This window comes from Balaenoptera acutorostrata, chromosome 10 (assembly GCF_949987535.1).
Source record: "Balaenoptera acutorostrata chromosome 10, mBalAcu1.1, whole genome shotgun sequence".
Taxonomy (NCBI): domain Eukaryota; kingdom Metazoa; phylum Chordata; class Mammalia; order Artiodactyla; family Balaenopteridae; genus Balaenoptera; species Balaenoptera acutorostrata.
This window is the reverse complement of record NC_080073.1, coordinates 84,960,491-85,104,067: the sequence shown is the minus strand read 5'-3', so window position 1 is coordinate 85,104,067 and position 143,577 is coordinate 84,960,491. Positions and strand designations below refer to the sequence as shown.

The following is a 143,577-nucleotide window of genomic DNA, read 5'->3' as shown; positions in this document are numbered from 1 at the left end:
CATGTGTTTGTTGGCAATCTGTATATCTTCTTTGGAGAAATGTCTATTTAGGTCTTCTGCCCATTTTTGGATTGGGTTGTTTGTTTTTTTTTTTTGTTATTGAGCTGCATGAGCTGCTTGTAAATCTTGGAGATTAATCCTTTGTCAGTTGCTTCATTTGCAAATATTTTCTCCCATTCTGAGGGTTGTCTTTTGGTCTTGTTTATGGTTTCCTTTGCTGTGCAAAAGCTTTGAAGTTTCATTAGGTCCCATTTGTTTATTTTTGTTTTTATTTCCATTTCTCTAGGAGCTGGGTCAGAAAGGATTTTGCTGTAATTTATGTCATAGAGTGTTCTGCCTATGTTTTCCTCTAAGAGTTTTATAGTGTCTGGTCTTACATTTAGGTCTTTAATCCATTTTGAGTTTATTTTTGTGTGTGGTGTTAGGGAGTGTTCTAACTTCATACTTTTACATGTACCTGTCCAGTTTTCCCAGCACCACTTATTGAAGAGGCTGTCTTTTCTCCACTGTATATGCTTGCCTCCTTTATCAAAGATAAGGTGACCATATGTGCGTGGGTTCATCTCTGGGCTTTCTATCCTGTTCCATTGATCTATGTTTCTGTTTTTGTGCCAGTACCAAACTGTCTTGATTACTGTAGCTTTGTAGTATAGTCTGAAGTCAGGGAGGCTGATTCCTCCAGCTCCATTTTTTGTTCTCAAGATTGCTTTGGCTATTCGGGGTCTTTTGTGTTTCCATACAAATTGTGAAATTTCTTGTTCTAGTTCTGTGAAAAATGCCAGTGGTAGTTTGATAGGGATTGCATTGAATCTGTAGATTGCTTTGGGTAGTAGAGTCATTTTCACAATGTTGATTCTTCCAATCCAAGACCATGGTATATCTCTCCATCTATTTGTATCATCTTTAGTTTCTTTCATCAGTGTCTTATAATTTTCTGCATACAGGTCTTTTGTCTCCTTAGGTAGGTTTATTCCTAGATATTTTATTCTTTTTGTTGCAATGGTAAATGGGAGTGTTTTCCAAACATTTTTTAATTGATATTAATTCTTCACAAACTCTTTAAAAATTGGGAAAAAAGGCCATATTACCCTGATGCTAAAACCAGTCAAAGACATAATGAGATAAGAAAACTATAGATCAATATCTCTTATAAACATGGACACAAAAGTACTCAACAAAATACTAGCAAACAAAGTTTGGCAACATATGAACAGGGATTACAAAAGGGCATGAGGAAACGTTTGGGGGTGATGTCTATGTTCATTATCTTTATTGTAGTGATGGTTTCATGAGTTATAAATATGTCAAACTATAAGTTTAAATATATGCAGTTTATTTTTAGAAAATAGTGCCTCAGTAAAGCTGTTTAAGAGGTACATTCATGGGAAAAAACTCATTGCGGCATTCGGCAAGAGTAGTTGTGGATTTTTTTTTTTTTTCTTTCTCTCTTTTTTTATCCTATACTGTGGAAGAGTTGTGTCTGATTAGATTTATTTCTGCTTTGAATATTTTAAAGAAGTCCCTGGTAAATGAAAGGATGTGGAATTTTCTCAGTAGGAAGACTTGACAACTAATTCAAAATATTTCATAGTTTAAGACTATTTAAAATTGCGATTCCTTCTTGAATCTACTTTGATACGTCATATTGTTCTATTAATTTGTCCATTACATCTAAATATTTAAATGTATTTGGCTACATTCTTTCCACTTGTGTAGAGGCTGCTCCCTCTTCGTCCTAATTTGCGTGACTGGCCTCTTCTCATAGTTTCAGGTCTCTGTTTCAACCCTGGTTCCTCAGATATTGCTGAAAGTCCAACTACTTCATCCCACACCGTGCGGAGGAACCCACAGGAGGTCTCTGCAGAGGCCAGAGAAGGACTGCGCGCCTCTCGGGAGGCAGCCACCTGAATCAGGGGCGGGTTTTAGAACATCGTTTCTCTAGCGCCTCTAAAATGTGGCAAGTTTTCCTTTCGCAAGGGGGCGACATTTAAACTGACTTCAAAAAAAATCTCTCAACATAAAGACGCGTTTTCAGCGTCAAATTGCCGAGAACCAACTGAAAACCAATGGAAGAGTGAGGGTCGTCTCACGCTAAAATAACAGAGACGTCCCGGCACTGCCTGACCAGCGAGCAAAATTCCTTGACATTTGTGCCCTGTCGCACCCACCTCGTTCACTGTGCTCACCCAACCCACTAAAAGAGGGTCAGAAAGACCAGGGCTGGCGCTTTTCCCTGTTCCCACACCTGTGTGCCTGTCTGGCCAAGGACTTCTAAAGTACGAGCGGTTGGATACAGGGGGCTGGCGCCGAGCCCACTTACTGAATCAATCATACCAGAGTGGAGATCTCTGGAGTGCTCAGATGCTATAATTTGGAATCTGAGAGCTGGGACAGTGATGCCTGGGAAAAGCGAACCGGAGCGTGAAAAAGGAACTTACAACCACGAAGGGATTCGAACCCTCAATCTTCTGATCCGAAGTCAGACGCCTTATCCATTAGGCCACGTGGTCCTACAGGCTTCCAGCTGTGAAAAATTTTACAAGTGTTGAGAATCTGAACTATTTCTGTATTATTTAGTATTGATATAATTCTTACGAAGAGACGTCTTCCTCGTTAATCTTATTTAAAAGATGGTGTCATTGATACAAAAGCCAAGTAACTTCTCCAAGAAATTACGGTAAGAGGCTAAGGCAAAACGGAAATTCCGCTTTTCTCCAAACTCCTGCCCTTAGTTTGACACCAAATTTCTTCTCTGAACAAAATTTTACACTTGCATTGTGATGCCTCTCTCAGCCGGTTGCATTAACCTGTAAAGAAATAGAAGGAGAAAAGGACTGACTGTCCCTCTGTAATCACGGCTACAAACGCTCGGTTTACCTTCAGAATGGATACAGAGTCAGAATTAAGACCCTCCGGGAATAAATGAAAATCACAAGAAAGACCCCTCCTGCCACCCTCTCAGCTGGGCGCCCAATCCTGCCAAGACTGCTTCAATTAGGATTGAATCGAGAAGCGTCTTCCTAGGCCTGGCCCCTCTTGGAAACCACGATGAATAGACCCGCTGAGTACCCTCCAGGGAGACCTTTGTTAAAAAGCCCAACAGTTGCACTTAGCGAGCAATTAGAAAATGGCCCTCCTCTTGTGCAGCCGCTGGGTTGCGGTGTTGTGTGGCTCAGAGGTAAGGAGCCAGACTTCAGGTTAGAAAGGCGGGGTTTTGAGTCAATTTGTGGTGCTCGTGTATTTTCTTTCCGGCACCTCATTTTCCCCAGCCGCCCTCATCTCAGTGGATCCCGATCCCCCACTAGCGATGGCGCGGGCGAGGAGAGCACACGGGTGGTGGGAAGGTGCGCTCGAAGCTGGCCGGGTTACTCAGCACCGCCTGCTTTGGACACTCTTCCTGGGGGTGCTGTGGGCGTGGTGAAAGCAACCTGGTTGGAACCCGAGGCATCTGGGGGACTTCATCCCCCATTATTAGGAACTGGGAGGGTCGGATTTTGGTCTTTATCCAACCTGCCTTCTCAGCACATTCTGGCTCCCGGCCCCCCAAAGTCGGTTACATAGGTTTTGCACAATTTAGAGGTGCTGGAGAAACAGTGTTTTCTCAAAAGCGCTTCTGAGCAGCGACTGAACCCTGAGGAGGCTGAGCTCTTTCTCTTGCTTTCCAGGAAAGCACCACCCCGGTTCTCTGGGCCACATCAGGTCAAAGTGACAAACTGTCTGGGGTCTATCCTTAACCCAGCCTTCAGTAAGCATTCCAGGAACTGAAATCTAAAAGATGCGAAAGGTTAACCAAAAAAACCGAAAAAAAAACAAAAAACGGAGAAGAAGAGTATTCCAGAAGGTGGATCAGAATGTGCAATGGTGTAAAGAATTTTGCCCAATTAATTTGAAATTTTAAATGAAACAGCAATTTTGCAAAAAAAAAAAAAAAAAAATCAAAATTTTGCTAAAGAAGAAATAGCAAATATGAATAGTCCTAAACCATTAAATGTATTGAATAAATAGTCAAAATTTTTTCCACAGAGAAACTCCAAACCCAGATATTTTAATCTGGAAGTTCTATAAAACATTCCAGAGACAATAATTTCAACTGGACACAAATACTTCCAAATATAGTAACAGAGGGAAGCCTCTCCATCTCATTTTATAAGCCTACTTTCATCCTAATATCAAAACCAGCATATCAAGAAATTAAAGGAAAAAAGTTTTGTTCACCTCCGTACAGGCAGAAAAAAGCATTTAATAAATTTCAGTGTCCACTAATGGTACAACAATTTGGAAATAGAAGGAAACTTCTTTAACCTGATTTTTAAAATACAAAAATAATCTGCAGAAAACATAATACTTAAGGGCAAAAAATTCAAAACATTCTGTTTGAAATTGGGAACACGTGGAGTAAACCAGGAACTGCCACTTCCATTCCCTACTAGACAAAAGGAGAATAAAAAAAGGTGTAAGGAAGAAAGAAAGGAAGAAACAGAAATGTCTTTTTTTTTTAAACAGATCGTATGCTTGTGTATAAAGATCAACCAAAAAAACGTATTATAGTGTCAGTTTTAACACATTTTCATGACAGCTATAAAAATTTACAAAAACAATTATACGCAATAAAGAAAAACCTAGAAATCACACGGAATGAGATGTTAACATAATATTTCAATAACAAGAAAACATTCCCAAACAAATACAACATGGTATCATCTATAGAAACCACAAACTAAGCATACTAAATAATCTATTGTTTTACGGATACATATATAAGTAGTAAAGCTATTAAGTAAAATCAAGGGAATGATTATCACAAGCATTAATACTGTGGTTGTCTTAGATGAGAGAGAGGTGTAAAGTGGAGTGGGGCAAATGGAACTTCTAAAATAATGGCAATGTTCTCTTTCCTAATTGGTGACTGTTTTTCTTTTTAAAGCAAACTACTTTTTTTAACTGAAGTGTAACAAACATTCAGGAAAGTGCCCAAACATAAGCATATATAGAATACTTATATTTATGTAGGTATATATCTGAATATATGTGTATTAATGTATCACTGAATATTTACAAAGAGAACATATCTATGAACTCTCACTCAGATCTTTTGTTCCAACTTATTGCCACTATTTCCATCAAATGGGATCCAGAATTAAGTTTTGTCACTTAGGCTGTCTGTGTCAAGAAATAGAACATTACCAGCACACCAGAAGCCCCTCTCACGTGCCTCCTAATGACTTTCCTCATAAGGGTAACCAGTCTTTTGACTCTGATATCATCTATTAGGTTTGCACATTTTAATAACATATAAATAGAATTATACAATAAATACTCTTTTATGCCTGGCTACTTTTGTGCAGCACTATGAGATTCATCCATGTTTTTGCATTTAACAATATTTTTTGTTGCCCTTTATACAGTCATATTGTATGAACATGCCACAATTTATCCATTCTAGTGGTGGATGTATGGGTTGTTTCCAGTTTGGGGATATCATGAATAGGGCTGTTAGGAACACTGTTGTATATGCTTTTTTGTGGACTTGTGCACAAATTCCTATTGAGTATTGTAATTAAGAGGTTGACTCCATTTTTGATATTTACTGACAGCTTTCAAGACCCATCACTCTCACTCACATCTAAACCAGCCCATAAGAAAGTGTTTAAGCTCTCTCAGAGGAAAGATCAAACCACACTAGTCCTGGTTCTCAGGAATCTTCACCCCCCAGCCCACCCTCTAACCCAATAAAAGCCAAAGCCCATCACCCTTCCTTGCTCTTCCAAGCTGTTTTTGGACTTACCTGTGAGCCTCCCCTGCTCTCCCCAGAAAGCGTCATTATGTGAGTGATAAACATTTTCATATCCTCTTGGTGCATGTGTAGCATTATCAGTCTTGCCATTCGAATCATTTGGGTACAGTGACCATTTCATTTCAGTTGAATGACTGCAAGACAGATGTGTACTTAGGAGTGGACTTAACTGAGTCACAGCAAGTGACTTTACTACAAACACTTTTGCAAGCAGCATATGTGATTTCCATATATCTGGAATTACATGTAAAAGAAATGGACAAACTGAAAATGGGAAAAAATATACAACAAACTAGATAAAAAGATAGATGAAAAACAATTATCTATAACCCAACAAACTCAGCTGTTGAATCCAAGACTCTATTTCAACACTATAGAAATGCTAGTGCCAGTGGGGCTAATGAAATATTTTTTATGTTGAATTCAGGTTTTCTTTTATTTATGGAAAGTTTTTTTTTAATTGAAGTATATTTGACCTGAAACACTATATTAGTTTCAATTGCACATTTCATTATGAAATGATTACCATGATAACTCGAGTTACCATCTGTCACCATACAAAGATATTGCAATATTATTGACTATATTCCCCATGCTGTACATTTCACCTCCATGACTCATTCATTTTGTAACTGGAATTTTGTACCTCTTAATCTCCCTATTTCACTCATCCTTCCACTACCCTCCCCTCTGACAGCCATGGTCAATCCATGTTGTCGCAAATGGCAAGAATGTGCGTATTTGACACCTCTCTGAACCCCTCCTGGGACAACCATCCCGTATTTCCCCAGAAAACGACCCTCGCAAGTTCACTTGCCTTTTTGTGATGGGAAGAAGAGAGTTGCGGAAGTTTAAACTAATCTTTAGGGTTCTGACTTTTCCGGGGTTGGGAGGAGGCAGGGGGTACTGTAATCGGACAATTTCTTCATCCCTTCCCAGGGATACAGAAATGTGCAAAGGAGGCCCTACTGGGATTCGAACCCAGGATCTATCCTATTTACAAGGCAGGCACTTTAACCAACTAACCCACAGAGCCTAGCAATGAGTGGGTTTCAAAAGTAACTTTATTGAATTCGTCATTTTTCTTTGCTCTTTTGAGAAATATCCTCATATCTTCTTTTTCTGTCTTATTCATATGCAGTTTGTGCGCATTTCAGTGACTGAACAAAGGGCTTGACAATGTGATGATTACTATGCCTCACAGCAACACAGAAGCTAAAATGATGCCACAGACACCAGGTCTGAGTCCAGACTTTGAGTGAAAATATTGTAATACCTTACATTTCTGTAGTACTTTAGAATGTGCCAAAAGCTTCTGAATTTATTTCCTCTTTGAACACCAGTGACAACCCCAAATGCTGAGCATATTATCGTCTTTCATATTCAACTCCAAAAATGTTTAAGGACTTGTTCAAGTTTGTTCAGATAGCGAACCACTGGAGTTAAGAAGAAGTCATTTTCTGATGCTAATTCAATCACATTGTCAGTACAGCATTTTCGCAGTGCTGCAGAAACAAACGACCCCAAGAATAAAAGTGGCTTACCGTAACAGATACACTGTTCCTGCTATTTGTCCATCATGACTCCACCCAGGATAACGGAGCCACCTCAACCTGAAACACTGATGGCCTCTTGACAGAGGAAGAAAAAAGAAATGGCAAATCAAGGACTGTTTCTTGTTTTGTGCCCAAAAGTAACATGTCAAGTCTGCTCACATTTCATTATCCAGAGTGAAGTAAATGAGTCAAATCTGATATCCGTGGAGTGGGGCAGTATAATCTTACCCCAGGAAGAGGCAGTAAATACTTTTGAATAATAATAATTTATCACAACTACCATCCAATATTGTTTCTCATTTGCCAAACTTGGGATTTTTCTTTTTTCTTTTAAAAAACTTCTTTATTTGTTCATTTCCTCCTTGTCTGTGTTGAAAATGTTCAATTTTGTGGCTTTTAAGCTCATAGTTTGGGAAACATGAGTATCAATTTTGGTAAAGATAAGCTGGGCTAGTGTGGGCGCTGTGGAAATTCAGTCAATATAATCTATTGTTGCTATGTATTTGGGATGAGGAGTAGGAGAAAGGATGAAAGATGAAATTGCAGTTAATTAAGATGAGTAAGAACAAGGTAGTTCTTGACAGCAGTCTCCTGTATACCCAGATAACACTCATCTGGGACTTTGATTGACAACTTTGCATATGGCTAATAGTAAACACCACCACAATCAAGATGGAACATTTCATCACACCCCAGAATTCCCTCCACAATAACTCATTTTTACTACTGTATTCTAGTTGTTGAATAAACACAGTACATTTTATTCTGTGAACGGACATTTGGGTTGTTTCCCATTTGAGCTTTTATAAGCATTGATGGTTTTCCCCCACCTTACCCACTTAAACACTGCATCTGAACATGCACCAACAAAACAAACTTATTATCAACTTCCAACCAAACCACCCAGGATCAGTTTAACAAACTTAACATCTTACTGACCCCTTCCCTTGCATTCAAATTCTAATTCCACCCCTTGAATTCACTTCCCTTCACTGATCAAGTCTGCCATTTCAAAGAAATTATTCCCCTCCTGAAGTCATCCTACCATCTTAATATTCTAATAAAATGCAATAATGAAAAGACATACAAAATACAAGACAAAATTTTTTAATATTAGAATGAACAGATTTAAAATTACATCTTAATAAATATAACAAATATAATGGGGAAAAATAAGAGAATTATAAAAACTGTACACTTTTGTTTACATATAGGCAATTTATATAGAGAATTGCCAATTTAATCATAACTTTTCACACTTCCATAATGCCTATATGTATACTTTGAATTAAAACCTTATAAATCAGTATTTAAAAAATTTAATGTGATAAGTGAGCTTGCTTCTTGCTTGTTAATTTGTCTAATCTAGGTTGGATTGATGACAATGCTACTCTCAGGGGATAATGTATATTTAAACTGTTTCTATGTTTTGTTTTAATAACACTTAATGTAGAGAACCCAGTCTCACAGAGGTATGTTGAGGGGAACAGAAGAAGAGATTTTAAAGCAATCTCAGCAAGCTCAGGATATTCATTTTTAACTTTTATCCAAAATGAAGCAAGTGATGCTGTATTTTCAAAATTCATTTTCAATCCTTCATCAGTAGCCAGCTTCAACAACTTATCCTGTAGGGTTATAGTTAAATTTAAATTATCTTTTGATGTAAGAAATGGATTTTGTATCCATGAATTTCCTATGCGTGGATCTTCTTTTGATGGAAAATACAATTCAAAACAATCTAACAAATTTGTAAGATGTGCATTGACAACTTTTCGCAGATATGCAATATCAAGATCATTACCTGCTTCACTGATAACTGTTGTTAAGTTATGGAACATGTCATAACAATCTGTAGAAACTCTCTTTTTCCAAGCTTCTAACTTTTGTTTTTGTCCTTCAATCTTATCTGCCATTGAAAAACATGTTGCACTCTTTCCTTGCATGCAAACATTAAGATCATTAAAAATACTGAAGATATCAGATAAATAAGCAAGTTTGGCTGTCCAATTCACATCTTTGAAAAGTTGGGACCAAACTGGTTTCTTGCTTTGCAGAAATACTAAGAGTTCATTTCGTATTTCAAACATTCTTGATAGAACTTTTCCCCGTGATAACCACCGTATCTCAGCATGCAATAACAGTTGCTTATGATCAGCTTCCATATTATCACATAATAAAGAGAATAATCTTGAATTTAACGCATTAGATTTTACATAATTCACAATTTTTACTATGTCAGTAAGCACACTATTTAGTTCAGGTGATATTTTTTTCATAGCAAGACTTTCTCGATGAATGATGCAATGTGTTATTTTACATTCTGGTGCAAGTTCTTTAATCTGGGTAACCACTTCAGAATGTTTTCCTGTCATTGAAGCTGCACCATCAGAACACACTCCTACACAAAACTTAAATTCTAAACCACATTTGTTGACAACATAATTCTTCACAGCTTCATACAGTTCTGAGCTAGTTGTGTTTGTTGGTAAAGAGGCTGAAAAAAAGAATTCTTCCTTTATATCATCATCATGTTCAAACCTCACATATACTAAAAGAATTATCATGTTAGCAATATCTCTGCATTCATCAAGTTGCAGTGAAAAATACTTGGCTAGTTTTATTTGTTCTATGAGTTGGTCTTCCATATCATTCGCCAGTTCCTGAATACGTCGTGCTATGGTGTCATTGGAAAGTGGTACTTGAGCTACCTTCTTTGCTGCAGATTCACCCAACATTTCTAAGCAAACTTCTTTGATGCAGTCCTTCACTAGTGTCTCAGCAATTGTGTATGGTGTTTTAGACTTAGCAACCGGAAGTGCTACTTTATAAGAAGCCCGCAAAGCACTAATGTTTATGTGAGAAACACTGAACACCTGCTTTGGTTGGCTTTTCAATTCATTACTCTTTCTTTCAAAGAATTCTTTTGGCTGTGAACTTATTTCTTTATGTTTTGAATATAGATGCCGCTTAAGTTTTGATGGTTTCATTGCTTCATTAGCCAGTACATCTCCACAAATAATACACTGTGGTTTCAGCACTTCACCATCAATTACAGCGACAAAACCAAATTCAATATATGAGGGATCATACTTCCGAGTAAAGCTAGTATGAACTCTTTTGGTTTTCACTTCCTCAGGATGACTTCCATTGTTACCAATTCTTTTACTACTACTGCCATATTCAGAAAAGGTATGTCTTTTCTTCACAAAAAAGTCCAGTGAAGCTTGTTTTTCCATCTGCAAATTAGAATTAAAAATAAGTAATACAAATTTTACTTTTGTCTTTAATAATGTTAAACTAGAAATCAAAAACTAGGCTCGCATCATCAAAAAGCCTACAAATAATAAATGCTGGAGACGTGTGGAGAAAAAGGAATTCTCCTACACTGTTGGTAGGAATGTAAATTGGTACAGCCAATATGGAGAGCAGTATAGAGGTTCCTCAAAAAACTAAAAATAACGTATGATTCTGCAATCCCACTTCTGGGCATATATCCAGAGAAAACTCTAATTCAAAAAGATATATGCACTCCACTGTTCATTGCAGCACTATTTACAATAGCCAAGATATGGAAGCAACCTAAACGTCCATCAAAAGATGAATGGATAAAGAAGATGTGGTATATATATATATATATATATATATATATATATATATATATACATACACATACATACAATGGAATATCACTCAGCCATAAAAAATAATGAAATAATGCCATTTGCAGCAACATGGATGGACCTAGAGATTATCATACTAAGTGAAGTAAGCCAGAGAAAGACAAATACATGATATCGTTTATATGTGGAATCTGAAAAAAAAAAAAAGATACAAATGAACTTATATCCAAAACAGAAAGAGACTCACAGACATAGAAAACAAACTTATGGTTATCAAAGGGGAAAGAGGAGGGGAGGGATAAATTAGGAGGTTGGGATTAATATATATACACTACTATATATAAAACAGATAACCAACAAGGTCCTACTGTATAGCACAGGGAACTATACTCAATATTTTGTAATAACCTATAAGGGAAAAGAATCTGAAAAAAGAATATATATATAAAACTGAATCACTGTTCTGTATACCTGAAACTAACGATATTGTAAATATACTTTAAAAAAATTTTAATAACCCCAAAACTAGGCTTGATTAAAAATATAAAATGATTTTTAAATTAAGTTATAAAGATAAATAAATGCTTACATTTTCTCAGAGTTTTATACACTTTTGGGTTACAGCTGACAAGCTAATCATAGCATATCACACATTTTAATGTGAACCTATTGTGCTTGACTAATGTACAGCTGCTACCACATGTGACTCACCTTGAGAGTTTAACACCCAAATTGAATATTCTATTTGAAAAGATGAGTTCATCAATCACGTGCTTGGGTATTGCAGCAATGTCAAATTGTTGTAACTTTCCAAATACTCTCAATTTGTGTACTTACCTAATTATGGACTAGTATAAACAGTTTGCAGACCAGCACTGGTCTGAAGAACAAACTCTGAGTACCACTGGCCCAAATCATGTGTAACCTTCACATTTCAAAACACTTACCTGAACACATATTAGCTCTACTTTATAAGACCTACTGATTGAAAATCTCATTGGTCTTATTTCACACTCTGCATTTAAATCAGAAAACCAAACTCTTTCCCAACACAAATCCGTATCTCCCAACCAAATTTATCATCCCCTGCCCTTCCTAAATATTTCTTCACTTGACCTGAGATGCCCTTTCTTAGTTTACCTCTCAACCCAAACTCACATATAATTAAAACAAAGTAACATTAAATTCATCTGTCCCCAAATTTATCCTTCTGTAGAAACATACCATCATGCATACCATTTATCCCCTGGATCCTAGCTTTCTCATTCCGCTAAGAAATGCCTGACATCAGAAATAAGTAAGAGATACTACTGTTCTTCACCCCAGAACAATAAACAAAGCAGCATCCAAGGTTATAACTTCCAACTTGAAAAAAGGAGTGGAGGGAGGACATTAAATGTAATTGGCCTTTCTTTGGAGAAAATATATCCAAGATGGCCATAATTGTGCTTTAGTATGCCATGTCAAAAATTTCTCACTCATCATGGTCACAGTAAAGTATGAGGCTCTCCCCTGCTTTGATCTACAGCAGACACTCAAACTCTTACCCAGTCTCCTACTTTGTCTGATGAAAATGGAGTCTCTGATGGCTTTAACATTTTGGAGGGTTGAACAGTCAAACTTCTTGGAATCTCATCATGTTTCCTTTTCATTGTAGCAGTCTCATAGCAAAGACTACAAGTTATTCTATGGTGATAACCATCAGTCTCATGTTGAGAGGGCACTCCACAGATTGCATGGACGTTTCTATCACATGATACACAACTACTAACACCTGTGCATTCTTTTTCACAAACTACACAAGATAAAAAATTCAGTCCGCTTTCAGGAGGAGTTTTTTGGGCTATCTTAGGAGTAACAGAAAGATTTTCTTCAATATCACTACTATCTGTTCCAGTCTCAATATTGTCTTCATACTGGGCTCCTAGAGTATTTTCTAATTCCTTGTCGGCCTGTTCCAATTCATTTTCTGTGTTCAGGCTGGCAACAAGTTCTTCAGTTAGCTGAGAATGAGACAAGCCCAGCTTAGCTGCAGAGCTAAATGTACCCTCACATGGAGTCTGTCGCATGCCTCTGTGATAGGGTTGATTTTGGGTCATCTGAATAAACCACAAAAATTCAGCCCAGTGTGACGAATTGTTAGTTTGCATCCAGGAGATAATCTGATTTTGGATATCCTCATTAGTTTGATTTATAGAATTTAGACTTTGGCAGGGCTGAGGTTTCCCATGGACAATTTTCAGTTCTGGCCAAATATAACTAAGTTCACTGACAATCTGGCTTGAAAATTCCCTCCCATTGTCAGACTGTAGAACACTGGGTGCTCCAATAATTGTAAAAATATCTAAAAGAGCATGTGCAACCTCTTTAGGCTTTTTAGATTTTAATGACCGCAAAAAACTCAACTTTGTACGAAGGTCTTGATAATGCATAATAAATTTATACTCCCCATCAGGATTCAACTGCATGTCTATAAGATCTACTTGGCATCTTGAGTTAACTTCCTTAATTGGCTTCGATGTTAGAACTTTCTTGAGTTTTGAATTTTTCTGTTGGCATGGTTTGCAGAGTGTCAAGTATAGCATTATAACTTCTTTTGTGATGTTCTTGTATTTTGCTTGTAACTCTTTTTCCATGCGGGTACGTCCACCATGTCCAATGCTGAGATGTGTGTCATGCAGTATGTCAAATAAATCCTCACTGTGTAAATAATACCGTACTTTATCTGCTTCCCCATTTACAGCCTCAATCAGCTTCTCATGTCCTTGTACCAGGATCACATCAAATCTAGCCAAGCGACGGTAGTCAACGGATTCTTTTTTTGCCTTGGCCTTAGCCTCTTTCACTTCCCTTATTAATTGACAGTACTTTGCTTTAGAAAATATCTTGGTATTATTACTCTTGTTTTCCAGTAACACTGCTAAGCTTCTGAAGAACTTTTCTCTCATGTTTTCTGGTTCGATTTCTGCTTCATTAGTATCTAAGCTACTAAAGTTATCATCACCCATGGTTTGAGACATCATGGAAAGCCACAAAAATGACCCTAAAATATAAAGAAAAAAATCAGTTAGATGATTTGGGAATATAATTTAAAATATGTATATTGCTCAAGTAGCCACTAGAGAGAGCTGGGAGTACAAGTAGATGCTATGGACACACAAGAGGGGGAATACAATTTTGGTTAGGGAATCTCCCTTTGGAGGAATAGAGAGGGTAAATGAAGAACTCTACCCAGGAACAAAGAGTTCTGATATAGTAAAGAGTAGTAAGCCAGGATGTGACTTTCCAGAGCAGTATCCAGGGTTAGCCTTAAAGTAAAGCACTGTTTTATGTAAAACAGGGAGCAAATTGATGTTATTATTTTTTCATTTATTTATTAATTACACAAGAACATTTTTTTTTGGCTAGAGAAGTCTCAGAAATACAGTCATAGATATTTTTAAAGCCCCAGACTATACCACACTTTGTTTTATTCAGTCAGGTTAGCTGTTATAGCAACATTTGGGGCTGAAGTTTCAACATCATATATTTGCATGAGCTCCCTTTCAGTGCCTGTGAAACTATAAACCCAATACCAATAATCTTATTACTGATTTTAATAAAGAAAGAGTAGCAGATGAACCTGAAGTAGTGAAAAAGCTCTGACTTAATATAGCATATTAAAATAAATGTTTAGAATATTCATAATAACAGAAACACTTAGAATAAATCAAATTTGGCTAGTCTTAAGGAAACTATTTTGAAAAAAATCAAAAAAATAATTTGGAATTAGCATATCACCTCTAAAGTCTTACAGCTGCTTGGAAAAAATACTTTCTCTCAAGTCAACATTGTTTATACTACAAATTTGCATAACAAATATTGAATTGGTAAATTTAAATCATTCTCAAATGTTCATAACTTCCAAAATTTCAAATTAATATGTTACTGTGTGTTTTGGCCTCACTTAAGTCTCAATGGTTCCAACAAGACTTCCTTGATCATTTAATTTAAGCTTACAGTGAGTTCTCCTTTCTTGAGGACATAATTTATTCATAACACAAACTAGCACTGTAGCACTTTCTTCTTTAACTGTTTCATATGTAGAACAAGATTGTAAGTTTCTAAAGAAGCAGGGATCACTTTTTCCTCCAGTATCTTTTCCATTATCTAACACATTACTACATAGAAAAGTGTCAGATAGGGAATTCCCTGGTGGTCCAGTGATTAGAACTCAGGTGGTTTCATTGCTGTGTGGTCCAGGTTCAACCCCTGGTCGGGGAACTGCAAAGCCAAGCCTCGGGTGTGGCCACAAAAAAAAAAAGTGTTGGATAAAAATTTGTTAACTTTATAATGAGGATGACAACACTCATGATAAGTGGTATTTCAAAATGTGACTGAAAAGACCATTATATAGATAGTATTTCTTTCCACACTGATACATTTTGCATCATGCTCTGGAGCCATGAACATAATGGAAGGTAAACAAGGATAAACTGGGAGGAGGAAAGAAATACAGGGCAATGTAAATGAGAACCAGAGCTTCAGAATATGTACAATCTGAGAATATGAGCTTCAGAAATTAGTACAATCAATGTTAGTAGGTCTAGGATAAGCAGAGAATAAGGAGTTGCTAGAGTTATAAGAAAAGGAAAGAAGAAAATTATATCAATTATACTTAAGCCTTTGGGAAAACACAGCTGCTCCACAACTAGGCCAGCCTGTGCTGCTGCCTCCACCACACATTACACTGTTAATAGTCCTTAGATCTCTAGCGGACATAGACTTCAGAAATTCCATTTTCTTCAGTAGAATTTTGAAGTAGTATTTCCAAGTCTTAAACAGTCATATGTAACAAGAATTGGGGGCAGAGGCTATAGAAATGGGACCCATGGCTGCACTGACAAGTGATCAGCATTTATATACAGAGGCATCTCTGATTTATCTATCCACAGGTACTTAATTCCATTGCAAAATATCAATGAAAAATCTTGTGTTCAACTATTTTTTACATTATTACATGACTGCTTAATTCAACTTCTTTAATAGCATTCCACTACACTCGTTGACCTTTCCTTCAGCCATATTCAGCAGAAGCTGCAATGGAATAAAATTTGATAAGCTTTCCATGAATGGACCCTTCCCTCCTCCCAAATCTCATTCTCTTTCCAAAGGCTAAATTATCCTCACCATTATCTTGAAGTGCATGTGGCTCTGGAGATTCACATTCCATTCCGTCCTCTATAGTCTGGAGATGGGTACCTAAGGACGCCTTTGCAGTATCTAGAAGAGTCATTTCTTCCATAGGAACTTCCTGCCCATATGTGCCCTGTGGGACCTGGGGATAAACAGGTACATTTGGAAACTAATATAATATTAATCATATTACTGCACAAACCATAGCTAAACCTCAAAACATTCTTCTATTGAAATAGAATGGATATAAGAAGGAAAAAAAGTCTTCATTGAATTCTTAAGGGGAGTGCAAGATAGAATAAGGAGAGAAATAAAAAATGCTGGGACGAATAAAGCCAGAGCCATACAACAGAGACTGTCTGCATTGAACAGGAGTTGATATGCATCCTTGTGGTTTCTGTTTTGGGGAATAACAATGGAAGCACATTAAAGGAATCTTTCCTAATTTTCCTCCTAACCAGAAGAAAATTGTAAATGAGTTTCAGTGTAGGCAATTAAAAGTAAATATTTGGGGGGTATGCAAATTATCTAATAGGAACTAACTGAACTGTTAAACCCAGGAAGATATCTGACAGTTGTTGTAGACCAAATGTGGAAAACATTAGCCCAGTGTGTTATGGATGGGAGAAAAAAAAAAAGCCAATCAAAGTGGATAACTGTTGGCTGAAAAGAAAACATTTATCTTTTCCTTACACCAATGATCTAGTACTCGGTTTATAATTAAATTTACCCAATTGTCCCCATACATACAGTTAACCCTTGAACAACATTGGTTTGACCCTTGGGCGACTATCTATAGGCGGATTTTTTTAAATAGTAACTACTACAGTAAATACTACACGATCCCTGGTTAGTTGAATCCGCATATGCAGAAACGGACATGGAAGAACCATGTATAGGGAGGACTATTTTCAACTGTGCAGAAAGTCGATGTCCCTAACCCCTCACCCCCCCATAGGTGTTCAAGGGTCACCTGCATTTTATGTTTGCTTTTTTTAAGTCCATGATCCATTCAATATTTATACATTGTTTTTGGTTATTATATCTATTTTGCTTCTTTTAATCTAAAATCATTTCCTGACTTTTTTATGACATTAAATTTTGAAAAGTCAGGGCTACTTGTCTTATAGAATATCGCACATTAGGGACTTGCCTGATTGTTTCTTCACAAGTAGATTCTAGTTGAACTTTTTTTTTTTCCTTTTTTTGTTTTTTGAGGAACAAGAGCCCAGTATTTTTAATTTGATCATTTTTTCTTGCAGAGCAGTATTAACGTCCATTACACCTCCAGCAGCAATGCCTTCCTCGGCCAAGGAGGTGAGTTACGGATGGAGCCGAATCTTGAAAGCACCCGAGCCTCAGCCTCCGCGCGACTGCGCGGCAGCAGGGAAAGAACATTTTTGGAAGAATACTACGTAAGTAATGTGTACTTACTGTGTCACATCACAGGTTACATTAAGTTGTCAAGTTATTTTATTGTAGATAATGCTAAATTTGATTACTTAGTTAAGGTGGTAACCACCAGATCTATCCATTCAAAAATACACTTTTCCCAACTGTAATAAATAATAATTGGTAATAATTTGGAACTATGCAAATATCTTATTCCCCAATGGTTTTAACATTCATTGATTTCTGCTTGAATCAATGTTTATACTGGGGATTGTAAAATGGTGACTTCCTACTTTTATAATTCCTTCTACATTTAATAGCTAGCAATTTTCTGTAAAGAGCTTTCTGCCCATCCTACTTTGGGGTCTGTCTCTCTTTCTGAGTATCACTATAGACTTATTTTATAATCCATTCCATCCTCACTCACTTTGATGCTCCAACTGTCTCAAATTTGGCCAGTGGGAGCCCCCTTGATCTGCCTCCTGCAACCTTTTGACATGACCCCACTAGTTTTTGTTTTGTTTTGGTTTGGGTTTTGGCACATCCAAGCTTTCTAGAATAAACAATACAAGGACCACATTGTATTCTCTCTGTCCCAGATCTAGTTCAACTGTTTTTTTCCCAAGAAATTTTGATTCATTTTAGAGGACAACAATGTTTAGTAGCAAAGATTGAGTAGTAGTAGGCTCATTTTTAATAGGTGTCATCTCCTCTAAGCCCTTTCAAGGATAAAGCTGGTAAATATATTTCATAAAATAACATGAATTCAACTCAACTTCAATACCTATAGAATTTTCCTCACCTTTCCATCTTCCATATTAATATCTTCCTTCTCCCACAGTTTAAAAAAAAGCAGTTCATAACAATGTATGTATATTTACTCATTGGCTCTAAACTACAATAATACAAAAGAGTTTCAGAATCACTATGCTTTGTGTTGTAGAACACTTCCAACAACATACCTACTAAGTGAAGTTCAATATATCTTTGCAGCTTTACAGGCCCATAGACAGTATCCCGCTAAAAGTATATGGTCAGAGTACTGTGGTCAAGCCACCTGAATTATTATTTTCCTCTGTATTACTATGTTAATTTGATATATTGTTGAGTTCATTTGTTTCTGTTTTTATCATTTTGAATTTAGTATTGTTTTTTAAATACTGAAAACACTTACGTGATATACAAAAAACGAAATATGTATTCAGAGAAGTCTTGCTCATATTCACATAGCCTGCATTCTACTCTCCCCCACTCCTATAAGAAACCATTTTTGTTGTTGATGCTTTACCCTGTTTTTTTTTTTTTGCAAAAATAAGTAAAAACATTATACATACGTATATACACACGTCTGCATGTATATATTTGTGTATATATAATATATACAAATTAAATGCAAACGTGTGTATACTTATTTTTTCATACTGTATAGTAGTTTACACCTCCTTTTTTTCACTTAATATAAAAATATTATCTGGAAATCATTTCATACCAGTTCATAGATATCTTGCTTATGCTTTTTTTTTGTACATAGTACCATTATATTTATGCACCATAGTTTATTCAATCACCCTTATATGGATGGGCATTTAGGTTGTTTACAATATTTTGCTTTTACAAATAATGCTGCAATGAAAAACCGTGTCTATGTTGTTTCTTACTTGTATTTTCCAAGTAAATTCCCAGAAGCAGTATTGCTGGGTCAAATGGTAAATGCGTAAATATGTGTTAGATGGTGCCAAAATCCCCTCCATAGGGATGGTACCATTTTGCACTTCTACCAGCAACATTTGAGAGGAACTGTTTCCCCAGTCAGGCCAACAGATTGTGTTGCCAAGCTTTTGAATTTTTGCCAGTCTGATAGGTGACAAATGGCACCTCAGTATAGTTTTGATTTGCTCTTTTTATGATTGAAGTCGAGCATCTTCTCATAGCCATTTGTTTGTTTGTAAAAAAAAAAACTGCTCATGTCTCATGATCATTTTTATTGCATTTCTGTTGAGATTCACTTACACCTATGACATATTTTGCAAATATTTTCACTAATTTATTATATTGATTTGCTTGTGGGGTTTTTTTGTCCTGCATTTAAAAAAATATTTCATGTAGAAAAAAAGGTTTTTGACATTACTTCTAGATTTTGAGTAATTCTATACATTCAGATTATTTTAAGAAGTCATTCTTGTTTGCTCCTAGTTCCTGGATGTTTAAAATTTTATATATTGATCTCTGACACATTTAAAGTTTATTCTGGTTCTGGAATATAGTATGAGGTATGGGTTTCATGTGTTTCTTTTTGAAATGGCTCTTTTTGTCCCAACACCATTTACTTAAAACATCATCTTCCCCACTGTGATTTGAGATGGCACATATATTGTGTACTCAGTTTTCATATGTGCTCCAGTCCACTTTCATACTTTCTATTGTTTCATTGATCCAGCTATTCATGTGTCAGTACCACAATTTTACCTAAAGAGGCTTTATGGTATGTTAGTATCTAATGAGACTATTCCTCTCTTCCTTACTCTTCAAGTTTTTCTTATCGATTCTTTCACGCTTATTTACACATATGAATACAGTTCAGTGTTTTAATCCTTTTCAAAAGTAAGCAATTAGTTTTATTTTCTCCTAACACAGTAGATAGAAATTCATTTTCTATTGTTTTCAAGTTTTGGGTTCTAAGCAACACAGATATCTTCCCTGGCTATAGATGAACCTATAATATAGTAATATCTCATTGTTATTACCTCTTAAGGTAATCCCCTTAGAATTCGCTTCTATGGACATTGGCTGGTTGGCTGTGTTCCTCAGCTTCCCTGGGTTCTGCTTGCTTACTTCTTTATGTTACTTATCATTAGCGGGTGAGGGCTCTTGGACTCTGCTATGGTCTGAAAGTTTGTGCCCCGCCCCCTGCAAATTCACACGTTGGCACCCTAATACCCAATGTAATGGTTTTAAGAGGTAAGGCCTTTGGGATGTGATTAGAGCATGAAGGTAGAGCCCCCATGAATGGGATTAGTCCTTTATCAAAAAGATAGCACAGAGCTCCTTAACCACCTTCTGCCATGTGAGGTTGCCAATGTGCAACCCAGAAGAGGGCCCTCATCCAACCATACTGGCTCCCTGATCTCGGACTTCCAGCCTCCAGAACCATTGCTTTTACTTGTTTATAAGCCATCCAGTCTGTGGTATTTTGTTATAGCAGCCTGAACAAACTAAGACAGAATCATATTTTACTAATTGTATGGTTAAATAAGGAAAATGCTGAATAGAAGAGGACATCAATGACCACAAATAGGTTATCTGGCAGGAATATTCAGAAGTTTTTGCCACTGACTTTGAATAAACACTGTCTTTAAAAAAGCATGTTTGGGAGATCCCCGGTGGTTCAGTGGTTAGAACTTGGCGCTTTCACTGCGGTGGCCTGGGTTCAATCCCTGGCCAGGGAACTAAGATCCCGCAAGATGCACGGCACGGCAAAAAAAAAAGAAAAAGAAAAAAGCATGTTTACCTCCAAGTTATCCATGTGACACTGTTTATTATGCTGGTATTTGATTAGGTTTCATTTTCTTGGGAAACCAGAAGTAAGGACCTATTTAAAGCTCTAATGTTATCCTTCCTTCAGTCTTTGTGTAAGTTAATTTACTAAATCTTTGTAAAATATGAATCTGTAAATTCAGTTGTCACACCATTCAATAGGTATGTTTTCCTGGACTGTGTTACAGTCTAATATCTGATGCTGCTAAGGCTATAAATGATAGTCAGTGAACAATAGGGGAATCTTGTAATAATCCAGGAAGGTGGCTAATGGCTAACTGTTTGGCACAGTTTCTTAGCAGTAATCTAGATTGCTCCTGTCTGGCATTTCAATCATTGTAACACTGTATTTGTGTTATCAACTTACTATAGCCTTTACACTGAAACAGTGTCTCTGCCTGTAACTTTCCAGATTAAGTCTAAAGCATCAGTGCCATTCACCAAAAGAAAAAAAGAAAGTAATAAAAGTTGTGTTATAGTGTGTTATACTATTCTAGTTTAGGAGAGCTTTCATTGACTTGTAGACCTTCTACTCACTTCTACACATGGATCTTTGTTAGTCATTTAAGCCACAGGTAAACTGGGAATAAGACACGTTAGGTAGATTCTATTCCACATCTCCACCATTGTGAAATCTAATGAAAATAGATTCATTAATGAAAATAAGTATTCAACAGCCAATAACCTCCCAAAGCTGTCTTAAGAGAACAGCCGCCTCTGCGATTAATCACATCTCCATGGTTAATTCTAAAACTGAGCAAGAACGAAAGTTACAAAAAAAAAAAAAAAAAAAAAAAGGCTGTTACCTCCTGAGAACCAGAATTCTGATTTATACTTATTTATCAGTAGCATACCTTAAAGTGAACAGAACACAAGTAACCCTTCAATTGGAGGCTTTGAGTATGGCACCTGATTCCAATCCTTTAAGTGTGCCACTTTCAGTGGAAGTGGCCTGGCCACTTCACATCCCTGCCAAGACTGCTCTCTGCAAATAGACTGGTAGAAGTCATACTGCACTCAAACAGAACATTTCAGTAGTTTGCCTTGCCTGATATTCTTGTTTTCTTGTTTCAAAGAAAACAATTTGGTCGATCAATATATAAGACCCTAGCATGGAAACCTAATCAACCCATGCTTGGCAATACACCTAGCATTAATTGCCCATCTCTTCATCTAACTTGCAAAATCCAAGTAAAAACTTAGCTTATCCTCTGGTGGGCATTTATGAACTTGGTTAATTCGAAAAATTTCTCTCATTGGGCCTTGGCTTTACAAAAATAATTTCTCACTCACATGACATATGAATCTAAAGATGTGCATGTAATCAAGCACCCTAGCCTATCATTCAAGAGACATCAAATTAGAAAGAAATTTTTTTCTTAATACAATTTTTATTGAAGTATTATAAACTTAGAAAAAAGTGCATAAGTGATAAGTGTAGAGCTCGATGACATCCCAAAGTGAACTACTCATGTCAAAAAACAGAACATTAACAGCATCTCAGAAAGCTACTTTTGCCCCACCCTCTTCTCCCAAACTACTACTCTGACATCTATTACCACAGATTCATTTTGCGTTTTGAACTTTATATAAACAGAATCATATAATATGTATTTAATTGTGTCTGGTTTATTTTGTTCAACATTAAGTTTGTGAAATTCATTCACACTGTCGAATGTAGTACTTGTTCATTCATTTTCATTGTTGTATAGTATTCAATTGTACAAATATACCATATATATTCATCCGTTACACTTTTAATGGGCATTTTTGTTTAGAGTTCTTGGCAATTATAATAATGCTGCTATGAATATTATTTTACATGTCTTTGAATGTGTTTCTATTAGATATATATCTTGTAGTAGGTTTGCTGGATCATGGAGCATGGTTATACATGGTAGATATTTCCCAAGTGGTCATAACAATTTACTCCTATCAGTAGTACATAGGCATTCTAGTAGCTCAACAGCCTTACCCAAATTTGGTCATGTCAGCACTTTTAATTTAATAAAGCAGTTACCACGTGTTGTTTTAATTTGCATTTTTCTGATCACTAAGATTGAGTACTTGTTTTGATTTTTATTGGCTAATTGATTATCCTTTTTTTGCAAAGTGCATGTTCAAGTCTTTTCTTAATTTTTCTGTTGGGGTATCTCGTTTTTTTCTTATTGATTTGTAGTACTTTATACATTCGGATATGAGCTTTTTGTATGTAGTTTGTCTGGATCTAGCATGGGGAAAATAAATAAGTCTGGAAGATTTTAGGAAAGTGATGCTTTCACTGATGTCTGAGCTAGTGTTATTTTCAATGCAAAGCAGTGATAAATTAAGCAATGGAAAACAATTATTATGACAAATTGAACCAAACCAAGCATGTTTTTTCTTAAAAGCTTTTTATCCATAATGATACTATAAAAAAGGACACTGCCATGAAATGAGTACAAAAGTCAATTATAATGCACATATAAATTCTAAATACTGCCTTAGAAATGTTATTCATTGATTAATCGAAATCACAAAAGTCCTGAATGAAGTTGTGACACAATCCAAATTGCCATAATATACTGTTCACCTCCATGTCCTGATTTATTTAAGCTGATTGGCTAATTCGCCATTTGCATACACTGAAAAGAAATACTAGGTTAAATAATCAAGGGTTAACCTATAATTGACAATAACACATAGAATTAACTAATTTTTGCTGGATTAGTAAAGTTAATATAGGTATTAACTTGTGTATTAGTGACACCCCATCATTTCCTATGCTAAATGCTGTTATGATTTTTTCTCTTCAAAAATTAAAAAGAAAAGAAAAACAGAGGCCATGCCAGTATTCAGGTGTCTGCTAGTGAAAATGTTATGCTTTAAAATGTACAGTAGATTTCAGATAATTTTATATTCACCAGCAATATCCACGGAAATTATTTTGTTTCTGGAATTGTCACCCCAGTCTCTCAAAATTATCCTCAGCTGAATAATGAAGTTTCTGAAATGATTTTGGTGTGCACAGTGATTAGGATTAAGAACATAAAAAACATGTGGAGAAAACTTTCCTGATCCACTTAACATTAAGCCATGACTAGTTTAGATTTAATGACAACAATGTTGATCTTTTTCTTACCCCCAATTCTACAGATCAATTCTACAGTAATAGAGAACAAATACTGTCAGAACTATGAACTCTAATAATTCATATTCACCAAGCAGAACAAGATACTCAAATAAAGTAAAGTAAAAGGTGTCAGTGGATGTCAGTATTCTGCTGGATGGCTTGAAAATGTCCATGGATATTGAACCCAAAGTGTACATAAACCAGAATATTCCAAAAGGAAATAGTCAATGATATATGAATGAAAGCCAAGAGGTATTATAACGTCATGGTGGGATTTAAGGAATTTATGTGTTATGCTTTTTCGCCCAGGCTGGACACCATGTTATAAATTTACTCCCTCTTCTTAGACTGCTCAAAGTATATAAGAAACCAAATTTTCTTTTAAAACAAAATTCATAAAATGGTTGAGTCATTTCCCTTTGGTAAGTTTTTCCCTTCTCTGATCTTAAGAGTAAGATATCTTATGTAGAATGCTTTGTATGATATAATAGCATGCATTTCAGGTTGCCCAAATCTTTCCATAACTGGGGGAAAGAAGGTCCTGGAGTGAAAGATATAAGTCATCTGGGAGACAGGGTAACCTGTTTATAATTTAAAAATCATATCAATTCTGTAAAGTTGGTATAAGCACAACCAGAGCAACTAAGATATGAAACAAAATATAGATATGGCTCATTGTGATGCATTTGCCACTGACTCCTCCCCCCCCACAAGCATGCACACACACACACACACACACACACACACACACACACACACACACACAGTCTAGCCTCTTGATTCCTCTACATTTCCATTAGAGGGACTAGTCCAAGGTAGGTGGGCCTGGTCGTGGAAGGAATAGGAGGAATTCCACTCTGCCTTTACCACAAAAGTGTAAAGGGTGCCTCTGGATGGCAAAAACAAATTACAAAGCTGAAATTACTTCAAACTGGTTATGAAAGTCATTTGTCTTTCACTATATAATTCCCAGATTTGATTTTTTAAGATTTCTAATAAGAAATTTTGGTCATAAAATAGTGGAGTAAATATGACTGTATTCATTAGAAATGCATGTATTTCCCAATTAATTATAACACCTAATTATAGTGGCTTAAACAAATAGGGGTTTATTTTTGTCATATGCTAAGAAACCCAGAGGAGGGCAGTTGCTGGCATTGATTCACATACCTAACAGTTCTGTAAGGGACCCGAGTTGTCTTTATATTTCTGCTCTGCCATTCATAATATATAGGTATTCATCCCCATGCTTATCATCATGTCATGGTCACAAGATGGCTACCACAGCTCCAGATATCACATCCACATTCAAGACAGGAAGTGGGAAAAGGCAGAACTAAACACATCTGTGCCATTTTATAAGGAAAATTAAAGCTTCTCCAGAAATTCCCAGAAAATATGCTTATTTCTCTCTGGCCAGACTATGATGCATGACTAACTCTAGCACAAGGAAAGCTGAGAAGTATTTAGTTACATAGCCAACATGAACAAAATCAACATTTTTTAAGGAAGAAAGAAGGGGTGTACAATAGATACTGGGTTGGCAGCTAAAAGTGTCTGCAACAATGGCATTTCCCCCTCCCTTCAGAAATCACACAGAAACAAGAGAAATGAGAAACATTTATGCAAACTTGACATTCAATAAGACTAAGAGATTTCTATAACCCTGAATCACATGAAAAACTATCAAGTATGAGCAGAGCATACCCATTACCCATGGATTGAGAAAACACCAAGTCCTACCAATGGTCGCATTTTTCAACAAAGCTAGAAGAGGAAAATTTTAAAGTAACAGGTACATCCTAAGGGAAAAAACTAATATTGTTTATTTGAAACAAAGAGAAAAGGTGTGCTGGCTAGAGATAAGAGACTGCCTCTACAGGCATCTATGCAGTAACATATGAACTTATGAAAAAACATGCTTTCTGCAAAACTGCACAAAAAAATAACAGGATTTATGGAGAAAATAAAGTTGTAGGGTAGACTATTTAAATTCTACACAACTTTGTCAGGAGAGCATTAATAAAACTACAGAAATTCCAGTAAAAATACAAGTATAGTCAAAAAGACATTAAATAAAGAAATGTTACATTAAGTATAGGATTTTACTTTGAAAGGTGATGGTATCTTGTTAGAAAGAGGTGTAAGGAAAGGGTGAGGCAAGGGTAGAGGATATCATCATCAGAAGTTCAGATGGACAAGCATTTGCACACTTTCAAAGAAATGTAGTGATATTACAAAAAATATAATGACGGTTCTGGCTCATCATCTTGTTTTTATTTCTTTGATATTGGCTTATAAAAAGATATGTAGTTTTTGGGCTTCCCCGGTGGCGCAGTGGTTGAGAAACTGCCTGCTGATGCAGGGGACACGGGTTCGAGCCCTGGTCTGGGAAGATCCCACATGCCGCGGAGCCACTAGGCCCGTGAGCCACAATTACTGAGCCTGCGCATCTGGAGCCTGTGTTCCACAACAAGAGAGGCCGCGAGAGGCCCGTGCACCGCGATGAAGAGTGGCCCCCGCTTGCCGCAACTAGAGAAAGCCCTTGCACAGAAACGAAGACCCAACACAGCCATAAATAAATAAATCCCATTTAAAAAAAAAAAAAAAGATATGTAGTTTTTGCTGCTTAAATATTTTCTTTCTTTCATAAAGAAGCTGCTTACATGGCTCCAAATAGGACCTCATGCCACGAAGTAAAATCCTGCTGTGTTCTGCATCATTATCTTCTAACCACTGCAACTGCTTCTCTATCATACTTAGAGCAGAAGATAACTGAGAAGTGAAATGCTCTTGTGGGGTAGCTTGTTGAACTGCATCATCCTCTTATACGCTTCCATTTGAGCCTCAGCATCTAACTGTTGTAGCTCTTGTGTAGAGAGAGCCTCTGCATGAGGTTGCAGCAGTTCCTCAATATCTTCACTCTCAACTTCTTCAAATCCAACCTCCTTTGCAAGAGCAATACAGCTTGCTTTGATTTGAGGGAGCTCTTCTGAAGGTTCAAAGCCTTTAGAATCATAAATTAAATCAGGGAGAATCTTACACCACACCCCATGCAAACAGGCTTTTGTGACATCATTCCAGGCCTCTACAAGAATATCAATTGCAGGTTTAATGCTCTATCAATTCCAGAATTCAAAAACTGTGTGTGCATTGTCACCCCCTGTTGATCCAATAAACACCTTGAATGTTATCCTTAAATAATAAGCTTTAAAGACTGTGATCACACACTGATCAGGGAGTAAAGTAGCTGTATGAGGAGATAAATAGAGAACTTTAATATCTGAAGAAAGTTCAGCAACTGTTGGAGGATGGCTTGGTGTATTACTGAGAATTATAAGAATTTTGAAAGACAAATTGTTCTTCTTGCAATATTTTAAAAAATCACCTACAAAACATCACCTAGACGATAAGTAAATACCTGCCCTGTCATCCAGCCTCTCTTGCTTGACTTATAGTAGTCACCCAGGCTAGTCTTTACAATTCCTTTTAAAGCTTGTGGGTTGGCAGAGTAATAAATCACACAAGTTTTAGCTTTAAATTCCCACTGGCATTCCCACCCAGCATCACAGTCAGTTGACCTTTTGTAGCCTTAAACACCGGATCTTATGATTCCTCCTTCAAGATACAGGCCCTTGAGGCCATTCCAATAGAGATTAGTTTCATCAAAATTAAAAATCTGCTCCAGGTTATAGCCTTCTTTATCAAATTTCTTAACACTCGGGGAAATGTCTTTGCAGCTTCTCTGCACTCACAGCTTCACCAGAGATCCTAATATTGTGGAAATCATAGGAGTTCTTGAAGCCACTAAACCAGCCACTATTTGCACTAAATGAAGGCACTTCTGCAGGATCTTCCACTTTCTTCTTAAGGTCTTCATGTATTGCTAACGTCTTCTCTTTAATTTTGAGAAAGGTTACCTCTGATTGCTTCTTTCTTTGGTATAAAATCCAAACAAATGTTCCATTTCTACCATTTCCTTATGCCTTGTTCCAATAAATTTTGTAGCAATGGAAGTTGTTCCAGCTAGATAACTTTATTTTCCCAGTATTTTCTCTAATTGTTCGTAAAATTGACTCTTTTATTTCAGTTGCACACCCAGTGTCACATGTTCTTTCATTTATTTCAAAACATTTTATAATTTCCAGCTTTTCTTCAATTGTTAAATCTTTTATTCTTTTGTGCTCACTAGCAGAAATTTTATCACCAGCATGCTTCTATGGCACTTGCAAACCCCCTTCCTTGCTCATTTTCTGGAATACAAAAAAGTTTAGCAAAAAATGCACCAAAATGGGCGGGAACTATGCACATAAGGGTTTCCAAAACAGAGACTGGGGCCAAGAGAGCCAAGAGGAAGGATGTGGAGGTGAATGGACATTATGCACTGTATGTCTTCACAACTTGCTGCACTCAGCTATAGTCATATACTTTGCATTCAGCTGCTCTTACTTGGTGGCCCAAAACATCAACTTTCTGGGAAAACTCGTATATGAGCCGGCACAATTTCAGCATTATATTGACTTATTTCCCTATTTACCAATCTCATATGAAAGATTTTGCATTCCAGAGAAACATATTTTAACAGATCAGACTGTATACATACAATGTTCACACTCAAAAAGAGTTCAGATAAATGTATAGATAGTAACATTATAGAAATGTAACAGTGTTTGGCAATATCCATAATGTTCTAAAATTACAGTCATAGAAAGCAAGTATATTCTCTTAAAAATAACCTCTAGTGTGATGGGAAAAGACAGAACACTGGCTCACATACCAACAACTGCAAGTACTGAAAAGTATCTAGAAAATGATGCAATTAATCTCTTCACTGTACAGATGAAGTCATCAAAGTCCACAGAAGGTGTGTGCCCAAGATTATACAGCTAATTAGTGACAGAGCCTATCATAGAACCCAGATCTTATGATTCACCATTTCCTGATATTTCCATTAAATTAGACTACTTTTCTATTTGTCTCTCCTAGAAGGTATTCCTTATATTCCTGCACTGATTTGCTTTCATATATGGTAAAAGTAGCGGGGATCATAAGAAGAGATAGCTACTTTAATCTCACAGTCACTAAATACGAGATATTTTCCATTTGCAAGCAATAGACCAAGGTTTCCCATTTGATTAAACCATCTCCTTATTAGGATCAGCTATCACTGACATGAAAATTGTTATCCCAGAAGCATGAATCTATTCGTCTACACCAGTGATCAAATAATAATGCCCAGAACCAGAATCTGCAGCCGTCAGTGTGAAGTTAACCCCACTTACTCCACCTTGGACCCACGCACTCAAACTCTTCACAGAAGATGGCCCCTCCAATTTCTCACCTGCTGTCTAGGTTCATCAAGCTCCCTCTCCAAATCTTCCAGCACAGTCACCACCTCCTCTCCACTCTCAGGATGATGCTCCCGCACCCAAGCCTGGAGCTCCTCAGGCAGGATGGTCAGGAGCTGCTCCAGCACCAACAATTCCAGGATCTGCTCCTTAGTGTGTATCTCTGGGCTCAACCACTGACGGCAAAGTTCCCTGAGTTGGCTCAGAGCTTCCCTGGGCCCGGGAGTCTCCTGATAGCAGAACTGCCGGAAGCGTTGACGAGAGAGTTCCCTGGTATGAGACAAATCCTTCTGTAGACAAGATTCCTGATCCCAAATAGGGTCTTCTTCTTTAACCTTTACTTTGATAATCTCCCCTTGTTCCTCTGAAGCCTGGCCAACCAAGGCTGGGAGGGCCCCCGGGGCTGCCGCCATCCTTAGCTTAGCTTGGAGAAAGGCTCGCTCCAACAAGGGTCTAGGCAGATTTTCCTTGAAGGCCCCACTCAATTCTTGGTCAGGAAAGTTTTCGATATAAGAAAACCCTGTTGACACAGAAAAATTACAGAAGCAGCTAAAAAAATTTTGTTTAGTTGACAACAGGGCAGTTACTCGAGCAATTCCATTGAAAGTGAAGCCATTCTCTGACAAGACGGGAAATTGTGAGCACTGAACTACTCACTAAAGCTCCAGGACCACAGATTGAGCGGCAGGTTACTTGCGAGACAGAAAACTGAGGAGACTTTGGCCCTAAATAAAGCCTAGATATACGAGTTCCACCAAGGAAACCAGACAGGTCTCTCCGAAACCGGCGCTCCCTGTGGCTCAGGCCCGGGTGGAGAGGGCGAAGGGCTCCTGCCACACGGCTAGCCGTCTGCGGAGGAGGCCCGATTGTCGCCGCGCAGACACAGCCTTCCCTCCGCCCGCGCTTCCCCTCAGAGAAGCTCGGACTCTCTCGCGCCACGCCACAGAAATGGGCCGCGGGGGACACTCCCGGCCGACGCAGCTGCTCCCACGTTCCCGCCACGCCGGGAGAGCTGCGCTCACTTCCGGTCCGCTCTAGGATTCCAGGTGGTGCAGTCATCTCGGTGGTCATGGTAACGTTGGTGAACACCCGGAGGCAAGTGCTCTGTAAACTGTATAGAGACTTAACTCCCGAGTTACCCAGTTCCCGGGTGAAAAGAGTTTCACGGTGTGAGTAGCGCTAGTGTAGAGGCTACTCTGGGTTTGTTTTTTTTTTGTCACGGTGATAAGCCGTCGCTGAACTCAGACCCGCAGTACTCACCGCCGCGTCCTAAAACAGACAAAGAAGAGCATCCCTGAGCGAATGCCAAGTCAGCGAATTTGTAGGCTCCACCCGGCCTTTTCTCGTTAGATCTGGGCCATTGTCTCCTTTCCCAATCACCGTAAATCAGACTCGAAAAAAGAAATGTAAGATCTAGTTCCTTCTTTCCATTTTATAGATGGGAAAAATCAAGATCCATATAGTGAGCTTCCCCCCCTAACGACAGGAGTAGCTATTCCTGTGAGCCATGCTGTAAACAATCCTATGAAACTGGCCCCAGAAACCTAACAAGGAAAATCTGAACGTATTTTCAGAGTCTAACAAGTCATTACAGTTGGACAACCAGGAAATTCCCACCTGGCTTATGCTCCTTCAAGGCAGTGTGCTCTGCCAGGCAAGGTATTCGAAGATGCACGGAGCAGGCAGTGCTAGAGTGGATGCAGGTAAGCCAAGAGAAAACGCTGTTTCAAGAGGAAAAGGCTGTGGCACCGGTGGATTCTGCTGGAGGTCTAGAAGCCCAGGAATCATTGCAAGTGCCAGCCTTAATTCCTCTTCCTCCTCCCCACCCAGCCTGCCCCCACGGCCTTGTTAAGAGTGCTCAATAAATAATAGATGTCTGAGGAATATTTGTTGAATTGCTGAATGCCTCCCTTTCCCCATTCTCTCTCTGCTTCTACTTTGGTCCCTGTTAATTACTCACATTTTGGCATTTCTGATTCAAGAGACTTTGAAGGATCAGAAGGTCTCTTTTAGAGATCTCTAAATCAAAAATTCTTACCCTTGAGGTCTGTAAATGGTCTTGAGTGAGTCGCTAAACCCAGTGAAACTGTATATAAAATTTTTGTCTATGTGCCCGAGTCATCAGATCATCAAAGGGACTGAGATGGAGCTCCCCATTCATTTTCCTAGCCACTATTAATGTGTTGCACTTATCTTTTGTGGTTTCCCCCTAACCAACTGTTAATCCTTTGCAGTCAGGGATTCTATCTTCTACATCTTTCATTTTCTGCATGCTGTGATCACCGCCATACTGAGCACAGTAGGCAGTCAGCATGGAGTAAACATGACTTATAAGTCCTCTACTGAAGGGCGTTAATTTTTTTTTTTGTAGATTTTTCACTTTTAATTTCTAAAGTGACTATATCTCACAAAAGTGAACACGACAAAAAGTGAGAAACTCCTTGATTCCCAATTCCGCTTCTTAACCTATTTTAAAATGTATATATAAACTCACAAACTATGACTTACAAGAATTAGTTCATGCTATATATTACAATTCAGCAAATTTTCTGGGTTTTGTTTATTTGTTTTAACCTTAGATTAAATCCTCTCCAGAAACTGCCAAACCAACATGTGGGTACCTACATCTATCCCATTCTTTTTAGTATATTATTTCCGTTGAATGGATGGGCATATTTTCAAGTTTCTGATATTGCAAAATATTACAGTGAACATCCTTAGACATATGTTTTAATTTTTAAATTTTTTGTATTTCTGTAGGATGGCTTTTTTAAAGAAAAATTGCTGAGTAGAGATTATTTTGATAGATATTGCCAAACTGCTCTTCGGAGGGGTATTTATCATGAGTTTCACTAAGTGTGTCAAGACTGCTCTCCAAGGCCCTGGAAAGGGTTGCCCTGTATGAACATATGTTTTTGTAAAACTTGCAAAAGTATATTATAATGGAAATTAGTTAAGACTGCGGCCTCTTTTTATTCCAATTTTTCCTCAGATACTTTATATATGCTTTAGAGTAGCTGTATCTGTTGAGAATGTCTATTCTTTTTCTTGAAAAGGACCCCCTTGTGCCCTTTTTAAGAAACTTGTGTAAGTTTCAGACTTCACAAAATCTGGATCCGCCTCTGCTGGTCTTCCGAAAATTAATTTATGCTCCCAACAGAAGCAGAAGAGAGAGTGCCCGGATTGCCCTGAATTATACGTTGCCCAATGCCTCTTCCCCAGCGACAATAAAGCGTCAGATTTCATTATCAGCGTGGTCTCACTGAAGCTTGACCTAACTAACTCTTCTGGGTTAGAGCTATTGAAAACTTATGAAGGAAATATTTAACTATGATTACAGAGGGAGATTTATTTTCTCGGTTGGTCCCATGGTGTAATGGTCAGCACTCTGGACTTTGAATCCAGCAATCCGAGTTCGAATCTCGGTGGGACCTATCTCAGAGGACCATTTTATAGTTCTTGGGATCACATCTGAACCGGAAAGAAAGCGTTCCTCTGCTTTACACATTTGTGGTCGTGTGCAGTAGTATTGGATTCTACGACTCTGTTCAAACAAAAGGACAGAATACTTCTCCTGGGAAGTAACGGATTCTTTAAAATTAAGCTTTCCAATCGCACAAAGTTCAATAGCAAGGAGGCTGACTAGAAATGGTCAGCCTCCCAGCAACCTCATGAACTTCTCAGGGCTCGGGCGGAACAGCTCCAGCAGCGCAATTGCTTGATGGAGACCGCATCTCAAAACCTCCAAGGTACCAAGGCCTCCTCGCCGCGCCCGCTCCTAAGCCTAAAACCCCACGTGCCGAGTCGCCGAGCCTCGGCCGGGAGCGCGCTTTCTCCGCCCGGGGTCACTTCTCACCTCCTCTTCCCATTCCCATTTCACCGAGACAGTTCACTCTCCTCTGCCTTCTCTCATTCCTTCTTCTCATTCTCATCACCCACCCCAAATGCGAAGCCAGCTTGAAAACTCCTCGAAAGCCTGCAGCCGCGGAGCGCGCAGTTCCTGCCGTCCAAGCAGAAAAACTCACGTCTCTCCCCGCGTCTCCCCTCTCCCGCCGCTCGGGCCCGCGGGAAATGGAGCGAACCTCTGAAAGCAACCTCCTCAGAAAGTGCCAAACACCTGCACCCGAAGCACCCGGGAAACGGTTCTCTGGAGCTGAGGCTCAGGAACAAGAAATGTCCCCCTGAAAAAGTACTCTGTGTGTAGACAGGATCAAGTTGGAGACAAAGCTGATCAAACGTAGAAAGTCCGGTTAGTTCTAGATAGCCACTCATTTGCCATTAGAATGAGAAACGTAGGCGAGTGGGAGGAAAGATTTCCTTCAGCTGGACAGGAACTAAATTAGGAGGAGACAGGTATCTATGTTCTGTACAAATTAATCTCTTCTATGTCATAATAGGCAACCCTTAAATCCAGTGATCTATTTTCAGGTTCCTTCTTGCTTCAACATTTTAATGTTCTCATATGTAACCAAAAAGTAAATCAAGTCCTGCTTTCACCAATTCCAGTAACTCACTAAACTATAAATATTTCATTGACTCATATATTATGAATTACCATTGGTTACACAGAGACTTTGTAACAAAGTAAGGTTACTAAGTTTATGAAAATAGATTCTTTTGTTTCCCACTATGAGCACTTGATTGTATCTCTACTTAGATGGTCTGTGATGATGCTAATTGCAGGGGGAAATAACATTTTCTGCTTGGAGTGTTGCCTTAGCAGGTGTGGTCCTGTCTTCTTTCAACCTTGTTGATGCTAGTATGAGCAAAAGTATCCTCTCTCTTTTGAACTGGCCTGATAGCCTTCCCCGTGTGGGGAGTTTCTAACTGCATTCCCTCCAACCAATGCCACCTCCAGCCTGTGGTTCTCAGACATCTGCAGCACTAACATCCTAACCCAAAGTCAAAACCTCAAATAGACTCCAGAGTTCCAACCACCCTCCTGGAACTTTAGGAAATGATGTAACAAAAGGTAGAACCACTTCATCTCAAATTCTGAAGGAGAATTAATGACATAATCATTATGGTCATATTTAGCATCAAGGACCCATTTGTCCTAGCTCAAATTCAGTAACTCAGACATTATCCCAAGCCTCCAAATTACAGTAATGAAACATACCTGGCTGGAGGAGGTACCTGCACTCAAGTGACCCAGGGCTGGAGAGAAGGCCAAGGAACAGCTGATATAGGGAGGCAGAACCAGTAACAGACACATGAGAGGCTGGGAGAGCATGTGGACACTTCTGTGGGAACCTTACCTGGTCTGTGGATCTCCCATTCTTTAAGGAAGCTGAAGGAATCCCCGTGGATATTAACAAGGACTCCCTCCTTGACCAAAGTTGTGTCAAGCTCCTCTGAGCCCTCTTACAAACCATCTTTGGCCTGCCCAGCCCAGTTTTAGTAAAGAATCCTGTTGATTCCAGTTTGGGCAAGAATCCCACTAAGCCAGTTTATCTAGAATCCCACCAACACCCTTGATATCCAATCAAGTTCCCCTTCCTTCACTCTTGATATTTAATCAAGTTTCTTTCAGTAATTTTCCACCCAATGACTCCTTACTCTGCCCCTTTGGCTATAAATCCTCAGCTGCCTCTGTTGTATTCTGAATGGAGTTTAATCTTCCTGACTGCAATAGTCTTAAAAGTCTTCCTTGTCTGTTTGACTCCATCTGGTGCAATTTTTCTTTGACAGTTTCCTCAAAAAACTTATAGACACATCCTGGGAAAACTGCTTTTTCAGAAAAGAGAGCTAACTCAGGATTTGAGGATGCAATAAATGTAGAGAATGCGTGTCCAATGTAGACGACTGAATGAATTAATGGTAGCCAATTTCCTGAGGATACAAAAACAGATTTAAAAATTTGTCCAAGATATGAGGATGTGGCTGGTAAAATTGAAGGCAGGAGCAGCTTTCCTGGGCTGAACATTTGCAGAAATAAAGAGCATTCTGGGTGATTGGATGTAATACATAGATACCTCAGCCAGACACAAAGCTTTAAGATCAACATGAGAAGCATCTGGATGCTTTATTAAATTACAGATTCCAGAGCACACTCTCTGAGATCATAATTTAATAGATCAAGAGTGAGGCCCAGAATTCTTCATTCACAACAAGCACTTGAAGCAGCCTAGAGATCATACTTCAAATACTGCTCTTACCTTAAAAAAAAATAAAATAAAGCAAAAAATATTCTAGCTTTATAAATGTAACAAATATTTTGTTGTAGTAAAAGAAATGAAAATTAAATTGCACTGCAATATCACTATCACCTACTAAAATAACGGAAAAGCCAAAGTTGACAACATAGCATATTGGGGAGGGTGAAGGGAGAAAGGACCTCAGTCATTACTGGCTGGGAGTATAGATTAATAAAATTCCTTTGGAGGGCAGTTTGGCAGTAGATGTGAATATTTCAAATGCACATATCCTAGGACACAGCAAACTCCTTTTTAGAAATTTATCTTGTGGTATTACAAATGCACATATTCAAAATTACATATACATATATATGAATAACTTTATACATGTGTCTCTCTATATAATATTATATATAAATGTATAAAGTTATTCATTGCAGCATAGTTTGTAAAAGCAAAAGATGGGGGAAAAAACCTAAATGTCCAATAGAGGGCTGGTTAAATAATATACAGTAACCCATAGGTTGGAATACCATGTGTCCTTGGAAAAGCATAAACTGTCACTTTTTTTTATGATATCGAAAGTGCTCCAAGATATATTGCTTAGGGGAAAAGGGTAAGGTACAGACCAATGCGCATAGTATGTTATCATTTGTGTTACCTCTTTTTGAGATAAGGTATATTTATTGCACATGGTATATATTCATATATGCTTAATATGATTCTGGAAGGAATTAATAACAATGGCTCTCTGTGGGGAATGTAATTAGGTGGCTGGGAAATAAAGGATGCAAGGGTTTTCTGTATAGCTTTATATATGATATTTTAATAAATATTTTAATAATTTTAAATTAAACTACATTTTATGTATAAAATACTTAAATAACTTTTATTTTATAAAATATTTTATATACATATAAAAATATTTTCCCCCAAAGTCCTGACAAGATGGAGATCACAGCAGAAACTACACAATATTGACATTCTTCTGTTCTGCTAAAGGAGGAATCCTTGGATCTAACAGGAAATGTCATGTGGGATGTATTTTCAGTTTTGTCTCTAAGCAGAGACATACCCTCCTCCTCAAAGCCAGAGAGCCTCAGTAATGGTTAAGTATTTTATTGGGGAGGGGGACAAATTAAATTAACAAACTTGGTGAAAATTGCAGTACAGTTAAAAATAGGCTGAAAATATCCTGCAAGTGTAACACAACATATAATAATTTGTTGTGTATATCTCGGTGGACGATTTTAGGCAACGTTTTATTATATCCCTCTTCCTCGAAAAAGTCTGTGTGAGTATAAGTACACTTCTCGCCTTGCGGCAAGTTGCTATATGAGATGGTGATAGGCACTATTCACATGACAAATAGGAACCGATTCAGTGAAGAACGCACTGTTTACACAGTGACCACCCTGAAGGCGCCAAAGTCTAGAGAACCTCACGACGAGGGTGGGATTCGAACCCACGCGTGCAGAGCACAATGGATTAGCAGTCCATCGCCTTAACCACTCGGCCACCTCGTCGGACGATGCAGAGACACCATCATGTCCTTCATTACTGCAGTTTCCTTCTGTCGTACTGTATCTAATTGCCTTTCTTTTCTGGTTTAATCCTGACTCAGTCCTCACAATCAGATATTTTTATATACATTTCACAGCAACCATAAAACTGAAAGTGACACTTAGAGTGGTTCGGTTACTTGGCACATATAAAATGAACAGGTAAAACCAGTACATGTCGGTATTTAAATACATAGGTCCTTGTTGAACACATGAATGAATGAACATAGCCAGGATTTCAACCCTGATTTGCTGACGCGGCTCCAGTCAGCTGCCCTGTGTTCTCCCAGAGAGTAGGGTGCCTCTGCCGCTGCACTCTGCATTCGAGGGGCCGAATTCCCTACGTCCTGATTAGAACACGTCCCGGGATTCCGGTTTTCTGGGAGAGACCAGGAAACAACAAAACCTGGCTCTGTAGTTCTTATATTTGCTTCTGAAATATGCTGGACTGCTGAAAGACTCCTTCATTTCGGTCTTGTTACCTTCTCTGGGGCTTGGGATTCATCAGTCTGCGACACACAGCAAAGGGTGAAAACGTGGTTGAAAAAAAGTATCAGCAGAAAACCCGCAAGCGTCCTGACCGGGCCGTTTTGTTTCTAGAGCAGATTGGCGTCTTAGAGTGTACGATTGATTTACGGTGGCTACCACAAACACCGAGAAGGGCCAGGTGGGGAAATCCTCACTAGTGCAGGAGCCAGGACGCCTGGGTCCTATTGTGGTTCTGTCCCACTAACCGTGTGACCTCGGGCAGGCCACTTCACCAGTTCCATATCCACTCCTTCCCTCTCGCCCCCACAATTCCACCACCACCACCATTCTTCCCCACCCTCCCCACCCCCAGGAGGAAGCTGAACTTGACAACTTCAAATAAACTCAGCATCAATAAACCCCTTTCACTCACTAGGGTTCAACTGCTTTTCTATATTTAGTGCAGACTTTTGGAGAGAAATTTGAAAAGACTCTCACATGCCCAAATGCTGTAGCTCCTTCCTTCCTATGAAATCTCTACTTCGGTTCTCAACTTTGGCAGGAGTGACTCTCTTCTTTCCCTCTCACGTTCCTTTACTGAATTTCATAAACTCACCTTCAACATACAACATACCCTGAACCACTACAGGTTTTGGCCCATAAGGAGAAGTCCAGGCTCAGTTCCTCCACTTCTCTGCTCTTCTGATGTTAAATATTCATCCCCACAGTTGTATTTCTATTGCTGTTTGGCTTCAAGATAACCTGCTCCTCTGCTGATCCAGGTCAGCTTCCTGCAGCTCTTGCTCCCAACTGTTCTGATTCCCAGGCACCCTAGGCAGGGCTCCCACATCTAGAGCTTTATCACTAGTCACCCTGACCTGTGCTCCACGTGCTCCTGAATGACTTTAGGCCCCATATAATATCATATTTGTTTATTTTGAGTGACCTCCCTAGAGAATTCTCCAACTCTTTGTGAGATCAGAAATGTCACAAAGAGTGCACTATCTAGGGGCTAATTGTTGGGAAGTAGGAGGTCCATCAGAGCTTCTAGTCAGTCATAATTGGTGAACGTTTCCTTTAATTTTCCAGTTTTTAGAGCTGCATTCTTTGCATTACTTGACTTGTGGCTGCTTCCTCCATCTTCAAAGCCTTCAGTGTAGCCTCTAGCTTCAGTCCACACATTGCCTTCTTCTTCTTTGCTTCCCTCTTATAAAGACAGTTGTGATTATATTTAGGGCCCATCCAGATAATCCAGGATAATTTTCCCATACCAAGACCTTTGATTTATTCATATCTTCACTCTCCTTTACCAAATAAGGTAACATTTACAGGTTCCAGGGTTTAAGACCTAGATATCTTTGACAGCTGTAATTTGGCTTACACAGTACATATATTTTTGAACCCAATGATACAACTCCTGGGCATATCTCCCAGATATTTAGGGAAAACTTTACAACGATGCTTACTGTAAACAGGCACAGCATCTAATTTTGTCTTCAATCTAGTCATTAGTCCTCCTCTTTTCTCTACTCTTCTCATTCTAAATGTTATTAATGTGTGAGCTCTCCCACAGAAAAGCCAGAGTATTTCGGCTTGGTGTGATCCCTAGTTTTTATTTTCAATCCTTCTTGAACACTATTTTCCCACTCTTATAGCTTTTTCCTCTGTACCTTCTCCTGCCAAAAATCCATAAAGAACAATTTAACCTAAAGTAGGTTTTGGAAATTTCTACTTCCATAGGTAACAAAAAACCTTTATTCCCATCGAAAAATTACCTGGATCCTTATTTTCTCTAACAGCAGTGAGCCTGTTATCCAGATCATGTTTTCTAAGAACAAGTATTTAAAGAACATTTTTCTGTAATATGATTGATTTCACAGAGGGGTCATATTTTTCCCTGTGGTTCCCCTTGTATCTTCAGAGATCCTTATGACCAGTAAATAGTATACAGTCCCAAAGACATGGGGAATTCCTGAGCTGGGGAAGATGGCGCTTATCAAAGGGATACAACTAGATTATTCCAGGCTGAGAAGTTCCAGTTTAATACCAACAACAAGAATAGCCACCAAATAATAAAAGCACACTCTGTTCTAGGTCCCAGTGCATAAAAGTTTTGTACATTTCTTCTTTAAACCTCACAACAATCATGAAATATAGTATAATATATAATATATATTAAATATAATAATACCTATTATCATTTTCAGTTTACATGTGAAGAAACTGAGATTTAGAGAGATTAAATAACATATCCAACCCAGGCACCTGAGACATCTCCCAGGCCATTTCAACCCCAAATCTGGCAGGTTGCAAGGCTCTGTAAACAAATAGATAATACTGTTTCCCTTTTCTCCCTAGGCCAGTGTTCTCTATTGCAAAATCCAAGTGGTGTTTGCTCCTGAAAAAATGTCTCTCTCACATTAGGTTTCATTGGACTTTCTCATTCAGAAAGCAGAATTGCCCAGCATGACCTCTGGGGAGAGTAAAGGGATCTTGCTAATTTGCTCCTTAGGCCTCTTTTGTGGTTTCTTAAAACCTTTTAAAAACTTTCTGAGGAGAGGTTAAAATGAGGAAATATTGAACAGGAAGAAATATATGCTATAGAGCATTGCTCTGTGCAGAGTATGGACCTGAAATCTGGCCCTGTCAGTACTGATCTTGAGGATGTTTGGGCATCTCCAGAGGGAGCTGCAAGTTGGAGGGATAGAGGCAAGACTCCACCTTTGGATCTGAGAGTATTTTAGGAGGGGAAATGCCAATAAAACGATCCAGATATCACTTCTCATTGCCTTGTCTGCCTAAGAACAAAATGGAAAAACAAAAACAACAACAAGAAACAAAAAACAAAAACAAAAAAAAGCAGAAAGAGAAAAAAGAGAACTCCCAATTAAGTGTCGAAACACTAAATCAGGGGATTCAGGTCACATACAGTTCTCTAGTACTCTGAAGATAAAAGCTTAGCAAAAACCAGTTCATTTAATTTTCCCACATAAAAAGATTCTTGTTGAACTTTGATAGTGCATCTTGATGTTCTGTATTAGCCACCATACATCAAATCTTAGTGCAGGAAACAGTAACGAATTGCTCTTTTCTTTTACTTCAAGGTTAATCATGATATCCTTGGTAAACATTTTACCTTGGAAGGGAACTCTCTTGTGGAGATAAACCCCAGGCAGAAACAGGAAGAGGAACCCCCCAGGGACTGAAATAACATATCTCTGAACACTGCTCTTGTGTTTGAAAACTTCATATTGAAGTATAACAAACATACAGAAAAAGTACACAAATTATACTTGGCAATTTTTCATACAGTGAACCCATTTATGTAACCAACACCCAGATGAAGAAACAGAACATTCCCAGTATCCCAGAAGCTCTTCTCCTGTCCTCTTCTAGCCACTACCCACAAGACAGGAACTAACTTAACTTCTTATACCATACATTAGTTTGGGCAGTTTTAAAATTTCATACAAAAGGAATCATACACTCTGTTGATTTCTTTCACGCAACAAGTTTATGTTTGTGATTTTCCCCCCCTTACCCTTATTTGCTTTGGGTATATCAGAGGAGGTAGGACTCAGTTAAAAAAACAAAAACAAACTCCCCAGCCCAAATTCTCATCCTGATCATCAGCTCCCTCATCCACTTCTGTTGAGCAGAATCCCAGTGTTGGGTGTTTATTTACTGGACATGAGGACAGACTCAGTCTAGGAGAGTGTGAACAAGAGAGTGGCTTAGAAAGTAAAAACGACTCAAAAAAATGATGGAGACATTTCAAACAGACATAGGAAGCCAGTTTGAAGGGACTCCCAGTGGCCAAATCTGGGACTATTTGTGCACCAAAGTAGTTAAGTATCATAATCAATTATAAACCATCGAAAAACTAGAAATCCATACAAATGATTGTTTAGTAGCATGCCAAGCACTGACTGTAAATATGGTGGAGGGACTGGAGCTGGAAAATCATTATTCTGTAACAATCATAATAAAGATTTGCTCAGACTGTGCATGTTAAATCTTGGGGGAGATTTTGATGAGGAACAGGATATTTGCAGTCTTAAATCACTGTCCTACAAAGCAGGGATCAAAATTAACCTCACCAATGAGTGACAGATAGTCCTTACCTGCCTCCAGGTATGATACTTTGAGAAGCACACAGAATTATCTACGTAGTAATCCACTGGGGAGTGCATAGTCTGAATCTAATCAGGAGAAAACAGTCAAAAACCAAAGTGAAAGACATTCTATTTTAAAAAATAAAAGAAAAAAATACACTATTGTTGAAATGGCACATTAATGTCATGAAAGAAAAAGAAAGGCTGAGGAAATGTCCCAGATTAAAGGAAACTAAAGACATGTCATCTAAATACAATACCTGACACTAGACTAGATCCTGTACTCTAGGGGGTAATTGGTCAAATTGGAATGCAGACTGTAGATTAAATACAGCTATTTATTTAATGTTAAATTCACTGAAGTTCAAGATCGTACAGTGGTTATGTAGTAAAGTATTTAAGGGTAAGTGAACATGATGTACTGCAGCTTACTTCACATGGGAGAGAGAGGGAGGAGATGGGGTGAAATATTAACAATAGCTAAGTCTGGGTAAAAGGTGTATGGTTATTTGGGGTAATATTTTTATTTTTTTCAAAATTTTAATAAGTTTGAAATTCAGAGGGAGGAAAAGAGAAACTGCGATGGACGTGCCCGAGAAATCAATGCATGTGAATTGGGCCCGGGCCAACTCTTTAAAGTATCGGAAGCTTCCCCCCTTCCCAAACCTTCCGAGGTACTAATAATTCTTCATAGCTCCCTGGTTCCCAAGGGATTGGTCGTGGAGAAACAGAAGCCAGTCCTGCCTTGCCTGCTCACCTTTTATCTAAATAACATCCCAGCCCAGCCCAACCCACCCTCGACTAGCTCCGCAAGGCAAGGGGACTCCAGGGTTTTGCCGGAGGTAAGTGTTGCTAAGTTGGACGATCTGGGCGCCTACTGTCCAGGACATCGTGAGCTCGCTGGGATGTTCCCTGCCATCACCACGAAACACTCAGTGGATTTTTCTGGCTTCCGGAAATGGAGATGATTTGAGAGTCTTTGTTCCAAGGGAGTTGGTGCTGGACGCGGGAACTGGAGCTCTGCAGGCGCGGACCCGCTTTGACTCCACCTCTGCTCCCTTCCCAACGCCACCTCCTCAGTGGGTACCCCGGCTGCCCAGCTACCTGCTTCGGCCTCCTGAAGCCTTACATGTGGAAAGGGCAGGAATGGAGGGAGGCTGGAGAGAGTGAGAGACAACAGATTGTCGAGACAACAGATTGCCTCTTTTCAGCCTCCTTCCTTTGGAGTCTCATTCTGTTGCTTTCTTATGAGGCCGCTGCTCAGTCTGTTTCGCAAATGGAGAATTTTACGCAAATGGAGAATTTTACATTCACGTTTCCTCTGCAATTTACTAAATCTTTGAGAAGCAAAGAAATAATTATTATAAATCACGAAAGGAATCCGAAGAAAAGCCCTCACAGTTGGGGGTGTAGCTCAGTGGTAGAGCGCGTGCTTAGCATGTACGAGGTCCCGGGTTCAATCCCCGGCACCTCCACCAGTTTTGAGAGGCTGCATTTGTGATCAAACCACTTTTCCTTTCATCTCTCCCTTTAAATCTGGTGTCTTCTTTCATTCAGTTTTCTGCCTACCTGTACTGCCTTTGTAGTACCCAGTTTCTGCCCCGAGAGCGTTGCCACCACCAGAAATGTCCTAAATCCTACGTGACAAGCGTTTTTGAAAGATAATTGGCCTGATTTCTTTGGATGCCAAGTTAAAAACAGAAAAGAAGAAGACAGAAAACAACAGACTCTCGGTTTCATTCACTTCCTTCTGAATTCTGAAGAGTTCTTAGAGCAAAAACCAAACTGGAGGTGGAATAGCAGAAAAATATCTTATGATTTCTTCCTTATGAGCATCCGACCACCCCATACTTTGTCTTCTTTATTCACCAGATATGGAAGCAGTGGGCTCCAGTCATAACCGCAAGGTTCTATGCACAGAGAAACAATAAAGCACTGCCTGTCATTGTACGTGATGCCTTCCAAGCCTAAACTGAATGTTACAGAGTGAATGAAGACTGGCTGCTTCAATGAATCCAGACCATTGCCGCTTTGCTGAGATGACTTATTGGGAGTGTGAGAGAACAAGCATCTAAATATCTCCTGTTCAAGAAAATTTCAATCAAAATAAATGACATGGGCTCATTTCAGAAATAAATCTGAGTGAACGACGACTTCCACTTTGCCAACACAAACAAGTATCCCACAATACTCATATGTCTTAACCAATCTAAAAATCAAAGCTGATTTGCTTAGGCCCACCTAGTCTGAAATATTGGTTTCATAATATGAGAGGGAAAAAAAATCAGTTGTCCCTTTTAAACGTATTGATTTCTAGGAATTAGTTTTTATTCTGGAAAATAATTCTGTACAATATATATTTTTAGTAAGTTTTTATGATCTGTACCACCTATTTAAGTCACTTTAAGTATATCTGTGGTCACAGAGATTTAATTTCTTCATAACAAGATAAGGATATCCACTATCGTTACTACTTTAATGCTATAATGGAGGTACTAATCAAGGAATTTAGCATGAAAAAGTAATTAGAGGAGTAGGTAGTGGATAGGAAGGGATAAAGTTCTCTCTATACATCTTGGTAGGGTTATATATCTAGAAACTACTCCTCAGAACAGAAAAGCTACTACAAATGGACAATTTAGTAAAGAACCTGGTTGTAAAATTAATACACACACACACACACACACACACACACACATACACACACATACACACACACACACACACAAGTCTTCCTACATCCAGACTTCGGAGGTTTTTGGTTATTGATTCATTATTTTGAAAGTTGACAAATGAAGGAAAAGAATCAAGTATTTATACTACCTCTCATACAGAATGTATGTCAGGATAAACATACAGTTGATGAGGGAAAATTTTTTTCTGTAGAAGAATGACAGCTAATACATGCAGGAGGAATGATAAAATAGAGTCAACATTTTGCAACTGATATTGCTATAATGCATCCTGGTCACAATCATCAGTGGTTGCTACAACCATGAGGTGAAATTGGATGGGGGAGCTCTAGAACAGATGGAGCAGGCTGACATACCCGATCAGTTTCTCTCTAAAAGTGAGACTGCTACACAACATGTGCCTCTCGACACAGTGAAACAGAACATGCCCGGGACCACCAATGAAATACTTGTATTAAAAAATTAGTGCTTCGTCTAGTCTAATAGATGGAACCATCTGTTTACAGTAAATATTGGGAATATAGGAATATGTTTAATAACATCACAAAAATGCAATCAGTCAAATCCAGAATGTGGGACATTCTCCTGGACAAACTGAAACTCAAGAAAGAAATGGCATGGGGGATAAAGGGAGGTGGAACTGATACAGATTAAATGACATGTAAGGAAAATAATAGATAAATGCAACATGTTTGGATCCTGATTCAAACAAGGTAATTGGAAAAAGAAACAATCAAACACATACTGAGGATTTGATTATATTAAGAAGTTTTATTATTTTTGCTGGTTGTGATGTTATTGTGGCAGTGTTAAAAAAGAAAGTTTATAACTATTAGTTATACATGGGAAAATATTTATGGTTGAGATTAATATCTGGAACTTGATTTTTATTCCAGGAGGGGAAAAAAAAGCACAAAAAGAAACAAACAAGAACAACAAAACTATGATAAATACCGAAGTTGGGTGGTAGGTACATAGGTATTCATTATAGTATGATTTCTACTTTGTTTTAAAATGCCCAAAACAAAAAGCTAAAAATTGAATACTTTATATATATAATATGCTTTATATTGTATATTAAATTTTTTTAAATTTTTATTTTCATCAAAGAATGGCTTCTATTTCTTTTTTGTTTGTTCTTCTTTCTCTAGTTCCTTTAGGTGTAAGGTTAGATTGTTTATTTGAGATTTTTCTTGTTTCTTGAGGTAAGATTGTATTGCTATAAACTTCCCTCTTAGAACAGCTTTTACTACATCCCATAGATGTACAGACTACATCATGAAATTTCCCAGTGGTGTGTTGTAGTCATCTATGTTTTGTTTTTGTTGTTGTTGTTGTTTTGTTTTGTTTTGTTTTGTTTTGATGCCAGCCTTTCCAAAAGACTCTTGATCTGAATGACGTATGTTCATGGTCCTACTGGGATAAAAGCTAATTTTACAACTTCTTGTTCTCAGCTGGGCCTAGTCAGGTGCAAGAGAATCTGAAGGCTTTAGTGACATTGATTTACAAAACACATCTTCTTTCTGACATTCAAGGCCTCTAAAATTCATACGATTCTTGCACAACAAAGTAAACAAAATATACGTTAGGGGAAAATTGACCATGTATTCATAAAGAAAACTATTCCAGGGCCACATTAGCTCTATAGGCTTGGGGATGTAGCTCAGTGGTAGAGTGCATGCTTTGCATGTATGAGGTCCTGGGTTTGATCCCCAGCGTTTCCAGCTTCTTAGTACTCTCTTGGCGGCATCCTAAAATGTTGGATCGTATTAAACAGATACAGCTGGTTTTCAGCACTTTAGATATTTCTGAGCATTTAAAGTTTAAACAATACACTGCTGAAAAACAAATTTAACTTGCTTCGATTGCCAAGACCCCATCAGACTCTGATGCTATAACCCTCTTTTGGAGGAGGGGAGAAATGGTAGGGTTAAGAGAGATTAGGCTGAGACAATGGATAGGTTGGTTTCCACTCCTACCCTTTGTTTTTGTTTTTCTGTTTTTTCAACAATTCTTTGACCTTTGTCACAAGTGTTTCTATCTCACTAGGTCATAAACAAATATTTTATTTCTCATTCCTTCTATTTTAGAAGAGATCATATTTGAAATCATACTGCTGAATACAAAGTACACTACTGGTATGAGTGGGTAAAAATATGACTAATTTCTAATAAATTGGCTGCCTGAAGCTAAGAATGTGACTATCAGAAATCATAGGCAAAGAACAGTCTTCAGGTAAGAGGAAAGACTTGGTTAGAAATGTATGCAAAGAGGGGGAAGAATTTTTACTAGCTTTTCCTTTGTTCTTTGTGTAAATGAGAAAAAGCTGCTGCTATCAATTGTCATCAAGGATATAGGCTAAGAAACAGTTTTCTCTAAAAACATAGGCTGAGAAAATTTGTTCTCGGAAATCGTATCAGTAGGAATGGAACATCCCACTATTGCCTAGATTATCTGAGCCACGTGCCTCAAAATACTTTGGCCTTGACTAAAACTTTGACTATGACTTTGACATAGAAACTCAGATTTGATTTCCAACAATTTCCAGAGTTTCGGTAAGGGTTTTCAGAAATATCTTCTAATATTTATCTTAACACTGTAGTTTTAAGAAAACAGGATATGATTCCAATTCTCATGCAATGCCTGATACAGCCACTTTATACATAGCCCTTCTTTGCTTTGATTCTCTAAAATGCTGTTTCATTTAAGTTAAATTAAATTAAACTAAATTAAATTAAACTCCACCCCACCTAACAAATCCTATAATAACTCTATCTCTTGCTTTGTTTGGTGAAAGCCTGTATTTCTATTTGAAATCCTCCCCTTCTTTTTTATTTCTTATTTATTTATTTATTTATTTTAATTTTTGAATTTTATTTTATTTATTTTTCTATACAGCAGGTTCTTATTAGTCATCAATTTTATAAACATCACTGTATACATGTCAATCCCAATCTCCCAATTCATCACACCACCACCTCCAACCCCCACGACTTTACCACCTTGGGGTCCATACGTTTGTTCTCTACATCTGTGTCTCTATTTCTGTCCTGCAAACCGGTTCATCTGTACCATTTTTCTAGGTTCCACATATATGCGTTAATATACGATATTTGTTTTTCTCTGTCTGACTTACTTCACTCTGTATGACAGTCTCTAGATCTATCCACATCTCTACAAATGACCCAATATCGTTCCATTTTATGGCTGAATAATATTCCACTGTATATATGTACCACATCTTCTTTATCCATTCGTCTGTTGATGAGCATTTAGGTTGCTTCCATGACCTGGCTATTGTAAACAGTGCTGCAATGAACATTGGGGTGCATGGGGCTTTTTGAATTATGGTTTTCTCTGAGTATATGCCCAGTAGTGGGATTGCTGGGTCGTATGGTAGTTCTATTTTTAGTTTTTTAAGGAACCTCCATACTGCTCTCCACAGTGGCTGTTTCAATTTACATTCCCACCAACAGTGCAAGAGGGTTCCCTTTTCTCCACACCCTCTCCAGCATTTGTTGTTTATAGATTTTCTGATGATGCCCATTCTAACTGATGTGAGGTGATACCTCATTGTAGTTTTGATTTGCATTTCTCTAATAATGAGTGATGTTGAGCAGCTTTTCATGTGCTTCTTGGCCATCTGTATGTCTTCTTTGGAGAAATGTCTATTTAGGTCTTCTGCCCATTTTTTGACTAAGTTGTTTTTTTAATATTGAGCTGCATGAGCTGTTTATATATTTTGGAGATTAATCCTTTGTCCATTGATTTGTTTGCAAATATTTTCTCCCATTCTCAGGGTTGTCTTTTGGTCTTGTTTATGGTTTCCTTTGCTGTGCAAAAGCTTTGAAGTTTCATTAGGTCCCATTTGTTTATTTTTGTTTTTATTTCCATTACTCTAGGAGGTGGATCAAAAACGACCTTGCTGTGATTTATGTCAAAAAGTGTTCTTCCTATGTTTTCCTCTAAGAGTTTTATAGTGTCCAGTCTTACATTTAGGTCTTTAATCCATTTTGAGTTTATTTTTGTGGATGGTGTTAGGGAGTGTTCTAATTTCATTCTTTTACGTGCAGCTGTCCAGTTTTCCCAGCACCTCTGATTGAAGAGACTGTCTTTTCTCCATTGTATATCCTTGCCTCCTTTGTCATAGATTAGTTGACCATAGGTGCGTGGGTTTATCTCTGGGCTTTCTATCTTGTTCCATTGATCTATGTTTCTGTTTTTGTGCCAGTACCATATTGTTTTGATTACTGTAGCTTTATAGTATAGTCTGAAGTCAGGGAGTCTGATTCCTCCAGCTCCGTTTTTTTCCCTCAAGACTGCTTTGGCTATTTGGGGTCTTTTGTGTCTCCATACAAATTTTAAGATTTTTTCTTCTACTTCCGTAAAAAATGCCATTGGTAATTTGATAGGGATTGCATTGAATCTGTAGATTGCTTTGGGTAGTATAGTCATTTTCACAATATTGATTCTTCAAATCCAAGAATATGGTATATTCCTCCATCTGTTGGTATCATCTTTAATTTCTTTCATCAGTGTCTTATAGTTTTCTGCATACAGGTCTTTTGTCTCCCTAGGTAGGTTTATTCCTAGGTATTTTATTCTTTTTGTTGCAATGGTAAATGGGAGTGTTTCCTTAATTTCTCTTTCAGATTTTTCATCATTAGTGTATAGGAATGCAAGAGATTTCTGTACATTAATTTTGTATCCTGCAACTTTACCAGATTCATTGATTAGCTCTAGTAATTTTCTGGTGGCATCTTTAGGATTCTCTATGTATAGTATCATGTCATCTGCAAACAGTGACAGTTTTACTTCTTCTTTTCCAATTTGTATTCCTTTTATTTCTTTTTCTTCTCTGATTGCCATGGCTAGGACTTCCAAAACTATGTTGAATAATAGTGGCAAGACATCCTTGTCTTGTTCCTGATCTTAGAGGAAATGCTTTCAGTTTTTCACCATTGAGAATGATGTTTGCTGTGGGTTTGTCGTATATGGCCTTTATTATGTTGAGGAAAGTTCCCTCTATGCCCATTTCCTGGAGAGTTTTTGTCATAAATGGGTGTTGAATTTTGTCAAAAACTTTTTCTGAATCTATTGAGATGATCATATGGTTTTTATTATTCAATTTGTTAATATGGTGTATCACATTGATTGATTTGCGTATATTGAAGAATCCTTGCATCCCTGGGATAAATCCCACTTGATCATGGTGTATGATCCTTTTAATGTGTTGTTGGATTCTGTTTGCTAGTATTTTGTTGAGGATTTTTGCATCTACATTCATCAGTGATATTGGTCTGTAATTTTCTTTTTTTGTAGTATCTTTGTCTAGTGTTGGTATCAGGGTGATGGTGGCCTCATAGAATGATTTGGGAGTGTTCTTTCCTCCTCAATTTTTTGGAAGAGTTTGAGAAGGATGGGTGTTAGCTCTTCTCTAAATGTTTGATAGAATTCACCTGTGAAGCCATCTGGTCCTGGACTTTTGTTTGCTGCAAGATTTTTAATCACAGTTTCAATTTCCTTACTTGAGATCGGTCTGTTCATATTTTCTATTTCTTCCTGGTTCAGTCTTGGAAGGTTATACGTTCCTAAGAATTTATCCATTTCTTCCAGGTTGTCCATTTTATTGCCATAGAGTTGCTTGTAGTAGTCTCTTAGGATGCTTTGTATTTCTGCAGTGTCTTTTGTAACTTCTCCTTTTTCATTTCTAATTTTATTGATTTGAGTCCTCTCCCTCTTTTTCTTGATGAGTCTGGCTAATGGTTTATCAATTTTGTTTATCTTCTTAAGGAACCAGCTTTTAGTTTTATCGATCTTTGCTATTGTTTTCTTTGTTTCTATTTCAGTTATTTCTGCTCTGATCTTTATGATTTCTTTCCTTCTCCTAACTTTGGGTTTTGTTTGTTCTTCTTTCTCTACTTCCTTTAGGTGTAAGGTTAGATTGTTTATTTGAGATTTTTCTTGTTTCTTGAGGTAGGCTTGTATAGCTATAAACTTCCCTCTTAGAACTGCTTTTGCTGCATCCCATAGGTTCTGGATCATCGTGTTTTCATTGTCATTTGTCTCTAGGTATTTTTTGATTTCCTCTTTGATTTCTTCAGTGATCTCTTGGTTATTTAGTAATGTATTGTTTAGCCTCCATGTGTTTGTGTTTTTTACGGTTTTTTCCCTATAATTCATTTCTAATCTCATAGCATTGTGGTCAGAAAAGATGCTTGATATGATTTAAATTTTCTTAAATTTACTGAGGCTTGATTTGTGACCCAAGATGTGATCTATCCTGGAGAATGTTCCCTGTGCACTTGAGAAGAAAGTATAATCTGCTGTTTTTGGGTGGAATGTCCTATAAATATCAACTAAATCTATCTAGTCTATTGTGTCATTTAAAGCTTCTGTTTCCTTATTTATTTTCATTTTGGATGATCTGTCCATTGGTGTAAGTGAGGTGTTAAAGTCCCCCACTATTATTGTGTTACTGTCGATTTCCTCTTTTAGAGCTGTTAGCAGTTGCCTTATGTATTGAGGTGCTCCTATATTGGGTGCATATATATTTATAATTGTTATATCTTCTTCTTGGATTGATCCCTTGATCATTATGTAGTGTCCTTCCTTGTCTCTTGTAACATTCTTTATCTTAAAGTTTATTTTATCTGATATGAGTATTGCTACTCCAGCTTTCTTTTGATTTCCATTTACATGGAATATCTTTTTCCATCCCCTCACTTTCAGTCTGTATGTGTCCCTAGGTCTGAAGTGGGTCTCTTGTAGACAGCATATATATAGGTCTTGTTTTTGTATCCATTCAGCAAGCCTTTGTCTTTTGGTTGGAGCATTTAATCCATTCACGTTTAAGGTAATTATCGATATGTATGTTCCTATGACCATTTTCTTAATTGTTTTGGGTTTGTTTTTGCAGCTCCTTTTCTTCTCTTGTGTTTCCCACTTAGAGAAGTTCCTTTAGCATTTGTTGTAGAGCTGGTTTGGAGGTGCTGAATTCTCTTAGCTTTTGCTTCTCTGTAAAGCTTTTGCTTTCTCCATCGAATTGCTGAATTCTCTTAGCTTTTGCTTGTCTGTAAAGCTTTTGATTTCTCCATCGAATCTGAATGAGATCCTTGCTGGGTAGAGTAATCTTGGTTGTAGGTTCCTCCCTTTCATCACTTTAAGTATATCATGCCACTCCCTTCTGGCTTGTAGAGTTTCTGCTGAGAAATCAGCTGTTAACCTTATGGGAGTTCCCTTGTATGTTATTTGTCATTTTTCCCTTGCTGCTTTCAATAATTTTTCTTTGTCTTTAATTTTTGCCAGTGTGATTACTATCTGTCTCGGCGTGTTTCTCCTTGGGTTTATCCTGTATGGGACTCTTTGTGATTCCTGGACTTGGGTGGCTATGTCCCATGTTAGGGAAGTTTTCGACTATAATCTCTTCAAATATTTTCTTGGGTCCTTTCTCCCTCTCTTCTCCTTCTGGGACCCCTATAAGGCGAATGTTGTTGCGTTTAATGTTGTCCCAGAGGTCTCATAGGCTGTCTTCATTTCTTTTCATTCTTTTTTCTTTATTCTGTTCTGCAGCAGTGAATTCCACCATTCTGTCTTCCAGGTCATTTATCCGTTCTTCTGCTTCAGTTATTCTGCTATTGATTCCTTCTAGTGTAGTTTTCATTTCAGTTATTGTATTGGTCATCTCTGTTTGTTTGTTCTTTAATTCTTCTAGGTCTTTGTTAAACTTTTCTTGCGTCTTCTCGATCTTTGCCTCGATTCTTTTTCCGAGGTCCTAGATCATCTTCACTATCATTATTGTGAATTCTTTTTCTGGAAGGTTGCCTATCTCCACTTCATTTAGTTGTTTTCCTGGGGTTTTATCTTGTTCCTTCATCTGGTACACAGCCCTCTGCCTTTTCATCTTGTCTCTCTTTCTGTGAATGTGGGTTTTGTTCCACAGGCTGCAGGATTGTAGTTCTTCTTGCTTCTGCTGTCTGCCCTCTGGTGGATGAGGCTATCTAAGACGCTTATGCAAGTTTCCTGATGGGAGGGACTGGTGGTAGGTAGAGCTGACTGTTGCTCTGGTGGGCAGAGCTCAGTAAAACTTTAATCCGCTTGACTGCTGATGGGTGGGCTGGGTTCCCTCCCTGTTGGTTGTTTGGCCTGAGGCAACCCAACACTGGAGCCTACCTGGGCTCTTTGGTGGAGCTAATGGCAGACTCTGAGAGGGCTCAGGCCAAGGAGTACTTCCCAGAACTTCTGTTGCCAGTGTCCTTGTCCTCATGATGAGCCACAGCCACCCCCTGCCTCTGCAGCAGACCCTCCAACACTAGCAGGTAGGTCTGGTTCAGTCTCTTATGGGGTCACTGCTCCTTCCTCTGGGTCCCAATGCACACACTACTTTGTGTGTGCCCTCCAAGAGTGGAGTCTCCGTTTCCCCCAGTTCTGTCAAAGTCCTGCAATCAAATCCCAGTAGCCTTCAAAGTCTGATTCTCTAGGAATTCCTCCTCCCGTTGCCGGACCCCCAGGTTGGGAAGCCTGACGTAGGGCTCAGATCCTTCACTCCAGTGGGTGGACTTCTGTGGTATAAGTGTTTTCCAGTCTATGAGTCACCCACCCAGCAGTTATGGGATTTGATTTCACTGTGATTGCACCCCTCCTACCATCTCATTGTGGTTTCTCCTTTGTCTTTGGATGTGGGGTATCTTATTTGGTGAGTTCCAGTGTCCTCCTGTCGATGATTTTCCAGTAGCTAGTTGTGATTCTGGTGTTCTTGCAAGAGGGAGTGAGAGCACGTTCGTCTACTCTGCCATCTTGGTTCCAATCTCGCAATCCTCCCTTTCTTGAGCAAGGATTAAATTAGCCTTTTACATGTTAAGATTGAACAATCATGATTTATTTAACATTTTGAATATAGAAGCTAAAAATAGGTATTGTGAGGTTACGAGGTTAGGAAACAGAAGCTGGTCTTTCAATAAAATAAAATTACAGTTAAAGTTATTGAACTTAGCATAGGGAAGGTCTACTTAAGACACACAAAGAAACCACTACATAAATAAAAATATTGGTTCACTTGCCTAGGTCAAATTTAATGTGACCTTTTGACAAACTGATAAACCGTTTATATTTATATAAGCTACATATGATGAAAATTGTTATTAAAAATAAATAAGAAGCTTCTACAAATCAATTTCCAAAGGAAACCAATTAAAAATATATAAAATAGTTTATTTTTTCTTATCTAATCAACAATTTGGATGAAGGTGGAACTTATGTAAGGCAACCTTGATTGTTGAATATATTAACGTGCAGTGAAATATGTAATTGGGTGTGTGTGGTGTCTGTGTTTCAATCTAAAAAGAAATGCAAGTGCCATTTATTTTGACTTAAAATATTTTGGACAAGAGAATTTAATATCTTGTCCCAAAACTCTCCCGTTAGCCAATAGGCACTTATTTTGAATTCAGTCTGATAAATTATAGTACCATTTATAGCTTTATACTTCAAGTTAGAAAGAAAGAATGGAAAGATGGAAGGAAGGAAGGAAGGAAGGAAGGAAGGAAGAAAGGAAGGAAGGAAGGAATTTCATGTTGTGTTTTTGCCAAAACAAAATTTTAAAAAATTTAAAGGACATTACTGGGACAGTTAGCAAAGTCTGAATAAGGCCTGTATATTAGATAACAGTATGATATCAATGTTAATTTCTGATTTTGGTACTGTGGTTATATTAGAGAATACTATTATTAGGAAACATACACTGAAGTAGGTAGAGGTAAAGGATCATCATGTCTGCAATTTACTCTCAATGATTTATATATATACATATATAATAAATTAAATGAGATAAAATATTCATATTTGGGAAATTTGAATGATGATAAATAGGAATTCTTTGTCCTGTTCTTGCAACTTTTCTGTAAAAATAAAATTACTTTAAAAGTAATAGTTAAAAGAAAAAGAAGAATAAAATATAAGTTAGGATAATCAAATCCCTTAACAAAAGCCCACATTTGGTTAATGACAGATCCAGGAAATGGATAGATACTTTATCACCTAAAACTCAATGCTCCTTTCTCTTCTGTGCATGGTCAGTCACTTTATTGCCAGCCTTTTCTCTGCATTCATATATAGACAGATTTTGTTTTTTTACAATAACAATTTGGTCCATTGAATGAATATTGCTTTCTTTAGAGGGAAGAAAACATCTCTGAATTGAATTGAGAGCCACTTCACTTTTTAATCTATGCCCCAGTGCAGAATCTTAGGAGTTTTCTGTTGAGTTTGCACTGTAAGGAGACCAACTCAGTTCTTTGCTGAGTATGAGGAGACTACAAAGCTCCATTAAGCCTCCTTACATAACCCCACTTGGGGTTCAAATAACCTTAGAAGAGTTGACCTCCAATTTCTCTTATTTTGGTAGTTAAGAACTTCCAATAAGAAACAGAATGGAGAGTTAAAATTTTCAAAGAGAACTCCCTGTTAGCACAAATACCTTCTCACTAAAACATTGGTGAATTCATCATCATTAGATAGAGAGAGAAAGGATAGGATTATGTCTTATTGATCTAAAATTAAGGAAAAGGAATGGATGCATTTACTTTATTTCTGTCAAAGTTTTACTCTAAAAATGTCTTGGAAAAAAAGTCACTGTCAGCAATGCTTCCCCTGGAGTTGCAGAAATAGGTTCTTTCTCATTTGGGGTGATTTTCTCCCTAAAACTTGATGCCAGTTCCCTTTTACTATTTTTTACATTTATGTTTTCTGCACCTCTGGTTAACTTGCTTAAAATCTACTCTTTTTCATTTTAAATCTATCTTCCAAAAAGTAAACAATATGCTCTGCCTCTCTTTCCTACATAATTCTTCCCCTTTTTTGCAACTCAAGTGTCCCCCTCTGTGACTTCCCGGATTAAACAGAATTTCTCATATATGTTCTCCTAAATCTCAGTCATTCTTTTTTGCAGCATTTATCATAGTCATGATATTATATTTCTGTCTGTGATTATGTAATTGATTTCTATCTCCTCCTTCCTTCCCACTAAGCTCTTAACTCCTTGGAGGTGGAGACCAGACTTGTTCAGCTCACCTTTCCACATGCTGAATGAGTAGGCATAATTTTTGGAATGAGGGGATGAATGAATGTTTCATAGCTATCGGCTAAAATAGATAAAGGTAGATCTTCTGCTGCTTGGGGCCAGCTGTAAGAGTTGTTTGTCTACACAGATTTTCTTTCAGAACTCATTTCAGAGATCTCACATCCAGAAATATAACTTCTTGAAACTGATATGCTGGCCCAGAGTCATGACACTGACGACCAGATGTTTGCCTCTAATGGCCCAATTTTAGTCAGCTTAGGAGAGGGAATAATAGTCCCATAAAAATCAACATCAAGAAGTAAAATATGCCCCTATAACAGCTATGTTTCCTTAATACCCATTTGTGATTTACTTTATTGGTTTATGAAAGTCAAGGATTTTTTTTTCAGTGGTTCATGGACACCTAAGAGTTTAAGGGGATCAGTGAACACCTTCAAAGAATATAAAAAATTTATCCATATGTCTGTTGGAGCACTTTTTGGTGGTGGTCATTGGCAAGTTTTCATCAGATAATCTAATGCGTTTATGTGCCATACAATTTTAAGAACTATTATTTTAAACCATACTGGATACTGTTTGATCTTATAAATAAGATTATTTGACATTTTAAACCATGACTTTGAACTGGAAAATATTAGGTTTAGACCCTAATTTGGTCATTTATTTCCTAGCTGTGATTTGGGCAAGTTACTTCATTTCTCTCCAATTCTCAGTTTTCTCATCTCTAAAATATGCATAATAATGCTTACTTTCGTGAGTGTTTTTAGGGATTTAAAGGTATGTGAGGAAACACAAAAATGCAACATAGTAAGTGTTCGATAAATTGCAGCCATTTTTCATCTATGTATAACTTAAGTAAGATTGCTTGGAGTTTGAGAAATCAGCAGAATATATTTGTAAATGCTTTGAATAAAAAGTTTTCCAATTTTATTCTGGAAATCTCCATTCATAATTGATCTTGAGCACCTAAGTAGTTAAATTCCAGTACAGCATAACCATATGATAGACCATCAGCAGAGAGCCTGAGGGTCATTGAGAATGCAGGTGTAATTAGAAGAACCTCCAACCAGTGGATTTGATACTGTGATTAAAGAAGATATCGGATAAAGGACTTTAGGAGGAAAAGTGGACACCTCACCAGGCCCCGCTGGGATTCGAACCCAGGATCGTCCTGTTTACGAGACAGGCGCTTTAGCCAACTAAGCCACAGAGCCTGCTACCCGGAAGTTAAGACCTCCTTTCCAGTCAAATTGTACTCAATTAGGTGAAAAGCTGAGTTAATTATAGTCACGGCTCACTCTCTTGAGTAAGTCGACCTTGCAGAACAGACAGACCCGCGACGGAGACTCCTGGAACTTAAGACTCCCATCAAGCCTAACAAAACGCATACACGCACTCACACCATAGCAGAGAAAATGTACTTAGAACAACCATGGAATGGGAAAGAGTAGATACGAGCCGAGTGTTCGTTGTGGAAGAGGGGAATTCTCTGAATGAGGCCAGAGAATTTCTTATATTCCATCCGATTGTAGTAATTTAGAATCCTCAAGTAAGTGGGTATTCTAAAAGTAGAGTGAAAAGCTTTAATAGCAGAATAGGTCAGTTAGAACTTCAGTCAAATTAATGGCATTCCTGGTTGATAGAAGAGGGCACACTTGTGCACTGAAAAACAAACAAAATGGAAACAAACAACCCAAAATTCCAAACACATTCAGAACCTGCTAACAGCTGTCCGCTTGTGCTCTGCTTGAGGAAATAGGAGACGGTCATTCAGGAGGCGGCTCGGTCAGAGTTCACTTAAAGGTTTTATGATTCAAATCCCAGGAGTCTTTGCCTGCCCGAGTCTGGGAAATGACCTCTGTTTCTGCAGCTCTTAGGAAGGTGCACAGATGGAAACCACAGCTCGCTAGGCTCTGGGAGGCGTCGCAGATCGGGAAATTCCTCCTTTTCTATACTACCTTCTTCTTGTTGTTTCTTCAAAAGGATGTTCTTTAGTATTTTCCTCATGGACCCTCAACTTGTAGAAGCTAAACAAACATTTACTGAATGTACAATTACGAAATTAAGAATCTATTCTTAAGCTGTTAACGCTTGCATCCTGGTTTTCTGCCTTTAATTGGAATAAGGCTGGCGCTGAAAAGGGAGTGAGTTCATCAAATGAGCAGATGCCACGGCACATTTACCCAGCTTCTGCTGCCTGGTTAACATACAAAATGCGAGGACTCCAAAATTCTTTATTTAACCAAGTAAAGGCTGAAAGGAGCTCTGGGCCTGATAAGACCTTTGAATCCCAAAGTCTTTTTTAATTCCTTTCTTGGTTCAAATGGTCTGGCACTGTCATTTTCTATCCCATTCAGAATGTTTTTATAGTGAATATAAACTTATTTTCTTGCTAACCAGGATAGTCACTTTTTAATTTAATATATACTAACAAACTTCTATGATAAGGCTCACACTACTACTCCATTCACAGTTACTGTATATTTGGAAAATATACAGTTTGGAAAACAACACCTTCAAAATAATAATGGACAAGGAATCATGGTGTTTCTGAATTCTAATTAGCTCAATTGTTTATGATCAGGACGATATAAATTTCAGTTACAAAAGCACAATTGGGATGACAGCAGTTTTGGCGAAGTATTGTTCAAGTATTGTCCAACAAGAGTGATATTACTGAGTACCTACTATGTGTCAGGGGCTGAAATGAGTTCTATGGATACAACTAGGTACCAGATGGCCAAAGATGATAGAAAATAGAACAAGAAATTTTAATAAAAATTTAATATGATAATAAAAGAAGCACAAGATGATAGATGAGCACCTAACAGGGCTTGTAATACTCTGTACTATGAACACTGCCCAGTTCAATACATTTTTTGATGATTTCTCTTTAATGTATTTGATTTTTTGTAGAAAAAGTATATTTATATATATATATATATATATATATATATATATATATATATATAATGTATAACTGTACAATTAGTACTTGGAAACATCTTTTAAAGCTTTCATGTTAATCCCAGGTATTTAACCAAAATAGGAATCTCTGCCAAGGTGGAATGAAATAAATCTGACCAAGGCCCAATAGTAGGAAGGTCAGCAAGGTACATGAAATAAAATTATCATAAGAGTAGAAAGAGGCAGAATCCATGGAACCTATTCCAATGAGGTCCTCCCGGAAATAGCCTTGCACTCAGGCAAGCAATATGTGTGAGAACTGAAAGAGCAAATAGCATATGAGACCCCAGGACAATTTGATGCACAAGTGCTTGATTAATATTAGACCCAAAATAACTAAATGAGGGATATGAATATGGATAGTGGAACAGGGGATTTTTCATAACTGCAATGATTTCTCATTACCCTAATGAATGCTTCCTCTGTTGAGAATTGGGTGATTCAACATAACACTAGCTAGTAGATGTTATCAGTTGAATTTTGTCCCCCTAAAAATTCATATGTTGAAGTCCTAATCCCCACTGCTTCAGAATGTGACTGTAGAAGTATTTGAGAAAAAGGGTCATTACTAATGTAATTAGTTAAGACAAAGTCATCCTGGAGTAGGGCAGGCCTCTCTATTACAATGTGACTGGGGTTCTTGTAAATGGGGGAAATTTGGAAACAGACATGCACACGTATGAACATGAAAGCAGAGATTGGGGAGGGGGATGCACCTATAAACCAAGGAATACCAAAGATGGTCAGCAAACCATCAGAAGCTATAGGAGAGGCATAAAAAGATTCTCCCCCATAATCCTCAGAAGGAACCACCCTGCCAACACCTTGATCTTGGATTTCTAGCCTCCAGAATCATGAGATGATAAACTTCTATGGTTTAAGCCATGTAGTTTGTGTTATTTTGTTACAGTAGCCCTAGGCATCATCCTCTGAGTATGAGCTAAGTTTTTTCCTAAATTTTGCCCCAAACTTAACTGAAAACAATTTATTTCAAAAAGGGCTGAGAACTATATTCAATTTTCTATGATAAACCATAATGGAAAACAATATATATAAAAGAATATATATATATACATTCTTATGTAATATATATATATATTTCTATATAGATATCTGAATCACTTTTGCTGTACAGCAGTAATTAACAAAACGTAAATCAACTGTATTTCAATAAAAAATAAAATAAAAAGAGAGCTAATGAATAAGGGGTGATAGGAGGTAAGTGTGAGAGGCTCATGTACACTAACTAAAAAGCTGAACAAAAATGGCTATAAATTTTTTATAGATATACATACATGTAGTAAAAGATTAAAATGCAGATTGAAAAGATACTAATGGACTTCAGGATGGTGGTTACTTTTATGGAGAGAGGAAGGGGAATGGAAAGTGAGGGGTGATGCTTCAACCATACTTCTAAATTATTTCCTTAGGGAAAAAAAAAAGATCTGGGTAAAGGGTACATGACATCTATTATAATATTCTCTGTATTTATACTTTAATATTTCATAATTAATTTCAAGTTCAATAAAATAAAATAATTTTGCATAAACTTTCACATTATCATATTAGAAAAATAACAAAAGTAAAAGTAAATATTAGTGCACTTGCAAAGCCCCAAGTATTCACATATTAGCTTTACATGTAATAGAGCCTCTTCCCTTAACAGATATTGCCAGAATTTCTATAGTTTCTAGAAAATAACAAAGAGCAGAGACATAGTCTGTGCCATTAAGTTGCTAAAATGTTAGCTGACAAAACAAAATGTATCTACGGGTAATGATACTGTAGCTTTACCTAGGCCACATGGAAATGGGCTTTCCCTGCAGCATAGTGACATAAGTAAAGGCAAGCCTTCTAACATTTTATGTCAAACAAACATACCAGAAAGCTAATACAAGGGGAAAAAATAAAGGCAATGACTTGGAATAGCAATCTAAAGCTTCCTCACTTTGTGAAACAACCATTCAAAATAACTTAGAATTTACCCTAAAAGAAAACTTTGGGGGAAAAAAGTAGTAGGACCCTTTAAGGATTAAGCACAGGAAGTTCTATGTGAGCAAATTAGCTCTCCCCAGTATAACTTTTTTCTGTCTCTTCAGTTTATTTTCATTTTTAACTTTTATTGGTGAATAGCTTATTTAGAATACCAAAAGATATGAATATTGCATTTTTATGCATCTAGCACATTTGTTACTTTGTTCATTACTAGAAAGTTAATCCTTTTGTTGCCATTTGGTAGCAACTGTGAAATAGCTATTCCAACCGCCTTATCCAACCCTCCTCTCCTTTGATCACCTCACACTATATGAATTCAAAAAATGATCGTCAGATTGCCTTCCCTGAATGTTTAAAATCTCCCAGATTTACGACATTTTCCTGAGGTCCTGTTGTCTAGAATGCACTCTGGTTATAAATGTCTTTGTGAGGAGAAGTGCTCTAATTGGCTTCTTTCCCCTGATCTGGTTTGTTCTCTCTTTGGATCTGAAGGGCCAATATAGATAAGAAAGAAGAGAGATTAGCTTTCTTTATTACTTACAAACAGGACAAATTTTATTTCAAATTACTGAGAGGTCATTAGTCACAATTTAAGATTAAACTGTGCAAGGACTGCCCTCTGCTACAATGTAGGTCTGTTGGATCTCATTTCTCCTTGAAATGAAAAAAATAAGGTATATTCTTCACTGAATGACCTTGGTTCACATCTACTTTTCTCTAGCCACAAGACTTTGTAGAAACTACTAAATGGAGTCCAACTCAGGGTAGGCTCAGAGGAATTCCATTGGTGGTAAATAAAAGGAGTGTTTTTGGTCTTTTACTTCAATGTTAATGTATAAGGCTCAGCAAATAGAAGAATTTTCCCCAGCTATCTGCTCTCTTATGTTCATAGAAAAATTTCCTTTTCTTTCTATCTTTGCTCCTCTTAATACTATCTGGGGGACAAAAACCCTACAGAATATGAGATCTAGTTTTACCTATTTAAAATAGTCATCTCTTGAAATATTGTTAAAAACATTATTACTTTCCTCTTAGGGACCCAGAGTCATATGATAAATTAAAACAAGCCTTTCAAACCATAATTCAAAAAGAGTCATGTACCACAATGCTCATTGCAGCACTATTTACAATAGGCAGGACATGCAAGCAACCTAAGTGTCCAACGACAGATGAATGGATAAAGAAGACGTGGCACATATATACAATGGAATATTACTCAGCCATAAAAAGAAACAAAATTGACTTATTTGTAGTGAGGTGGATGGACCTAGAGTCTGTCATACAGAATGAAGTAAGTCAGAAAGAGAAAAACAAATACCATATGCTAACACATATATATGGAATCTAAAAAAAAAAAAAGTGGTTCTGAAGAACCTAGGGGCAGGACAGGAATAAAGACGCAGACGTAGAGAATGGACTTGAGGACATGGGGAGGGGGAAGGGTAAGTTGGGAAGAAGTGAGAGAGTGGCATTGACATATATACACTACCAAATGTAAAATAGATGGCCAGGAGGAAGCAGCCGCATAGCACAGGGAGATCAGCTGGGTGCTTTGTGACCACCTAGAGGGGTGGGATAGGGAGGGTGGGAGGGAGATGCGAGAGGGAGGAGATATGGGGATATATGTATACGTATAGCTGATTCACTTTGTTATACAGCAGAAACTAACACAACAATGTAATGCAATTATACTCCAATAAAGGTGTTAAAAAGAAAAAAAAAAGCCTTCCATTATAAAGTCTTAGCCCCAAGTTATCAGTATCAAATCCCCTTTTTCATGAGGAAATTTTATTTCAGAAAATGTAGTGTCTTTCCTTGCTTCAAGTCTAGGTCAGAGCCATCTCAAACCACTGATAGATATCACCAAATTTAAATTTTGGCAGGGGGCGGGGTGGGGAAGCTTAGAGTATATTTGTTCTGTCCTGGAAGGCACTGAATTATTAAGTGATCTACTTTCTTCCCAGGTACCAGCTTTGCAAACACAGGGATCTCAGGTAGTAACAGTTTTCATTTCACAGTCCTTGAACAACTGTGGTAAGATAAAGAGAGAGAGAGAGAGAGAGAGAGGTGCTTCTCTTTACCTAGCAAAATGGTATGTGAAATTAAGTTATATCCCATGGATCACCCCTGTCTGCCCTTGACCTGGCCAGTCTGGGGGCTGCTCCTGTATCTGTGAGTACCTCAGTCACCAGTGGTGTCTCTAGATAAGCTTAGACTAACTGAGAAAGGGATAAGCCTGCAGGTATACCTCTCTTATGCCTCCTCCTACCTTTGTGGATATTTGGAGATAATTTAAATAGAGAATTTCTAGGCCAGTGGTTCTCAACCTTAGCTGCATATTCAAATCACCTAGGGGGATTTTTAAAACGCTGGTGTCCATTCCACACTCCAGACAAATTAATCTGGAATCTCTCAGAGTGGGATCCAGGCATCAGAAAATTTTAGAGCTCTCCAGGTGATTCCAATGTGCAGCCAAGTTGTAGAACCACTGCTTCACTTTCAAAGAAATTTGGGGCTCAGGGAAACTGTATTGATTTTATCTTTCCCTCCCATCAACCAGTACACACTTTACCTACCAGATAAAATAATTGAGTTAGGACACTGTTCTTGAATTGCACCTAAAACTTTTTTATTGGTTAAATTAAGGTGAGTCTTTTCATGTGGTTTGGAATAGAGAAATCTTAAAAACAGTCTTTGATGAAGTTGATCATAGTCTGGTGACCTGAAGTGACAAAAAAATCAGGTAGTAAGTCAGAATTACAACTCAAAACTGGTTCCTAGGTAGAACTGTTGGTATCTCACCACTGCTAGACTTGACTGTGGGTAATATGGCACATTGAAAATGGGAGGAAGAAGAAAGGATAAAGTCTGTGAACTATTTCCTTATTAACCGCTCAGCTGGTAGATGCTATGGCTACTATTTTAAGTTTGTTCGAAGTGTTCTAATATCTTTAGAGCTACACCAGAGTTAAACTATTGTAGGTCTGTAATAAATATTGGCAAGACCAATTGTTCAATACATGACAGCACAGGATGATTTAGCTAATAGAATGCAAGCTTCAGCGCACCACACTTTCAAAGGCCCATTTTAAGACCCATACTTTAATTTTGTGGTTTTTCTTAAATAGTCAAGAGGCACAAGCACTAGATCCACCCATGAATGACAGACCAAATCATTAAAGAGTCCAACATAAAGGATCGTAGCCATTATTACCTTTTAACACTGGGCTCTTGTACCTCTAAGAATTTGGTACATTCCATCCCCTAAGGTTCAGGAGCCCTTAACTACAGCCAGGCAAGGGATGCCTGGAGCTGCTGGAGGCCTTGCTGAGAAATAAATGGAACAACAGAAAACTGTTTTCTAAATTTCCTTCACTTGCTAATGTGACAAGGTGTCACAAATTGGAAGTTGAGACAAAAGCACCAAGATACAGGAGATGCTGCATTCCAAAGGGGAATAGCCCTTCAACAAAACACACAAAGGAGCTAGCCAAAGAAAGTCCTTACCCACATGAATGGTGTAAAAGGGCTAGGTTTAGAAAGAGAAGTGGATTTTTGGAGAGAATTAAAGTCAGTAACTTTAGAATCAGTGAGGCAAATTCAGAGATTACAAAAGAGATCAGTATAGAAGGAATCAAATCCACAGCGATGTGAACGCTGCGAGCTCTGGCAAAACGCACTGAGGGGGAAACATGTCTGCGTCAAAATGTTTCTACTTCACTCCTTTGTGTTCGATTTCTGAGAGAACTGTCACGTTTTAAGAAGCGAAATTTACCCAATACTTCCACAGCCTCCGGCCTGGGAAGAGTGTATTTCCTTTCCAGGGGAGCTTCCCGTGAAATCCATCTTTCTTATTGAGCCTCAGAGTATGAAACCTGAGACAGGAGCTCAGCCTACCGTCCCATCTCCCATTCGAAACGCCGGCAGCAAAATTAAGTGCAAATACTAATCCGTTCGCAAATCTTCCATTTAGAGTTTACATGAATAACTGTCATTTTGTTTTTTCATGGAACAGGGACTAAAGTCACTCTTGATTTCACTTTGTGGAAGACCATCTCTAATCCCTGCTGAGGATGGAAAGGAATAAAATTTTTAAACGGAAAGGTTACTAGCATAACCCGAGCAAACTGTTAAGTACCTGGAGGCAAGATGGTTAATCTTCAGATTCTTCAGGAATGGGCTGTGACCGTAACGCAGAAGAGAATTGTTTCCGGAGCTAGAAAACAAAAAGCATGGAGATGCTGGGGATCGAACCCGGGACCTCATGCATGCTAAGCATGCGCTCTACCACTGAGCTACATCCCCGTCTCGCTTACGTACCGTTTTCTAAACTACATTCATGAAATAAAACAAATTTACATTTTTGAAACAAAATTACTTCGTTCTTTTCTAAACGATACAATTCTCACCTTCTATTTTATAGAACTCTGTTACCAAGGAATTCTTATTAACCTGTATCTTGCAAACATTCAGTGACTGATGAGAATACACTGATCTCGGAAATCTGAGTAGGAAACGGTCTCACAGACCCTCCTTTTCTGAGTGCTTTTCTCGTTTGCCAAAAGATATGTGGGACAAAGGAAAATTCCTTACAGGAAGGATAAAAAAAAATACTTTGCCAATGACTGTCTTTAATTATGAAATCTACCAAACTATCCCCTCCCCAATTCCCCTCCCCAATTCTGCACCCTAGTCCCGGACTCCAGAAACCGCTATGCAACTATTCTTAGAAAACAAGGAGCCAATGAAGGTATTTCTGTTAGAAAAATAAATTCCTTCAACTCTTAGCAACTGGGAGGGCTAAAGGGTAAAGATGTTGGATTGCTTCCTGAGGCCTCTGATCCTCATTTTATCCAAAGAATACAAATCAAATCCAAGGAATACGAATCCTCGGATCTTGTTCTGATTCTTTGGAAAGAAAAGCCAGGAAGTAGGAAACGTGTTACTTTTAAGACTGAGGCAAAACCTCTGCTTCCGGGTTGCTTTATTTTTCTGCAGAGGGAGTGGTCCTTTGGAATTCAGATCACTCCCTCAACAAGGGTCTCAACAAATCAAGAAGGTTTTATCCCTGCCTAGTTCTGGGAAGTCCCCGGATATGGTAACCTGTGAGCAAACCTGGCAGAATGAATAAGAATGTCAAATAGAAAGGAAATGAAAACTGAGGATACAACATGCCTACAGGAGTGGAAGTGTATGTAGTTCAGAACGGTTTGAGTTGGGAGGTGCAAGGTGGAGATGAAGGCAGAGAAATCAGCTTGACCAAGATGACACCAGCATTTCTCATCTTTTCACCTTGCTAAGAGAACCTAAATTTTATTCATGTAGTAGAGATGGTGGTCCCAGACAGTTTACATAAAACATGAGTCATCTAAAATAATTATGGTTTTTCCATTTCTTTTTGCCAGGGATTGTTTTAATGGTAGATCCATGACCCTCTGGTGGATAAGTTACACTAGGCAATCAGCCTAAAATCTTCGGATTTTTTTCAGGATAAAAAGAGAAACATGTGAGGAGAGCCACACATCTTAATTTAGCATTGCTATTTGATTTTCAAATAGTAGTCTGCAAGCTTGAGAGAAACAGATAAAAATTGTATATTTTTTGTAAATAATGATTATTCCTTTAAGAGAAATGTTAAAAAGGCTTGCTGTGAATATTAGTTATCTATTGCTGAATAATACTCCAAAATGTACAGGGTTAAAAAAAATAATATTTATTATCTCAGATTCTGTGGGTCAGGAACTCCAGTGTGGCTTGGCTGGGTAATTCTGGCACCAGGTGTCCCTTGAAGTTGAACTCAGGGTGTCTACTGTGCATGCAGTGCTCTGAAGGTTGGACTGAGTCTGGAGGATCTGCTTCCAAGATGGCTCATTCACATGTGGGTAGGAAGCCTCAGTTCCCCGTCATGTGTTGGTGACTGACTGAAGTGGGAGAAAACTGCACTAGACTGTGATTACCAGGAGGTAAGGATCATAGGGGGTCTTCTTGAAGGTTAGCTAAGACACTGTGTTATCCTTAATTGTATATCAGTACTTATTACAACACCCAGTGTAAGTAAATATTTGAATCATTTTAAAAATGTAAATGAGTGGATGGATAGAGAGATAGATGCTTGCATAAATGAATAAACAGGAGAATATTTTCAGTGGCTACTTAGGAAATTTTAAAAGTGAGAAATCATGAAATTTGGCTTCAATCCTCTCAATTCCATTCAAAGAAATGGAAAATGTATACAAATGTATAACTTATCAAAGCTAACATAAAAAGTTATAGAAAATCTGATTCAATATATTACCATTTTAAAAAACTGAATCAGGAATTGAAGCAAAATTTCCATAAAATTTGATTTCCAGTCTGAGATCAATTTACTGGCATGTTCTATGAAATCATAAAGGAAGCATTAACCTCTGTATTGTACAAAATATTCTGAAAAACAGAAAAACTATAAATTATTTTAGGAGATTAGTATAATATTGATACAAAAACCCAGTGGAGAAAATACAAGAAGGAAAAATTAGAGGACCATTTCACTAATAAGTACAGAGACAAAAACGAATAAAAAACTAGCAAACAGACTTCCAGTGTCTGGTTCCATACATAAGGGGCTGGGAAGTCACCACGCCATTCTGTCAAGAAGGAAAAAGCTGAGCAGACTGAAAAATCAACACCTCTTCTTGAATCTATAAGAGAGGTGCAGACACAGGGCAAATGGCTGCCCCCAAGATTGGAGAGATAGACAGGTGAGAATAAAGGGAGTGATGACTTACCTGAGCAGTGACTCACAAGTGGAAACCACAGGAAGAACCAAAACAAGAACTGTAATTGATAAATCGCTTAAGGATCCATGTAAGCAAGTCTGATAGTTAAAAACTCCAGGAACCCTGAGTCATGGCCGGGGCAGGGTGGAGGTGGCGTCCCCACACTTCTGCGAGTTTTACCCCTAGGAGTTTTACCAGATTCTAACATTAAATATGCAAATATTGGGGGGAAATTCCTTCATGCTTCCAGCAGAGTGGGGAGAAGAGGAACCATGTTGAGGTATGCCAGAGCACTCTGCTGTTCTTAACAAGGCCTGCCTACTAAAGAATCTACTTAACCAGACCCTAACTTGCTGGGGTTTTGTCAGAGCCTAATTGTCCTGAAGGAAGGGAAATACTCAGTTCCAGCTGGCTCTAGACTTTCACATGAGAGAGGGAAAAACCCAACTCCAGCATACTCTAGCTGTGTTGTCCCACCTAAGTCGGGGCATTTGGGGTGGGGGGTACAACTGAGAAACAGTTGTGAAGTTCACGACCCAGAGGTAAAAGATCATTAAAAGACTAAGACCTAATCATTGGACTAGAGAAAGCTTCTCCTCCCCCAACATCTCACCACTACATTACTAAAGTCCTATATATCCTTTTATCAAGTAAACCATGTCAGGCTATACAGAAAAAATTACAAAACATATCAAAAGGCAAAAAACAATTTCAAGAGACAGAGCAAGAAGAGAACCAGACATTGCAGGGATGTTGGAATTATTAGACCAGAAATTTAAAACAACTATGATTAATATGCTAAAGGATCTAATGAATAAAGTAGATAGTATGCAAGAACAGATAGGCAATGTAAGGAGAAAGATGAAAATCCTAAAACAAACAACGAAAAAAGAACTGCGCAAGATTAAAAACACAGTAACAGAAGGAAGAATGCCTTTGTTAGGTTTATTAGTAGAGTGGACATAACTAAGGAAAGACTCTGAACTTGAGGCTGTATCAATAGAAACCTCCAAAACTGAAAAACAAAGAAAACAAAGGCTGGGAAAAAAAAAAGAACAGAATATCCAAGGACTCTAGGACAAGCACAAATAATATAACATATGCATAATGGGAATACCAGAAGGAAAAGAAAGAGGGAAAGGAGCAGAATATTTGAAACAATAATGACTGAGAATTTCCCCAAATTAATGTCAGACAGCAAACCACAGATCTAGGAAGTTCAGAGAGCACCAAGAAGGATAAATGAAAAAAGAAACAGAAAACTATATATAAGGATATCATTTTCAAACTACAGAAGATCAAATGTAAAGAAAATACTCCTGAAAGAAGTCAGAGGAAAAACAAAACAAAACAAAACAAAACATCTAGCCTATAGAGGAACCAAGGTAAGAATTAATTTGACTTCTATTAAGAAACCATGAAAACAAGAATAGATTAGAGTGAAATATTTAAAGTGTTGAGAGAAAAAACCACAGCCTAGAATTCTGTACCCTGCAAAATTTCAAAAGTGAGGGAGAAATAAAAACTTTCTCGAACAAAAATGGAGGGAATGTGTTCCCTGTAGACCAGTCTTGCAAGACGTGTTAAAGGAAGTTTTTTAGAGACAAGGAAAATCATATAGGTCAGAAATTCAAATCTTCATAAGGAAAGGAAGAATATCAAAGAAGGATATGGGAAGGTAAATAAAAACTTTTATTTTTCTTAGTTGATCTCACAGATAACAGTTTGTTCAAAATTGTAATAGCAACAATGTACTTGATTATATGGTTATGCAAATATTGTATATATACTTATGTATGCTTATATATAACTGAAATAAATGATAGCAATAGTACAATAGCTAGGAGGGAGGAAAAGTAGGATTTTTTTTTATTACAAGGATATTTACACTACCTGTGAAGAAGTATAGGGTTATTGGAAGGTGAACTTGGATTAATTGTAAATGTATACCACAAACTCTAGAGGGACCACTAAAAAAAGTTAAAGAATTATAACTGATAAGCTAAGAAAGGAGAAAAAAAGGTTTTTGGGGTTCCTCAAAAAATTAAAAATAGAACTACCATATGATGCAGCAATTTCACATCTGGGTATACATTATTAATATTGTGGTTTATAATAAGAAATGTACATTTGGCCTTCAGCCCTGCTGCTGGCACAGAGCTCCTAAAATCCTCAGAATTTCCTAGGTGATGAGAGAGACAAAGGTGTTTTTGTTATGTTAATGAGGTGAGCTTTGGCCTGCTTCTAGAGTTAGGGGCTGGTTGCTAGGAGAACAGTCATGCTATTAAGGGTGCCTTCCATTTCCACAGGCTATTCCTAACCTTTACTACATTTCCAGACCTCCTGTACTGGACTGTGACCAGTTTTTCTGCACAGAAGCGTTGAGTAATGCCAAAGATGCAGTGAGAAATAAAATGGTAACTAGGTTAGTAACTATGCATAAAGAAATTCCTCTATGGTCATAGGGTGTACCCTTGAATACTGATGTGCAACTACCACATCAATACTAAAAAACATGCTACCTTCTCCTCCCCTTAAAAAAAATTCCTGAGATATTTTATTTTTACTGATTATTTTCCAGTGGATAGTGGGAATGGATAGGACCTCCTTTAACTGAGCTAAATAATTCTTTGATATGCAGCTGTATTCCCTCTTCCTGGGTGCATTCATAGGATGAATTTACTTGTGAATTGTCCCTCTGGCTTTGTACTACTCACTGCATAATAAGACACCCCAAGGAAGTTTCCAGGAAGCAGGGGAAATGGCGGTGGTTATTTAACAAAACGGAAGAGAAATAAGCACATAGATGGAAAATAGCTCTATTTAAAGGGAATGATAATGGGGGGGAAATGAGAAAGAGCTAAAATATTTTATAATGCAAGGCCAAAGGCTGAATTAGACAACGAAAACGAGAGGACCTACTGGAGATGCCGGGGATCGAACCCGGGGCCTCATACATGCGAAGCATGCGCTCTACCACTGAGCTACATCCCCTGCTGAAGGTCGGCTACCGGGCAGCATTCCTGTCCCTTTAAAATCTCAAAGCGTTGTGCACAATTTTGGGTTTTTTTGTTTCCAACTAGAGAGTAGCCGTCATTGAAGACGAATTACACCTAAAGCCTCTTTCGGATTATATCCAAGTAGCCCCCTTCGGAGACCCGCCGACAACATCCAACTCGTATTGTTACTGAGAACAGAGCCCAATTTTAGTAGCTTCACCACAATTATTCTTATTTTAGTAGTTTCAGCACAATTGTTTTCTCTCCCGTCAGTCAAATCGAACCCCCGGTGGAAAGAACTGAGGGATTTTTCAGGACCCTTTGAAAAATGGTCTACGAGCCAAAACAAAGGCTCATGGAAAATGCGACCCAATTTTTTTGCAGCAGAGTAAGTTGAATGGTCAAATGAATCTTTGGAGCTGCGTCTTCCAACTTGATCCCGCTTGGAGGAGACAAAAAAAAAGAAAATTGTCCACATAGATGAAATTGCGAAAATCCTGCCCTAATATTTGTCCCCAGAGGCAACGGCTTGTCCCACAGAGACCTTCTAGCCCACCTGACCACAGATAACCGGAGTGGTTATCTGTGAACTTTGGCTTCATGAAGAATCTTAGATTTAAAGAAGCCCGCATTCCTTTGTTTCCCCCTTTCCTTTATCCAGTGGCCAGCTTCTCGTTCCGCAGGCTACTTTACCCCGTGGAAGAATGAACCTGGACAAGACCTCCTAAACCAGCATCCGGGTCCGGAGCGCTTCTGCACCCGCAGCCCCGCTGCACTAGTACAATCTACTGAAAGGGCTTTTCTGACCCCAGACCCAGGTGCAGTGATTTTTGCCTCTCACTTCAGAAGTCATACAGCAGAGAACAGAAACTCTTCAATAGTGAAAATGTCAATACCAAAGGCACGATTCATGATGATAAATTGGACTTCATTAAAATTAAAAATTACTGCTGCTCTGCGAAAGACACTCTTAAGCCATGGGCTGGGAGAAAATATTTGCAAAACACGTATCTGATAAAGGGATGGGATCTAAAGTATACAAAGAACTCTTAAAACTCAACAAGAAAATGAAAAGCCGATTATAAATCAGGCAACGTATCTGAACAGATACGTCATCAAAGAAGAAGCACAGATGACAGATAACCATATAAAATGACGCTCCACGTCGTACATCATCAGGGAATTGTAAATTAAAGCAACAATGAGATACTACTACACACCTACTGGAATAGCCAAAATTCAGAACACTGACAACACCAAATGCTAGGGAGTTGTACAAACCCTACTCCATTAGTTTCCCTCAGATATTTACCTTCCCACAGTTTTCTGCCCTCAAAAGCCTTTAAAACCCTTTTCCTTTATCTCATCACTTCTCTACAAATTTATTTTTCTTTCCGAAGACACTATAAAAGCTCAGGGCTAACTACCCCTTTGAGTCATTTATCATTGAATCCTCCCATGTGTATGCATGATTCATGCATTAATAAACTTTTGTTTCTCTCTTGTTAATCTGTTTTTTGTCGGTTTAATTTGCACAGTTCCAATCAACAAAGCTAAGATGGGTAGAGGAAAAGATGTTTTTTCCCCTCTCCTACACTACTTTATCATCCTAAATCCCAGATTGAGAATATTGAAGAGCCAACAGCCAACCAATGAGGGAAAATATACAATGTGCCTTTATTGTTTAAGCCACTGAGATTTTGTGGATGTTTTCTTTTACATCATGATCAAGCCTATGCTGAGTGACACGGGGAAATTATGCCTTTTGTTATATGAATAGCAATTCTATTTTCCCAGTCTGAATTTTTCATTGACTTTGCTTGTGGCTTCTTACTTTGTTTTACAGGAGGCTTTGTTTTGTTCTGTTTTACTCTATTATTATTCAAATTACACATATTTATTGCAGAAAATTTGGAAAGTAAGAAAAGGATAAAACTACTAAACAAACTCTACTTATACTCTTACCACTCTTTCAGAAGCTCTCTTGAAATCAAATTTGTCAAAATTTTCCTTTAAATAATTTTGGAGTTTTGAATCACAATTGATTCAACAGCCTTCCCCACTCCAAAGTTATTAAAAATTTCACATGTGTTTTTGAAGTACTTGTTTACATAAATCTCAAACACCATTTAGAATTCATCCTGCTGTGAGTTGTGGGATATGGAGTCAAAACTTTTTTTCCAGGTAACTACCCAGCTTTTGCCACACCAATTATTAAATAGTCCATTTTTATCCATAATGGGGGATTATAACCCATTGTGCTCAGTAATTACTGTCAGAAATAAAGTATGGATACATAATACTTGAATTGTGCAATTTATCTAACAGACACACACAGAACTCCTGATGAGAACAGAGTTCCCTCATAATCAAAATAACATTATACCAATTAGAAGACTCTAAAGCCCAACTAATATTCTTTGTTTTACTCTCCTCCCTCCTTTTTTTTCCCTGAAAGATATTGTAACTCTCTTTCTTTTCAAATGTGTATCTGAATTTCCTTTCAGATGTAAATTTTACCTTGTTTATGATAAAGTCCTTTGTTGAAAATATGTATATCTGAATCTCTTTTCAAATATATATTTTATCTTTTTACTGTGACACACTGTTTTCAAAGCATATACGTACTTGAATAGCTTTTTTAAAGTATATATCAACCTTTTGAAGTTGACTTTCTTGTGAACAGAAGGATCTCTCTCCCCAGTGGCTCCCAAAGTAATTTCTTGAAAACTGAGGGATTCAGAGTCTTGTGGAAATGTGACCACTGACTTAGAAATTTTAAATATGGCTTTCTGTATACAGGAAGTAATGGGGGGAATATCCACTGGCAGAAATATCCAATGGCATGTTTCCTCTCAAGTCTTAACACATACATTTTTATGAGTGAATGATTTGGGTAGCAGACAATCTCTGTCATTCACAGGAAAACATATATTAGTCTTTAGGTATAGGAAAGATAAAGGATGGTAAAAGAATATTAAATATTAGCACTTTATCAGAAGGAATTCAGGTAACCTTACAGAGTGGCAATTTACCAGTATTTGCACATAGCCGCTCCTGGACTGTAGTCCTCAATAAGTTCCCAAATAAAACTGAAACTCATAGCTCCCGCATTGTGCATTTTTATTTCAGTTGACACATGTCGACTGGAAAACAAAACAGAACAAAACACAATGTGAGAGTTGTGAGTTAAGTTTTATTTGGGGCAAAGTGAGGACTATAGCCCAGGAGACAGTGTCTCAGATAGCTCTGAGGAACGGCTCCAAAGACGTAGGGGGGAAGGTCAGTATTATATAAGATTTTGGTGAAGGGGGTATGTGCAGTTAAGCACACATTTTGGCAGAGGCTTGCTGCTAGTCAGGAGGAGCAGATGTCACCGTTAATGATTTTAGTGCTTTTCTAGATATGACAAGATGTAAGAATTTGGGCTCATAAAATCTCCTGAAAATATCTAACTATTTGAAGGCCTGTTGTGCCAGTTTTTCCCAGAGCACAAGGTGCGTCATTTCTGATCTCCACTCCAAACTCCTTTCAGGGTGTGTTGAAGGTCAGTGGCTGCAGTGGCTAGTGATTTAATCCTTGTAGAGACAGTCGGCAAGTGCCAATTTTTAGTTGGCACACCTCACAAATATGAGTGAAATTTTGCATATAGATTTTGAGTTGAGTTACACAACTGCTCTAATTTGCACATCTATATATTTTCTTCTGTTTATTCAAATGCATTAATCCTTAGAACTCTGCTGTCCAATATGGTAGCCACTAGCACATGTGTTTCTTGAGTACTTGAAATATGACCAGTCCAACTTGAGATGTACTGTAACTGTAAAGTACACAGCAGATTTCAAAGACTTAGTAAGAAAAAAAAAGAATGTAAATTATCTAGGTAATATGCCTTTATATGGATTATTTATTGAGATGATAATATTTTAGATATAGTGAACTAAATAAAATATGTTATTAACTTCACTTTTTTTTTCACTGTGACTACTAGAAAATTTTAAATTATATATGTGGCTGGCATTTGTGGCTCATATTATATTGGGCAGTGCTTCCCAATTTACCGTGCTTTTGCTTATATCAGGAATGTACAAGACCCCACTTGGAATCCAGTTTGCTTCTGTCACAATGTAATGATTTACCAGGGACAATGGACATGATCCTAGTTGTGCTTTACACCAAGACGCAGAGGCAAATTAAAGCCAGCCCCATTTCCCCACCCCACACATTTCTCTCCCTCATTGAGACCTGTCACTTTTCTGTTTCCTATTCTTTATTCTGGCAGTCAGATGAATCTATTGGACAAACTGAGAGACAAGTTCTTCCCAACAAAGGGGGTCCTTCCAAGTTCAAATTCTACTTCATGGGATTTCTGTGAACATGAACAAAACTCTCATATGGTCAGAAGCGGGCAAAAAGGAGATGAGATACCAATCACCTCACCTAGATTTCTAAGCATTTCCCGGGATTTCTAAGGAAGTTCAAGGAACATTATACTATCTGGAGTCCAAGATCAGTCTAGCTTAATACACATATTTTCCGGGAATACCGTTAATGAGTTCCCAATCTTCAAATCACAATAAGCCCTTTTACATTCTCGCTCTACATACTGTCTCTCTTTTCCATAATAATAAAATCCCTCCCAGTCACAGATTGCTGCAGAGTTGCCATCTTAGGGATCACTGTGGTTGCCAAATACCTCCACAAGACTCCATCTTAAATTTGCAGGCATCTTAATCGTGTTCAAACCCAAGCTACTACTCGTTCCAAGCTCGATCTAACACCCACAAAGCAAAAGCACAACAGACTGCAAACATGCAGAAGGGGATTCATTATTCTCCGCACACATTCCGTGATCAGAACCCCCATCCCCACTGCCTTTCCTGTTTACTTGGGCGAAGGTATCAAACATTTAAGATTAATCCGCTTGTTTCTGGCAGTTCACAGCCTAGAGAAAGGACACTTTTGGGGGATGTTAGGAAAGAAAAGCTCACTATCGCCCGAACAGGGACTTGAACCCTGGACCCTCAGATTAAAAGTCTGATACTCTACCGACTGAGCTACCCGGGCCCACACTCCACAAAATCTCTCCCGGCCTAGTAAAGGGAAGTTCGTTAGGTTAGTTTCAATTTTGAGTTCTCTAAGCGTTAAAAAAAGTCGCCGGCACAAGTACCTCACATACTCAAGCCAAAAGCAGCAGGCGGATCTCACTTCTACACTAACTTGCTGCCACCACAACAGACAACAAGTTTGAAACAATTTGACTTCCCTCAAAAATCCAGCGCTCTGAGGAGCTACCTCAGCTATGGAAAGAGCTCTACGATGCTCTCAAAAGCCAACAGTTTGGGTAAAAATGAGTGGGATCTTCTTGTGGGACAAAAGTTTGCTGCTCACTTGCCTAAAATCACGTAAAGCCAACATTTTCTTATACCTACAGGATGCAAAGAAGAGAGGTGGAGCTTGGACACGTCCTTCCCACCCATCTACCCAAATCCTATTCATGTTTAGAGATCCATATTCAAGCCTTCTTCTCCCTACTTTGCTAACTCCAACCTCGCCTCCTCCCTCTTCCCATTCACGCACTGCTTCGCCTTTCCGCTCTGGTCCACTCTGACACCTCCTGCGTGAGATCTTCCCAATAACTCAGTCCACTCCATCCAGGTTCCGGGTTTTTGACACTCCAGTCAGGGTTTCCCAAACCTGCCAGATTTTGAGTCTGCGGAGCTTTCTAATAGTATAAATTACTGTCCGGCCTCTTCTAAAATATGCTTTCGGACTTCATCCAAAATTCATATCTGGGTTACCTGTCGGACAAAATAGGCGGAAAGTGTTTTTGCGCCTGAGTGCCTGAGGTGTGAGATGCTCTCTAGGCATACAAAGTGCTAGTTCCTTTCCCAGCCCACACATTTCCCTGCTCTCTCACATTCCGGAGAGAATTCCGTCCGAAAGAGGTTATGTATCCTGTTTCTTCCTCCCTCTTCCCTCCTCCTTCTGTCTTTCAAAACAGAACCTCAATAAGGAAAGCAGTTGCCGGGTCCCGACCGTGTTGCTGCCCTAGGTTTGCTAGACACACTCTGTCGCTCTGCATTTCTTGGTAGGTTTTGTGAATTCTTTCCGCTCTGTCATCTCTTTCCTTCCGGAAGGACCTAAGTCCCCTTCTATCCGCCCCGTCTCTACCCCACTCCCGCAATATCAACGTCGAGGACTTCCCTGGTGGCGCAGTGGTTAAGAATCCGCCTGCCAATGCTGCTCACAAGGGTTCGAGCCCTGGTTCGGGCAGATCCCACATGCCGCGGAGCAACTAAGCCCGAGCGCTACAATTAGCCTGCGCTCTAAAGCCCGCGAGCCACAACTACTGAGCCCACGTGCTACAAATACTGAAGCCCAACAGATAAAATACTTAACTTTTCTTCTTTGTTTTCTTCTGCATTATCTCTGTGGTCTTTTAGGCAGCTTTGGAGGCAGAGGAGGATGAAGTTGGGGGAAAAGAGGAATTTGAAGAGAAGAAAAATGCCCCATTCCTGGGACTTTCCTTGGTGAGGGAATGGAAATGCCTTCCTGAGAGCTAGCTGTGGAGCAGACTTTGAAGCAAGCTGAGAGAAGTAGGGAAGATACCCGAAGCAGAAACAAAGAGCCGCAAGGTCCGAAATCAATCTAAAGCCAGCCATTCTTTTGTTTTCCTGCAATGTATACCAATGACTCCTAATTCTCCAATTCCAATGGGTCTCTTTCAGTCCGTGTGCTACTCTCATCTCAGGGGCCTTCTCTTCCATAGCCACGTGAAAATCCAGGTCTCTAGATGAAAGCTATCTGCTGAATTATAGACTCAGGTATGACCTTGCTTACCAGACATCTTCATCATCATGAAGTTGCTTCCTACACATTCAAATTCATCTCATGTTCAAACAGTGCCAGAACCAGTGATTCTCTGTGGCGGACACTTACCCCTTTTCCTTTAGTAGCTGAAGGTTTTCTGTCTTCTCTTTCCATCTGGACCTATATTTCCAGAGGTAACTTTTTGAGTTCTCTTCTTTGTACTCACTCCCCTGAATTTTTTGCTAGGTCTCTGGCAGTCAGGAGCAGTGGAGGTACAGTCCCCTACTGTGATGATGTGGGAAACTGGTGGTACCATGGAGATGACCAGAGAAGGAGTAACAAATCCCAAGGTCCAAGCTGAAGCCACTTGAGGCACACTGACCATCAGGGAGCCAAAGGTGAACCTTAGAGGTCCTAGGTATTAGTTATTTCCTTTCCCTGGGAAAAGTGCCCAGAATATGGATTCCCTTGGGGGCTACAGTGTCTACAGTCCCAGTGCCCTTCAGAGACTTTCTGTCTTTCATGATTCTGCCCACTGCCTTCATTTATCTGAGACCGTATGGAGGCTCCATGTTTAATCCAGTGAGTATGAAGAGGAAGACAGAGAAGATGCATCAGTGTTCCTGGCACGGAAAACACCAAGGGCAAGCTTTTGTTCTCTGCCAGGAGCTGCTAGGAGCCACTGGAAGGAAAATAAAGAGGACAACAGATAATTCACTCAAAAAGGAATTTAAAAGCAGTCTCTACTTGGCATCTGCCCTAAAATAGACACTGCTTTGTAAAAGCATTTCTCACCTGGGAGGGTCCAAAAACGATGCCCTTGGATGTCTGTGCTTTAGGTGTTTTTAGCAGCTGCTGGGTAAACTGGGCATCCTAAGGTCCAGTGTCTGTGGAGTCCTGTCTTCTTCATCTTCCTCTGTGAGTTGCTAATCCTACCCTCTCAGCCCTCCTAGCCTTTGAGAGGCTAAATGGAAATCTTTTTTGTTTGTACACACGAACAAGCTTCCCTCCCTCTGCAAAATTCAGCTTTTACATTATTCTACTCCTTTGATACACAAACTAGCATCCAAAAAAAAAATTGAAAATAGAACTGATTTTGATATATTCACCTAATGTAGAATTATGTATAGCAACAAAGTTGTTCTATAATTTTAATTAGCTCTTTGTTTATACCAATAGTGTTTATTTTAGGAAACACAAGAAATTTATGCATCCATCTGTTTTTATCCCTCCCTCTTCATCTCCCCAACCCTGCACACACTACCCCTTTCGTTGCATCTCAGAAATCTTTGGTGTGATGTTAAATCATGTATTCCACCTTATGACTTTATTTAAAATTCTAAAAACAAGAAACTGGAATTCAGTGGGCAAATGTAGGAAATGTAGAAGGGAAGACATTTTAATTCATTACTCGCCAAAATCCTTGCGGTTTTATTTCAGCCAGGAGTGTGTGTATGGGGTTGGGTGTTTTCTACTACATGGCCCGTGAAAATCTCCAATGAGACCCAATTTATCATCTGCCAAAATCCAGCTTCTAACAAAAAATTTTAACGCCTTAAGCCTAATTTCCACCCAAATCAAACTATTCCTGCCACCTAATAGCTTCCAACCCTGAAACTTACAACAATGTTCCCAGTGTTCACGTTGACAGTCTCGTCATTCCTTAGCGCTGCTGTTTGGGTTGTTCAATGTTCTCTCAGTCACTCACTCAGAAAGATTTGGGATCCACTTCCCCCACCTCAACTGCTTGCATCCAGTAATGGATGGAGGGGTGGAGGGAAAGGAGGTGGGGATGAGAAGGGGGAGGCAGGGGAGTCAGGTGAAAGCTTTCCTCTTCTCTGTTAGATGATGCAGATCTGACTGCTCATACAACTAAAAGAACTAAAAGAATAGGGCTGTTTATCTTCCCCTTTATTCTGTCCTTTTTCTGTCCTGTCTTTATTTGCATATGCCAGTTGTGGTGGCAGGCTTCTTGCTTTGGAAGTGAAATGTCTGATGGGAATGTCTTTGTTTTCCTTTCTTCCCTTCTTCCCTCCTTCCCTCTCTTCCTTCCTTTCTTTCTTCCTTCCTTCCTCCCTCCCTTCTTTCCTTCCTCCCTCCCTCCCTCCCTCCCTCCCTTCCTTCCTTCCTTCATTCCTTCATTCCTTCCTCTCTTCCTCTCTCTCTCTCCTTCTTCTTGTCTTCATTTTGCTGATGCCCCGCCCTGGGAGGTGGTAAGCCAGAGGCAGTAAAAATGGGAAAACTATAAAAGTAATCCACTGCCCTTCTTTTCACAGAGGATATGAGAAAAGGGGTTGATAAAACCTGAGTGGAAGTGCCAGGGATTGAACCAGGGACCTCGTACATGCGAAGCACGCGCTCTACCACTGAGCTACACCCCCCTACTTCTATCTTCTTCTGGCTGTTTCATAAAATGTTATTTCTCCGTCTTTTTTTTTTTTTTTTTTTTGTAAGCTAAGAGTTGGCTGGAGACAGTCTACCAGGTTACATTACACTATTTCTGAAATTACTGAACTGGATACAGTCTAGTGGCTTCTCCCTGGACTGCAGTTATTTAATTAACCCAGGAACAGTTGAAAGAATAATGCTTTCTAAGAGATAATTGACTGAGAATGTCTTACTTTTTTTTTTCTTCTCTCTTTCTGTTCTTTTTCCTTCATGCTCCTCAATAATACTACCAATGGATTTGATTGCTCAAGCTTGATGATGTGAATCTGCCATGTTTGTCGTTTTGGGTTCAGGAAATCCTGAATGAGCCAGATCTTTCTTTTTTGTTTCCTTCAATTAAATGTTCCTTGGGAAGACAGACATCACCAATGATGATGAGGCCTTAGAGTGGAAAGGGATCAGGAGCAAATGGGTATGAAGTTAATTTTGCTATGAGCTAGAAAAAGTGAGTTAGGGAATATAAAGAGGAAAGTGGGAAACGTTTGTGCCAACATGGTTTAAGAGAATAAAAGAAAAGGGCAGGAATAAAGGTGCTAGAAACCGAACCCAGTACTTCATTTCGTGCACTCTATTCTCACATAATCCAAGAAATTCGGAAAAATACCTGTCCCCACTGATTTCCATTATTTGCTACTGGTTCTCCAAGAATAAGTCTAGAAATGAAAAGCAAGGATTTAGAAATTTTAGAGGATCTTGTAATTGCTTTCAATCCCAAGTGCGTGATCAAAGGACTTGACTCATTTTAATAGTGTGTAGCTCTAATGGGGTGCTGTCCAACTTGCTTGGTGTATAGAATGTGGAGAGGGAAGCATACTACAACGGGAGAGACAACACTTTATTCAACTTAGGCTTTCAGCTGGCACTCTTACACATAAAGGTAGGTTAACAAGAGAAAAACAGAGCTTGTTAATGTGTGCAACAGGCATCACGCAGAAGAAACCTAAACAAAAAGTAACTCAAAGTGGCGGCTTAGCACCGCGGCTAATGAAGTATATTCAACAAAGAACAGTAAATTTGTAGACAAATGACAGGATCGAGGAATGCTGTTTTCATCTTCCAAGGGCAGAAAACTGTGGGAAATTAAATATATGGGAGGAAACTAGTGGAGTAAGATTTGTTTGCAGATTCCTCTGGTGTGTCTCTGGGCTGATAAGAGTTTGTCTCCAGTAAAAGGAGAATTTATATCCTGCCTTTGGGCGGATATGGGAGGGTAGAGAGAGCTTTTTTGTATGTTTTCTTGCATCTTAATTAACTTCAGCCCAAAATAATTTTCATGTCAAAGAGGCATATTTTGCATGACATATTCTGGTTTCATACATAGTCATGTGCAGAGGGAGCATGTTACAGTGTGTGATATATTAGAGCTAATTTGTCACTTCGACTCAAAAGTGCATGAAGATCTGAGAAATTATGAGTATGTTTTCTATATCTTATCATATTTAAATCCTTTTAAGTTGCTTTTTAAATTTACAGTTTGATGTTATTAGTTTAAAAAGCCATTTAAATTACATTATTTCTACTTAAACTAACTTACTGAATGCTAAACTAGATGTATTTCACTTTATTTTATTTTATTTTTTAATTTTCTGGCGGCGCCGCGCGGCTTGCAGGATCTTAATTCCCCAACCAGGGATTTAACCCAAGACCTCAGCAGCGAAAGCGCGGAGTCCTACCCACTGGACCGCCAGGGAATTCCCATATTTCACTTCTTTTTTTTTTTTTTTTTCCCCCGCAAAATAAGGAGGTAGCTCAATATGGTGAGGGTAGAAGTGATTCCAAAAAGCGAAGGCCAGTCTTAGGTAGAAATACGAACACTCACAAGGAGCTGGTCTCCTTACGTGGAAGGAGAAACACTCGCCTGCGATTGGAGGTGCCGGGAATTGAACCCGGGGCCTCGAGCATGCTAAGCACGCGCTTTACCGCTGAGCTACACCCCCTTACTTTTTGTACTTTTGGAGTAAAATTTAATGGCAATATTTATCTATCTTTAATGGCAATACCGCCTTGTGTTTCCAGAACCTGAAACTGTTAGTACAAAAATCCCTTATGTACGATTCCATTATTTCTGAAATTCCTTTATTGCATTCTCTTCCCAGGCTACATGAAGAGAAAGGTATCTTCATGCTAGGCAGAAAGGTACATTCCTAGGATCTATTCACACTTGTCAACCTACAAGAGGTGAATAGAAGAAGGAAAAGAAGAGCCTAGAATCAGTGACACTCAAGGAACAACTGGGAGAACTAGCCCCACAACTTTATTTCTTCATACAGATCCCCATTGTAAGAATTTGCTGTCACCTAGAATATCATTCTGTGCCAGAATGTAAGAGAGTGCTTAAAGATGATAGTATGCTCAACAGATTATAGTATCTTTGAGACAATCTTGGAAACACTGAGCATTAAAATGAATAAGAAACAATAAAGGAATACAACGTAGTGGATGAAATAAGACTGCTAGACCAGAGAGTTGACTGAAATACTAGGTCTGAGTGAGGAGATGGCCAGCGTCAAAGGATCCTCAAGTTTTGCTCTGAGGATGGTAAGAATGACTCTGTTGTCTGTTACAGAACATGGGGACTTCAAAAGTTCAGTCTGAATTGAGAGACCAGTGGTTCAAACAGATTACTCAGACAGTTGTTGAATTAAAGTTCTAAAATCACATGTATTTTGGCTAGAGTAAGATTCCATAAGTTCATTGTGGGTTCATTCATAGAAAAATCTAGAGCCATTTTGTGACCTTCAGTGTTGCCTAAAGGATTAGTGGGCTAGAAGACATAAGAAACCCCAAAACACTTGAAATAAGGCAATTATAACTTTCTCTCTAGATTTCTGTCGTGGCTCCATTACTTGAATAGGCGGGAAGCTCTGGGAGCAGCAGTTTTTTCCCAGCACACACCAGGCACTGATCGCTAGCTTATCACCTTCTAGAATATGGTGGAGGAAAAGCTAAGGAAACAAAAATGTGGCTCATGTTTTTAGTAGGATGATGTTTCCTTTAACTGAAATTACCTGTAAGTCCCATGTTCTTCACTATAGAAAATGTACATTGCTTCCCCCACCCTCACCAAACTTGAGGAATTGGGGATGGGTCTTTCCACTTTTTTATTTTTCTTATTTATGCCCTTTAATTTATTGATTTCAAACTTTTCCCAAATCTAAGAGCAAGGGCACTTGAACTGAACCAAGAAGCCTCTTCCCAGTGAGTGGGAGATGATGAGCATCACTTACTGCCAGGTGTTGGAGAGTTTGAGTTTTGAGGCATTGAAACTTGCTGGGTTTCCCAAGGGCAAGTTGAAATCCTGCTCACAGAACTCTCGGCTGAGTTCTGACTGTGGTCAATATGACACATTTAGCTTTTCAAACTTTCAAAATAAAAAACAGTGCTTGTTTAATGTAGCTGGAGGTAACAAGTGGATAATAGTAATAACAATGGGTTACATTAAATGATTATATCACCTCCTTGATAAACAGACTCCCTAAGAGGTGAAGTAATTAGTTGGCCACTAGTTCACAGCCAACATGTAACAGGGCAAGTTTCAAAGCCAAGCAGATTTCCTAGAACACCTGCTCCAGATCCTTCTTTACAGTCAGGAATCCTGAAGTCAAAAGACAGAATGACTTTTGGATTCATTTCCGTTTGAAAATGTCATTATCACTCACAGGGAAAGGGGTGGCCCTACATAATTTCTTAATGTTGAGCAGCTCTCAATGCTGTGGGGAAATGAGAAAGAAGGGAATGAATTCATAACATGTACCACGAAATAAAACACCTTAAATGCAGCAATATGGCCTGCAAACCCTGCTGTGACTTTTTGTAGGGGACGCTACAGCTCTGGTTCTGGACGCCTCAAGGAACGGAGGACAGAAAGACAGGAGAGAGGAAAACAAAGTACTCCTGAGAGTGAGGCATTATAGCATCTCTTTCAAATGGAATTTTCTCTGCAATAAAGAGAATGCCAAGGAGTTTGCGACTAGGACAATATCTACCAAATAAATTAGTTGAATACACGTCCACTAGCTAGACCTGTAGATTCGGGTAGCTCACTGGGTAAGTTTCAGAATTTTTAATCTGGGGAAACAAAGTTTGAATCCCTAGGGGTTCAGGTCCCGTGTGTTTACATTTATTCTCCAGTTATTTCTAATTGGCAAAAGGCTACTGAAATCTTGTCTGCTTGATGTTCTGTGTATTTATAATGGACTCTTCTACCCTAGTGGCTGGTAAACTGTTGCGTTCCAGCTAAGAATGGTTTTGGAAAGTTTCATGGATGTGCATGTCATCCTTGCGCAGAGGCCATGGGAATTTTCTCTGTATCTTTCCAGTTTTAGTATAAGTGCTGACGAAAGGAGTACCGTTTTTTTATTTTTAAAGGTGAAAAATAAAACGAAAAATAGTATTGCGTGACACGTGAAGTTTATATGAAATTCAAATTTTGGTGTCCATATATAAAGTTTTATTCGAACACAGCCACTTTATTTACACGTGGTCTACGGCTACTTTCGGGCTCTCAGGGAGAGTAATTGCAACAGAGGCCGCACGTGGCACCCTTTTCCCTTCCCACTGCTGCTGTGCGCACTACGCATTGCAGCGACTCAGTGATCTTTCCTCAAGTTTTTCAGTGTCCCGTGCATCTCTGAACCATAACATTTTATTGTTATTACTTTTATTAGTAGTGCTTGCACATCATGTGAAAACAAAACAAAACAAAAAGTGTGAACTGTGGCGCAACATTGCTTTTATTGTGCAATTAGGCTTTAGCATGCTAAAGGAATTCAACATTCGTGGGCATCATCCGAGTGAATAGGTACCGGTCCGCGGCCTGTTACGTACCAGGCCGCACAGAAGGAGGTGAGCGGCCGGTGAGCGAGCGAAACTTCATCTGTCGCTGCCCGTCGCTCCCCACCGCTCCCCGTCGCTCCCCACCGCTCTCCATCGCTCGCAGTACCGCCTGAACCATCCACAACCCCGTCCGTGGAAAAATTGTCTTCCACGAAACCGGTCCCTGGTGCCAAAAATGTTGGGTGCTGTTGCATTACGACATTCCTTATTAATGCCCAGGAAGGAAACTCACCCTTGGGATCAACTAAAAACCCTTAGTATGCCGAAACCCGGGATCGAACCAGGGACCTTTAGATCTTCAGTCTAACGCTCTCCCAACTGAGCTATTTCGGCCACCTGAAAAATCTATGTTCCTGACATTTCTTTTTTAATATTTAGATTGTTTTCAACTTCCGTTTTTAGACGTTTTCAGATTCCTTACGCATGGCTGCCTAATTGTCCAATATACTTGCCTATCCGGAAAGACCTGGAATCTATTGCCTTCCACGTATGCCAGCTGCATCCAATTCCTGGCAGTATTGGATGAACACGTAAAGGTGGGAGAATTTGAAAAGACGTAATAATGAGGGATTCAATAGAAAGCCTTTCCGCTCCTTTACATCTTGTCAGTTGACCCAGGTACGGCTCAGAAACTAAAGAAAATATTATGGGGCGGGTCCCTTATTTTTCTCTTCTTTTCTTTCATCTCTCACAATCTCCAAAAATGCTGAGAAGTGGAGTCCAATGATGCTGTGAATTTGCTAAAAGAATACCGTATACATAAATATTACCCGACTAAACACTCGAGACAATATTCCCAACTGACAGGAAAGCAACTGTCACAAAATTTAGAAAATTTGAAACGGCATATCTCATCATAACAGAATTTCTTCACAAAAATTCCTTCAAAAATGAAAATGAGACTACAACCAAATCAGCTTTTGATTGGCTCCTTCGTTAGCCAGGCAAGGAAATCATTTAGCACTGTGAGGTAATAAACAGTGCACAGCATCATTTCATATTCAAGTATAAATAGAATATATGAGCAGGGCCTACACACATGAGTAATTTGCATGAGAAAGTAGCTTATGTTCCCGTGGCTCCTACACTTGGTACAATCCTCCATTCTTCAATCTACCTCTATAGCTTCATAGGGAGTTCCTACAACTAAAGAAGAAGAAGAAAAAAAAAAGAACCAGACCTGGTTTATAGGTGGTTCTGCTCATATACTGGGACCACACAAAGGTGAGCAGCTTCCATAGTACCTGAATGTTGGTGGTGAAGGTAAACTCAGTGGGCGTTACTTCAAGCAGGGCACATGACTGTTCATTTTGCTTGTAGGGTAGGGATCTACACTAATTCATGAGAGGTGGCTAATAGTTTGGCTGGTGATTAGGGGCTTGGAAAGAAAATTATTGAAAAAGTGGTGACAGAGAGGTCTGGGAAAGAGGCGGGTAGATAGAATTCCCCAAATGTGCAGTCTAAGGATATTTGTTTCCGTGTAAATGCCCTCCAGAGAACAACCTCCTCAGAGGGGATCTAATAGGCAGCTGGACATGATGACCCATTCTGTTGATGTCTGGAAGCTTCTCTTTAGCCACCATTCTACTTGCCCAGTGAGCTTATGGACAAACTGGCCATGATGACAGGAACAGAGGTCATACACAGGCTCAGCAACATGCACCTCTATGCACCAAAATGATGTAGTTCAAACCACTGCTAAGTGACTAAACTACCAATATCACAGACAAACTTTGAACCGTCACAAGCTATCATTCCATGGGGGAAGCAGCTAAACCCCTGGTGTCAGGTTCATTATATTTGACCAATTCTGTATTAGGGGGACAGTGTATATCTCACTGGAATAAATATTTATTCTGGATGTGGATTTTCCTTCACCTTCCACAATGCTTCTGCCAAAACCACCAACCATGGATTTACTGAATGTCATATTCAACAGCATCCACAGCATTGTTTCTGAGACAAGAAGCCAGTTTATAGCAAATAAAATTTGGCAATGGGCTAATGTTCTGGAATTCACTGGCCTCACCATAAGCCCCTAACCCTGAAGCAGCTGGCCTGATAGGATGGTGGAATGACCTTTTGAATACTTGGTTATTGTATGAGCTGAGAGACAATACTTTTTGGGGTTGGGGGCTGTGTAATGATATCCAGGATATGGTGAATACTCTTAATCAGTGACATAATGGGAATGTGTCTCTCTCATCAGGACTCATGGATGCATGAATCAGAGTGGAAGTGGTCTTTTCACTGTTATGGCTAACAGACACAGGGGCATTTTGCTTCCTCTCTATTCCACTGATAACTTTTATTTGGACTCCAAAGTCTTTAGGTGATTTTTCTGGTGTTTCTTTGTGATTGGAACTTATGAATAAAAGGCATGATTTTATTTTAAAAGATAAAAACAGTGTGGAAAGGGGGTTTATTGAGTGATGTCAAGGAAAGCTTGACAGCGTAAAATCCCTAATTTCCCTAAATCAGTACTCTGAAGGATTCACTTTAGGAACTGAAGGGAGGAATGTGTGGTCAGGTAATTTGTGTAAATTACTGAGAGGGGAATAATTCCTCATGACAATAATCTGACCTTTCATAATCCCAATAAGGATACGTGACTCCTCATGACAAAAATCTGACCTCCTTTCATAATCCCAATAAGGATGGGTGACTCCTCATGACAAAAATCTGACCTCTTTTCATAATCCCAATAAGGATGGGTGACACTACTTTGGCTAGATCAGAACACTTGTGGATTCACTTAACTTCTGCACTTTTCTCAACCCTGGGAGCTGCTGAGCCACCGTAAAGAATAATTAATGTTATTCTGTAGTGGTTCCCAACAAAGATACTCCTTAAGTGGAGGTGCCAGGGATTGAACCCGGGGCCTCGTGCATGCTAAGCACGCGCTCTACCACTGAGCTACACCCCCACGGCATGTGGCTCATTTCATTCATATTAGAAATTAGTGAGGATTTGGTGAGTCTCGCAAAATCACCAATTGTTCTGTGAATTAACTTAACGAGCTCTAGCGGGTTCACTCCACCCAAAGTAAATGTCTTAACACCAGATTACTTGCTCAGAAAGACTGATGATCCATTGCCCCCTATTTCTGCTGACTATAGAAGATAATCATGCTTGGAGGTAGAAGAGTAGAGAAGCACAGAGAAGGGATCATCACTGGGCAGATTTGCTTCTCCTTAGCCCACAGCTATTTCATTGACCAAGGCACAGTTGAAAGAATAATGCCTTCTAAAAGATAATCGACCGAGAACGTCTTACTTTTTTTCCTCTTTCTGTTCTTTTTCTTTCATGCTCCTCAGTGGTACTGCCAATGGCACTGAGTCCTCAGACTTGATGATGTGAATCTGTTGTGTTTGTTGCCTCAGGTTCAAGAGATCCTACATGAACCAGATTTTTCTTTTTTGTTTCTTTCAATCAAATGTTCGTTGGGAAGACAGACTTCAACAGTGATGATGAGGCCCTTGGAGTGGAGTAAAGGGTTATGAATTTAACTTTGCTATTGAGCGGGAAAAGGTAAGTAAGGTAATATAGAGAGGAAAGTGGGAAAAGTCTGTGCAAGCATGGTTTAAGAGTGAAATAGGACAGTAATGGAGGTGCTAGAAATGAAAGGTTGCATCAAAGATGCTGGCTTGGAAATGTTGGATGAATATATGGCAAAATTAAGTTAAATGAAGCGATTTAGTATCCATATCAAGGAATATCAAGAAAGAAGTTATTGATTTAGAGAAGAATTGGATTGTCAAACCTGAAACTTTATGACCCTATTCTTTCATCTGCTTTCAGTTTTCAGTACTCTAATCTGAGTGGTGAACTTATCCTTCATTTAATTCATTTAAGAACGCTTAATACTATCTCCTGGACATTCCAGACAAAGGGCAAAACTCTACCAGTGATGGCATGCCAGCTGCAGGGATGTTTTGTCAGTAAGGAAAATGAGAAGGCTCAAGTAATTGTTAAAATGTCCAGTGATGTTCATCTCTTTCCCTCATGTCACTGGTTAATTAAGCAGTGAAATCAAGATACGAAATGTCACATAAATTCTCACACGTATATGTCATACATATAGCACTGATACCCACACAATAAAGAGATTATTCTTTTATGGGTCATTTCACAGTGACTAAACCTCACAATACTCCCCAATGCACACACACACATAAAACCTCAAAGTAAAATGAAATTAAAAGTGTGATGCTGAGTAGCAAGTATATTGGAATTTCTTATCCTGCAACTTTCCTAGGTTTTTCCAAGTAAACTTTATATTTTTATTTTAAAACTGTAAATGAAATCACAACCAAAATAGGTCAGTTAACAAAGCACAATTGTTGGATTATGATAGTTCCATTTGGATTCCAAAGGTTTGATATAAAATTCCTGTAAGAAAATGGGATGTATTAAGAAATCTGGGAGACCAGTTAGTTTTGATGTCACTCCCATGATTACATATGTGTTGTGTGTGCGTGTGTTCAAAACAGAATAACAGCAAAAACGCCTAATCATTGATAACAATGACGGCATTTGGACTGGAGAAGCCTGAGCCGGAGGCTAAATTCTGCAGTGAAGGGGAAGGAAATGATGATGAGAGATGACAGGACTAGGGGAAAATAGAGCGCCAGAAGATAGTATATTAGGAAGGTTTGCCTATCAGAGGAAAGAACCTCCAGAAAGGACCTCTAAGCAGCAACTGGCATCTGTACCAGAAGGAAAAAAAAGTCTTTAATACAATTCACTTACACTGTAGATTTCAAGAACGTGATCCTACAACATATGTTTGGCTGAATCACCAGATGTTAAGGATGGGTAGGCATAGTGGGTCTCAAATCTGAGTGGAAGGAGCGTCTTCTTGGGAGACCGTGACTTTGATGCTATGTCAAGCACAGTGGCACGGAATAGCTTGGTGGAGCTCTTCTTGCAAGAGACATCTACGTTGGGTGAAGTGCGCTCCCTAGAGCGCATGTAAGTTAATTAATGGAACAATTTCTAGTATGAATGAAATGACTCGACGACGTCGGGGGTGTAGCTCAGTGGTAGAGCGCGTGCTTAGCATGCACGAGGCCCCGGGTTCAATCCCCGGCACCTCCACTTGGGTATCTCCCTTTACTGGGAACTGCGACAAGCAAACCAGGAGTGTCTTAGGCTTTCTTAGTGAGAGAATATTTAAGTTTCCTGCCTTGTCGTGATGCCACAATCTTCTTTGTCACTGTGGCATACAACGATGCTCGTGTTGAGTTACTCAAACCGTTTATTCATGTTCTTATTAGCCATCTGCTCTCTAGCCATTTTGAACAATCACAGCTGTGCCGTGGGGTACACACAGCGTAAGGGATGCCTGCCCCCACCCTTACTATTCTTAGGTATTGTGTGATGACTTCTGAAGTAGCCGAAATGAAGCCAGGTACTTCTGATCCTCAGGTGTCTTTGGTGGAAATAGCATTGGGCTTAAAGCAAAGATCCACAGGAGAGGAACAGAGAAAGTCTGTTCAAACTATTGCTCTTCAGACTCCCGCTGGGAGAAGTGTAGAATATAAGCAGTAAAGGAGAACACTGAAAATGTCCTAAAAGATATCTAGAAGAAAACTGGGTTTCAGAGGACTGACTTCTGCGTATGAGTAAGAAGCAAGAATGTAAGAACTAAAGAACCTGCTCTCAGAGACTTAAACGGTCGACTTTCAGGTCGAAAGTTTGATGCGCTATCCGAGGTGCTGACACTTGTATTCTTGGACATCTATTCAAAAGTATTCGTTTGTTGTCCGGCTTACCTTTCTTGCTCATTTGTCCCTCATATTCCAAGCCCAATGCGCTAAAAATCAGTTGTTGCCTCAGACACGTAAGCCCAAAGCCACCGGCGGACCCTGCTTCTATGCTCAACATTGCTCCCACTACAGTCACACGGGAATCCAGATGTGGCTTTCCAGCTGCTCTTTATAAAGCTATCAATTCCAGCAGTACTGCACCGCAAACAAAAATTCAACCACACGAGCGCCCTACAAAGTGCTCAACTTGTTTAACCAGCGAGGAAAAGAGCAACTAGTAGCTCTCAAACTACGATAACTGGAACAAAACAAACTGGATTCTTGTGGGACATAACGTTTTCACCTACTTCGCTTAGAATAATGGCGCCTTCTCTTGCGGTGGACCTGTAGAAATGCAGAAGAGATAAAGGCCTTGGATACACCCACATTCTCCCTCATCCAAATATTACTGGTGTTTAATTCTCATTCCCAAACTTTCTTCTAGCGTCCTCGTTCTCTTGCTCCTCCTTGGCTGCTTCTTCTCCCCCTCAACTGTCTCCCCCTCCCCACAGGACACTCTCCGCTCTTCATCCCCTCTCTTCTCCGTCCCCCTTCAACTCTCCCGTTCTCAGCATTAGTCTAGGAACAACCGAACCTTGCTGACCTTTCAGAGTCATTTGGGGGAGTTTTAAAATTACATAATTTCCTGCCCCTCCCCTCCTCCATCTATGACAGGATTTCCTCAAAAAACCAAACCAAACCAAAACCAAACCAACCAATCAAAAAACACACAAAAATCCACGTGTGTCTGCGTTGACAGTGGTACACATTTGAATAAAGGCAGGAAACTTCTACTTTTTTGTGCCCCAGGGACAGATAGGTTTTGAGGACCTGCCCAGATGTGAGGAGGTCTTATAAATAACGAATTTATTTCTTTTGCTTCCTTCGTGTTCTCCTTATTGTGGAAAACATTCTGTCTGAAAGAGGCGCAATGTCGACGGGAGCGTCTTTTCTAATCCTCTTTCCTGTCTTCTGTCCTTAGGGGTCTCAGAGCTAGAGACGCAGCGTCCTGGGCAGAATGCTGCTTCCCGCGTTTCCAGACAAAGATGTTGGGCGCAGCGGTTTAGTAAAGTAGTGACTGACTTCGCTCTTCATTTCATGCCCATATTGTGAGTTAATTACACTTCACTCTTATCTCCCTAGTGGACCTAAATTTCCTGAGCAGTTCTCATGGCACCGGTCTTTGTATTTCCCTGCACTATCTTTTATAGTTTTCTGAGAGCGCTGTAGACAGAAAAGAAAGAAGTTGAAGACACAAAAGAATATTCCGTCCGACACTCCCCTTGGTGGTGGATAGGAACTGCCACTCAGGAAGCAGCCCTTGGAGGGTCCGATACTTATGAAAGATTCTACCTGTATTTAGACACCTTTCAGTTCAGAATGCAATGTCTCTTCTCTTGAGGGTTTCAGAAAGAGCAGGGTAGCTTCAATCTTGGAATACCTGCAGGTAATAGTGGCAACCTGCTTTATAGAATATTTTAAGTACCCTCAGCAGGGGGTGTAGCTCAGTGGTAGACAGTGTGCTTAGCATGCATGAGGCCCTGGGTTCAATTCCCAGCACCTCCAGGGAGTTAATCTCAGCCCTAAACTAAGGCTCACAATTTATGAAGTCACTGTCAAGTGACTTCATCTTACATTCCCAATAAATTTGCAAAAATGGCAATGGTTGATTCCACTGATATCTCATTGTTCAATGACCTGTGACATTCAAATGTTTACCACAAGTATCTGCAAAAAACCACAGGTTTACATTTTCCACAAGTTTTAAAACTTGTTTAACTAAGCCTTTTTTTTTTTTTCTGCCACCAGTTCTAATATATTGTAGCAGATTTCACTTCCGGTTGTAATGAATTGTTTGTTCAACTTCCCACAAAATATTCTCACCTGGAGTTTTACACGTAGACTATTCATGCAGGTTATTTCTTTAGTTACTTCAAACGGGCACTGACTCCTTGAATAAACAACTGAGTAATATTGGTAACACCTGTGGACTCATCAGGAGTCAAAAGAAACGATGCCAAATCATTTGTCTTATTTTAAAATTCAACTATTGATGCTGCCTCACAGATGTAGAGAACAAACTATGGTTACCAGTGGAGGGGAAGGGCAATAGAGGGGTTGGGGAGTGGGAGGAACAAACTTGGGTGTAAGATAGGCTCAAGGGGAACAAAGCCAATATTTTGTAATAACTGTAAATGGAAAGTAACCTTTAAAATTGTGTAAAATTTTTAAAATTAAAATTAAAATTAAAAATTTAACTTTTTTTTTGTGAAGAAAGTCTGTTGTAATAAGATATGCCATTTTAAATTTTCTAATTTTTGTGACAGCTTTCCTGTCAGTTGAGAATATTGTGATGAGTGTTTAGTCTGGTAACATTCATGTATATGAATGAGTTCTGTTCCAAGAGTGAGTTCATAAGTCCAATTTGTTCGTAAGTCTAACAAATTTAGCCTAGGTACACAACTAACACAATCGGCTATATAGTACTGTACTGTAATAGGTTTATAATACTTTTCACACAAATAATACATTAAAAAACACAAAAAATTTTTTAATCTTACAGAACAGTAGTACAGTATAACAGCTGGCATACAGGGGCTGGCATCGAGTGAACAGGCAAGAAGAGATACTGACTGGAGGGGGGAGAGGAGGTTGGAGATGGAAGAGCTGAAGAATCGTGAACAATAGGAGACAGAGGGCAAGCTGCAATTTCACTCTCACCTGACATTGATGGACCGCATGGTCACATTTTTGAAAGTTCACAACTTGAAGATTCCTACGTAGGGGAGTTACTGTATATATGTACAGTAAGTATATATATATTTTGCAAATTTATAGCATTATTGGATTGCATTTCTCAGCATTTTTGGAGATTGTAAGAGAGGAAGAATCAAGAAGAAGAGAAAAATACGTTGTATTCCATTAGCATGTTAAAATCTGTGCCATAGTTCAGCCATGAAGGAGCTCACAGCTGAAGCACACTTTTATTGTTTTCAAATGGTTTTGGTTTTGTTTTTAACCAAAGTAATAAATGCATTTTATGATTTCTTTGAGTTTACATGGTGCTCCAACATATTAATATCCTGTGAGCAGTAAGCACTGCTGATTTTTATTATTTTAAAATAATAAAATATTATGCACGTAACATTGAAAAACTTGGGGAATGGTCACTGAGCCACTGTGATGTGTAGTGTGCACAGCAGAAGTGGGAAGGGAAAAGGGTGACACGTACCGTCTCTGTTGCAACCACTCTCTGTTGTAGCCCAAAAGCAGCCACAGACGATGTGTATGTAAATGAATGAAGTGGCTGTGTTCAAGTAAAACTTTATATATGGGCACTGAAATTCGAATTTCATATAAACTTCACATGTCAACTAATACTATTTTTTATTTTATTGTTTCAACCTTTTAATGTTCCCAAACCATTCTTAGCTCGCAGGCAATAGTTTACCAATCACAAAGTATAGGGTCTCAGAACTTGTAAATACTCAAACTTTAAGAACAGGCAAGTTTTCAGTAGCCTTTTGCCAGTTAGAAATACCGGGAAAATAAATTCGAACAGAAGGACCTGAGCCCCTAGGGATTCAAACTTTGTTTCCCTGGTTTAAAAATTCCAGAAGTTTACCTAGTAAGCTACCCAAATCTATAAATCTATTTACTGGACATACATTCAGCTAATTCATTTGGTAGATATTATCCTAGTTGCAAATCTCCTTTGCATTCTCTTTATTGCAAAGAAAATTCCATTTGAAAGAGATGCTGTAATCACTAGCTCTCAGGATTACTTTGTTTTCCTCCCTCTTTTCTGTCTTCCATTCCTTTAGGTGTCCAAAACCAGAGCTGTAGCGTCCCCTACAAAATGTCACAGCAGGGTTTGCAGACCATGTTGCTGGACTTAAGGTATTTTATTTCATGGTGAGTATTATGAGTTCATTCGTTTCTCTCTTCTCAATTTCCCCAAAGAATTGAAAACTGCTCAACATTATATGATTATGTAGCACCACTTCTTTTCCTATGAGTGATAATGACATTTTCAAAGAGGAATAAATCCAAAAGCCACTAATCTCAAGTGGTCTTTTGACTTCAGGATTTCCATCTCTAAAGAAAAGACCTGCAGTAGGTGTTCTAAAGGAAATCTGCCTGGCATTGAAACTTGCCCTGTTACATGTTGGCTGTGAACTGGTGGCCAAGTAATTACTTCATCTTTTAGGGAGTCTGTTTATCAAGGAGGTGATATAATCATTTAATGTAACCCATTGTTATTACTATTATCCGCTTCTTACCCTTAGCTACATTAAACAAGCACCTTATTTTTTTTATTATTTTGCAAGTATGAAAAAATAATGTGTCATATTGGCCACAGTCTGAACTCAACCTAGGGTTCTGTGAGCAGGATTTCAACTTGCCCTTGGGAAACCCACCAAGTTTCAATGCTCAAAACTCAAACTTTCCTACACCTGGCAGTAAATGATGCTCATCATCTATCACACAGTGGGAAAAGGCATCTTGATTCAGTTCAAGTGCACTTGTTCCTAGATTTGGGGAAAGTTTGAAACCAATAAATTAAAGGGCATTCAACAAGAAAAAAGTAGAAATACCCACCCCAATTCCTCTACTTTGAGGGGTAAAACAATGTATGTTCTCTATAGTGAAGAACATGGAACTTTGAGGTAATTTCAACTAAAGGAAACATCCTACTAAAAACATGAGCCACATTTTTGTTCTCTCAACTTTTCTCCCACCATATTCTAGAAGGCAGAGAAGCTGATATCAGTTCCTGGCGTGCTCTGGAAAAAAAAGTTGCTCCTCCCAGAGCTTCCTGTCTATTCAAACAATGGAGCCATGACAGAAATCAAGAGATAATTGCCCTATTTTCAAGATTTTGTGGTTTCTTGTGTCTTCTAGCTCACCAGTCTTTTAGGCAACATTGATGATCACAAAATGGCTCTAGATTTTTCTATGAATGAACTCACAATGAATGTATGGAGTCTCACTCTAGCCAAAATACATGAGATTTTAGAACTTTAATTCAACAAGTGTCTGAGTAATCTGTTTGAGCCACTGGCCTCTCAATTCAAACTGAAGTTCTGGAAGTCCTCAAGTTCTTTGACAGACACCATAACCATTCTTACCATCCTCAGAGAAAAAGTTGGGGATCCTTTGACGCTGGCCACCTCCTCACTCACACCCAGTAATCCAGTCAATCATCTTGTCTAGGAAGAAGTTGTTCAAATTTCTAATTTATCAACGATTTGTAAAATAAAAATCTTACCGGCATTTTCCAGTTTACAGGCCATATCTTTTCCTCCCTAGTTACTTTCTACATTTCTCTAAATTTGTAACCTTAAAAGCAATACTTAAGTTTCTTTTTTAATGTTGTAAGGAACCTTCCTTAAATCAACAATATCCCTACAGTAGAACAGAATAAACCACTGCAAGTCAATAGATGTTTGTCTGGTTTCTAGCTCTTCATACTCCTGTTGAGCCAAGAGCTCCATGTGAGGAGGGTAAATGCATGGACAAGATTCTCCAGAACAAAGCTGGGTTGTACTAGTCTTGGCTCATATCTACGTAAGGGAAACAAGCAAAGAAACAAAAAACTACCAGGCTCTAAAACGAGACCTAAATCCTGAACCATCAAATTGAAAGTTTAATTTTCTATCAAATTATCCAGGATTAAAGACATTTTGTTATGAAACTCTCTGCAATTCAAAAAATTTAGGTTTCTGCCTAACCTATATATTTTATCCTTTCTTTTGCTTTATAAACCCCATGTGCTAACAAATAGTCACTCCAGACAAATCTTAGGTACAGAAGCTCAAAACTGTCAGCAGATTCCATTTCTAAAACAAACGGGTCTCCTCACAGCTACAATGGGGTCGAGAAAATGTGGTTTCTTACTGCTCTCTTTAGAGCCACAAATACCAGTGACTATTTGCCAAAACCAAAAACTCAACTGCACGCATGCCCTCCTATGTACTGTTTGTCTTTTTTTGAAAGAAAGAGCAGTGAGAGATTCTGCAAACCTTGACATGCTTAGAAAAAACAAGCCAAGTCTTAGGAGGAACAAACACTTTCAGGCTACTTCACTTAGGTTAAAGGGAACTTGTTTCCTGTTTACCTAAAGGAAGAGTCAAAGAGAATGCACCCACCAAAATCCTATGCCAACACGAAGTGTTCTTCATCTTCCCTCCTCTGCATTTTGGGTCAGATATTGTAAATTCATTCCCATCTCCCCATCAAGGTCTAAACTCCCAGAGGTAGCACACACAGTACTATGGTTTAAATCACTATGTGTTACCTTTTATGTCTTTCTGGCAGCATTTTGGCACAATGAGGAAGGAAGTTATAAAAAGGAGGAACATTTAAAACTTTTTTTGGAGATAATTTCAAACATAAAATACAGTTGCAAAAAATATCTTATATATCCAGATTCATCTGTTGTAACATTTTGCCACATTCATTGGTTCTCTTTCTCTCTCTCTCACTTGTTCTCTCTCTCCACACATAAATTTTTTCCTAAACCATTTGACAGTGTTGGCAAACATATCCTTTTACCCCAACATACTTCATTGTATTCTTTCAGGGCACTCCCTTATGTAAGCACAGTAAAATTGTCAAATGTAGAGAATTTAATATTGATACAAAACTATACCCCTCATACTCAAATTTTGCTAATTGTCCCGATACTATCCTTTACTCCATTTTTTTTTTTTTCCAAATCCAGGACCTCTCCATGGTGACACATTTCATTTATGTTAATATATTTTTAGTCTCCTTTAATTTGGGACCATTTCTCAACTTTTCTTTGTCTTTCATGACATTTTCATTCATTGACATTTTTAAAGAGCATGTTACAGTTGATTTGTATAATGTGTTTCAATTTCGGTTTGACTGCCTGATTAGATTCAGGTGATGATGCATTTTGGTCAGAATACAATAGGAGTGTTGCTGTGTCCTTCTCAGTTTATCTCATAAGAGGTACATGATGTCAGTGTCCCTATTATGATGAAGTTAATCTGATAATTTGGGGTAAGGTTTTCTCTGCTGAGTTTTTTAAAGGTCAAGTTACCATTTTCATAAGAAATATGTGAGGATAAATACACTTTGATAAATACATCTTTCTTTATCAAACTGTCACCCATAGCTTGGGCACTGATTGATGAATTTTGCCTGAATCAGTCATCACAGGACAGTGGAAAATGATGATGCTGTCATTTCTTCCACACTATAATTGGCATACTACGTAGGGTAAACTTTCTTTTCCTTCCTTCCTTCCTTTCTCTTTCATTTCCTTTTTTCTTTCTTTCTCTTTCCCTTTCTTATCAGTATGAACTCAAGTATTCTTATTTTATCCATCCAGACTATATTCTTTTTGTTTATTACTCATTTTAATGCTCAGTGTTTCCAAGATTTGACTCATAGATACTGTGCTCAATTATCCTTGAGTACTTTCTTACATACTGGCTCAGAAAGATATTCTAGGCTCATCTTGTACTTTTCCTGTCCCAGCCCTCTGGTGACAACAAGTTCTTCCAGGAGCTTTGGTTCCTTCTAGTGGAAATCTGTATCAAGAAATTAAGATATGGGACTAGCTCCTCTCATTGTTCTTTGAGTGTCATTGATTCTAGGCTCTTCCGGGAGACAGGGCCAGGAAAGGGCTCTTCTTTGCCTTCCTCTATTCAAGTTTTGTGTAGCCGGGTCTTTGGGGGTAGGTTGACAAGCGTGAATCGGTCCTAGGAACGGTGACTTTCTGCTTAGCATGAAATTGCTTTTCTCCTCATGTCACCGCGAAAGAGAATGAAAGAAAGGACTTTCAGAAATAATGGAGCTGTACATAAAGGATCTTTGTGCTAACAATTTCAAGTTCGCAAAAAAAAAAGCAATGCAGATAGATATTGCCATTAAATTTTCTTCAGCCAACTTGACAAGCGTGTGAGGGGGTGTAGCTCAGTGGTAGAGCGTGTGCTTAGCATGCACGAGGCCCCGGGTTCGATCCCTGGCACCTCCAGTGGGAATACCTTACATCTTGTTCAGCGTGTCTTTAGCTTTCTTCTTACTCTCTGGTTTTCTTACGTGTTGAAACTTCTTCGTCTCTCATAATTCAAGCCGATTTGCTCAAACTTATTTGTCCACCTTTAAAAGCCATCCACTCTAGTCACTGAGCAGCCACTCCTATGTTGGCTAAAGTCTGTACTACACAAAAATTAACTACTGGGGAAAATTAGAGTTCTGAGAGCAGGAAAATCACTTTGACCATACCCCCACCTCATCTTTCATCAAACTAGCATCAGGAATCAGTTCAACGGGGTTTTTCCTGGATTTGGAGAAAGTTTAAAATTAAGAGGCTAGAAAGTCTGAAGTCAACCTGCTCTAGTACTTTGGGGAACAAAGTTCCTTCTCTGGCATGAAGAGCACAGGATTCTCTGGTAGTGAGACGTAGGACAGACTGGCTGCATAATGTGTTGGCCACAAGGCTTTCTGAAATGCACTGGTCACAGACACATGAGGCTGGCCATGATGACAGCTATAGGAGAGAACGCTCCAGCCAAAGAAGCAAGCCACTCTCTTGAGTCCTTGCCCTCTCTTAAAAGCTTGAGAGTGGATGTTCACCAGTGCCAGGTTTGAGCTGAGAAGGCAGGAGATACTCATTCACCACACAGACTTGCTGGTCTGTCCTGTCCTGTTTGGATCCCAAAAGGAAAGAAGTAAAAAGAGTACAGGAAAACTTCTTTTCTCCTTCTACTTGTCCTGAACTCTCACTCTGGGTATGCTTGGGAGAGCATCACCTCTTGAAAAGGCTGCTAAAGGAGATACACAGCTGAAGCCCTAAGCACTTATGGAAACATCAAAGAACACAGATTTAGGACACTGGTCTCCAGAGATTTGGGATAGTTGCTTGGTACTTGTGGGACGATTCCACCTTTTCCTACAAGTAGTTTAACTTCGCGGTCCTATTAATAACAATGATTTTGATGAATCAACATGAATTTGATTATACAATCCAGTTTACGAAGTAAAAAAGTTTTTGTGTCTCACCTAAACCAGGGGAAAATGTTGTAGAGGGAGACCTGAATGCAAAGCAAGAGGTTTGAGCGAAAGAGAAAAGCTATTCTTGGTCACAGAAGAGGTGAATGGTTTGATTTGTGTTAGTTTATTGTTTGTTGCAAACAATTGGCCACTTTCAAGAAGCCAAGTCACATAAAGTGATTGGCCCTTGTAAAAGTTTCATTTCAGCAGTTTGGGAACATTGCATCTCTCTTACCTTATAAATTTGGTTGACTAGACGCGCAAAATCTCCAGTAGTTCTCTGAAATTAACCTACATGCACTCTAGGGGGCGCACTCTACCCAAGGTAAATGTCTCGTAAAAGAAGCGCCCCACCAAGCTATTCCATGCCATTGTGAAGTCGAGTTCTCCACGGAAGACACTCCTTCCACTCTCTCAGAGAGACTTGAGACCCACTACGTCTGCCCATCCCTTGTATCTGGTGATTCAGCCAAACATGTTCTAGGATCACGTTCTTGAAATCTACAGTATAATTGAATTGTATTAAAGACTTTTTTCCTTCCGGTAGAGGAGTCAGTTGCAGCTTACAGATCCTCCCTGGAGCGTCCTCACTCTGATACGCAAACCTTCCTAACATACCTTCCTCTGGCGCTCTATTTTCCCCTGTTCCTGTCATTCCCCCATCGTCATTTCCTTCCCCTTCACTGCAGCATTTAGTCTCTGGCTCAGGCTTCTCAACCTTAATTGCCCTCACTATCATCAATGATTTCAGCGTTTTAGCTGTTGTTCTGTTTTGAATACACACACACATAATCATGAGGGTGTCAGCAACATAAGCTGGTTTCCCAGATTTTAAATATATCCCCTTTTCTTTTTTTTTTTTTTTTTTACTTTTTTTTTCTACTTGATTTTATTTATTTATTTATTTTTGGCTGTGTTGGGTCTTCGGTTCGTGCGAGGGCTTTCTCCAGTTGCGGCAAGCGGGCGCCACTCTTCATCGCGGTGCGCGGGCCTTTCTCTATCGCGGCCCCTCCCGTCGCGGGGCACAGGCTCCAGACGCGCAGGCTCAGCAATTGTGGCTCACGGGCCCAGCCGCTCCGCGGCATGTGGGATCCTCCCAGACCAGGGCTCGAACCCGTGTCCCCTGCATTAGCAGGCAGACTCTCAACCACTGCGCCACCCGGGAAGCCCCCCTTTTCTTATAAAGAAATTTTCGTTTTCGTTTTGTTTTTCCAACCTTGGAATCCAAATGGAACTATCATAATCAACTCTGCTTTGTTAACTGATCTATTCTGTTTGTGATTTAATTTACAGATTTAAATATGAAAATCTAAAGTTCACTTGGAAAAATCTAGGAATGTTGGAGGGTAAGAAATTTCAACACACTACTTAGCAATACATTTTTTTTTTTTTTTTTTAAATTTATTTATTTTATTTATTTATTTTTGGCTGTGTTGGGTCTTCGTTGCTGTGTGCGGGCTTTCTCTAGTTGCGGCGAGCGGGGGCTACTCTTCATTGCGGTGCGCAGGCTTCTCATTGCGGTGGCTTCTCTTATTGTGGAGCACGGGCTCTAGGCGCATGGGCTTCAGTAGTTGTGGCACTTGGGCTCAGTAGTTGTGGCTCACAGGCTCTAGAGCGCAGGCTCAGTAGTTGTGGCGCACGAGCTTAGTTGCTCTGCGGCATGTGGGATCTTCCCGGACCAGGGCTCGAACCCGTGTCCCCTGCATTGGCAGGCGGATTCTTAACCACTGCGCCACCAGGGAAGCCCAGCAATACATTTTTAATTCACTCCTACTTTGAGATTTTCTTTGTGTGTCTGTGCATTGGGGGGAGGGATGCGTATTGTTACAGTCAGTCACAAGACACTGTCACAAGACAAGACACAAGTCACAAGACAAAATGACCCATAAAGGAAGAACTTCTCTACTGTGTGTGTGTCAATGTGCTATGTATGGTGTATATGTATGAGACTCTATTTGACATCAGGCGATCTTTATTTCACTGCTTTATTAACCTGGTGACATGAGGAAAATACCTGAACATCACTGGACGTTTTAATAACTACCCGAGCCTTCTCATTTTCCTTACTGTCAAAATACCCTTGCAGCTGGCATACCATCACTGGTAGAGTTTTGCCTTTGTCTGGAATGTCCATATGTTAAGGGCTCCAGAAAGAACAATATTAAGCATTCTTAAATGAAGGATTAGTTCACCACTGAGATTAGAATACTGAAAACTGAAAGGAGAAGAAAAGCAAGGTCATAAAGATTCAGGTATGACAATCCAATTTCTTCTTAATATCGAAACTTCTTTCTTGATATTCTTTGATCTCAATACTGAATCACTTTATTTTTATTTTATTTTGCCATATATTCGTGCAACAGGTTCAAGCTAGTATCTTTGATGCAACCTTTCATAATGCCTTGGCAGTCATAGTTTTTTAAATTAAGTGCCATTTTATAAAAATCCCCTGGATCACTAATGAAATTATGAAAAATATTAAACATCTACTCCTATTGACCTTTTAATTCAATCTTCCTTTCAAAGAACTCTTTTTATTTTGAATTTATTTCATGTTATGATGTTAATGTTACTTATGTTTTAAGTATGTTGGTAGTTTAGTCATTTTGCAGTGGTTTCAATCTGATCTATTTTGGTATACAGAAGTCTATGTTACTGAGCTATATATGACTTCCATTTCTGTCACCGTGGCCACTATTTTCATAATCCCATTGGACAAGGACAGTGATGGCTAAGGAGAAGCTTCCAAACATCAAGAGGATGGGTCATCTTGTCAACTGCCTATTAAGATCCCCCTCTTAGGAGGTTGCTCTTTGGAGAGCATCTACATTGAAAATAATCCTTAGATTATTTAGTAATCTATCCCTCTGCCCATTTAGTAAAATCTATCCCTCTGCCCATTTAGTAAAATCTATCCCTCTGTTTCTTTCCCAGACCTCTCTGTCATCACTTTTCAGCAATTTTCCCTCCAAGTACTAATCATCCAGCCAAACTATTAGTCACTTGTCTTGAATTAGTGTGGATCCCTATGCTCTATCTGTTCTTCCAAGTAAAATGAACAATCACGTGCTCTGCGTGAAGTCATGCCCACTGGGGGGATTTACCTTCACCACTGGCCTTCAGGTGCTATGGTAGCTGCTTACTTTTGTGTGGTGCCAGCATAGGGTGCAGAATTACTAATAAACCAGTCCTGTTTTGTTTTTTGTTTTTTTCTTCCTCAGTTACAGGGAACTCACTATGAGGCTATGAATGGGGTTTGAAGAGATAGAGAAAAAGTACCAAGTGTAGGAGCCATGGGAATATAAGCCACTTTTCCATGCAAATGACTCATGTGTGTCGGCCCTGCTCATATATTCTGTTTATACTTAATAATGAAATGATGCTGTGCATGCACAACTTTATGGCTAGATGGATTAGAGAACAGGTAGGTCACGATTGGAAGTTCAAGTCTCATAGTGACTCATGCCCAAGCATTTATTCTCTCTCATAACATAGACCAAAAACGATTTTTTAACAAGAGAATAAAAATTTGAGGAGGATGTCATAGTTTTGCACCAAATCCCAAAGGTTTGTCCTGTGAGTCACTAATAGAAGAATGCCAAAAACTCCAAATACCATCTCTGTCTTACATAGACATTTGAGTACTCTGCTGGGTCAATACAGGTAAAGTGATAGTGTAGCTTTCGTACAGCCTGGACCTATTGCAGAACTTTCTCTTGTTCTGGGCTTTAAATAAAACTGGTAGCTTTACAGGCTACTTGTTAAGACCATCACATTATTAGGTCTGAAAGACTCTATATTGCCTCCAAAATTCAAAGAGGTCCTCTAGGCTTACCTTTCTCACAAGTTTTAAAATTTGTTCAACTAAGTCTTTTTCTGTTCCCTTCATAATTTTACCACCACCAGTTGTAACATATTGTGGCAGGTTGTAATGAATTGCTCTTTGTTCAACTTCTCACAAAATAGTCTCACCTGGAGTTTTTCCATGCAGACTATTCATGTAGGTTATTTCTTCAGTCACTTCAAACTGACATTGACTCCTTGAATAAACTACTGAATAATGTCAGTAACATCTGTTAGACTGACTCATCAAGAGTCAAAGAAAATGATGCCAGATCATTTGTCTTATTTTTAAAATCAACTCAATGTTGCTCCTGATGTCCTCAAGGCTCAGTCAGTGGGGTCTTAGATTTCTTTTCTCTAGACTTTTTTTTTTTTTTTTTGGCCACACCCTGTGGCTTGTAGGGTCTCAGTTCCCTGACCAGGTATTGAAACCTGGACTACAGCAGTGAAAACTTGGATTCCTAACCATTAGGCCACCAGGGAACTCCCTGGATGTATTTCTTTGGCTACTACAAGTAAACACTCTGTAATTACTTCTCCGTGATAAATGGTTTCCTTGCACAACTTACAGAGGAGCCAATTATAGAATGACTTGGTTGCAACCTCATCTTCATTAAAAACATTTTTGTGTGTGTGAAGAAATTCTGTTGCAATGAGATATGCCATTTCAAAATTTCTAACTTTTGTGACAGTTGCTGTCCTGCCAGTTGGAGTACTGTGACGAGTGGTTATGAACCTGTATATACACTGGTAATGAACCTGTATATTGCATTCTGGTAATGAACGTGTATATTGCATTCTTTTAGCAAATTTATAGCGTTATTGGATTCCATTCCTCGGCATTTTTGGAGATTGTGAGAGAGGAAGGATCAAAAAGAAGAGATAAATAGGGATCCCCAAAAATATTGCCTTTAAGTTCCCTTACTTTCTCAACAATGTCCTGGGTCAAGTGACGGATGCAGGGGAGCAGAAAGGCTTTCCATTGAATCCCTCATTATCACCTCTCTTTAAAATCTGCTTTATATCACTTTGTTATAAAGCAGAAACTAACACACCATTGTAAAGCAATTATACTCCAATAAAGATGTTAAAAAAAAAAATCTGCTTTATACCTGTCCATCCCGCGCTGCCAGGAATTGGATCCAACTGGCATACATGGAAAACAATATATTCCAAGTCTTCCTGGGTGGGCAAATATATTGGCCAACTAGATAGCCATACTTAAGGAACCTGAAACCATCCAAAGACCGAAGTTGAAAATAATCTAAATATTAAAAAGAAAAGTCAAGAAGTTGTCTTTTCAGGTAGCTGAAATAGCTCAGCTGGGAGAGCGTTAGACTGAAGATCTAAAGGTCCCTGGTTCAATCCCGGGTTTTGGCAAGTTCAACATTTTAGTGAATACGAAATGATGCTCACGATACACCATACTCCTTTAGCATGTTAAAGCCTAATTGCACAATAAACACAATGCTGTGGCCATAGTTCAGCCATGCAGGAGCTCGCAGTTGAGGCCCACGTTTATTGTTTTTAAATGATGTGTAAGCACTGCTACTTTAAAAAATAATAATAAAATATTATGTGTGCGACACTGAAAAACGAGGAACGATCACTGAGTCACTGCGATGTGTACTGCGCACAGCAGCAGTGGGAAGGGAAAAAGCTGCCACGTACCGTCTCTGTCACAAGTACTCTCTGTTGTAGCCCGACAGCAGCCATAGATGATGTGTAAATAAATGAGGTTGCTGTGTTCGAATAAAACTTTATACATGGACACCGAAATTTGAATTTCATATAAATTTCACGTGTCACGAAATACTATTCTTCGTTTTATTTTTCAACCTTTTAAAATAAAAACGGTGCTCACATACTTCGGCAGCACATATACTAAAATCGGAAAGATACAGAGAAGGTGAGCATGACCCATTGCGCAAGGATGACACGCAAATTCGTGAAACATTCCAAAATCATTCTTAGCTTGCAGGCAAGGATCCCATTGCAAATACTCAGAACTTTAAGAGCAGGCAAGATTTCAGTTGCTTTCTGCCAGTTAAAAATAACTGGAGTCATATCCCGGCCGCCCCGCCTTCCCCAATAACTAGAGAACAAGTGCGAACATTGCAATACTAAACTGCTAGGGGTTCGAACGTTGTTTCCCCAGCTAAAAATTTGAAAGCTTAACTAACGAACTACCCAAACCTATAGATCTAGGTACTGCACATATAATCAACTAATTCATTTGGTAGATCTTGTCCTAGTGGAAATCTCCTCTGCATTCTCTTCATTGCAGAGAAAACTCCATTTGAAAAAACTCTATAATAGCTAGCTCTCTGGAATACTTTGTTTTCCTCCTCCTTTCTTTCTATCTTCTGTGTCTTTAAGAACCAGAGCTGTAGCATCCACTAGAAAATGTCACTGCAAGGTTTGCAGACCATGCTGCTGGAACGGAGGTGTTTCATTTCGCTGTAAGTATTGTGAATTCATCCTTTGTCTCTAATTTCCCCACATGCAGTTAAATTCTCGAGGAAGCACGCTACTCTTCCTCACATCCCTCTGCATTATGTTTTTCATTTTTCTTCCCATCTGTGTAAGCAGAGGGGAAGAAAATTGAAGGAGTGAGTATTTGAAGATACAAGGGTTGGTTCCATAATGGGCTTTTCTCTTTGGGTGGATGGAACTGCTACTCAGGCAGTCCCTTGGCAAGCAGACCTCAGAGACCGCTAACTTTGGGAAGACCATGTGTCTTTTCATCTGGGCTGCAGTGCCCCTTCTCTTGATGTAGCCGCAAGACCAGATTCAGAGTAGGAGCTTCACAAAATAAAGGAGCTGAACAGATTAAACTCTTCTGCCAACTATTAGATCCTCGAAGACATCCAGAAAAGGAAGGTAATTAGTCAAAAACTTTTTCTCAGCAGCCACATGTCTGGGTGGATGTAGCTGAGTTGTGGCGAGATTACGGAGCATGGAAGATGTCCTAGGTTTAATCTTCCATATTTCCATGATCGCACTTCACAGCTGTAGTTTCCTGACCATGTCAGAACCTCTTCTCTTTTTCTCTCTTTTTTTTGGTGTTTTCTTACTTTTATTTTGCATTTCTCTACTCATCTTTTCCTGCTCACATTCAAGCGAGACTACTTACCTAATTTAGTTGGTTGCTTTAAGCACTCAAGCATTTCTACTCCAAGGGCTTTGGAGTCCATTACCGAACCTGATTGTGTCAGAACAAGGAAGGCTGCGTGGAGTGGGATAACAAAGGAAGACACTGTTCACCCAGGGCAGTAAACATACCAAATGCACATTCGCGAGCCAGTAAATGATTCATTTGCAAAAATAATTGAGGATGGGGGGAGGGGGGAAGAATGGGAAGAGAAAAAAATAAGAAGACCATGCACAACTTCCTACCCCTATTTTCTCAACTGTGCCTTTCTTGAGAGACAGGTTTCTGAGGAGCAGAAGGCCTGCCCACTAATTTTCTTCCACTCCCTCCTTATCTCCCAGGCTCCACTGAGGGCAACTCAGTGCAGTCACCAGACATTGAAGTCGACAGATCTCAGTTCTATCTGCATGGGTAGACGTTGCACAATAAATCCACTTCTCATAAGAATGCTGTTGTTATCCAAACCTCAATTCGTTAAAATGAATATTTGAGTCAGTGAGTGTAGAGTTTTCTAGTGTGACTGAAATAGCTAGATTGAGAGATCCTTTAGCATAAGAGTACCCGTATCTTTTCCCATAGTTTGGTGGCGATGGTTATGTTTAGTCAATAATTCTTTCCCATTCGCATGTAGAAGCTTCCTGACCACAGACACCCTCCTCCATCCTTGAAGTGAATTGTCTAGGGGGCTGAAATGGGGGGGGGGGTTCGAAATTCCATGCTTTGCCATCATATATAGATATATTAAGGAAACCCTGCCTGGTACATGTCAGAAAATCACACAGAAAACACTGGAGAAGCCAGCAGCTAAAGTTGAAAGGCTCTGGGGGGAAAATGGCCATCATCAGCTGCATAGACAGAAGTGATCCCATCTCAGAGGTTTCAGCTATTTAATTTTATTCTTTTGAATTTCTGTGCCAATCTTTCCTGTCAGTCATTGCATTCTCGGAGGGAAAGGAATGTGAGGGCTTTGTTCTCTCTGCTACTCTTACTCTGCTGCCCCGTGTCTGTTCTTAAAAATTGCCCTCCTTCAAATGAAAATGAAGAGTAGGTGCATTTCTGAAGTTTTGTTCTGATGCTATTTGGAACAAAACTCACAAGATGAAGTGTGTAGTAAGAACTGAGAACAATCTCAGAATGTGATAGTGCATGCGCAACAGCCGGAACTTCTGATTCAGCATAGGTGGGGCTCCACTCCAGGCTGCCCAATGGGGTTGAGTTCATGCATTCATGTCGTGGCATTAAATTGTTGAAAACTAACCTTTCTGTTACAAAATTTTAAGACAACAAATCAGCTAGCTTTTTTTATCATTGATAATTCTTTGGCCAGATAAGGAAGATGCCAACAGAATGAATTGTAACACCCTGCTGACAATATTAGAATCTGGTATCTGGGTAACAGACCCAAAATAAAAGGAGTTTTATGGAACCATTAACAAGCTTTGAAGACTGGTGGTTACTTTCCAAGGAAGTCAGCATTAAACTTTTGGAATCAAAGCTCATTAGTTCATTTTCTTTTTATCACGTGCAAATAATCATCATTTTCCCCCCTTCCCAAAATTTTATAATTCTCTCTTTTTTAAAACTGTCTCATTACTATTGTTTCTAAGCCAAGCCTGATTATTTTAAAAAGTGAGTTACTATGGTAAATCCCTCAACCTCTGTTGCCTACCTTTCTTCAAGAACCCAGGAATCATTCTGCCCACCCCTCTCCCTCCCTAACCACCACTTCCAGATGAAGTTTGTCACCAGATTGTCTTACTTCCACTCACTTAACTTTCTAGACCGATGGTGGTTCTCTAACCTGGCTGGCCATCTGTAAAATCTGAAGAGGATTTTAAATTATAAAGATTCCTGCCTTATTTTTAATTCATTTACGAGTTGTGTGGTGGGCCCAGCAATCTATACTTTCATCAAGTTCTCAAGCCATTCTCCAGGTCGGGGTACTACTGACATTCGTCTACAGTATTTATGTACCTTTTTCTCTCTACCTTGGAAGGTTGCTTGTGGTTGACTTTGTTATTTATCATAACATTAATGTTAATATATTTAAATTTTTATTTAATATATTAAGTGTATATTAAGAAATATTGATATATTTTCATATATATTTCCAGGGACATCCCCAGAGCCAGTTGAGTTTCTGTCTTGTTAATGGGCAGAGAGGGGAACTGACTTGTGGTACAGAGGAACTGGAGAGTTAGTTATGTTATTTCTGTTCTCAGAAAGATAGGACCTCACACTGGTAAGAGAGGTCGGAATGAAACTTCAAAGTAAGACAGAAGATGAAATGATTTAGGATTACCTTAAAATTTAAAAAAAAATCTTAAATTCGTATCTGGGTTGACTGACAGGTCAAAATTTGGCTAAAGACAATAGCGTCTACTTTGAGTTTCAGCGGTTTTAAGGTTTGGGGACTTGTTCAGTTGCATGAAGGGTGTGACAAAAAGTTAATTTGCTTTTCATTTTCAGGTCATGTCCCCAAGCCATGTATCATCCCCCTCCTGTTGTCTTCTTTTGGTAGAAGTCTGCTTAACACAGTCGCAGTATTTGATGGGAGGGTCTATTCTGAGGTTTTCAGAACCAAGTCCTTAAGATCCCGCCGCAGGGTTCCCGATCACCTGCTGGGCCAAGAGATTTGCGAGCAGGGACTGTCTTGCCTTGTCTTCATTTAGCTCGTGGCCGTTTTGTGTCCTCTCTCCAACTGGACCTTTATTTCCAGAGGCAACTTTATTTTCCTCTTCGAAGTTTCTGCCCAGCTTTGTCAGCCGCGGTTCTGCCAGTCAGGAGCAGTGGAGGGGCAGGGATACCGGTGTAAAGATGTGGGAAACGCCTGGTAGCGCAGGGCCTTTTCCAGAGAAGGAGCAACCAACCCAGGTGCCCGCGGCGAAGCGTGGGGACTCAGGCGCCAGCACGGAGAGGTTGAGGTAACCCTGACCACAAGTGGACGAGGTAGATTTTGAGGCCTTTATGGTTTTGCTAGTTTCGTCTCCTGGAGAAAATGGTCCACTCGGAATATTGATTTCCTTGCAGTTTACCAAAGTCAGTGTCCCAGTGCTTTCTGAGGAAATCTACGCGTAGTCCCTGCCCTTCTATCTTGCTTGAACTTTTCTGCCTGAGTTTCCCTGAGGCAGTATCGAGGCTCCACGCCAAATACAGTGAGGTCATGCAGAGCGAAAGGAAAAAAAGACAGATGAATAACGCTTGGGTCAAAGCTGTTATTCATTGTTTGGGTGGCTCTGACCCCAGTCAAAAGCCAAGGGTATGAAAGTTCACGAAAAGATGACTTATTATTAAAAAGAGATGAATATATAGTTCCCGTCTCAGGCCCTATTCTGAAATACATCAATACAGAAACATTCTCTGACAGAAGAAAACCGAAATAAGGTCACAACGTGGGCTCCGTGGCTTAGTTGGTTAAAGCGCCTGTCTAGTAAACAGGAGATCCTGGGTTCGAATCCCAGCGGGGCCTCTCTAGGTGTGACCTGTCTGGTTCTCCAAGTGTATCTTTTGCTCTCTTAAAATTCGACTTTGGCGGGGTTTTTCCTACCAGCAGCCTACCAGCCACCCATTAATAGGTAGTTTCCAAAGGCTTTGGAAACAAAATGGAACTGATTTTATTACATCCGCACAACGCAGGACCATGTTAAGAAAGCAAAGAGCAGGGCTGTGATTTTAGTGTACTGCCTATTTTCTTAATGTTTCCTTTTGGAAATACAAACCACATCTTCCCTTGGGATTTTCCTTGCAATGTTATCTCAGGTATTCCAATCCTAATTTCATGTAAAGAATTAAGAACAACGAATTGAAATTCAGAGAGGGATTGTAGACTCTGGGCGGGGATTTTAATACGAAGCTCGCCAGTGCTCGAGATTATAATTCAATGGTAGGTGTGTGGGAAGACTGAGAGTGGGTGTGGAGGTAGATGTGATTAGCCCAAGAAATTTGTGAAAGCATAGAATGTCGATTTAATGTTAGTCAGGGACGGCTGCATAATATACGGGACCAGAGCAAAATGAAAATGTAGGGTCCCTTACCCAAAAAACAGGGAAAGATGCCGGTAAAGATAATAAAACGTAAATTTAGCTTTTTTTCTTCCTCGCTTTCTCGACCTGTTATGGTATTTCTTAATTTGCTATTTGATGTCATTATTATTAAGGGAAAATAGCATCGTAAATTATAAGAACGAATTTTACTATTCATTAAAGATGAATCAAAAATCACAGGGCATTGCAATCGCACGCATACGGGAGAAGCAAGGAATGCCGGATATTTCCTTCGCTTATGTGACATCAGTTACAAGACCTCAATTCAAAGGTTGGAGTGTCAAGGACTAGGTCGCGGAGGTTGCTAAAATTGCTCCTTCTACCGACTGTAGGCTGAACCACTCAGCTGGCCGAAACCCGGAATTGAACCAGGGACCCTTAGATCTATCAGTCTAACGCTCTCCCAGCTGAGCTATTTCGGCTCCTTAAAAATAAGTTTCTCTGACACATATTTCAAAACTGAGATTGTTTTCAACCCGTTTTTAGAATGTTTCAGATTCTGCAAGTGTTGCTGTCTAATTGTCCAATATATTTACCCACCACAAAAAGTTTGGAATGTCTTCCATGTATGGTGCTTGCATCCAATTCCTGGCAATGTGCGACGGTAGGAGAGAGAAGAGAAGTAATAGGGATTCATTGGAAAGCCTCTCTGCTACTCCGACACAGCTCAGAAAATTACAGTAAAAAAAATTTAATTTCTTAGAGTCCCTTATTTTTTCTTCTTTTTGTTTGTTCTTGCATAATCTTCAAAGATGCTGAGAAACAGATTAATTTTTGTGAATGTGGGATCAGTTTTCTGTTTCCTGGTGATGATTTCGAGTGATGATGAAAGGTGATGATTTCCTTTCTTTTATGCTCTTCCATCTACTCTGTCTTTTGGCCCAGGTGAGAAGGTCTTGGAGAGGACTGACCCGGCTGAGAAGAAACCACGAGCAGGAAAGGTAAAAATTTGGGTTTAGAATTTACTATTCTTGAGCATAGAGAGCCACCCAAAAAAATCTAATTTAAAAACCGTAGAAATAGTGGAGTTAACAGAATAAATTTTCTGACAAAAGAAAATAGCTTTGCCAAAGAATACAGAAAATGGGCATATTTCCTAATATATCGGAAAAAAAGCCACTGTTACTTGGGGGTGTAGTTCAGTGGTAGAGCGCATGCTTTGCATGTATGAGGCCCCGGGTTCAATCCCCGGCACCTCCATAAGTACTTCGTTTTCTGGTCTCCAATATATTTTATATTTTTACATTCCTTCAGTCCCGCGGAATCTGCTCTTCTACTTTTCCACCTTTCGTCACTTTTTTCCCCCTGCTTACATGGAAAGTAAACATGATTGCTGGGACAGCAGAAGGAATAAACAAGAGAAGGAAAAAAAATAAATAAATAACAGGCTTATTCCACATCCGCGAATGTTCCCAATTTAACCAGCTTTTTCACCTGAACTACCATTTTACAATACTACTTAAGAGAAGAAAGATCCAAAGTAAGACGGGAGAAAAGAAAAAGAAAGAAACCCGTGTGCAATTTCTTTGGCCAGAATAACTAATCCTAAAGACAGTAGCCACGTGAAAAATTAGGGTGCTGTGAGCAGGATTCCAACCGTCCCTGGAAAAACACTTTGAACTGCAAACCAAATGCCTTAGACACACAACTATTCATGAACTTTTATCACATACCTGGAATAGAACACATGAATTCGAACAAAGACTTCTGTTTCTCCAGTAAGAGCCCAGAAAAAGACAAAATAAAGAAAGCCCCACCACCAACCTGCTTTAATTTTGGAGACAAAGTGATGTTCATCCCTTGCCCTAGAGAACACTTGACTTTCAAATAAATTCAAGTAATGGAGAGGTCTTGGTTTCTAAAATGTCAGCCATCTCTTTGTTTCCGTCCCATCCTTTCCACTGAATTCTCAAAACGTTGAGAAGCAGATGCTCAGCAGCAAGTGGGTGCGGTGGAGGCAGGAGACGTTCCTTTTCAATAAACCAGACCTCGTGGACAGTATTTCTGCTCAAAGGTTGTCCTTTGGGGACTGGTGGAATTGATGCTGTTTCCTTTTACAGACAGCTTAAGAGATCTGCAATTTCTGCAGAGATAATCACTTTACTTGGAAGCTGATGGCAGAAAATGGGACTTTTATTGGTCTTCTAAGGAAACTTTAGGACCATAACAATAACCAGTATAAATCAAAGAAGAATGAGATCAGCCTAGGAGCAATCTCATTTCTTTGTTTTTCACAAGTACTAACAATAACCTCCTTATCTATTCGTCTTTTTTTTTTTTTTTTTTTTGGCCGCGCCACGCAGCATTTTAATCCCGCGACGAGGGACTGAACCCGTGACTCCTGCAGCGGAAACACCGAGTCTTAACCACTGGACCACCAGGGAAGTCCCATTACCTACACGTCTGAACGCATAACTTTAAGTTCTCACTCTACCTACTCTTCGGAGGCTTTCTACTCCTAGCCACATACATGTCCAAACTTGAGGTTCAGAGATGTCCACAGAATTCCAGATTCAGGTTATAATGTGTGTAGGTAGACATCCTCAAGAGGCTATCTTGTAGGCATTTAAAATATGTCATACCAAAACCCAAACTCAACGTTACCCCTTTATTACCCCGCCTTATGCTCCCGACACAAAAATAAATCAACAAACCAATAACAACAACAAACAGAATTCCCACCACTTCCCCTGTTTTTATTAGCTTTGCGAAAGGCATCACTGTCTGCATAATCCAATCTACCTGTAAGTCTTCCTAAGTATTAGGTATTGGACTCCAGTAAGAGTCCAAATCCTGTGTTATTCTACCACGTTACATCAAATTTCTCCCTTGCCTTTCCTCGTTCAATTCACTGTTTTATTTGTCTAGTAGACCCTTGAAAGCACCTCCGAAGTTGTCTTTCAGTCTAGATTAAGACAGAGCAAAACATCACTGGATTGTATACATTTATGACTTTCTCATTCTATTGCTGCCCTGGATTTGCCCCTCAATATCCTGCTTTTCAGAAGCTAGTTGAAGCCAATGGCAGGATGTGAGAAGTGAAGGAACACCCTAACATGCTCTAAAGACCTTCCTAGAAGAAAGCCAAGTTCCATCTGGCTTCCAAATAAAAGTTGGAAACAATGTAGGGGAAAAGGAAAAATGACTCCTCAATAAGAATCAGGGCAATCATCAGTTATAGATTTACTGAAGTATAGGGTCTATCTGGTTGTGTAGCTCACTGGTGGAACATAAGCTAAGCATGCAGGAGAATCCAGGTAATCTTGGACTCCATTATTGCTTTTCCCTTTCCTCACGAATACTGTATTTCAAGAACACATCCAAATTTCCCCATTAAAACAAATTCTTTTGTCATTTTTTTTCCCCTGCTCACATCCAAAGTAAATCCATTACCCAAAAGATTGCTTTTAAGCTGATCTATTTCAACTCTATGACTCTGGCATCTACCAACCTAACTGCATCAGCACAAGTAAGATAAGAAATAAGAGAGTGAGCCCATGCTCCCTTTTGTTCCATATCACAGTTTACACAGGAAAAGGAAAGAAAAAGATACAAAAGAAAGGAAAAGAGGCTCATAGTCAATTTTTGTTAAAGGATTCCTTTGTGTTCTGGGCTCTGCCTGTGTCAATTAAAAGACTGAAGACTGAGGAACAGAAAACCTACCCACTGATTTTCTCTCCTCCCACTCCGTTCCCACACCCATTGTTGCTAGTAGTTGAAACTAATTACCAAATGTGGCAGGATATCAAACACCAACTTTCTCAAAGTGAGGGAAAAAGGGAACAACATCTCTCAAGGATTGCTGTGCTTTCCAAACTTGAAAGTGGAGAAAATTATTATTGCTGATGACAGTAGAGATTTGGTCAACATAGCTTAGTCGGAAGAGCTCTAAAAGGCTGGACTAAAATCAGGATTCCCTCCCCATGATTTGAAAAGCCCACAGTTTGTGTCAAAACAAATTCTTCTTCCTGTAACATGTCACCCTAATACAAATGCTTCTGAATTCACTTTCTCAAGAAAAGGGCTTAGAGGGCTAAGGCAAGAAGAATTGGAATTCAGTCGTCCCTGCCTTCACAAGTAAACACTTATGTCCGGTATTTTCAAGCCATTAAATGAAAAGCTTCCTGGATTACTTCCATCAATATCATATGAAGATCATGATAAAGAAGTATAGTTTAGGGCTTTGGACTCATGGAGGTCATTGGTCTTACACAAAGCTGAAAGCATCGCAGTGAGAAAAGAGCTATTACCTCTGCTCTTTCCCACACGGCCAATACTATCAGCTTTGAGTTACCCAGGACCTCCTCGAATTTTCATGTTCTGAAGAATTGCAGGTTTTCCCACTGTGATAATGGGTTCCTTCAGGGAAAGCAGTTTGACAGTTTGCTAGGTTCCCCAATCTTGTTTCTCTGCCCTGTGTTTGTCCTTTCATTCCCCCAGTCTAGAAAAATGTCACTTTTTTCTTTTCTTTTTTCTTTTTCTTTTTTTTTTCTTTTGCTGTGCTGCGTGGCTTGCAGGATCCTAACTCCCCCACCAAGGACTGAAACCGCGCCCTCGGCAGCGAAAGCGTGAAGTCCTAACCACTGGGCCACCAAGGGAATTCCCATGACAGCTTTTTTCTTTTTTTTTTTTTAAGTTGATAGAACTTTAGATTTTTTTTAGTTGATAGAACTAAAGATTTTTTTCCCCCCTGAACTCCTTTGTAGACATAACCTTCAAGACGTGGGGGAATGTGGAACCAGAACTGAAGACAATCTCAGAACATGTGGTGATGCGTGAGCAAACAATGAGTGTCAGCTGGATAAAGGATGTTTGTTGGCCGTCATCCGACCCAACCTGGTGTGGAGTTCAATTCGGCTGCCTCTGGACTGAAAAGCACTTCATCTGAGCCAGTACTGCTGGAGATTTGTGTTGGAAATCCGTGACTTTTCCAGGCGAAAGAAAGTAATTTGCACGTAGTTTCTTCTGAGTGGACCTTGCAGCGGGCTAACAGAAGTAGGAAAGTCCTAGAATCAGAGACTGTGTCAGTCGGACTGTAACCTGAGTGAAGCCGCTAGACGATATCCAGTTTAGTAATTTCACAAATGGTGGAATTTAACCCAGTGGATTTTCTCCATCAGAAAATAAAGTCAAGGGGCTTCCCTGGTGGCGCAGTGGTTGGGAATCTGCCTGCTGATGCAGGGGACACGGGTTCGAGCCCTGGTCTGGGAGGATCCCACATGCCGCAGAGCGGCTGGGCCCGTGAGCCACAATTACTGAGCCTGCGTGTCTGGAGCCTGTGCTCCGCAACAAGAGAGGCCACGATAGTGAGAGGCCCGCGCACCGTGATGAAGAGTGGCCCCCGCTTGCCACAACTAGAGAAAGCCCTAGCACAGAAACGAAGACCCAACATAGCAATCAATCAATCAATCAATTAATCAATAAAAAAATAAATCTTAAAAAAAAAAAAAAGAAAAAAAAGAAAATAAAGTCAATCTCAAAATAAAAGTAGCATTTTATAAATGATCCCCAAAGAGTCTCTGAAGCAGGGGGTGTAGCTCAGTGGTAGAGCACGTGCTTCGCGTGCACGAGGTCCCAGGTTCAACTCCCGGCTCCTCCATCTGGGTTTTCGCCTCATACGTATGCCCCTTTCATTTCTGTCGTACATTTTGCCACGTTTCCTCTGCTCCCATTTTAAAAAATATGTAGTCCAATGGATTCCCTTCGATATTATACCATTTCTACTCCACGGGCCTTGGAGCAGGGAATCCGAGATAAGCCACGGAGGTGCAGGGCACAGACCCCAAGTATTTTTTAGTGAGTGGGTGGACGTTGGCCCAAGGTAAGGTGACATTTAGCAAAACCTTTGCCACGCGAACGTTTAAAACATGATTTGGAAGGCTGAAGAGCTAGCTCACGCTCACCGGAATAGCTTAGACGAGCAAGCGACCAACGGATTTTGAAGGTTAGATCCTAGGTTTGGGCAGCACAGTCATTTTTATTCCATATTAAATCAACTTCCACAGGAAATTTACACAAAATATATACTAGAAGACACCCACTAACTCCCCACCATCCCCTCAACCAAAACACCTAGCTGAAGTAAATCTCAGAAACCCTGCAAACAGCAGATTTAGATTCCTTACCTTCTACATTTCCTCACTGAACTTCACTTTTCTGTTCTTAAATCATTAAATGAATTAACGACACCTCATGTAACACCACACTGATGTCCCAGAGGAAGATGTGGCCAAAGGTGTTTGGGTGGAAATAAGAATAGATATATAATTTGCTTGTATTTAACAAAACAAGACAAAAGAAGCAAACAAACAGAAACAACAAACAGAAACAACTTGTTTAAGAATCAGTACAAACTACAGAATATCACTGCTCTGCACTTTGTTCTCTGTGCAAGTCGAGTGTTGGGTGAATGCACAAAAACTGTTCCATTTTTCTTTACCAAAACCTTTGCATGATAACTTTTGTATTTGAAAAGGATGTTTTAAAACGTGAAGTCAAATTTTTTAAAATGACATCTATTTTCCCTCATTTGGAGAAACTAAAATCACGTTTCTCCTAGTTCCTTCACGATCACGAGAAAGCAGGGATCAGTCACAAGCTCAGCTTCCTCTGGGACTCAAACCCTGGACAGACGCTCAAACCAGCCAAGCCACTAAGCTCCCTTCCTACCAGGGCCATCTCTGGGCTGTCTCCATCCAAGTATGTTGTTGTCAAGCTACTGTCTAAACCATTTCAGGGCAAAGATTAAGTGGATGAGTTGTCCTTCTCTTTGACTCTCATTCTCTGGACTTCTGACATGGGAGAGTAGACAAAGCAGTGAAAAACAGCTTAGACCACCTTTTTCCGTTTTGCCAAACACGGATTCTCAGGACATTATTCCTTTTGCTCTTTACAGCCTCACTGTATTTAGCATGGAGCCCTCCTTCTGCCTTAGGAATCTCTCAGGCAGCTGTCAAAAGCCATGACACATAAGAAGTCCCCATAAAGAACAGTACTCTGGCCACTGTAACCCGTGAGGGAATCCATATTTTGGATCCGTTTTTCCAGGAGAAGGGAGTATCTAAACCCTAGGGCTGTGAAGCCTCAGCCATGGCCATGCATGGCCCATGTTAACTCAAGTGGCTTCAGGCTGGAACCCTGAATACGTTGCTCCTTCTCCCGGTGGCCTCCACCAGAGGGCAGATCCCACACCATCACATCGGGGGGCCCTGCACCTCCAATGCTTCTGGCTGTCAACCCCAGCTGGAAATGCTAGAACAAGGGTGCAAAGGAGCAGAACCTGAAAAGTTCCCTGGGGAATTTAGATCCAGCTGGAAAGAGAAAACAGGTCACTCTAGCAAACTCTGGAGCCCAGCGAAACTCCAAACTCTGGAGCCCTGCACCTCACTGGCTTTGTCTTGGGGACTGTGCAGTTCTGTTTCTGAGATCCACAATGACGCTTAAGGGAGACACTTTGGAGGCTGAGCAAGAACAGCGAAGCGAATTAAACTTTTATAACAACCTTCCCACTCCAACCCGATGCTCTTGGACAAATACTCAAACCTCAGCCATCACAGAGATGCAAGGAATAGACACTTTCCTCCTGTTGCCAAAATCTGTGATGACCAAAGGTGAGTTTTAGGAGTAATCCTAAATCATTGTATCTTCTCTTTTACTTTTTCTCACGAGTGGGAAATCTGTATTTTCCTGAATATCGTAATCAATTACATATATATCAACTCTTCCATTCCTCCTCTGCTCCTCCCCTTCAAAAAAAAGCCCAAATGAGGCTTAGTTGGCTCTGGAAAGTCGCTGAAATGGGCGCTTAGAGGCGAAACGACTTTTAAAAGTAACTTGGTGAATAATATAGGCAGCCTGAAGTGACTCACTAACACAGAGATAAAAGGTTTGAGACTAGAATGCAATGTTCCCGAACCTGGAGAACCGTCGGATAACTTTATAAATATACGTATGCCCATTTCTACCTTGTAGCTCCTGAGTGCACTCAGAATCACGGGATGGGGGTGGGGTGGAGATCTATAGGATGGAAATGCCTCCCCAGATGATTTTGTTGATCATCCAGGTTTGAGAACTGTTAATCAAGAAAGTGGAGCTGCGGGAACTGAAGTGAGCTGCTGGGAAACAACTAGCCTGGAGGAAGCGGTGAAACGGAATGAAAGGAGAGACGGGAAGAGAAAGTGAAGGAGAAGGTGAAGCAGCAGGTGATGAAGAAATTGGATGGGGGCGGGTAGGAGGAGGCAGGTGGCTGCGGTTGGGGAGGAGGAACTAAAAGAGGAAAGGACGAAAGAAGGCTTGGGACTAGGTCTTTACGATGTCCACTGTTTGGTTGGCCCGGGAGGTAATTTGCGCCCGCGTTGCCTCTGTCTCCTCTGCTCCCTCTAGGGATGCAGGAAGCCAGAAAGTTATCTTCCTCCTAAGGGAAGCGGGCTTAAAAGCGTTTGTGCCACAGGAATGCGCAACCCTTTTTTCCCGAGTCTGGCTTTGAGAGAGACTAGCTGCTCTTTCCAACACCGGAAATAAATTTTTCAACTACGGATTTTGGAAGCCTCTGAGTTTCGTGAGAAGCGTCTTTCCCATGGACAGTATCTTAAACGCTCCTTCACCGGGAAAAACCTGGGAACACAGCGCTCCATGGCTGGTGATTGGACCAACCTCTTGCTGCCCAACCAAGGTTCGGTGTGTGGTGAAAGCGCAGGGGCGAGTGGGGAAAGGAAAAGGAGAAGGAAAACTTTCTCTGGAGCCCGCAGCCTGTCCATTGACACAAACCAGCTGAGAGGAAGACGGGGTGGGAGGTGGGAGGGGTAATCTAAAAGAATTTTCCCAAAGGCCCCCTTCCCCTTTTTCTCTTTCAGTCTGTCTTTTTCTTCCCTGCTTCTTAATAATAATGAAAAAAATGCAGCAAAGGAGAATGGACCCTACATGGCGTACTCGGTGCTCCGCCTTCAGGAGACTGATTCTGAGCGAGCAGTTTCTATACTTTACTTGGTTCCTGGCTTTATTGTACTAAAGTAGTCAGGTTGGGAGGTCCAAGGAATGTCAAGGCCCATAGTTACATGATTAACCGAAGGATACACAAGTTAAGGTCTACACAAAGAAAACAGAGAAGGATCTCAGCTGTAAGGGAGTTGAGGACAAATGGAGGTGCTGGGGATTGAACCCAGGGCCTCGTGCATGCTAAGCACGCGCTCTACCACTGAGCTACACCCCCCCCCCCGTGTAGTTGATTACTTATTGTCCCATGTTATTTATTTATCACTGTATGACGGTGTTGGCAAGCCAAAGTCCATTATGTTCAGTTCCTCTGTTTCTGAAACCTGTGGCGTGACTCCTGTCTCACAGCTAGGGCAGGAAAAGGAGAAATGGATTCTGGACCGAAAAACCCTTAGGTCTTCCCACAATCCTCCCCATCACGGACTTTCAGCCAACTGCCTCTTGCGTCAGTTCTAGTCCACCACGAGGGACAGTCCCAGAACTGAATCTTCTGTTAAGTCTTCAGATTCTCCCTTCTTTAGAAAGTCCTCCTCTGCCCACGAAGCTGCCAAAAAATGCAAAACGTAGTGCTGGGGATACAAAGGCGCGCTCCGTGAGTACAGCCGAGGGAACGTAGGTCCAGATGTGAAGTTAAGACAAGAGGTGAATTAATTCACAATACTTGACCGAAACAAAGAGCGACAAGTATGGGTCTCAGGCAGTCTTGCATGCTCTTGCAAACCACTGCATTCGGCATCTGGACTCGGGACATGACAGCGGCTTTGTTACGGCGACGCTATCACTCTGGTTTTGCAGGCAACGCAAGAGTGGCGGCAGACAGAGGCAAGAGTAGAAATGTGGGCGCTCCTGTTGTTACAGCATCACTTTCAGATCAAATTATTTGCGCAAGGAGGAGAGCGCAAGGGAAGCTGCGCGCAACCTGCGAAACCAATTCGCCCTCTGTAAACCTTCCCTATGCCTGGACAAGTCTACAAATTTCATCAGTACCCAGGGCGCAGAACGTCGACACCTCCCACATTTAGGCAAACATTGGTGCGACTGTTAAGCTAGGTAAGATTTTTGGATAAAATCCTAAACCTTCTGGCAGGAGAGGGAATGGGGAGGAGAGGACAGGTACCGACCGGGATGGGTTATATTATCACCATACTAGAAAGACGAGCGGCTGGGAAGTGGAATAAGCAGAAGAGGTGTTGGAGAAGGGAGAGTGGCCTGGTTCTTGGAAGGGAAAAGGATGAAGCCAATGAAGGGGAAGAAAAGAGGCAGCAGAGGAAGAGGATAGAAGAGGACTAGTTTGGAGATGGGTCTCAATGGAGAGGCTCGGAGGTAGAAAGTGACTAAGCCCAGTATTTCTGCTACACTTTCTGCAGGCCCTCGGGAAGAGAAGAAGGCTCCTTCCTAAGGAAAGTGATTTGAAAGCGTGTGTCCCACAAAAAGATACGTCCCGTTTTGCCCAAGATTTTGTGACTCTGAGAGTGCCTTGCTCCACTTTCTGTCACAGCAAACACAGGCTGAGCATTTTCAAGGGCGCACCTGTGGTTGCATATCTCTGGAGCAGTAGAACCCGGTATTAGAGATTTTAGAAAGGCGACGTTATACGTATCCCGATGCAGCGCTGAGTTTAGAAACAAATTCCAACCGCAGTTTTGTGTTTGGGCATTTCAACTGCCAGCAACTAGTTTTTAGCGTGTTTGGCTTTAAAATACAAGGGAAAGAGTGGAAGGTAAAGGTTAAGCAGTGACTAAACGTTTTTGATTTGAATAGATTCTCACTGAAACCGTCATAATCTTGGGTAGCTCAGTTGGACCTGCATCAGGCCCTTAGTCTGAGGACCCAGGATTCACAACCCGGTTCTGGTGTAGACTCTTTCACTTTCCCCATAACTTCATGTATACATACATACACAAAAGGCTACTGAAGCCAGCTTTCGTTTGGAGCATGTTACTAATCACATGCTTATTCTTTTGTTTTAGCCTCTGTTGAATGTTATTTAAAATCATCATAGAAATCAGACAGTGGCATAGGTCCTATAAGTCACCCTCCTGTTGAATGTGGGTGCTAACCGGTACAAGAGCCCTGTTAGAAATGCATTCACTCTCTGCAGCAAACCTTTGCTCTAAATCCTTTTAAACGCTCTCTTCTCTTGTATATCTAAAAGAGAGATCATTTTTATTTTATAAAAAGAGTTTAACTTTAGAACAGTTGTAGATATAGAGAAAAATGGAGAGGACATTACAGAGAGTTCCCCTATACCCTGCACTCAGTTTCCCATATTGTTAACAGCTTACAGTAGGATGATACATTTGCCAAGTTAATGAACTCAAATTGATACATTTTAAAAAACAGAATCTACAATCTATTCAGATTTCCTTAGTTTTGCCTAATATACTTTTTCTGTTCCAGAATACTGAGCCAGACATGCAACAGAGGATCTAGTTTAATGATTTTTACATTGGTGAAATTTATCTCAGTGGACTTTCCCTTGCCAACTTTTAGGTTTCTCAAAACCATCCAAAAATGGCACTGATATGTTATGAAGAATTTCTAGGGCAAGCTGATTTTTAGTGTTGAGCAGGTGCCTTCCACATACAAGGTCTTGAGTAAAACCCCTGTAACTCCATGTGTGTTCTTTACTCTGTAACCAAATCCTTCTTGCACCTTTTCATTCATTTTCTCCTGATTTCCCCGCTCATACGACAAGAAAACCAATGATTCAGTGCATTGCCTTTGCAGCTGTTCCAGTTCTATTCCATAGACCTTGGTTCCACATAGGGTGGTTGTTTTGGCAAAAGGAAGATGGGATGGGAGAGGAAAAGTTGGGGGGGGGGTCCATCCTAAATCTCCACCAGAAAAAAAAAAGAGGCCCAGGGAATTCCCTGGCGGTCCAGTGGTTAGGACTCTGCACTTTCACTGCTGAGGATGCAGGGTCAATCCCTGCAATCCACACTGTGAAGCCAAAAAAGAAAAAGAAAGAAAAAAAAAAACAGTTAAGAAAAAGAGGCCTACCCCAACATTAAGAGGAAGTTCGCTTTCAGTACAGGGAAAAAAGATGGAAAGAAGAGGAAAAATAAAGAACCTGACAGACATTTTTGTTGAGTCTCATAATTTTTGAGTCATGAAATAGACAGTAGATGGAGGAACAGAGATGCTTCCCACTGAAATTCCCTACCCCTCTTCCTTAATTACTTTCAGTAATGTTTTATTGTTTTCAGTGTACAAGTCTTTCACCTCTTTAATTAAATTTTTCCTAGGTGTTTTAGTTTTTCAGATGCTATTGTAAATGGAATTGTTTTTTAAATTTCCTTTTCAGATTGTTCATTGCTAGTGTAGGGAAAAACAACTTACGTTTGTGTGTTGATCTTATGTCTTGCAATTTAGCTGAATGTGCCTGTGCTCCTGGACTTTTCTTTGTTGGAAGGTTTTTGAATACTGATTCAATCTCTACCTGTTACAAGTTTGTTCAGACTTTCTAAGTAGGAAGCTATCTTGAATGTAGAAGGAGGATCCCTCTGCCAGGTGAATTTCTCAAATATTGGTGCCCTGTATTTATAACGAAGGCAAATAGTAGAAAGGTTAGAGAATAGTCCACTTATTAGCTTTGAATAGATTCTCAGGATAAGTTGAATTCCTGAGCTGGATAGTTCAGTTGACAAGCATCAGACAAGCATAGAAACTCTTTGAAACCCAGCTTTCTCCAGAGAAATGTTTGCAGTCAACTTTTCTTCCCCTTCCTATCCTTTTCTTGGCCACTGTCTACCAGTTCTAGAGAAGGATTCTGAGCCAGAAAATCCAGGGTCATTATGGTATCAATAACTATACATGCACTAGTATTTCACTACTGGGTATTATCTGGTGATTAGATGCCAATGACAAAACGCAAGGTATCGGTAATCAGTGGGCATACTAATTTTGCTTTTTTAAGACTCTTGCCTCATTTCAGGTTTTCTTCTTAAGTTCAGCGATAGAAAGTCAAATGAAAGTCAAATGAAAAGGATTCCGTTTCTTGCCTAGCAATAAGCAAATGACCACGAAGGGACTCGAACCCTCAATCTTCTGATCTGGAATCAGATGCCTTATCCATTAGGCCACATAGCCAGTTGGTGAATGTATGCGTTCAAACGTGAAAGCTGAAACGTGGTAGGTTTCTGTTCTCAAATTTCTAACTTTAATGGAAAGAAGATCTCATTAATAACATTCCTGCCCCAAAAGGAATAAAACTGCATCAAGTTCCTGACAACAATTACTTAAAATTAATAAACGGTGATGCGATCAGAAGTGACACAGCCTTTGAAGGCTTTCTTACCTAAGTCTGATGCAAGTTAATGATGATGCAAGTTCAGTGGAGAAATATGAGCCAAGAACTGAAGTCTGCAATGAAGGGATGATGATAGTGTAAGGAGAGGGAGCTTCAGAGTTTGGTGTGTTCTGACCTGTTCCATCTCAAAGATACAATGGCGCCTCCTCCAGGGAGAAAATTCTATAAGCTCAAACAGGAGCAGTGGAGGGTAAGAGCTAGGGCCTGGACTGAATGAGTCGGGTTAGACCAAGGAAATGCCTTCTGCTGTTTCCTACGAAATTGTTTTAGTTAAATCCCTTTCCTTCTCGAAATGGGTTCAATGAGAAGCATTAGATTGGATAATGGTCCCTTGTTGTTTTCCTGTTTGGAGAGCTACTGGCTCCAGTAGAAGCTGAAGACTGTAAATTCACACCACATTGGGCAGAATGTCTGGCCAGCATGAGCTGTTGCACATGGTTCCCACCCTCCCATCAGCCAGCTCCAAGACTCCCTTGCCAAAGGAATGTTTGGGGGCAATTTCATCCATCAACAGAAAGGGACCCATTATGGAACACTTTCTTGCATCTTCAAATTCCTCCTCCTTCAACTCTCTTTCCCTCTGTCTACAAAGGCTGCAAGAAATATGTACACGACAATGCAGAGAGAGAGAAACAGAAATAGTGTGAGTGTTGCCTGGAGAAATTTAGGTGAGGTACTTGGCAAGAAATGAAACCCTCTTTGTCTAGCAATGTAGTCTGAAACCTGGCAATGCTTTGTCTAGGGGACGCAGCATCTCTGGTTCTGAAAACCTAGAGAAGGAAGACAAAGAAGAGAAAAGGAAGGAAAATGTTCCTAACGATTATAACATCTCTCTCAAACAGAATCTTCTTAGCAATGAGGAAAATTCAAGAAATCTGACTTGGGAACTAATACATGAAAGATAAAACGAACTGTCCAAATGTGTGAAGATAGATAAGATACTAAGGGAAGACATGGCCCCCTGGGCCTGGATAGCTCAGTCGGTAGAGCATCAGACTTTTAATCTGAGGGTCCAGGGTTCAAGTCCCTGTTCAGGCGTACTCCCATCTGTTTTATCTTTATTCATACAGGAAGAGTTAGGGGGAAATGATATCCTGCTTTTACACTGATTGAAACTTTGCTCATTGCTTTATAGGTGTGAAATGATTACATGATAAATTTACCAACCCCAAGGGACAGTCTTGGGAAGTCATTTGGAATAGGGATTGCTGACCTGAAGATTTGGATTTTATGTGGTTTTTAGAAGAGAGTCTCTTTAATCAGTTGACTGGGAAAAAAATCAACCAAGACTTCTGAATTCTTAAAAACAAAGGGAAAAAAAAAGTCTTGAAACCAGAGATACATGACACTTCACCCGTATAGAGAAACAATTCAAATGACAGCGGCTGTCTATCTCATCAGAAACCATAGAGGTCGGAAAGAGTGGCACAACATTTTCCAAGTGCTTAAATAACAGAATTATCAATCCAGAATACAATATCCAGAGAAAATATCCTTCAGGAATGAAGAGAAAATCAAGATATTCTCAGATAAAGGAAAACTAAGATAATTTGCTGCCAGCGAACTACCTTAAAAGAATGGCTACAGTAAGTTCTCCAAATAGAAGGGAAATGATAAGAGAAGGAATATTGAATATCAGGAAGGAAGAAAAAAACATGGTAAGCAAAAAAACATGGTAAGTACAATAAACTTTCCTTGTCTTGAGCTTTTAAAATTATGTTTGAAAGTTGAAGCAAAAGTATAACACTGTCTGACGTGGTTCTAAATGTATGTGAAAGAAATAGTTAAGACAATTATATTACAAGTGAGGAACAGTAAAGTGACAGAAAGGGAGGTAAGGTTGCTACATTACACTTGAACTGGTAAAATGGTGGCACCAGTACAGTCTAAGTTAAATATCTATAATGGAATTCTTACAGTAACAACTTTTTAAAATCTATACAAAAGGATACAATAAAAAATAGTATAGATAAATGAATATGGAATTCCAAAATATGTACAAGTAGTCCATAAAAAGGCAACAAAAAAAGAGAACAATAAGAATAACAGAGAACAAACAGAAAACAAAAAAAAAAAATAAAATGCCAGACTTAAGCCCTACATACCAATAATAACATTAAATGTAAATAGTCTAAGTGCACCAATTAAACCCACAGGGTAGATTAGAAAACATGACCAAACTATATGCTGTCTGTCTACAAAAAAATTCACCTCAAATATAACCTGTAAATATATAGGCAGTTTGAAGTTAAGAGGATTAAAAAAAAAGGAATGTCATGCAAACATCAATCAAAAGACAGCAGGAGTAGCTATATTAATGTCAGATAAAGTCAGTTTCATAACAAAGAAAATTATCAGAAGCAGAGAAGGACATCATATAATGATACAAGTGCCCATCTACCAAGAAGGGCATAGTAATCCAAAATATGTATGCACCAAACAACAGAGCTGCAAAATATGTGAAGGAAAAAAAAACACCTGATAAAACTGAAAGATAAAATATGCAAATCCACTATTATAGTTGGAGACTTCAACGTCTCTCTCAGAATAACTGATGGAACAACTAAACAGAAAATGATCAAGGATATAGAAAAACTTGAAAATGCCATCAGCCACTAGAATCTAATCAACATAACAGTTCATCCAATACAAGCAGAGTACAGATTCTTTTCAAATCCATCAGAAGGTATTCCAAGATAGAACATATCCTGGGATATAGAATAAACCTCAACAAATCTAATAGAATTGAAATATACAGTGTGTTCTCTGACCACAGTGCAAATTAGTCACAGAAAGATAAGAGGCAGATATTCAAACATTTGGAAACTAAATAGCACAGTTCTAAATAACCCACGGAACAAACAGGAATCTCAATGGAGATTTAAAAAGAAATAGAATGAAATAAAAATGAAAATACAATGTATCAAAATTTCTGATACACTAAGACAGCACTAAAAATTTCTGATACATATTGAAACAGCACTGAGAAGGAAATTTATAGCCCTCAGTGCATACAAGAAAAGAAAAATCACAAGTTAGTCATCTAAGTTTTCACTGAGATAACCAAGGGAAAAAAGAGCAGAAGAAACCTAAGGCAAACAGAAGGAAGAAACTAATAAAAACAATACGCTTGTCAACGCCTGGGCCAGCACCACGGTTGGGAAATCAGGCATCGGTTTGTCTCCCAGGCTCTTGCAGCTCTGGTTCTGAGACGCACAGAGACCAAGCTGGGGACAAGCACAGACAGCAGGACGCTGCATCGGTTTTTGTCCCTCTTAGTATATACGGAACCCTTTTCTGGATGAAAGAACACCAGGGGGGAGGTTCAGCCGCTGGGCCCGACGTGCAAAATGAACTCGCCGGTTGCCAAATTAGTTCTTGAGATCCCATTGTCCCTGTGGAAAGGGGAGACGCTTCCCACCTTCAGCCAAAATTTGTTCCGACAGTCAACTCAGGTACTAGGTTTGGAGGAAATTCTAAATTATCTCTGATGGGCTAAGCCAGAAATCGACCTTGTTTAAAAGCTCCCCCCGATGATTCTGAAAGTCAGCCAGGTTTGGCAGTTCTCGGCATTAGAGACTCCCAGACGAGTGAGCTGATAATGTTCGGGAAAGTTAAAACCAGGAGGGAGATCAGTGCGTCAAGGGGAAAGAACGAGAGCAGAATACAGGTAACGATAACGAAAGGCAGGCGTGGAGTCCGCGGCTTCAGCGGCCACAGGAAGGTGGAGGAGGAAAAAAGTGGACGAGTGCTTAGGTTGGCATCAGTTTTGGATGGGCGGAGAGGCGGTTAGTTACGCGTCTCTGCTGCGCTTCCTCTGGGTACGTGGGGAACAAGCAGGCCCATTCCCGGTAAAACAAGTGAGCTGAGAGCGCTTTCCCGAAGGAAGATCCCCTTCGTTTTGTCCGACTGTCGCGGTTTTCAGAGAGCCTCGCTGCTCTTTCCGTCGTTGGAGCACTTGAGAGAAGTCCTGCGGTTGAGTTTCTGTTTTTAGTGTATCCCCGGTGGTATTGGAGGTTTCAGACCGCGCGGCAGGGAGGTCACAGTGTCCGGATCCCCACGTGCTAGGGGTAGGAGAAGAGCGCAAGGTAGAAACAGGGACCGCCTTTGTCTTTAGACTTCACCATCTGAGCTATACGTAGGAGTGAATGTTTTTGTTGTTGCTGTTGTTTGTTTAATGTGTTGAGCTTGGAATGCAAGACATTGAAGATAAGAAAGGTAAGGCAGTAACCAAGTATTTTTAATTTGAAATGGTTTTCAGAGGCTGAACTCTAGATAGTTCGGTGTGTAGGTTGTCATGACTTTAATCTCAGGGCCAAGATTTCGAGACTGTTCCTGTTGGCATCCCGTTCTTTCTCCCACTTCCTTTTTGTCTTTCTTCTGCTTGTTGAAGTCGTCTTGGTGAGGTCGAGGCTCACAGCAAGAGACGAGGGACTTCACTGGAATCCATTGGGTTATGTTTTTACTTTGTATATGTACAGGACTATAACGGGGAAAAAAGGATTAGGAGAACTAAATCTGTATTCCTCGAGGTTTGAGGGAAAAGTGAAACCAAAGCCTGGAGATGCCGGGGATCGAACCCGGGGCCTCATACATGCAAAGCATGCGCTCTACCGCTGAGCTACACCCCCTCACCGACAGCCTCTTTGATAATGCTTCTTTGGGAATAAATTTTATTTCCTGAGGCTCTGGATCCTTGGGTGTCTTGGCAGTAGAGGAACCAAAGAAGGATACTGATGCTTTAGAGTATAGAACTTGAAGTGGAAGGCAAAAGATTGGAAACATGTGTCAGATAACCAAAAGAAGTTGCCACCATAGCTTTAAAACATAGTTGGGGTCTCCTATTATGCTTGGCAAGAGATCAAATCAAGTCCCAGTTTTTGGACCTTTTGATTTCCTCCAGATATGTCTTAACCTGAGACACAAGGCCATTGAAATTCAGCTTCTTTCTTGCCTAAAACGCTTCATGATATTTGTTGTTTGCTCCATCGGAATATTAAGGACCAGATTTGATGGAGGAAAGCCACAGGCAGTAAAAAACCCTAGAGCGATGCATTCAACATTGCAATGTAAGGGGCTTTTTTTCTCTTCTAATCTAGGCACCCGGCTAATTTAGCAGGCCCCGCCAATAATCTGAAATCTCTTCTTCATAAGCATTCATAAGGCATGAATGAAACAACAGCTTCAGGGATGGAGAGGAATATTAAATTATGAGAGCGAGACCAAAGACAAATAGCCGCAAGACATTAGGGATAAAGGGGAAAAAAGTATTTATTTATGTTTGTTTGTTTGTTCATTCATTTATTTAGGGAGGGGAAAAAGCCATGTCATTACCAAACAGAAGAAAGTGCAGAAAAGGGGGAGGTTTTAAAAATTCTTTTGGAAATGGGAGGAAGTTTGGAAGACAAGAAGATGAGCAAGCTTTGCTCATGTTAAATTCAAGATCTATGTGGTGCACACTTGTGAGAATGTTACATGGTGAACTCAGACAATTACCCCTGCCTCCAGCTTTGGATTTGTGAGTAATCAGTAGATACAACTATGTGGAGGATGGATAAAGACAGAAAAGTATTCTCATTAGTGATATTCGTAGGAAAATAAATTTGCTCCTGGACATTTCTTGAACCCTGGGATTTATTGTGGTTAAGGCTGTGTTCTTTGAAATATATAAAAAGACTGGAAGAGAACCCATTTCCTGGCACCAGATTTCCAGTGGCTAACCCTTTCTCCTTCTGGTTTGCTCATTTATGGACTTTTGCCAATATTCATAAAATAACATTGAGTTCCTTTTGAAGTTGGAAGAATATGGTTTGTCTGACAGATTTGTTCTTTCAGTTGGCTCATGAAATTTTTAGCCCATGAAGTGCTGAGGAGGATTATCTTGACTGTTTGATGTTGTAAAATATTAGGTTTATGACGCTTTCCAATATTAGGAAGGTTTGCAGAAACACTGCTTGGTCATAATTTTGTGTTACACCTGGTGAAAACTGCATGTCTATTGGGGTCTCAGGAATTCTAATAATAAGGTATGCCTTTTTTTTTTTCTTTTTGCCCCAAGAACAAAGTGGGGATTTTTTAAATTAAATATTTAGAGTTATAAAAATTGTTAACTATGTTGTACACCTGAAACTAATGATATTGTAAATCAACTATACTTCAATTTTTAAAAAATCTATAGCCATCTTCAGACTATGGATTCATTTAATACACGATTCTTATCAGGAATTAAACTTCTAAATTGAGAGAAAGAACACACTCATGCCATATATACTCAATTCAGAAAATCTGAAAATCTATGACGTGTATTTTAACCCTGCACTGTCCAAAATGGTAGCCACTAGCCACTTTGAGTATTGAACACTTAAAAATTGAGATGTGCTGTAAGTGTAAAATATATATCAGGCCTCAAAGACTTAATATGATATTTAAAATGTAAACTATATCACTAATAATTTTTTGATTGACTATTTAAATGATGTTTTTGATATACCAAGTTATTTAAATATTCTTCTTCAGTTAAGACCACTTATTTTTATTTTTTATGTGACTACTAGAAAATGTAAAGTTACAAAAGTGACTCATTTATGGCTTTATTATATTGCTATTGGACAGCCTTAGCTACAGAAGACATGACATGTGTAGATGCTGTTCTGGGAGAACACCAGAACCAAGGAATATGGAGCACAGTCTACCAGTTTCCTACTATGTGTGGACATGACACAAGGCATTCACTTGCATGATCTCCTTTGGTATTTACAGTATCCCTTTGTACATAGACATCATTAGCCTCATTTTTTAGATATTGAATGTGAGGCTAATTATGTTTTGTGAATTACCCTAGACCTCCCACTTCAACAGAATGTAAAGGAATCATTACTGTGTTAGGCAATACAATATTCAATGATGCTGTTTGTCCGATCAAATACTTCTTAATGAAATAAAATGCAAGCTTCTTAATTGAGGAGGGATAGATTGTTAATGGATAAGTTTCTAATGCCAAGTTCCTGTACAGCGAATGTCCCTACCTTGACGTTGCTTCTCAGTTTGTACCAATTTTCCATTTGCAACTTGATGCCGTTCTGATGTTAAAATAGTGTTGGTTATTTTCTTCTGACAAAGTGTCCAATAGTTGTCGGTGGAAAACAGACACTATGAAACTGACACAGAAATTTGAAAAGAAGAAAACAGTTCAAAATGACACAAGAGTGACCTATTATCCCTAACAAAGAGTTTCAAGAAATAAAGTCAAAATTAAAAGGAAAAAATGGAGTATTGGTACCTGAGTCTTGACGACTTTACTTTCCATTTGCTTTCATTTTTCAGTATTCTAGGTCCCCTTGTGAAAATTCAACAGAATAATTCTTAAAGAAGTGCTTATTTTCATTCTTTCCTGGATAACAAAACAGAAATAACTTAAGATGTGCAAATTCTAGACAGGGGTGGAAGGCTGAAGGAATGAATGTCTTGTCAAAAAGAAAACTCTGCATGTTCTTGTAATTGTTTAAAAGTTCAATGATGTTCAACAAAGCTCCTTATTCTAGCAGTTTAAAAACGGGGTGGACTCAAGATACAAACCCATATTTTCTGATTGGAAAATTTTCCTTGCATATACCATACCCACATACATACACTTACACAGTGTAGTAGTTCTTTTTCCTGCAGGTTTCCCCACCACCAACAACAACAATTCTTGTGATTAAAAAGATCACACGCACACACACAACAAAAAGCAGAAATGAATTGTAAGTGCAAGGGCATGTAGCATATTGGAATTTCCTAGCTCCTAGGAAAATAATTTCCTAGGTTTTGAAACTTTAAATAAAATATCACTGTCAGTAAACACTTCGTGGAAGACACATCACACAGACACACACACACACACACACACACACACACACACATATCCCTTGATCGCGCTTGCAAAAAGCCGTAAAAACTGTAGTTATATATAGATTTTGGGGATTGGGGCATAACTGTCTTGTAACGGGTTAATAATTACACCAAAGTAAAACGACACTGCCGAAACCCGGGATCGAACCAGGGACCTTTAGATCTTCAGTCTAACGCTCTCCCAACTGAGCTATTTCGGCCACCTGGAAACACTCACCTTAGCTGTTCTCCCAAAATTTAAAGTTTTCATTTGTGGGGGCCAGTCTAATCTTATTTTGTTCAACATCACCCATTCGTTCGCCCCAAAACATATGGGCTCCCCTGAAATCCATGTCTAAAAATAGGATCCAGTTTTAGGAGACTGGATGGGTTGGTAGAGAAGGAGGGAAGTATAGGGGGAGAAATGGATTCGGCTACTCCACTACTCAAAGACGGCTCAGAAAACTAAGGCAATTCAAAATGAAATTATCGAGCCTCGTCTTTCGGTTCTTTTTCTGTCTCGCTCTTCAATGACAAGGCTAAAAGGATTATTGGGCACGTTAATATGGAGACGGGCTTCTTGCTTCGGCTTGAGGAAATCCGGAAGGAGCCAATTCTTTTCTTCTAGTCACTTCCTTTCCCTTGTCTTCCTTGTGCTGACACGTGGTTGTTAGTGCGGAGACACAGTAGAAACCGGAAGCATTTAAAGGCAATCCATTGGATAATGTGTCTATTTCCGTGTGAGCAAGCAAAGCGTAAAGGGAGAAAAAGAGATGCACGTGTATGGTTTCCAGCCCTCTCGTAAGGAAAGGATAAACCACCACTGAACTACACGTCTCACGACAGAAAGGTCGTGAAGATCATCTTTGAAATAGTAACCATATTTCTGAGGGGGGTCTTCAAAGATACCGTAGTTGGCCAGATAGAAAAGCCACTGTCTCAAATCCTACTATTTCTTAAATCTCTAAACTGTATCCTCTTAAGCTGCTACACTAGGAGAAATGTAAGGGTCGCAAGCCAAATAGCACCGTTTCTACTCTTAACACATTTCATCCTATCAGCTCTTTCCGAGGTTCCCGCCCCAGCAAACTGCCTGGCGGCGTTTTTTCTGCAACCACCAGGAAAGATTTCCAGATGGAACTTTTTTTTTTTCTGACTTCAACCTCTCTCTCTTTTTCTCTTTCCTATTCTTACAAAATTTTTCAAGTCCTCTCCTTCTTAAGAAGAGATGAACTACAGTCTGAGAGAAGATATTTCAACACTTATGTTTTATGAAAGACCATTATCTGTGAAGAACTTCTACAAAACACTAAGAAAAAGACTAAAATCTCATTAAGAAAGAGCAAATTAACATGCACTTCACAAAAAGAGGATACCCAAAATAGCCAATAAGCAATTTAAAAGGTGCCCAACATAATTTGCTATGAGGGAAATGCAAATTTAAAAACCAAATGAAATAATACTTCTCTTCACCAGAATCAATTACCTTAAGAGAACTGACAATATCAAGTGCTGCTGAGCATGTGGAGCAACTGGAATACTCACTCACACACTGCTGATGAGACTGTAAACTGGTGCACACACATCGGGAAACTATTTGGAAATATTGACTAAATCTAAATATACATGTAAGCTATGACCCCAAAATGCCACAGCTGTATTTATACCCAAGGGAAATGCATGAGTATTTCCCTTGAAAGACAAATATAGGAATGCTAGTGACCACATTAGACATTTCAGCCCCAAACTGGAAGCACTCTAAATGTACATTGACAGTTAAATGAATTTAAAAGTTGTGATGCACAATATTCATACAATGGAATATTACCAAGCAATGAAAAAGAACTGCTGCTACTAGCAACAATATGGATGTATCCAACTTTTAAAAAATTGAGTGAAAGAATCCACACTCAAATGAGTACATATTGTATGATTCTATTTATATTATTTCAAAACGCAAGAAAAACTAATCTATGGCGATAGAGGTCAGAGAGTCGCATTGATTTGGATGAGGCACAAGGAAGCAGCTGGGGGCTGAAAAATCATGTATCTTTGCCAGAGCTGTTGGTTACATGGGTGTATGCATATGTAATAACCCATCAAGCTGAATCATTAAATTTCATGCATTTTTGTTTATATTAATTAAGCCTCAATTTAAATAACAAGAAAAGAAGAAAAAGGATCTCCTTGGATACCTCATCACCTCCAGTACATCTTATCTCTTCATTAGTGCTTTTCAGATTGTGGTCTGCAGACTGGTGCCTGGCTAAGAATTGTTTTTTACCTATCTGTGAGCATTAGGGACTTTTTATAAGAAGTGAACAGTGCGAGGACATAGGACTCCTTTTGTTAAATAAAATAGAAACAATTTCAGGGGCTTTCAGGATTTCAGAAATAATAATCTCTGGAATGAGGAAAGGGCAGCACCCAAGAACCACCTGCTAAGTGAATTTTAATAAACCCCTGTGTATATCTGGACAGGTTCTCAAATCTCAATCTCCGATTCTGAAAGGGTGGAGCTTTTTGCCTTTAGCCAAAATTTGGTGCGAGTGGAAATTCGGATGCAAGTCTTTGGATGACTTCCTCTAAAAATATTTTAGATTCTCTTACTGATTCTTTCTCCCCCCAGCATTTCTCTAACTACCCAGGGTTTTAGCCCCAGCCATGCACCTAGCCACCAACCAGACCAAGCATCAGCCTATGCTGGGGAAAGACTGATCTGGGAACATAAGGAAAAGAATTAGAAAGCAATGTGGAAATTAAAATATCAGCTACACATGAGTGTCTCAATACAGAGATTAAAATGCGTGTAAATGCGACTAGTAGTGCGCTAAGCTACTGTGCAAATTTCATTCCGGAGCACACAGTAGGGAGCAGAGGAGCAGCAGCTGACGGAAGAGGGAAGAGGCAGGGTGGGGTGAAGTGGAGGAAGAAAAGGAGAAAAGGGATAGAGAGGAAGTGGGCAAAGGAAAAGCATCCTCAAAATGATTAGGATTTGAGGGGAAGTTGATGGGGCGAGGTGGGGGGGGGGCAGTGTCTAAGCTCCACGTCTCTCCGTGGCTTCGTCGGGGTATGAGGGAAGAGATGAGATCTTTTTCTCTCAAGGGAGGTAGGCTTGTCCGAGAAAAGGATTTGGCTCTTTATGTCGAAGACTGTTCTGGCTTCGGGAGCACCTAGCAACTCTCCATCGCTGGATAAACAGGCTGAGCGCTTTGGGGGACGAACGTGAGGGTGAGATTTCGTCTGAAGTTCAGGAACCTCTGGGACTGGTAGCTTGGGAGCTGCAGGGATGCCCCGGTTTGGGGGCGTGGATGCGGTGGGAGCAGAATCGACAGTAGAAGTGGCAGCTTTGAGGTTGAACACAACCGAGACCATGGAAGCGTCTTATTTTTTTAAGGTTTTGCTTGAAAAGCAAAAAATTGAGAAAGTTCCCGTTTGCTTGCTGCACATATTTCTAACTCTTAGAAGCTTATTGAAACACAACTTTGTCCTGAAGAAACTCTTCCTGGCATTTGCAACAGGCTCCTTTACTCCTCACACGATGCTCTTGCCTCAAAAGGAGTCTGAAGAGTGGAACAGGGTCTGAAGACTCTGGTCGTGGAAAGCCACAGTCACTGAACAGTCGGTGATACCTACAGACGAAGCCATGGTCTCTTCACTCCTAGTACAGGCACAGAACAATATAGATGAGTCCCTCACAAGTCAAGTGGATGACCTCAAGATTGGCTGTACAGCTGGTTTGTGACTGCCTGGTGGACAGTTACAGCTTCTGGAGAATAAGAAAAGGGGAGGATGCATTATGGAAGACCTCCAGGTTTCTTGGCTTCTGTAGATGGAGAAAGAGACTGCTTTTATGCTTTCTGAATGTTTAGCAGTTTGCTGGCTTGGTTTTCCCTTTGGTGGCTGAAAACAAGAATAGATTAAAAAAAAATCCCTATCAAACTACCAATGGCATTTTTCAGAGGACTAGAACAAAAAATTTCACAATTTGTATGGAAACACAAAAGACCCCGAATAGCCAAAGCAATCTTGAGAAAGAAAAACGGAGCTGGAGGAATCAGGCTCCTGGACTTCAGACTATACTACAAACCTACAGTAATCAAGACAGTATGGTACTGGCACAAAAACAGAAATATAGATCAATGAAACAGGATAGAAAGCCCAGAGATAAACCCACGCACATATGGTCACCTTATTCTTGATAAAGGAGGCAAGAATATACAATGGAGAAAAGACAGCCTCTTCAATAAGTGGTGCTGGGAAAACTGGACAGCTACATGTAAAAGAATGAAATTAGAACACTCCCTAACACCATACACAAAAGTAAACTCAAAATGGATTAAAGACCGAAATGTAAGGCCAGACACTATAAAACTCTTAGAGGAAAACATAGGCAGAACATTCTATGACAAATCACAGCAAGATTCTTTTCGACCCACCTCCTAGAGAAATGGAAATAAAAACAAAAATAAACAAATGGGACCCAATGAAGCTTAAAAGCTGTTGCACAGCGAAGGAAAACATAAACAAGACGAAAAGACAACCCTCAGAATGGGAGAAAATATTTGCAAACGAAGCAACTGACAAAGGATTAATCTCCAAAATTTACAAGCAGCTCATGCAGCTCAGTATCAAAAAAACAAACAACACAATCCAAAAATGGGCAGAAGACCAAAATAGACATTTCTCCAAAGAAGATATACAGATTGCCAACAAACACATGAAAGGATGCTCAACATCACTAATCATTAGAGAAATGTAAATCAAAACTACAATGAGGTATCACCTCACACTGGTCAGAATGGCCATCATCAAAAAATCTACAAACAATAAATGCTGGAGAGCGTGTGGAGAAAAGGGAACCCTCTTGCACTGTTGCTGGGAATGTAAATTGATACAGCCACTATGGAGAACAGTATGGAGGTTCCTTAAAAAACTAAAAATAGAACTACCATACGACCCAGCAATCCCACTACCGGGCATATACCCTGAGAAAACCATAATTAAAAAAGAGTCATGTACCACAATGTTCACTGAAGCTCTATTTACAATAGCCAGGACATAGAAGCAACCTAATTGTCCATAGACAGATGAATGGACAAAGAAGATGTGGCACATATATACAATGGAATATTACTCAGCCATAAAAAGAAACGAAATTGAGTTATTTGTAGTGAGGTGGATGGACCTAGAGTCTGTCATACAGAGTGAAGTAAGTCAGAATGAGAAAAACAAATACCGTATGCTAACACATATATATGGAATCTAAAAAAATGGCTGTGACGAACCTAGGGGCAGGACAGGAATAAAGATGCAGATGTAGAGAATGGACCTGAAGACATGGGGAGGGGGAAGGGTAAGCTAGGACACAGTGAGAGAGTGGCATGGACATATATACACTACCAAATGTAAAATAGATAGCTCATGGGAAGCAGCCACATAGCACAGGGAGATCATCTCGGTGCTTTGTGACCACCTAGAGGGGTGGGATAGGGAGGGTGGGAGGGAGACGCAAGAGGGAGGAGATATGGGGATATATGTATGTGTATAGCTGCTTCACTTTGTTATAAAGCAGAAACTCACACCATTGTAAAGCAATTATACTCCAATAAAGATGTTTTTAAAAAAAAAAGACGGTGTATCCCGTGGATTTCTGCTTAGGCATTGTGATACCAGAATCTGAAGCTGTGCAAAGAGCTCTGATCTGGAGATATGGGTTGTTCAGTAGTTTGGAAGGAGGGTGTCCCTGGAGAGTAAGTAGAGTAAGGTTGGAAATGATCTATTGGGATTGGGAGAATAAGAGCTCTTTCTCTATTTGTGGGAAACAAAGAAATGAACTTTCCCCTAGATTGATCTTGGACCCCAGAGTTCAGAATGTTTGCTATTTCAGACTGGAAACTTTCTTCAAACACCCAGAGAAGTACTATTTCCCTTTACAGATTTCTGCTGAGGTGACTGCTATCTTTTCCTTGTTTGCCATTTGTTTGTAGTTAAATGACTTCTATGTAAGCTCCAGAGTTTGAGGGGCTCTGAGCCAAAAAGTGCCCAACAGCACACCGTCATCAACCACTGGCAGGGAAATCTAGTGAAATATTTTAGTGAAATCTTCTCAGCCTCTTGCATCCTGGTTAGGAAGGAGCTAGAATAAAAGAACCACAGAAGAACTTAAGTGATTAACTTTCTGACAAGGAATCAGATGGCTTGTCCATTAGGCCACACAGACCCGCATTTGCTAATGCTTTCAGATTCCATACAACTGGAAATTAGGTGGTTGGGAAAACTGCTACTTGCTTTTTATAACCTATTGACAGTGGCCCACATGCTAGTGATTGCTGAGAGTGCTTGGAGAGATGCAGTCAATAATAGAGCAAACAACAGATAACTTTAGTGAAGGAGCACAATTCCTCCCTGTGTCCCAAAACGGTTAAGAAAGAATTGCCATAGCCAAGACAACTGAGTTTGACAAAGATATTTCAGGAAGCAAGAGTTCTTAGGGTATGTGGGTAAGAAGAAAATACAAGAGTGGAGGTCCTACGGATTGAACCCAGGACCTTGTACATGCTAAGCCCACGCCCTACCACTGAGCTATACCCCCTCACTCTTATCAGCTTCTCAGAAGACTTTCTGTGACCTTCTAGTGACCAGCATTGCATCCTTGAAGGCCAAGTTATCAAAATAAGCCACCTTAAGTTCAATTCTGCTATTTCTAAACTCCTTACACTTTATCCTCTCTCAGGCATGGCTACTCCAGGAGAAAGGAACCTTAATGGTAGAAACAAAGGCACTGTTCTTGATTTGTGGTCAGCTTGTGATCAGAATCTGATCACAAAGTTGGGTTCCCATCAGATTAGATTGCTTGGATTGTGCTTCCATTCCATCACTTGGGTGAGTCACGGGACACAACATTCTCCCACAATTTATCTGAATATTACTCTCTGAATACTTTTGACTCTTGGAAACATTAATGTTTTACATAGTCAAAAAATAAAACTGACTCAAGTGTGTGTGAAACTACTGCAAAATTGAATATGAATAGAAAAAAATCTAACTGCATTTCAAAAGGATAACATAACCTCATTCAAGAGAAAAAGAACACATCCAAATAAATGTTTACACAGTACTTTATCCCAATTGTAAAGACAAGAAAAAAAAAAGCAAACAAATCATAACCTCTATGTAGCAGGGTTATTTTTTGTAGTGTTAAGGGTATGTCAATTCTGATATTTTGTGTGAATTTTATTTATTTTTATGTGTGCGTGTGTGTGTGTGAATTTACTTTTGTGTGGTTGGGAAAATGAACACATATAGTGTTGTTGGAAATCAGGGCTCTCACTGTAAGAGAAGGAGGTAAGTAACGAATAGCCCTGTTGGCTCTGGATATGAAATATGTGTGTGTGTGTGTGTGTGTGTGTGTGTGTGTGCACGTGTGTCTGTTTGTATATCTGTCATTTTCCCTCCAGATCTGTCTGCTAACAGGGCCTAGAAAAACTAATACCTCAGTAGCAATAAGCAATGCTAGACCCATATCTTGATTTTTGAATACCAATCCCCACTAAAAGGAAACAGAGCTACTTGTAGGATTCACAGACTCTAAGACTGGATGAGGGAGAATACAAGATGATCCTAAGTTATCTTTCTGTGCTAGAATATAACTGCTCAAAAATCATGAGGACAATTCAAAAGGATCCAGAAACCAACTTGAAGGGCCTCTCACTTGTCAAATCTGGGGCAGTTTGAGATGAATAATGACAATAAATGATTATAATCCTTGGATACTTAAATGAATAAATATGGACGAAGAGAAATTTTTCCTTACAGTGGTATGCCAACTAATAAATGCAGAGGTAATAACAAAGTTATAAAATTACCATCAGAATAATAATAGACTCTGGCAAAATTCATAGATCAGTGCTAAAAGCATACGTAAACTTTTGATGAGGATCGGAATATCTATATAGTCTCAGAGTATCCCTTACTGATTACTTATTAATTATTGGGGAAAGAAACCTATTAGACACAACTTTAACCAAGTAATCAAAGCTGACATCACTAACAATGGGAGAAACTGACATCACATGCTCCTTGGTGTGATAGAGGGAAACATAATTTCTGTGATATTCCTCCCAAATATTCATAACCTGAACTTAGTCTAATCAAAACATAAATTGAAGAATATTCTACAAAATCATTGGCATGTGCTCTTCAAAAACATGTCAGTCTCACAAAAGGCAAGATTGAGAAACCATTCCAGATTAAAGGAGACTAAGGAGTAACTAAATTCATATGTGACTCTGGAATGGACCTTAGTTTGGGAGAGAAATTTCTATAAAGTATTTTATTGGTAAAATTAGTTAAATATGCACTGTATATTAGAAAAGACTTCTTATCAGTGTTAAATTTCCTGAATTTGATCATTGTGCTGTGGTAAGGAAATGCCCTTACTCTTAAGAAATATATACTGATGTATAAAATATAAAGATTATGATGGAAGTGTATAATAAGAAGATTTGTGGAGAAAAAGATATAATATCTGCAAATTGTTCTCAAATAGTTTAGAAAAATATTTTGTCCGAGTAATTATATATTCCGCAGTTTTTGGTTATCGAGGGAGAGGCAACCCAGTGTTCTGAAATGATCCCAAGATTTGGACAGTAGGTGCTCTCAAATTGTTCCCATCATATTGATTACATTGCTAAGCAGAGACAAAGATGCAAATTTCCCAATTTATATTAGAATTTAGCGGTGTTTTGCTCTCTTTTCCTTTCACACTCCTTGCTTGTGAATTAATCAACTAAGGACATTTGAAAGAGATTGAATTTTTTTCTCAGAGCTGAGAGGTGAGGAGGGAAAGAAAGAGTAAAGTTGTGGTAGGGAAAGAAAGAGTAAAGTTGGGAGACAGAATTCCCTTCCCCCTCTAATATTCAGCGGTGAAGATGCGCAGAGATAGTGATGGATTTGTAACCATAATGGCCCTTTAACGGGGCCATCAATGGACTAGAAATTTTGAGGAGTGCCTGGAAAATACAAAGCAGAAGTGATTATATGGGCAGGAAACAGTAGAGGAAATGGCTGGGTTTTCGCTACAGTGAAAATGTCTTAGACATTTGTGAACTACATGTCTTCTTGTTTTGGCAGCTAATAATTTCCATTTTGACATACATACCAAAAAAATTTTTTTCTTGCCACTTCTTCATGGTAGCATATTTGTTGTTAACTGACATTTCCAGGCATAATCTTATTTAGAGATTTGAAAAGAAGGAACAATGGATGAGTGATAAAATAAAAGGAAATTGGATAGTACAAAATAGCAATTTGGCATGTGTAAGCTGAGTCGTGTAAAGCCGATTCTTTTTTTTTTTTTTTTTTCATGTTTCGCAGGACTCTAGCTTCTTGACAGCTGTCCTTTCCAGTAGCATCATCCACTCATTCAACTAGTATTCTCTGGTTTATTTTTGGACTAAACTTTTGGTGATGGAGAGACTAATCAGAGGGAAGACTTTCTGTTTCTCATCCTAAAACTTCACATAAAACAAAGGAAACTAAAGCAATTTTTCCTCAAGCCTCTTATTTTCTTCTCCTTTTTCTCTTCTCTCAGTAATAGTGGGAAATAGAAGCCAAGGTGAAAAGTTATGACGGCACACTTGTTTTGGGTTTAGGGTATCCTGTGAATAGTAGGCTGAATAATTGCTCCCAAAGATAGCAGGTCCCAATCCCCAGAACCTGTGAATGTTATCTTATATAGAAAAAGGTCTTTGCAGATGTAATTACATTAAGGATCTTGAAATGGAGAGATTACTTTGGATTATCCGGGTAGGCCTGATGTAATCACAAGTGTCCTTAAAAGAGAGAGGCAGGGCTTCCCTGGTGGCGCAGTGGTTGAGGGTCTGCCTGCTAGTGCGGGGGACACGGGTTCGAGCCCTGGTCTGGGAAGATCCCACATGCCAAAGAGCAACTGGGCCCGTGAGCCACAACTACTGAGCCTGCGCAGCTGGAGCTTGTGCTCCGCAACAAGAGAGGCCGCGATAGTGAGAGGCCCGCGCACCGCGATGAAGAATGGCCCCCGCTTGCCGCAACTAGAGAAAGCCCTTGCACAGAAACGAAGACCCAACACAGCCAAAAATAAATAAATAAATAAATAAATAAATAAAAATAAAGGAATTCCTTTAAAAAAAGAGAGAGAGAGGCAGAGGGAGATTTCACACACACAGAGGAGAAGGCAGTGTGACCACGGAGACAGAGATTGGGGTATTGCTGCCACAAGCCAAGGAATGCCAGCCGCCACCAGAAGCTGGAAGAGGCAAGAACGCATTCTCCTCCTAGAGCCTCTGGAGGTAGCAGCACTCTGCCAACACCCTGATGTCGTGATATTAATTTTGGACTTCTGGCCTCCAGAAGGGTAAAAGAATAAATTTCTGTTGTTTTAAACCACCGAGTTTGTGGTAATTTGTTATAGCCTCCGTAGGAAAGCAATAGACATCTACTCTGTCAGTTGACTTGAGTGGTTTTGAGGATCATGAAGCCTAAATAGCGCAGCATTAAAGTGAATGTCTTAAATTATATGTTTACTTTTCTTGTGAGCAGGCATTTGGTAGACCATATGTTTACTTTTCTTGTGAGCGGGCAGGCAATGGGTAAAGGAATCAAGGAAAAGAGCACTTAAATCTCACAGCTTCCTGAAAGCCAACAGCTGGAGGTGCCGGGGATTGAACCCGGGGCCTCGTACATGCGAAGCACGCGCTCTACCACTGAGCTACACCCCCTTCCTAAGCTACTGCTGGAGGTCCTTCAAGAAATATCTCACCGTATTCTGTGGGCCCGTCTCCCCACTCGCTGTGTTTGTTGTTTTAGCAGTACTGTGTGTCGGAGCAGGATATGTGACTGCTTTAAGATAGAGAAGGCCAGGGAGCTGTGGGTGATACTGATTCTTTACCAAATAAAACTTGAAGTGGAACGAAAAATATTGAGAACGTGTGTCAGAAAATTGACGAACTTTTCCTTGGATAAAACACTTCTTGCTATTTGCTGTTTGCTCCACAGGAATGTTAAGGGCAAGATTTTAATGGGAAAACCCCAGGTGAAAATAAAAACCCCCGGCAATTCGTTCAGCGATTCATTCCCAACAGTCTATTCATCTTTATTACATCCTGATGGCAAGTAAGAAGGTTCATAGAATAGTCGAGGAGAATAGTGCTCAAGGCACACACTAAACAGCAGATTCAGGGATGGAAAGAAGTGTTGATTAAAAGCAAGTTAATAGGTATCTAGATACAGGTTGGAGATACCTACTGGGTTTACAGAGCAAGAAACAAAGTGGGAGGCACATAAAAGAGAACCCAGTCATCCAAGAAACAGGAAGAAAAGCAAAAAAGAGATCTATTGTTCTTTTGCGCCCTCGGCAGCGAAAGCTCGGAGTCCTAACCACTGGACCAGGCCGTTACCCTGGGGAGCTCCTCCTCCTCCCCCTCATCTTCTCCCTTCTCCTCCCCTCCTCTTCCTCCTCCTCCTTCTTCTTCAGAATGGAAGAGAGATTATGCGGAGGAAATGGCGTTGGTTTTGGACATGCTGAATTTAACAGATCCATCCATAGGTTCCCGCCTGTCAGTGTAGCGCAGTGAACTCAACTCAGCGCTCTGATATGAATACACGGGAGTGGGAGTGCTCAGAAGGCACAGCATACAGAGAATGAGCAGAATGAGAACTGGAAACGTCCTTTGAGATTTAGCGATCAGGAACTCTTTTACTGATAGTTGTGCAAAGCCAAAACACAAAAACAAAAGCAAACGAACAAACAAACAAAAATTCTTCTTAGTCTGATCTTGAACCCTAGCAGCCACACTGGTTAGCATCATGGCCTTGAAACTTCCATAGAAGACCCAGAAAGACTCGTTTTCTGGTACGACTCCTAGTATGTGTTATATCTTCCTCATTCATCTTATGTCTGCCTATATTAGTAAATATATCATTGAATATCTTTTGGAATTGAGAGGACATTATTGGTTTGGCAGAATTTCTCTCTCAATTGGCTCATGGGGCTGGTAGAATAGATAGGAGGAGACAGAAGTGGCAGGTTTCGCTGAAATTGAGCGCTAGAGAAGAGGCACCCACAAAATTCTGCAAGCTCTAGTG

The 143,577-nt window shown here is 39.4% G+C and overlaps 1 protein-coding gene and 29 non-coding genes across 31 annotated transcripts; 12 read left to right on the top strand and 18 right to left on the bottom strand.

The window, feature by feature from the left end:
- Positions 1-2,437: 2,437 nt before the first annotated feature.
- TRNAR-UCG (transfer RNA arginine (anticodon UCG)) lies at positions 2,438-2,510 on the bottom strand. The gene has a single exon. It is a non-coding gene; the product is annotated as a tRNA-Arg (tRNA).
- Positions 2,511-8,522: 6,012 nt separating this feature from the next.
- On the bottom strand, positions 8,523-30,522 carry SCAND3 (SCAN domain containing 3). Of its 2 annotated transcripts, none has more exons than XM_007179082.2 (4): positions 29,525-30,522; positions 16,140-16,287; positions 12,518-14,013; positions 8,523-10,586 (listed from the first exon to the last, which is right to left on the bottom strand). In XM_007179082.2, exons 1-4 carry the CDS (start codon positions 29,942-29,944, stop codon positions 8,670-8,672), a joined length of 3,981 nt encoding a protein of 1,326 aa, XP_007179144.2. In that variant the 5' UTR covers positions 29,945-30,522; the 3' UTR covers positions 8,523-8,669. The 2 variants fall into 2 exon arrangements, with proteins under 2 accessions (XP_007179144.2, XP_057410154.1); XM_057554171.1 differs by having other exon boundaries at positions 12,530-14,013.
- A 2,371-nt stretch (positions 30,523-32,893) lies between these two features.
- TRNAQ-UUG (transfer RNA glutamine (anticodon UUG)) lies at positions 32,894-32,965 on the top strand. The gene has a single exon. It is a non-coding gene; the product is annotated as a tRNA-Gln (tRNA).
- A 4,147-nt stretch (positions 32,966-37,112) lies between these two features.
- On the bottom strand, positions 37,113-37,194 carry TRNAS-GCU (transfer RNA serine (anticodon GCU)). Its single transcript has one exon. It is a non-coding gene; the product is annotated as a tRNA-Ser (tRNA).
- Positions 37,195-43,216: 6,022 nt separating this feature from the next.
- TRNAA-AGC (transfer RNA alanine (anticodon AGC)) lies at positions 43,217-43,288 on the top strand. The gene has a single exon. It is a non-coding gene; the product is annotated as a tRNA-Ala (tRNA).
- A 2,870-nt stretch (positions 43,289-46,158) lies between these two features.
- TRNAA-UGC (transfer RNA alanine (anticodon UGC)) lies at positions 46,159-46,230 on the top strand. The gene has a single exon. It is a non-coding gene; the product is annotated as a tRNA-Ala (tRNA).
- A 10,492-nt stretch (positions 46,231-56,722) lies between these two features.
- Positions 56,723-56,797, bottom strand: TRNAT-CGU (transfer RNA threonine (anticodon CGU)). The gene has a single exon. It is a non-coding gene; the product is annotated as a tRNA-Thr (tRNA).
- Positions 56,798-64,778: 7,981 nt separating this feature from the next.
- Positions 64,779-64,850, bottom strand: TRNAA-AGC (transfer RNA alanine (anticodon AGC)). The gene has a single exon. It is a non-coding gene; the product is annotated as a tRNA-Ala (tRNA).
- Positions 64,851-70,225: 5,375 nt separating this feature from the next.
- Positions 70,226-70,297, bottom strand: TRNAA-CGC (transfer RNA alanine (anticodon CGC)). The gene has a single exon. It is a non-coding gene; the product is annotated as a tRNA-Ala (tRNA).
- Positions 70,298-75,296: 4,999 nt separating this feature from the next.
- On the bottom strand, positions 75,297-75,369 carry TRNAK-UUU (transfer RNA lysine (anticodon UUU)). Its single transcript has one exon. It is a non-coding gene; the product is annotated as a tRNA-Lys (tRNA).
- Positions 75,370-79,424: 4,055 nt separating this feature from the next.
- On the bottom strand, positions 79,425-79,496 carry TRNAA-CGC (transfer RNA alanine (anticodon CGC)). Its single transcript has one exon. It is a non-coding gene; the product is annotated as a tRNA-Ala (tRNA).
- A 1,932-nt stretch (positions 79,497-81,428) lies between these two features.
- TRNAA-AGC (transfer RNA alanine (anticodon AGC)) lies at positions 81,429-81,500 on the bottom strand. Its single transcript has one exon. It is a non-coding gene; the product is annotated as a tRNA-Ala (tRNA).
- A 2,305-nt stretch (positions 81,501-83,805) lies between these two features.
- On the bottom strand, positions 83,806-83,912 carry LOC114237384 (U6 spliceosomal RNA). Its single transcript, XR_003623057.1, has one exon. It is a non-coding gene; the product is annotated as a U6 spliceosomal RNA (small nuclear RNA).
- Positions 83,913-84,659: 747 nt separating this feature from the next.
- TRNAF-GAA (transfer RNA phenylalanine (anticodon GAA)) lies at positions 84,660-84,732 on the bottom strand. The gene has a single exon. It is a non-coding gene; the product is annotated as a tRNA-Phe (tRNA).
- Positions 84,733-87,253: 2,521 nt separating this feature from the next.
- TRNAA-AGC (transfer RNA alanine (anticodon AGC)) lies at positions 87,254-87,325 on the bottom strand. The gene has a single exon. It is a non-coding gene; the product is annotated as a tRNA-Ala (tRNA).
- A 2,102-nt stretch (positions 87,326-89,427) lies between these two features.
- TRNAA-AGC (transfer RNA alanine (anticodon AGC)) lies at positions 89,428-89,499 on the top strand. The gene has a single exon. It is a non-coding gene; the product is annotated as a tRNA-Ala (tRNA).
- Positions 89,500-91,703: 2,204 nt separating this feature from the next.
- Positions 91,704-91,775, top strand: TRNAA-AGC (transfer RNA alanine (anticodon AGC)). Its single transcript has one exon. It is a non-coding gene; the product is annotated as a tRNA-Ala (tRNA).
- A 6,373-nt stretch (positions 91,776-98,148) lies between these two features.
- Positions 98,149-98,220, top strand: TRNAA-AGC (transfer RNA alanine (anticodon AGC)). Its single transcript has one exon. It is a non-coding gene; the product is annotated as a tRNA-Ala (tRNA).
- Positions 98,221-104,389: 6,169 nt separating this feature from the next.
- Positions 104,390-104,462, top strand: TRNAF-GAA (transfer RNA phenylalanine (anticodon GAA)). Its single transcript has one exon. It is a non-coding gene; the product is annotated as a tRNA-Phe (tRNA).
- Positions 104,463-104,938: 476 nt separating this feature from the next.
- LOC114237382 (U6 spliceosomal RNA) lies at positions 104,939-105,050 on the top strand. Its single transcript, XR_003623055.1, has one exon. It is a non-coding gene; the product is annotated as a U6 spliceosomal RNA (small nuclear RNA).
- A 4,581-nt stretch (positions 105,051-109,631) lies between these two features.
- TRNAT-AGU (transfer RNA threonine (anticodon AGU)) lies at positions 109,632-109,705 on the top strand. The gene has a single exon. It is a non-coding gene; the product is annotated as a tRNA-Thr (tRNA).
- A 922-nt stretch (positions 109,706-110,627) lies between these two features.
- On the bottom strand, positions 110,628-110,701 carry TRNAI-GAU (transfer RNA isoleucine (anticodon GAU)). Its single transcript has one exon. It is a non-coding gene; the product is annotated as a tRNA-Ile (tRNA).
- Positions 110,702-111,407: 706 nt separating this feature from the next.
- TRNAA-UGC (transfer RNA alanine (anticodon UGC)) lies at positions 111,408-111,479 on the top strand. Its single transcript has one exon. It is a non-coding gene; the product is annotated as a tRNA-Ala (tRNA).
- A 4,327-nt stretch (positions 111,480-115,806) lies between these two features.
- On the top strand, positions 115,807-115,878 carry TRNAA-CGC (transfer RNA alanine (anticodon CGC)). The gene has a single exon. It is a non-coding gene; the product is annotated as a tRNA-Ala (tRNA).
- A 3,537-nt stretch (positions 115,879-119,415) lies between these two features.
- On the bottom strand, positions 119,416-119,487 carry TRNAA-AGC (transfer RNA alanine (anticodon AGC)). The gene has a single exon. It is a non-coding gene; the product is annotated as a tRNA-Ala (tRNA).
- A 3,802-nt stretch (positions 119,488-123,289) lies between these two features.
- TRNAW-CCA (transfer RNA tryptophan (anticodon CCA)) lies at positions 123,290-123,362 on the bottom strand. Its single transcript has one exon. It is a non-coding gene; the product is annotated as a tRNA-Trp (tRNA).
- A 1,185-nt stretch (positions 123,363-124,547) lies between these two features.
- TRNAK-UUU (transfer RNA lysine (anticodon UUU)) lies at positions 124,548-124,620 on the top strand. Its single transcript has one exon. It is a non-coding gene; the product is annotated as a tRNA-Lys (tRNA).
- A 3,521-nt stretch (positions 124,621-128,141) lies between these two features.
- On the bottom strand, positions 128,142-128,213 carry TRNAA-UGC (transfer RNA alanine (anticodon UGC)). Its single transcript has one exon. It is a non-coding gene; the product is annotated as a tRNA-Ala (tRNA).
- A 3,386-nt stretch (positions 128,214-131,599) lies between these two features.
- On the bottom strand, positions 131,600-131,672 carry TRNAF-GAA (transfer RNA phenylalanine (anticodon GAA)). Its single transcript has one exon. It is a non-coding gene; the product is annotated as a tRNA-Phe (tRNA).
- A 10,467-nt stretch (positions 131,673-142,139) lies between these two features.
- Positions 142,140-142,211, bottom strand: TRNAA-CGC (transfer RNA alanine (anticodon CGC)). Its single transcript has one exon. It is a non-coding gene; the product is annotated as a tRNA-Ala (tRNA).
- Positions 142,212-143,577: the final 1,366 nt, after the last annotated feature.

Coding starts and splice junctions, on each gene's coding strand:
- SCAND3 (XM_007179082.2), bottom strand. CDS start 29,944: ATGGCGGCAGCCCCGGGGGCCCTCCCAGCCTTGGTTGGCCAGGCTTCA. Junction 14,014..16,139: donor ACATGCACTTCAAGATAATG/GTGAGGATAATT, acceptor TTTATATTTTAG/GGTCATTTTTGTGGCTTTCC. Junction 10,587..12,517: donor CAGACAAAGTAGGAGACTGG/GTAAGAGTTTGA, acceptor TCTAATTTGCAG/ATGGAAAAACAAGCTTCACT.